At 41.2% G+C, this 144179-nt stretch overlaps 1 protein-coding gene and 1 long non-coding RNA gene across 2 annotated transcripts; both read left to right on the top strand.

Annotated features, from left to right (window-relative positions):
* The first annotated feature begins 72624 nt into the window (after positions 1 to 72624).
* LOC112546461 (uncharacterized) lies at positions 72625 to 133298 on the top strand. The gene is made up of 5 exons (XR_012905455.1): positions 72625 to 72746; positions 117325 to 117395; positions 125458 to 125536; positions 127396 to 127471; positions 132997 to 133298. It is a non-coding gene; the product is annotated as an uncharacterized LOC112546461 (long non-coding RNA).
* Positions 128730 to 132923, top strand: LOC142830263 (uncharacterized). Its single transcript, XM_075934392.1, has 3 exons — positions 128730 to 129563; positions 129759 to 131236; positions 132918 to 132923. Exons 1-3 carry the CDS (start codon positions 129014 to 129016, stop codon positions 132921 to 132923), a joined length of 2034 nt encoding a protein of 677 aa, XP_075790507.1. The 5' UTR covers positions 128730 to 129013.
* Positions 133299 to 144179: the final 10881 nt, after the last annotated feature.

Here is a 144179-nt window from a genome sequence, read left to right as displayed (position 1 = left end):
CACCCTGCGGAGCAGCAAGTCCAGAAAGTGCACCAGAAGGTGCAGGGCGAGCTCTGGCTCCATGTTGCCACCTGCGGCGGCGTCCCCAAAGGGAAGCACCGACACAGATGGGCACAGAGACCAACGCTTTGCTGTCCCTCGGCGAGGTTGGCAAGCAAGCAGGAAAAGCTGAGAACCGGCTGTCCAGGGGGGGGGAGGGTCCCTTTAAGCACGAGCCTCAGATAGCCTCAGACAGCAGCCACACAAAGCAACTACTGACCTGATGTCCTGCCAGAACCGGTTTCAGCCGCCCTTAAATGCCCCCCTGCGTCCAATCAGTGTGGACGTGCTAGTTCGAATTAGCAAAACGCTAATTCGAACTAGTTTTTAGTTCTAGATGCGTTAGTTCGAATTAGCTTAGTTCGAATTAGCGCTGTAGTGTAGATGTACCCATACTGAATACCATAGTGAGAGGCTATTCAATTACTTAGAGAGACAACAAAAATAACAAAAGGAAATGTTTACATTTACACAGTGCATAATTATCCCGTGGCACTAATTGATACATGAGATTACTGAAGCCAAGAAATTAGAATGATTCAAAAGAGTTGAGAAATGTATATTAGATAGTTTTTAAAAATGCGAAGGGATATAAATCCTTGTGATTGAGAGCATAAACCAATTTCTAACTTATCACGGTTAGGAAGAAACTTTCCCATGGGAAGGTTATTCCATAAATGCTTACTACAAGGTTTCTGGCATCTTCCTCTGAAATCCATCTGGTACAGGCCACTGTGAGAAATAGAATATTTGTGTAGATGGACCACTGTTCTGATCCAGTATGTCAACTCCTATGTTGAATCAATGATCTAGAGATGAAAGGTTCAATATCACATTATCAGTCCCCTGAACCATCCTAGTCCCCCAGTTATCCCCATTCTGCTATTGATTACATTAAATACACTAAGGCAAATGGGGACAGGGAAGAAATCCCTTATCTTAACACAGCTTTTTGTGCTTTAACCTGCATTAAACGAAAAGAGTAACAACTACCCAAAACCACTATACAAGCTGGAAACTAGATGTGTTCACAACAGCTCCATTATAAAAAGAGATCTTTATTTTGCTATTATTTTAGCATCATTTAACTTTTTATTATTTTTAGACATATGAGTATGCATTTGCTGCTCATTACATGTTACAGTTCTGGGGCTAAGCTAGGTACAAAGAGACTGTGAAGGACAAACCCCTGCCATTCATCTGTACACATGTACCATGCTGACTGCTGTATGTTGAAGAGAGATTCTCTATAGATTCACCAATCTGAAGAAATAATGAGCTTAAAGCAGTGGAACCTCTGAAAACAGTTGGCAGTTAGATAATGATGGATATGCTACAAAATCCAGAGATCTTGGTGGTGGAGGATGAATGATGCATATAATGAAAAGAAGGCTAAAGCCGATCACCTTCCCTGTTAGTATAAACATGTAAAATGCAATTCAGTGTGATGATGGTGGTGGTACATTGCATAATAAATTATGTGTCTGGATCATAAAGGCAATTTTTATGATAGAAAAGTTTAATAGAAAATGTATGTAAATGGACATAATGTGCAGATGAATGCTTTTTTGACTAGAATGTTAGAGCAGGAAATAATTCCTCCTATAGCACATTTGCAAGAAGAATTGGAGGATGTGGTGAATGCTACATTCTGATTGCACCTACCCCACCCATTTGTAGTCTGAAGGGTAAGGTCAGTTAAGCACATTGCGGAATTTTGTTTCAAAACTGAACATCATTGACCAGCGAAATTGGAAGTGTGTTGTGAAATTCAGAGGTGACAAACTTCAGTGTAAGTTACACATTAGTATGTTGACAAACAGGGGTTTAACGTTGGTCTAAAATTCCCTCTGACTTCAAGGGGACCAAGATTTGCATGAATGTTCAGTATTGCAGTTTGGTATAACCACCTAATCACATCAGAGGGTCATAAAACTGCACATCCTCTTATGTGATCTACTCCATCAAGAGCCAACAATTTTCCTCTGCCTGTATATTGGCCAAACTAGACAGTCCCTATGGCAAATCAGTTATTAGAAATGGTTATACACAGAAACTTGTATGGGAACATTTTAACCTGTCTGGGCAGTCGTTAATGGATTTAAAAGTAGCCATTCTTCTACAAAGGAATTTGACAAGCCAAGTACAGAGAAGGCATGTCTACACTATAGAAAAGATCGACCCTCCTGTGATTGATCTTCTGGCGTTTAATTTAGCGGGTCTAGTGTAGACCCACAACATGCTGTATTTCTCATTCTGCGAGGAGTAAGGGAAGCTAATCCCGTTGGCCTTCCACAGTGTAGATGCTGCGGTGGCTTAGCTTAATGTAAGCTGAATCCAGCTATGCATTTTGTGTATCTGGATGGAATGCCTTAAGCCAATCTGTCTGGTCTAATTTAGACCAGGCCAGAGAGAATGCGGAATTGACCTTCATATGCAAATTTGACATTGTTTTCTGGGTCTTGAACAAAGATTTTAACTGAGTAGGCCATTATAAAATCTGCTTTCCTTATATTCAACAACCATTTTATATCTAAAGCTAAGTATGGGACACTTGCAGCCCACCCATTTAGCCTCATTAGCACTGGCACTACAATTGACAGGTACTTTTTTCCCCTCCCTTTTTCTGTTATAAATTGTGAGGGTCTCCCCCCTTTTTTTCTCCATTCAAGGTCATCTGAAGAAGTGGGTTTTGCTCACGGAAACTCATGATATTATTTATATATTTTTGCTAGTCTCTAAGGTGCCATAGAACTACTCATTGTTTTTAAGTTACAGACTAACACGGCTATGCCTCTTAGACTTTTAAACAACTGCGGATGTTCCTGTTCCCGGTGCTATAACTAGGTATTTTTGTGCCTGGGGCAAAATATTATTTATGCGCCCCCCCCCCTCCTCCTTAGGTTAGCATCCGTTGCACTTTTTACTTTTGTAGCTTATTATGTTTACTTACTGCATCTTTGTGCCCCAATTGATGATGCGCTCGACGCAAGTGCCTCGCTTGCCCCATCCTTATTACTGCCCTGCCTGTTCCTGTTCCATGGAGTTTCTATATCTGACCAGAGTCGGGATTCTCCTTTGGCAGAGTTCCACTGATTAATCAGTCATTCCTTCCAGTCTTCTCACTCTAGAGTTTTAATTTTAGCAGAGCCACCTGTGATCCCCTTCTTAGGCCTTCCCACAACTATGTCTGAGGAGAGACATTTACTCCTTCCACGTATGTTACTGTATATAAGCTTTTCAATGGTACCTATCAGAGTGCCTCATAAACTTTAATGGATGTGCTACATTTGGCCCCTGAGGGATAGGTTGGAATAATACCTAGTTTTACAGAGTATTTAACTGAGGCACAAGCAGATTCAAGTGATTGTCCCTGGTGGGTCGCTGCTGCTATATTTACCTGCACCTCCACATGTACGGGCAGTCATAGCTCCCATTGCCCAGAAATGATGATCCACGGCCAACGGGAGCTGTGTTTCCCCGTACCTGCAGAGGCACAGGTAAATATGGTGGTGTGGGGGTCTGCAGGCCGGTATTTGCCCTCCCCTGGCCTAAGGCCACAGTTTTGATCATAAAATTATTCTTCCTTCTGTTGTCACACAACCTTCAAGGGAAAATGATTTCTAGAGCTCACTTGACACAGCTAGCTCAACTGGAAAATGTCTAGGCTATATTCAGCCAATCTACAAAGGGGAGGTAGACCCATGGCAGCAGGCTGGTGGTAACGAAGGGGGTTATCCTATTGTGATGGCATTGCTCCATACTACGGGAGTTTTGGCTGCATAATTTAGATCTAACATGATGTTTAGTACAAGAATTCTTGGTGACAAGATAAAAACTGAGCGCAACATTTTGGATTAGGGGAGAGTTCAACCTTAATGTATACAGGGGTCACTATAGCAGCTCACGAATATACAGATGGAAAAAATGGTCAGAAAATATGGTTTAATTGAAACTGCACATTTCCATGGAAAGTAGAAATTTTAGAGATTTTTTTCCAATGTGGTATTTTAGGGTTGAATTAAGTTGACATATCAGTCTGAAAAATACCAGCTTTTTGTTTCATGACATTTTTCAATAGTTTGACAAATATCAAAAATATTGGAATACTCTTGGAACAAAATTTCATTTTCTAAACAACTCTAGTATTCCTACCCTAAAAAGAATAACTGAAAAGATCAGAATTATTCCAACATTTTGTTAGAAAATAGCCCATGACTGTATATAATATTTTGCCATTTAGAAGTCATCTGAGGAAACAACAAAATATGTGTATCTGATCAAAAGAAGTTTTAATGTATGAGGGGAATACGGTATGTTATTTCATTACATTTTCATTTGAGAAACTAGTGGCAGATCCTCAGGTTGGGTATGAGGAGTACTGCCTCACCCAAATAAATGTGAAAATAAAATTGAAGTAAAACAATTTTACCTTCATTTCAGTTCAATGCACCATTCACAGCTGCTAACAGAACAGCTCTTCCAGATGTGGGATTCATGTTGGGTAACTGCTCTTTTGACCTAAACCATGCACTCTGCAGTGTGATCACCAAAGCAAGACCACCAGGACTTCATGAATGGCATATGCACTATGTTACTAGCCTAGGAGCATAGCAGAGAGCATCATAAGAACTTGATGGTAAGTTATATTGTCCCAGCTAAAAATGTAAAGTGTAGTTCTCACTGGGGAGATATGGGTTATTAGACAACTTAATTATCTAGTCAAGTGAATAGAGATGGATACAAGGCACCAAGTTAGCAGCTGAATGGCCTCAAATACTGAGGGTGTTCAGGTTTGGAATTTTAGTTCAGACCATTGTAGGTTAACTTAGAAAATTTAGGCATGGATCCCAAATCCCCCAAACATAGATCCAGGGTTTCAATTCAGGCTCATCTCTAGAAGGGAGTTTGATGGTCTCAGCTGAACTGTTTTGGCCTTCACAGGTTTCAGCTTTTTTGATCCATGTTCTTATGTACAGCAATTTGTAATTTGCATATGTGAAAGCAAAATAATAATACAAAATAATAACCATGTTATTTTGTCAGAACATCAGAGAGAGTTAGAGACCGATGTTCCTTTGACAAACAGACTCAGAATACCCTCTTATTGTTTTCCCTAAAATAGGCCTCTTTCTTTGTCAGTTTGTTTATTGTATTTTCATTAGGAGCACAAATTCTTATTTATGTAGGAGTTACAGATCCACAGCACACTTACAGCAAAAGAAAAAGAGCTGCACGATAGAATTCTAGAGACACAAAAAATGTACTAATAACAGGATTACAGTTCTACATGTTCACTGCTGAAATGGTTAATAAAAAAGGAAAAAAGAAAATTAGACCCTTTATTCTAGAGAGCATACATTTATGCGAAGAGGGTGTTTAGCTAGGGGTGAAGAGACAAGGACTTGGCTAGCTTTAAACTTGCAGAATAATCATGGTGAAAATGATGAAGGGTTCATAGCAGTGTAGTAATGACAGGAGAAAACAAATGTATTGTTATGATTAGATCAAATTACAAAGAGAAATCAGTAAATGTTGACAACGGTGCTGTACACTATGTGTAGTACACAAGAAATCTCTCTCTTTAGCTGTGGTTGTTACACGCAAGCAAGAGTTAAAAATACAAGAGCAATTTTTAGAGACACCTCATGACTAGCAATCAGTGCTAATAAGATTCTTTTCCTCTTGCAAGATTCACAGAAAGCCCTCAATCCATGCCGAGCACATTCAAAGGCAAGGGACTAAGCGCTCCCCTTACAGGTTCATTATCATTCGCAGGTTATCCCAAGCCAAGTGAATCAGGAAAGCAAATGAATTAGTGAGAATTAAGGAGCCTCTGTGGTCTGAACCCTCTCCAAATCTCAGCTAAGATGAAAGTAGATGCTGATGTCTCATGTCCCAGCGTTCTCAGAATTGGAGCCCCAGTGCCTAGCCGCTTCCTCCAGAGCCTTGCAGAAATGTACAGGCAGTTAATGTTGCCTAACGTCTCCTGACCGTGGGTTCAGCCATGTGGGAAAAGTTTTACGAGGCTGCAAAAACCAAACCCCCTTTCCCTCACAATTAATTACAGGAGAGTTGCTATAGCACCTCACTGTCAATGAGTCCAGTATAAGCACACTTTCTTCTCATTTCAGTCAGTACTAATCAAAGATACTGGTGTAATGACTTAGTACATAATGATATCAGATGGGATAGTTAACGGACAGATCTAAAACACATCGAACCACTAACTGTTTGGAAGAAATATCTTAAACAATAGCATCATTTGTACAAGAGGTTCATATAGATTCATGATCTATAGGGTTCTTCTTACTTTTTTAAAATGATACAATGCAGATAGAATTCATTTTTAAAACTATATTCACTTTTATTTGTTGTGATACCGTGATCTTCCTGGAGCAGCTATTGGACTTAAAATAAAGCATTTTGGAAAGGTTTCAGAGAAGCAGTTTGCTTTAATTAAATACTTGTTACTCCTAATTATATTTGTTCACTATAAAGAATATAATTTAATTAAAAAAAACACTGGTTAGAAAAAATATTTGATTTTTCCAAAGGATAACAATTTATCTTTGTATTGTAAGCAGGGAAAAATTAAATATAATTGTATGGCTTATTGTTCAGTTACACTACAGTCTTGGTTTCAAGAGAAAGAGAAGATTTGAGAGAAAAATATTTATTCCACTCCAAAGAATTTTTGCAATTGTGATAATAGAATTATAATAAATTATTAATTTTTATAATGTCATATGCCACTTATATGTGTTTCAAATTATTTAACCTAAATAATTATATGTATGATAATACAGCATTTGGCAAATGATATTAAACAACATTCTCACATCTTCAGTCTGTATCACTATTTTAAGCTCGTATATTTCTCTGAGATAATTGTTAATGTCAATTATTTCAGTGAATATGAAAAGTTCACCATGAAATTACATGTTTTCATAATAAACATATGGCTTTATTTATTTATTTATTTATTACAAACTGATATTATTTCAGTATTAGTCAAAGACATGAATAGAAATTGAAGTCAGATGAGTCTATATATAGCTAAAGCCTTGCAATAACATACTGCTATCCATAATTGTTCCTTTAAACAATCAGGTTGGAAAATTTACGCGTTTTTATTTATCTTCTCCATATAATTCCTGACATATGACCTGCAATTTACCAACAGGCTTGCTATGCATGACCATATTTCATATGTAACCAACATGATTTTTATAAATCGATTATAATGTTTTGTTTCTTTTAAAATATGAATAGATGTCCAAAGATACCACATGTATAAAAAAGATTTTAAAAGCTCAACCTTTTTCAGATTTGACTCATTCTGATTTTGACTGAGTAATATCTCTTACCATTCAAAGACAATAAATCGCTAAAGAGACAAGTATGTTAATAAGATTGCATCACAATTAAAATTATGGTGAAAGGTTCTGTGGACTATATCATGCAGCACATATAATTTAAAAAGGACAAGCAAATGGGAAAAAGGTTCTGAAATGTGTACTATTTTAAAAAACATCCTTCTTGTAAATTAGTTTTATTTTAAATGTATTTTCATTTACAGTGCTTTCTTCCTTAGTCATATGCACTAAAGTTCATATATTGTTTAAAAAATGATAGAATACTTTAACCCTTTCTCTCCTTCTGAATAAAAAGCTGGACATAAAAATATAAATTAAGCTAGGGCAAAAATAATGATATAAGCTACCAACTGTACAGTCCCTCTTTCTTGTACTTATTATTGAAAATATTAATTTTCTTCAATTTAGAATCCTAAACACAAACTTCTCCAACCCCTCCCAAACACACTCTCAGTGTTAAAAGAAAGAAAAACGTGAAAGAAAACATGTAAGAATTCAGCAAATCTCAGTCTTAATTCTTTAAAATTACAATATTTGTTCCAAACTCTTCTGTTATTTAGACATAAACAATGCACATTCTGCATGGAAAACATTCTTCTAGATTTATATATTCATGAAAGAAATACTTTTGTTGATGCAATATTTCCCCCATCCTCTCATATTAATACAGTACCTATAAATTACATTTTTATATGCCTGTCATATTTTTTGATTAATTTTATTAATGATATATAAAGAATTGCACAGACTGCAAAATATATAGGTAATTTTCCTTTGAAATCAGATTTTGGCATATAGCACAGAAAAAAAGCAATTATAATAGTTTTCAAGACAATATCAACCTAGGAAAAAAGCAAACCACATACTACCATAAAGGTGGTGAGGGAATAAAGGCTCATAATACAAATATTATTTAAAATGGTGTGATTCTGCAGCAGCCTGCAGCAGTAGCAACAACAGTGAGCTCTGCATTAGCAAAGCAGCGTGCCCTGCCCTTGCGCTGGCCACAAATGACCAGTGAAATCCCAGGGGCACTCTTGAATTTCTGCATTCTCATTTCATCAGCTGCAAAATATCTGTCACTCACGTCGCACGCTAGGCAAAGTGACACCTGCCAGTCTCAAGAACAAGGACAAATTAATGTTCCTCCACCAACAGTATCTCAGAAATGAGTGGCGAGCAATGGTGTGAACAATCACCAGCTCCAGTCCGTTGTTAAAGTTTGCAATATATTTCTGTGGTTTCCTTTGAGCTGGGCTAATTTGCAGCAGCTGTTGTCATTTTATGGTGTTACTGACCATGTGCTTTAGCAATTTACTTCTTAATGACTCCTTTTAAAATATTTGCAAAAATATGTTTCTGAGGGTTCATGAAACTGCAAATCGATGCAGCTTTATTTAAAACGCTGGCCGGAAGAGGCTGCTTTGTGATTGCTGTAGTAAAGTATAATCTACTTCTCTTAGCTTCCCAAATGTCTTAGAAATCATACCAAAACATTTCAGATAGCCCCTATAATATCTCAACCAAAAAGTATTTCTGATGTCTGTCATCATGTCACATCGTGTTATGCAATATTGTATCTGTTTCTGATGAAACACAACATGACAGGCTGTAATGCAATGTAACGTATCAAAAAATGTAAATAATACACTTTTGGGGATTAGATATCTGCTGTCAATTCCTATCGCAAGACTATGAACTGAATTTATTGAGGCGGATGGAAGCTCAGTGAACGCCAAACTGTTCATGGTGTTTGCGAACCAGCGCATATCACAGTTCACTAACTTGCCCAATTACTTTTGGGTAGTTTGGCACATATGTAAATGCATTACAATGTTAAACAAAAGTTTTCATGAGGTATACTAGTGAGAGTAAATTATATTGTTAATTATAAATGCTTAAAGGAACAATGAAAACTGCTGAAAAGCAGCTTACATATTTTTTAAAACATCTCTCTTAAAAATAGAAACAATAAGAATATGTTCTCTGTGTGTGTGTGAGACACATGAGAACTGAAAAAAATGTGCTTAGGGCCAAATCCTGGTCAATCTGAAATTAATGCACAGCTCCTTCTTTCTTTAGTGAAACTAAGATTTACCCTTGGGAGCCTAAATCCCTTCAGTTTACATTTCTAAAGAGTAGCAATTGGAACAGGTGGTATTATACACCTGTTTAATTTAATCAGGATTCAAATTAAACATGCATTTTAAAAAATAATACCGATTTATACATATCGTCTTGGAATGAAAGTTCTCAACCTCTTTCTCATGTCTGGAAGAATATAAGTCACACTCATGAATAAAATGCAAGCCAACATATTCACCGCTAATTAACATTTAATGAATGAGCTCTTTAAAAAACAAAAAGCAAAAAGTCCCTCTCTCCTACTTTCTGTTTACACTACAGGCATTTAGCAAACAATTTCTCATCATTGCTAACACTGATTCATCTCCCCTGCTGCTAGGAATGGTAGCATAGACAAATGCACTGCATTTTAAATACTGAACCTGCTCTCAGCAGGGTTAGATAATATAGTGTGCTTGAAAAGCCCAGCAGCCTATCCAGTCTAGGGTTCTTCACATTGCTAACAACAGTGGTGCAGCTGAACTGGTGTTAGCTATGGTGAAACGTGTCTGTCAGTGAGTTCTCCCTAGTGTAGACATGGCTAAAAGGTAAACTTCATTCCTACGAATGGAACCTTTGATTTGCTGTCATAGTGATGACTTTTAATTGTTCCAACAAACAAGCTTTTAAAAAGCTTCTAAAATGTTCTCTAATAACACACTTTGGTCTTTAGCCATAGAAATGCAGAAATAATTAGAAGTGCCATTGTGTACAGTGCCTTCTGGACTGGGCTGAAGGTGAAGGAGAAAGTATCATGCTATCCTTGTCAGCTGCAAGGGTAATTACTGCTGGCTGAAATTACTCAACATTTGTTTATAAGCTCCCCAGAGCATGCTGTAAATAGATTGTCTGTTATAGTCCAATCACATTAAAACGCTGCTCCTTGCAAACTGCTACCTCCTGTTTTCTGTAAGCTAGACAGAGAAAGCCTGCTGCTCACTTATTGAGCACTGAACACTGAAGAGCTATGTTTAATGTGATTGTTTTCATTAGCTCTTCTCTGTCCGATATCGCATTTACTGTTTGCAGGCTTGAAAACTGGCATGCTGCATCACTTTCATTTTCCGTAGTGAGAATGAATATCTTTATTACTCGAGGGCATGTGCAACAATTGGATGGGATTTGTGGAACTGCAAAAACATCAGAATCCCATATCAATTTCTGCTTTCCTCTTGGATGGTGTATTTTTGTCTTAGATTTTAAAATGTCTCTAATGTTTCCAAAAGCAGCCATTCTACCTAAATCCTTCTTTAAGGCCGCATGAGTTGTATTTCCATAAAAGGTTAGAAATATTTTATTTTGCTTAACGCTGAATTTCACAATAAACCATAGTCCTGTCCATTGTAACTTGTGTTGTATAATAGTGATGCAGCCATAGCTTATCTGCTTGATTTACTCTGAACTTGATTTACCACAGCATGTCACAATAGCTGAGTACTGTATTTGCGATAAACCTGGGGCCAAATTAACCAGTGATATAGGCAGATATCGTATTCCAGTCAACATCTACTTACACTAAGTTGAATTTTGACTGTGAACTGAGTATTCAGGGGTAGAACCATCCTTTGAGATGTTTGGAGATGTGATCTCTTTTTGGGGGAAGAAAGAGTCTTCTAAACATTGCCAATTATCAGGGCTAGCAGTTTGCTACTGCATTTTATGAGTAATTACTGATCACCGTTTTTATGCTTTTCTTACCCTTGAAACACATAAAGGATATTTCAGCAAGGCTCGTTTCTGTTTATTACTGATTATTCCCCCTCCCAATTAGTGCTGATTGTACATATATTTATAGGCGTGTTCCCCATAAAATCAAATATATCTAAAAGGGTTGGGAGAGGGAGTTACCTTTTATACCCACAAAGGTATAAACTCATTTGAGGAAAGGGATAGGAATTAAAAACAATGCATTGAAGTTGATGCAGGTATAACAATTTATAACAGCCAAGGATCTGCCCTAGAGTACTTACACCCCACAAAATGCACAGTAGCTCATAAGACAAGCTTTTATTTTGTATAGTGAGTTCTAAAACACACTAATGTGTTGTGAATTGTTGGACTACATCTAAGTGCACTGGGCAAGGTTTATTGTACACTAGTAGGATCTACACAGACCAATTAAAGCACAAGTGAATATTTAGTGCACTCCAGCAGGGAGTACACAGACAAATTAATGCACAATATGTTAAGGCACTTTAGAAATCACACTGCCGTAGGGTGCAATACCCCCATTGTGTAGACAGCCCCAAGAAAACAAGGCAGCAACACAAGTAACCAGTAGAAACAAAATAACTAATTGGACAAAGATAAATCATGTGGGTAGAACAGTTAGTCCAAAGAAAAGGCAGGTAAAATGTATTCAGCTGACACCTTTCAGCCTAACATGTCCTATATTCCCCTCTTCCTAATTTTAAAATCTCCACAAAGCTTAAGTTCTCCACAAGTCATTGAGAAAGGGCCAGTAATCAGTTTTGTGCACCCACATTTTCTCTTAACTAGAATCATTGTCTGTGGAAAATATATTTCTGGGAAAGACTCTGGAGTGCTAAAAATGATGATTAAAATGCATATAAAGATAATTCCTGGAAGTACTATTTTCTTGAGGCTGTCCTTCCAGGAATGGCAATAACAGCATCACTCTTCTGTCAGTATTGTAGGTGCATCCACAAGTGGATACAGGAGATAGGCATTTTAGTATTGCTTATTTCCAGTTACTTCTTGTGGTTCATTGGTGCCTAGATTCACTGCTATTGTTATTTAAAAAAGCTAGCTCATATAACATAAAACCTCCCTTTAATGCCAAATAAAACATATTGTTTTGCAATTAACACAGGGAACATTTTTATGCACAGGCAAAATTTCTATGCGTTTCCATTACTGTTTCTGTGCCATTAGAGAAGCAGTGAATCTTTAAAGAGAAACTTCCTACAGCTAAAAAAGACATTAAGGGGGGGAAAAAAGCTGGGAGCCATAGTGACAGGTACAACTAAGGCTGTATCCTTCGGTTCCCTGGAAACCGGTCAAACACTATCTCATCTTGCAATGGTAGTGTCTGATCCTCTGCTTCAGACATCCTCCTAATAATGGCAACTACAGAGGTGACTCTCTGCAAATAAGGGCTTGCAGCAACTGGACATCCATCATATATCTCCAGAGCAACATTAGACCACCCTAATGGGTACTCCCGTCTTCATTATGATATTAATTCTCTAAATTTCCGAAGTGATTTCATTTGTAAAATGACAAAGGCTGGCTGCTCTGGAGACAAACTGTTTTCATCCCCCTCCTGCATGCTTACAAAAGCTCACTCTCTTTAGTCTTTGGGGGAAAAGAAATTTGATAGCATCAGATCTCTTGTGATACACAAGGCTGCCTAACAGCTACACCACCTGCCAGCACTGCATGCCTGACCATCCAGCCTGAAGATTTCTAAAGCAATGGTTGATGAGTGGAACATAGATGTTTGTCCGGAGGAAAAAAAAACCTATGCAGAGAGAAAACAGAGGCTGTATAAAATTCTCAGCATGGAAGTAAGGCAGGATTGAGGGTAAGGGTGAGGTCAGAGCCAAGGCTGGAAACTGAATCAATCTGAACAAGGATGGTTTGGTTGGACTAGGTAAAAGCATGATTTTTTTCTCCCTAGTGTATAAAAACCTTTGTTATGGCTACAAATTCAGTGACAGTCAACCATGCAAACCTTCAACAAGGAGGCAATTCTTTTCACACCTTCTTATATCTTAACCCTGTGAGATTTTTTTTAAAAATCAGTAAAGTCTATGACATCGTCAGTGCTTGCCCCAGATAGTAACTAAAATGTCTATCTGACAATGGTGAGGTGTTAACAGGTGCCTCTAAGACAGTAGTAATCACAAACTCACCAATGCCTATATTTGGGAGCAATAAAAGCCAAGCAACAGCTAATGCATCTGAACAAGTCACCACCATTACTGGGCACCTTCCTGTCTTAGACAACCATCTCAAAGACATCCCAAAACATAATGGATATGATTTTTCTTTTGAAATAGACTAGTTTAAATCTATTGCCTTCCCTGGAGTTCTGGTTCACCTGGGGTATATGAGAGGAAATCCAGGCCCATTAGTACAATTCCCCTGCACATAGAAGATCAACTTCATCAAGCAACCAATTTTAAGTGATTCCTTGGTATCTTACAGTCACTCCATTAACTAATTTGTTTAGATTCCAACAATGCCTTTCTTTGGTACCACCTATTACACATTGTCTGTTTTAGTTAACAGTCCTTCCTGTATTCAGTACTTGCACATCTCCCAGAGTCAGGTTTTAATAAATAAGGGCCTGTTCCTGTAAAATAATCCACACACACAGGCCATACATCCTTCAGTGGGTGTCTAGATGGGTGAATTGTTCAAGAGGACTCGGGCCTAAAATTGCATATATGTACCTCCTTTGCATCCCCACTACTTGAAATGCACATACAAATCTCTGAAATGTATATGGTTAGACAGCTGACTATTTAGCCACATGGAAATACACATCCGATAGGCAGGCTGCACACAAATTTTTGCCTATAATCTTGGGCCTGAGCCAAAATTCTTGAAAGCTAACAGGAGTCTTTTCATTGACTTCAAGGATTTGAATCCTTACTCATACTCAGGCCCTTCATTTTTAAATAAGAAAGAAATAATCACAGAGTAGTTTAAATACCATAACTGTGGACAACTATCATAAAAGCCTATTTAATATGCTAATTAAGTTACAGAGTTTTAATAAACACATCACTTGCACGGTCTAGTGGTTGGAGTAGTTTCATGTTCCCAGTTTCAGGTTCTTCCCAGTGCCTCCATTTATTCATTGTGTCTTCTTGGAAACATCATTTAGTACCAGATTTTACAAGGTATTTAGGTGCTTAAAGATTCAGCTAGGCTCCCAGTAAGATTTTTCAAAAGCTCCCAGGTAACTAAGTCTTATTGAAATCAATGGGAATTAGGGACTTAAGGGGTTTTTGAAAGTCCCAATAAGAGCCGATCTAGTGTTCAGGCAACTAAAGACTTTAAAAATCATCCCAAAGGCCTCAGACTATAGTTTTCTTAACTGATACTTTCTGGATAAGAATGCTTACCTGTTTTGCAGAGGTGTGATGAGATTTAATACAGTTTTTAGATTCTCTGATGCAGAGCATTGCAGTGCACTGTATTACTACTGTTTTGGCATATCTGAGGCAAAAAGGTTAACTGGCTAAAGATCCACTTTGAAGCACATTTTTGTTATAATAAATAGTTCATTTTCCTATATATGTTTAGCATAATTAAATTCAGGGAGCATCCTCCAAGGAATGATGTTAATTTGTTTAATGCTTTTAGAGCCCAATATATCCAGTGCCATATCACTATACAAATATTTACTAGACACCTACCTATTCATTAGATGAAGAGCCAAGAAGCGTGTAAGCCACTAGGTTTGCTACCAAGGCTTTGTTCTGAACTCCATTTTTTTTTAAATAAAGATTTTGATCCCTCAGATGGAAGGCATGGGGGTGGGGAGGGAAAGGTGAGGGGCACACAGTGACTTGACAGAGTACCCTTTGGCAGCACAACCAGAGGCAGCCAGGGAGCTCTGGCCTTGGGGAGCTCCAGGCAGGCCGGTGGCAGGGGGTTGGTGCTGGAGCCTAGTGACAGCAGGACCAGGACAGAGCCTGAGCCTGGTGACAATGGGACCAGGCATGGGCCAGAAGCAGCTGGCAGCAGGAGGAGCAGTGGGCTGGGAGGTCAATGGCGGAGGACCTTCCCTGGCTTGACAATTCCCTTCATTTGGGACTGGTCAGGTCCTGATGGTGCCAGACCAGCGAGGTCCAAATTGTAATAGTTATTCCTAAATAAAGCCATGTGTACACAGGCCCTAACTGAAATGAGAATCTGGGTACAAGAAGATAGATGGAAACCTGCATTTCCAAGATGGCAACAAATGCCTTCCATCTGAGGGATCAGAGTCTTTATCTTAAAAAATGTCTTAGGGTACGTCTAGACTACAGGGTTTTGTCGACAGAAGTTTTGTCAACAGATACTGTCAACAAAGCTTCTGTCGACAAAGAGCGTCTAGACTACATTCAGTTCTGTCGACAAAGCAAGCTGCTTTGTCGACAAAACCCTGTAGTCTAGACACAACCCTACATGCAATAATACCTTCTGTCGACAGAACTCTGTCGACAGAAGGCGTTATGCCTTGTAAAGTGAGGTTTACCAGCGTCGACAAAACTGCTGAGTTCTGTTGACGTTATGTCGACAGAACTCAGCGGTAGTGTAGACACAGGTATAGTTTTGTCGACAAAAGTCCACTTTTGTCGACAAAACTCTGTAGTCTAGACACACCTTTATGTTCACAAGCAGCCAAAATTTATCACTACGATTGTGGGATTTCCCATTCAGATTGTAGGGAATGCAGAAAACACAGAGTTACTAGTATTGAATGTTGGTTTTGCAAGGGCTCAGTCCTGCCAGGTACTGTGAACTCATGTGAAGTGCCAAGGTTCTACAACCCCTGCTCACGTAAATGGGAGTTGAAGTTGTTCAAAACCTCAAAAGAGGGCTTCACATCTTCAGTTCAAGCCCTAAATGTCAATTTTTAATGGCCTTCACTTTAAAATAACATATGCATTTTGCACATGGATTAATGAATGGGTTTACAGCTAATTCCTATTAATTCTAAACACTTTTGTGATTTTGAATACTATGGACCAACTTCAGCTTTGGCATAAGCAACTTCATCAATGAGTGCATTTTCTCAGGTCTGAATTTGGCCCTATATTTTAGGCTTAAAATACTGTTAACACCAATCCTAACCCCAAAAATAAACTGATAGCAGTTAAAGCATTAGTTGTGTGTGTGTCTGCCATATAAATGTAAAAGTGTTTTCTTGGTGTAAATTAATGGGAAGATACTTTTTATTTCCATATACATTTACATTTTATGATACAGTGTTCTACTCCACTCTATTAAAGAGTGTAATAGAACTGCAGTTTTCTGTTTTAAATTAATCCATCAATGAACACTCTGTTTACTATAAATCCCACAGCTTTCTTTCAGTGTAGAAACTGCAGATCCTGGCTCAGGCTTTCACAGCGAGCTGGATGAGCCAGTACAAATTCAGCCTTCCAGTGGAAGCTTTATTTTCTCACTTCCATGGCTGCCTTCTGCAGAGAGCCAAAAAAGATGTTGAGACTTCACCCTCATTAATCTCTTTCCCGCGGACATCAGGCTGCCTGATTCATTAGGACCAGAAACTTGCCCTTTCTTAAGCACTTTGAATGTTTCAAATTAATCTAGTTCAGAACTGGAGTAACTGGTGCTTTCTGCAGAGAACGCCTGCCTTCTTAATGTTGGAGGAAATTAGCCTTTGGGGTATGATTTTAGGACCTGTAGTAATTTTTTTACATTCCTGCACTTAGGGGACTGGTTAAGATCTTCAGTCCCACTCTAGATTAAGCCGTCAGCTGGAGATTCCTCTTGTGAAAGGAAATCCTGATAAACTTTAAGCCAGTCATGACAACCTGTGGCCTACTGGGGCTTCACCTGTGGCCTGTGCACCCCCGTTTTGCTCCCTTCCCCCTCAAGCCTCTCAAGCAGTAGGACACATTTCTACTCCCCCCTCCCTCCCAGCACTTTCAGAGTATCACAAATCACACTCCCTCCCTGCTCCTTCCCCACCCTCCCAGAACTGGAATGCTGTGAATCAGATGTTCAGGCTCTGAAACGGAGGAGGAGGAGCAAGGACAGAGCATGAATCAGGTGACTCTGGAAGTGTTGTGAGGAAGGAGAAGTAGGAAGTGTGGGACTCCAGTACCCCAGTGCCTGAGAGGCATGTAGAGGAGGGTGGCACACATGAGTGTCTGTGGGCTGCAGTTGGAACCCCACTGGGCTGCAGGCTGCTGCTGGCCACTTATGTGGTCCTCTGACTATTTGTGGTTGCCATCACTGCTTTAGCTGTAATTGCTAGCTGTAAACCAGCCACTTCTGCCCTTCTCCAGCAGGAATGATGAAGTTGGAGCATACTGTGGGCCAGTGAAGTGGTCCCTAGATGGGCCATTACAACCTGTGCAAGATTAGCCTGAGACTGATCTACCTCCAACTGGGCCCTGTCTGCTCCCAGAGTCCAAGCGGGAGAGAGGGGGGAAGGTGTTCAAGCAGTAGGCATAATCGAGGAAGCTGCCATCATTTAAAGCAGTTCCATAGGATGTGTCAAAAACACCTGGGGCCATTTCAGCCCTGGAGCAGCTCAAAATCATTAGGACACAAATGTGGCTCAAAGTCAGCTACTGCCCTCTCCGCCCCCAACCATGTTTCTTGAAGGCACAGCACAAAATCTGACCCAAGGTCTGCTCACAAATATTCCACAAGCAGAAAACAAGTTGTTTGCTGTTTTCATTCCTTGTCTGAGCAAACCAGTACATATATACCAATACACCTATCTTGAAGAGTTATTCTTCACTGAGCACTCCTTCCCTCCCTGCAAACAATGTAATATTTTCTACAGTTACTACCAATGTTCCTTCTAATTTTTTCCATCCATGTGCAGAATAAATTTTATGTTCACTGTGGCATGTGTGAATGCACACCACCAATAGAAACAAAAAACCTAGCTGTGGGCACTTTGCTAATCAACTGGGTGGCATTTGAATCTCTCCTGAGTGGCTTCATGAGTGCACACCTTAAAGGGACCACTGGCTACTACCCAGGTTAAAAAAGTTATCTTTGAGGAAATAGAAGCAGCAGTACCAGATGGGAAAGTATACAAATGAACTGACCTGAACCAAAGTTTTGAAAACATTCTAAATTATTTCCAAACCTTGACAAATGGTCACATTGGCTAGGAATGTCTTCATTGTTCTGACTTGGCTTCTAATTATCTTACAGTTCCCCAGAGGTATGTTTGTGTGTTAAATTATGATACCGGATGTCTAGTTTACTCATTGACCTTCACTTTGTTGCTGTAGAAGATTCCCAAAGAACCCACTGGAGCTCTGTGAATTGTTTCAAAGTTTGTTCACATACACTTTATTTGTAATTTGACATAACAGCGACCACACTAGAAAGAAGTCATGACATCAGTGGATCTGGCTGTGTGTCTAAGTTTGCATAGTTTGATAAATAAAACTATTTGGGGACCTCTTGTTGCACTGAGTCACCTCTTGTTGCACTGAGTCAGCTTGAGTATTACAGACAGCTGATACTTATCTAATTAATGAAAGTGTCACTAACTTTACTCAGATATTACATTTTTTTTAAAATTAGGCACCCAAATGATAATATGCTGCAGTATACTATACAAACTCACCCTTTTTTCTCTTGAACACAGAAAAGTTGCTAAGTTGACTTTTTTCCTGCTCGTCTAATGGCTATACAAAATGTATATTAGGCATTTGTCACATGGTATATATAAGTAGGTGTTCCCAGTAATAGCAAATTTGTGAAAATATAGCTTTTATATCTCACTGAAATGCTGTATCTTTACCTCAGCAGTTTTCACAGATTTCCAGAGAACCTTGGCTGTGGACCTCGTGCTTGTTAACAGAATCTTCAGCAGAAATGGGAAAAAAGCGATGTCAATGCATGCAGTGGACTGGATAGCTCTGGGCTGCCATTGAATGATGGATGGTCTTGCAGCATCTGGGGGAAAATAGCTTAAGAGAGAGAAATATTAGTGTTGCGATGCATATTCTTGCGCAATACAGGCATTGAATCTCAAATACCCTACAACTTGCATGTGTTTCAGCACAACAGTCCTCGGAGTGCATTACATAAATCTGAATTCCAGGCAGAACTATGCAGACTTGCAAACCCTCCCTCTCTGAACTCTATTATTTATAAGATTAAAACCCCAGAGCTTTAAAATGGCAGGTTTATTGTCAAGTACAATGTACGTTTCATTCTGAATGGACAAAAGCCTTTGAGCTTACCTGAGTCTGTATGGAAACCTTCCTGCTTGCCCTCTGTGCTGGCATATGTACAAGTGGAGGCCACCATTTCCTCCAGGGTGTGAGACAAGTGTCCTGTAGGGAGCTCCACTTGTACCACTAATAAGACCCTATTGGAGAACAGTTCTTTTCTTACATAGAGTAGGTATATGACCTTCCTCCAGAACTGAGTCAGCAGCAGAGCGACTCATAGGAAATACTATCGATAGCTATTATTTTATCTATTCAGCATAGCCCTTGTATTTCCATGCAAAATATTCACCGGTAGATATTGAATCTTACAAATATGCTCTGCATTCAAAACTGTTCATAAACTAGTTGCTCTCACTATATAGTCAACTGTTTTCTATTCACAGAGTATCATTCATTCCTTAGGTTATATCATTGGTTTTGCTCCCAGATTGATTTTCTTCCTCTTGTTTATACAAATTTTAGTTCACACATCCAAAGAGATTTCAGAATGGCCATGCAAATAGTTCTGTTGCATATCTTTGCTGAAACATGTTCACATAAGTATTTATGAGACTTTCTATACATATTCTTGCAAAAAACATACTGCCATATTTGTTCAGATGTACAGTATTCAGAAGCTAGGATTTCATGACATAAGATCTTTTAATTTATAAACTTATAAAAACACAAATATATCTTCCTATTATATATTCCAGATCAATCTAAAACTCTTTATTAAAAGTTTTTCTCTTTTTACCAAATGATCTCAGGAGCCAGTTATTTCAGAAACCATAGAAAAAGTCAGGTTATAGTCCTAAATTTCTAGATGTTCAAAAGCACTTGATTTTCTGTGTTTAGTTGTTAAGGCTATAAGATCTGAGCTAGAAGAAAAAAGTAATAGAAGTTAGAGTATCAGAGGAATTTCGGGCAAAGCATTTTAAAGATTCAGAGTTGGTCTTCCGAAGTGTCAAATGTCTTTCAGATGTGTTAATGTTAGTGAAACATATACTCATCAGCCTTTAAGAAAGGAAGGTTTGTACAGCTGCTTACCATTGCTACATATACACATAAAATTTTCTTCCCCTGTTCTCAAATCGCAGATGAGGGAAGAAAACAGAATACTTCACTGGGAGAAGAGTTATGTTAGCCTCATTGACTTATACTGCAGCAAGAAACTTAGACAAGTTGTTGACCACATGTGTTAATCACATCCTCTTGAAATCTGAGTGTTAACTCAGGCACTCTTTGCACAGGAAGAAACCGTGTTTGACAGAGATACACATGGGGGTGGAAGTGATGAAATAAAAACATTTTGTATGGGCCAATCCTTAGAAATTGTATAGTAGACAAGATAATGCTTGGACTAGTGTAAGCAACATAATTGCAAAGTGCAAAGGATGAGTGTTTGGTTGTGGTAAGGCAAAATCAAAAATTAAATTAAGCTCATAGCAGTATTTGTGCATAGTAATAGATATAAGTATTCCTAATTTCTCCAGCAAGTTCCCTTCCCTCCCAGATCATTAAAAGGAAACAAAGGGTCCCCACAAAAGTCCTAGGACTAAAAAAGATACGTGCATGGCTTCACTTTGTACTCACACAGTTTTTTGTGTATTCTTTTCCTCTCCTTCCCTGTTGTCTATCTCAATTGCAAACTGTTTGGGGCAAGGTATCTGTCCTACTACCTGACGGTAAACCTGACTTGTACATTGTTGATGACATATACATAACAAAGAATAAGAATATGATGGCCAAAACAAAGACGTCCTTAGACTTGCCTTAGAATTCTGTAAAAATTGTCTCCAATTATATTACCTTCAATTTGACACCCAGTTATTCTACAGTAGCCTGAAGCTATTTCATTTTATATCAGCCAGTTATATAATAATAATAACAATAATAATAATAATAATAATAATAATAATTAATAATTAATAATATAAATATAATATAACTTTTAAGGTGCCTATCGCCACAAGAGCATCACAAATGTTACATAGCTTAGAATAAGTGCAAATGCAAGTTCCAAATACTCTGTAGTACTGTTGTGATTAAGTGGGCCTACTAATTTTCCTGAATTGTGAGCTCAACTGTCGAAAGTACATAAATGTTCCTAAGATGTTACAATAACATATAATAACAAACGTTGAGGGGAAAATGTATGAAAGGAAGATAGAGTTACTAAATTAGTCAAAACAAAAAGGCTATGTTAATATGATTCAAGTACTGTGCAGAATATGTGCTGTTAAAAATAGATATGGAGATAGAAATTAATAAACCAAGATTGGTATGTCAGATATTAGGCTTAATAAATGGACAATTCATCACTTCCATTTGAGAATGATTTTGTGAAAGATGAAAGAACAAAAAGAGGAACAGATGGAAAGAACAGACAGCAGCTTCTTGAGTGAGTTTCACCATCATGGCTGCCACCCACTTCAGTTCTTGGGTCCCCAGGTTTTCAACATCCTGATTCTAAAATGTGCCCTGTTCAGAACAGGCCAGAAAAAGTGGGATGGAGACAATATCACCATCACCATTTCCATCTCCAGGTGAATCCTAAACATATCCTGAGATGACAAGTATTACCATCAATGAGTCAGTCAAACATGTTTTTGCCTTCTAAAACTCTCTCCAACCAAAGAAAAACGGAGCAAAAAATATTGTTACAATGAAAACTGTATTTAATACTTTGCTATTCAAATGTTTTAACTGTTTTCCCTTCTTTTCTTTATCTTCAATTAAAGGCTAAGAGGAAGTTTAATGATGAGATTGCAATGGTACTAAGGAGGCTGACGTCTCTTTATATCAAACCCTGGACCTTGTTTCACACTGTTTAATGCTGGACAGTGACTGGATTATGTTAACAACTTTGGTCCATTTATTCCATATAAATTAATACAAGAGCATCCTGGCCCAACATCCAGTAAAATTGTAAAGAACAAAGACAACCCAGCAGGCAGACTACATACTAGGTATTTCAGATCCTGTAATTAATAGAAAATAGGCAAATTATTATTTTATTTTATTTTATTTTATTTTATTTTATTTTATTATTTTATTTTATTTTATTTGTATTACAGTGGTACCTAGAGATCCCAACTAGGTCAGCATACCAAGACCCTGGTTGCTGTACATATATATAGAAAAAGAGAAGAAGTTACAGTCTCAAAGATAAGACATAACAGGTGGGTGAAATGGACTGAAGGGAAAGGGGTAACTGCAGTAGTGTAATAAGGGATATCTTTTACACCGACTAACTACATGTAACCCCTTTGCCTGGTTTCACAGGAGCAGGCAACACTCATGTGTGTGCCTGAGTGCCTGATGTTGTTGACAGTAAAGGAGATCCTGAAGATGTGGTAATGATGGATAAGTGGGAATCCTCCATTCACTCCTCTGCGGCAGAACTTTTACTTATAAAGGAAATTAATCTTGGTGGTTCCTGCACCTGGCTGTGCCCATTCCACACTACTGGCTTCTGCTGGGAGCCTCCAGAAACAAACATGAGCTAATCTATGAAATAGGTCTAACTTAGAAGTACTAATTATAAACAGTATACAACCAATATGCACTTATATTGGAGTTAACACTCCTTTGCTTATCAACTGAGAGAAACATGATCTAACAGACGGAGATCAATTACAATGTCACAATCACTTTAAATCAGCAGGAGGCTCTTCAATAAATCAATTAATAATCACTGATTATAGTCGTAAATTAAACTTAAGCACCAGCACCATTTACCCTTACTTCTAAGTGTTCATTCCTCTGAATTTCACAGTTCTAGCTCCTTGCTTGCATGGATACACCTAACGATTGGGACTCTTGGTCTGGTAAAGCAGTCCAGCTCAGGCAACAAGGGGCAAAGAAATTCTAACTTGTGGTCATTCCAAGCTATATACATTCTCTGCTCTGAAGATGGGAGTTATTAGCACCATAGGTCATTAACTCTGGATCCTGGTTAGACAGTAAGACCACTTTGGGTATGTCTACACTACCCCGCTAGTTCGAACTAGCGGGGGTAATGTAGTCATCCGCAGTTGCAAATGAAGCCCGGGATTTGAATTTCCCGGGCTTCATTTGCATGAAGCCGGCCGGCGCCATTTTTAAATGCCAGCTAGTTCGAACCCCGTGCCGCGCGGCTACACGCGGCACGGGGTTCGAACTAGCCGGCATTTAAAAATGGCGCCGGCCGGCTTCATGCAAATGAAGCCCGGGAAATTCAAATCCTGGGCTTCATTTGCAACTGCGGATGACTACATTACCCCCGCTAGTTCAAACTAGCGGGGTAGTGTAGACATACCTTAGTCTTTTTCACAATCTCAGGCTACATCTAGACTGCAGCGCTATTTTGGGATATCGGAGCATCTCAAAATAGCTATCCTGAGTCTTCACAGCAAGCCCTTATTTCGGGCTCGCTATTCCAACATCCCTGTAAACCTCATTCTACAAGGAGTAAGGGACATTCAGGAATAGAGCTTTATTTTGAAAGTTGGTTCTGTGTAGACAATGCCAAATAACAAAATAAGCTATTTAGAAATAGCATCAAAATAAGATATGCAGTTTGCATTGCGCTAATTGTGTATCTTATTTCGAGTTACGGTGCAGTGTAGATGCCCCCTCAGGGAATCACTGTAAATTCCCTTGCTATTCTTTTCCCCTGCAAACACTTTCTCAGACAACAAAGATGGTGGCTAATCATACTACAGGCCAGCCTCAGTCAATTCTGCATGCAACCACAATCTATACCCTCCCTCTGATTAAGCCCAGCAGTAGCCTCTGTGGCTCTCTTGTTTCTCAGCAGCAGCTACTGGCTTTCTGGAAGCAGCTTAGCAGCACCTTCTGGCTTGAACAGAGTTTCACAAAGCAATCTCAGCTCCTCAACAAGGATCTCAGCTCCCCTTCAAAAAAAATGGAGAAATTATTTGAAGTAAATAGGATGACATTCAATAAGGACAAATGCAAAATACTCAAGGAAGGAACAATCAGTTGCACACATACAAAATGGGAAATGACTGCTGAGGAAAAAGTATCACAGAAGGGATCTGGGGGGCCATCATGGATCACAAGCTAAATGTGAGTCAATGTTTCAAAAACCCCCAAACAAGCAACCATCATCCTGGGATGTATTAATAGGAGTGTTGTAAACGAGACACAAGAAGTAATTCGTTCAATCTACTCTGGGCTGATTAGGTCTCAACTAGAATATTGTGACCGGTTCTGATTGTCTCCCTTCAGGAAAGATGTAGACAAACAAGAAAACATTGCTGGGCATGCCACTTAAAAGATAGGGGGGAAACAGCAGGAATGAGTGCCATGCTGAAGGGATCTGCATTTGGATTACTGCTGTTAAACTTCTCAAAAATGTTCTTGAAAAAGGGGTCAACAAAGACTAATCCAAAGCGGACTGCAAAGAGTTCCAAAGGGATTTCACACAACTGGGTGATCAGGTAACATAAGGGCAGATGGGATTCTGCATTGATAAGTGCAAAGAAATGCACATAGAAAAATGTAATCCTAACTATAGATACAAAAATGTTGGGTGCTAAAATAGCTGTTACCACGAAAGAAAGTGATCTTAGAATCCTTGTGGATAGCTCCCTGAAAACATCTGTTCAATGTGCAGTAGCAGTCTAAAAACCTCAAAAGCTAACAGAATATTGGGAATCATTAGGAGATGAGGGGTTGCAACTACTTTGGAGGATAATTTGGACAAATTGGAGAAATGATCTGAGGTAAACAGGATGAAGTTTAATAAGGACAAATGTAAAGTACTCCACTTAGGAAGGAACAATCAGTTTCACACATACAGAATGGGAAACGACTATCTAGGAAGGAGTACTGCAGAAAGGGAACTAGGGGTTATAGTGGCCCACAAGTTAAATATGAGTCAACAGTGTGAAGCTGTTGCAAAAAGAGCAAACATGATTCTAGGATGCATTAACAGGTGTGTTGTGAACAAGACACAAGGGCTACATCTAGACTGGCATGATTTTCCGGAAATGCTTTTAACAGAAAAGTTTTTTGTTAAAAGCATTTTTGGAACAGAGCGTCTAGATTGGCACGGACGATTTTCTGCAAAAGCACTTTTTGTGGAAAAGCATCCGTGGCCAATTCGCCATTTTCGCGATCGGGGCTTTTTTGTGGAAAACAAATTTCAGCTGTCTACACTGGCCCTTTTGCACAAAAGTTTTGCACAAAAGGGACTTTTGCCCGAACGGGAGCAGCATAGTATTTCTGCAAAAAGCACTGATTTCTTACAGTAGAAAGTTAGTGCTTTTGCGGAAATTCAAGCAGCCAGTGTAGACAGCTGGCAAGTTTTTCCGGAAAAGCGGCTGATTTTCCGGAAAAACTGGCCAGTCTAGACACAGCCAAGAAGTCATTCTTCCACTCTACTCTGCTCTAATTAGGCCTCAATTGGAGTATTGTGTCCAGTTCTGAGCACCACATTTCAAGGAAGATTCAAGATGGAGAAATTGGAGAAGGTCCAGAGAAGAGCAACAAGAATGATTAAAGGTCTAGAGAACATGACCTATGAAGGAAGACTGAAAAAACTGGGCTTTTTTAGTTTGGAAAAGAGAAGATTGATAGCGTCTTTCAGGTATCTAAAAGGGTGTCACAAGGAGTATGGAGAAAAGTTGTTCTTCCTGGCCTGTGAAGATACAACAAGAAGCAATGGGCTTAAACTGCAGCAAGGGAGGTTTAGGTTGGACATTAGGAAAAAGTTCCTAACTGTCAGGGTGGTTAAACCTAGTCCGAACTACACGCGGCACGGAGTCCACACTAGCGGACATTTAAAAATGGCGGCGCCCGGCTTTATGCAAATGAAGCGTGGGAAATTCAAATCCCGGGCTTCATTTGCAACTCCGGTTGTCTACATTACCACCCTAGTTCGAACTAGGGTGGTAGTGTAGACATACCCTCTGTGTGTATCTGCGTGTCTCTGACTGAGAGGTCACTACCAGAGACTGCAGCATCTTATTCTCTTCTCTTTTTCACGCTCTTTTAGGGCAAAAGAGCTTGGGGTTCCCCTAGTAGTGGTTTCAAGTGTTCACCTCTTTTGTTTTTTCCTTCTGAAACACCTGGTATTGGCCACTGTTGAAAGACAGGATACATACCTAGAAGGACCACTGGTCTGACCCAGTATACCCATTCTGATGTTCTTCTAGGGTATGTCTACACTACCCCGCTAGTTCGAACTAGCGGGGTAATGTATGCATACCGCACTTGCTAATGAAGCCCGGGATTTGAATTTCCCGGGCTTCATTAGCATAAGCGGGGAGCCGCCATTTTTAAATCCCCGCTGCTTCGAACCCCGTGTAGCGCGGCTACACGGGGCTCGAACTAGGTAGTTCGGACTAGGGTCCTATTCCGAACTACCGTTACTCCTCGTGAAACGAGGTGTACCGGTAGTTCGGAATAGGCACCCTAGTCCGAACTACCTAGTTCGAGCCCCGTGTAGCCGCGCTACACGGGGTTCGAAGCAGCGGGGATTTAAAAATGGCGGCTCCCCGCTTATGCTAATGAAGCCCGGGAAATTCAAATCCCGGGCTTCATTAGCAAGTGCGGTATGCATACATTACCCTCCTAGTTCGAACTAGGAGGGTAGTGTAGACATACCCATATAGAGTTGAAATGTGTCACCCCATTCTGTAATCCACTAGACCCCACTCCACTTCCAGAGCTAAAATAGAGTCCAGGAGCAACCGAGGCAGATGCCCAGCGGTGAGGGAGATTTTTCCAAGGAGGGGGGCAGGGTGGCACTCCTCCATGGGTAGCTCTGCAACTTGCAGAGTAAGGGGGTGAGTTAACTTTCTTCACCTCCCTTCCTGTCCTCCCTGAGGGTATGTCTACACTACAAAGTTAATTCGAACTAACGGATGTTAGTTCGAATTAACTTTGATAGGCGCTACACTAGCGCTCCGCTAGTTCGAACTAGGTAAACTTCATTTTACGAGGACTAAGCCTAGTTCGAACTTACTAGTTCAAATTAAGGGGTGTGTATCCCTTTAATTCGAACTAGTGAGAGGCTAGCCCTCCCCAGCTTTCCCTGGTGGCCACTCTGGCCAACACCAGGGAAACTCTATTGCCCCCCTCCCAGCCCCGGACCCCTTAAAGGGGCACGGGCTGGCTACAGTGCCTGTGCCAGGTGCAAGCCTGCCAGCACCCAGCCAGCAGACCCTACACCTGGCACAGCTCGAGCAAGCCACCCGATGCCCCCCCAGCCCTCCCCCTCTTCCCGGGACCAGGCTGGCGGCTCCCGGGAGCTTGCCCAGGACCGCAAAAGGCGGGCACCCACCAGGTCCAGTGCAGACATCATGGACCTCGTCCACGACCTCCGCACTAGGCACAGGAAAGCGGCCGTCTAGGGCAGGAGAGCTGCCAGCCTGGCCACCCAGGAGCAGGTTTGCATGAAAATCAAGGGGGTCCACTGAGACCCCCCGACCCTGAGCCCTGAGCTTAGAATAGCCGTACTGGATCAGACCAAAGATCCATCTAGCCCCGTAGCCTGTCTGCCGACAGCGGCCAACCCTAGGGACCCTGGAGGGGATGGACCAAAGTCAGCAACCAAGCCATTTGTCTCATGCCATCCCTCTCCAGCCTTCCACAAACTTCGGGCAGGGACACCACTTCTACCCCCTGGCTAATACCACTCCATGGACCCAACCTCCATGACTTGATCTCACTTCTCTTTAAACTCTGTTCTAGTTCTATCCTTCACAGCCTCCTGCAGCAAGGAGTTCCACAGATTGACTATTTGCTTTGTGAAGAACAACTTTCTGTTACTAGTTTGAAGCCTGCTACCCATTCCTTTCATTTGTTGTCCTCTAGTCCTTCTATTATGGGAACTAATGAAGAACTTTTCTTGATGCACCCTCTCCACCCCACTCATGCTTTTATAGACCTCTATCATATCCCCCCTCCGTCTCCTCTTTTCTAAGCTGAAAAGTCCCAGTCTCTTTAGCCTCTCTTCATATGGGACCTGTTCCAAGCCCCTCATCATTGTAGTTGCCCTCCCCTCTCCCACCCTCTCTCTTCCCCTCTCCCACCTCCTTTTCCCAGTCTCCCCCAGTTTTGTTCAATAAAGAGAGATTCTATTTTTGAACACAATTGTCCTTTATTTTGTACATCAGGAAGTGGAAAGAGGTGAGGGAGGAATGGGGTACGAGCCCCCGATGGGAAGGACTGGGCTGGCTCTGTGGGCTTCTGGGGGTGGAAGCTCTCCTGCAGCCCCCTAATTGCCCCCTCTCCCCAGATGACAGCCTGCGGCAAGTGCAGCCGGTCTGATGGCCGAGTGCTGTGATGTGCCCAGTGTGGGTAGTCCGGGCACTCGAAGCCAGGACTGCTTTGCAAGCGGGGAACCCCTGAGAACTGTCTGTCCGGGGTGGGGGTCGGGTCCCTTTAAGCACAGCCCTCAACTAGCATGAGACAGCAGCTCCACGCTTTAAGTCCTCATCTGATGCCCAGCCGGCACTGCTTCTGGCCATCCTTATCCCCAGTTCAGGGTCCACTCTGTGTGGACATGCTAGTTCGAATTAGCAAAACGCTAATTCAAACTAGTTTTTTAGTCTGGATGCGTTAGTTCAAATTAGCTTAGTTCAAATTAACTAATTCGAACTAAGTTAGTTCGAATTAGCGCTGTAGTGTAGACATACCCTGAGCTAGTGTGGCAGTCTTGCGGCTGCACACCAACCACAAGGCTCCAGCACGGACTCCCTATATGCCACTCAAAATTATCTTGAGTGCCACGTACAGCACGTGTACCATATGTTGCTGACTGCTGGTATAAAAAAACTTAGTCCTGCACTGGGCTAGATGAATTCTCATGGTCCCTTCTAGTCCTACAATTTATGGCTTTCTTTAGTTTCATCCTTTGGTTTTCATCCCACTTTGATAAAGGGAGGGGGTAACCGATTAGTATTTAGCTTGTGCAAACAATGGTTGATGAAGCATGAGCATCTACCTTCTTTGGAGATAGCACTCTCAAAGACAGACATGATGGGTTCAAATACATCTAGCCTACTCTGACTCTAAACTGAAAGGGAAAAACACTTGTCTTCTGTGACAATCAAGCTGACCTCTTTTCATCTTTCATAGCATCCAGGAGGAGGAGCCAATTGTCACTTCCTCATGGGAAGTTCAAAAAACAATGATAGAGCTTGTTGCGATATATTTATTCACGTCCTGTGAACCACACCTGACAGATGCAAAGGAGTATGCTCCAGTAATATCCTTTGAGAACCATGTAACATGAAAAACATTTAGATCTAAGAAGGATTTCATCTTTGCAGTTTCCTATCTCAAATAGAAGCTCAGTATCCCTGACTCCTATGCTTCTTTACAGTGAAACATGCTGTTAAAGCCACAGTGGACACATCATCTTCCCCAAAGAAGGCTTTGAATGTTATTAGCATAAGCTAATGTCTTTGAGCTTCCAAATGCCTCTTGTTTAGAAGTCTTTCTGGCTTGTTATCATAACCTCTCTTTCTTTCCACAGATATTGTTAATCAGCCAGAAGATCAGAAATTTACTTTCATTACTATGTGCTTTATATTTTTAGCTGCAAACTAGCTTTTACATTTACTTTTACGTTTAAACATAACAATACTATATGGAATGGAATGCACTTGAGAAATAAAAGCAAACCAGATCAGGACCTTGTCTGCAAATCCAACCCAACACAATAGTGAAAAAGATTAGCTTTGAGAACAATATTAAATGCTGATTTTTGGCTAGTGCCAAGGAGCACACAGCTCGAGGGGGGTGCATGTGTGTCCCTGAGTCTGTGTATTTGTATACAGCATTATGGACAAAGGGGAAGTAAAGATTACTTTTGCACTCCTCCTTTCATGGAGCCACTATGTCCATGGCTAATCCTCCAGAGTAAATTAGAGGGCTGCTGTAATTTCTACCTGCAGCTAATGGCCCCAAATGGGAGCCAGGAAATGACTGTGCCCATAATATGACAGGCAAAGAAGGGTTTGGTGTAAGATCCATGCCACTACAGGATCTTCCCTGATCCAGCTACAGCAGTTTCACTGCCAGAAATCACTGTCTGTATTTGCATTTGAGAATGTAGCCCTAGGTGTCATTTAATGCAAGCCTCGTATTATCATTTCATTCTTACAGAAAATTTGGATGTTCGGAGATGAATTCAGAAATATTAAATAAAATTCAGGCTGTTAAATTGTATTACATTATATCATATCAAATTTCAATCAACGTTTACTGTATGACTGCATTGTAATAAAGATTTCAGAAAGGCAACAAAGCTTTAAACTTGCTGTAAACGAAGCACCTATGTTTATTACAATTCTGCAGGGCACTATTTCAACATAGATGATTGTCAGTCATACAGATGGCCCTATGTTAATTCTCTTTTCTAATTGGGAAAATGGAGGTGAGGTGGAATTTTTATTACGACTGCTTATGTGATTGACATATGTCTGTGCTGAAGAAGTGTTTAGAACATATTCTTATTGTAAATAGAAGAAAAACATCCGAAATAGTCTACTTACCCTGGAGTTTGCTTTTACATCTGAATGTTTACAGCAAAAATCATAAGACTTTGTGTTAGTAATTATTACTTTTCAGTTGGTCATCAAATACAACTAAGTCTGCCTTACTAAATACCAACATCACTATGATGTACTAGCAACTTATGATGTATTGAGAGGCACACAGAGGCAGTGTAAATGCATTGTTAAAATGAAATAATTTTTAAATTAAAAATAAAGCTGTTTCAATAATTTTCCAAATAATGGCTCCAGCTTCACCCACAGATCTGATGTTCTGATTGGAGTCTGTGTGTGGGTGTGGGAAAAAGTCCTGGTGTTCACCAAGAACTGACGAGAGCCCCTGCAAACTCATATAATTTAAAATTATAAACTGGACCTCTCAGAATAAAACAACATCTATCTAAGAAAAGCTTTTACAATATCCAATAAATGTCCCAATTTCAACTTGTTTTCATTATATCTTTCTCTGCTTTTTAAAATTAGGACACAAAATACATATATGCACATCTTTTACAAAGTAAATCAATGCTGTAGATTATACATTTTTAATGTAGTCAGCTCTTTAACTTCCAAGCTTTTTGCTCTGCAGAAACAGGCTGATAGCAAGAATAATGCGTAGGTTTCCACTGTGTACTAAGGATAAGAATGTCCACATCATTATACATTCTTTTCTATCCAGATATAGACCAGTTTTGAATTACTCATTTTTTTCACAGTGTGCTGTATATTTAAAAAAGTATAGAAAGGAAAACATGCTACCTTTTAAAGCAAGCTAGCAGTAAAAATGAAGTAGAAAAACATTCCATTTTTCCTTTCTGGTTTGCTACTAAGTACCAGTTTCTTGAAGTTTTACCCACCAGCAAAAATGATAAATATATTGAAAAAGAAGGAAGGAAAAAATGAAAGAGAAAGCTGGCTGTTAAAGGAGCTGATGTAAAGATGGAGAGACATAGCCATAGAAACTGGTCACATAAATAGTCATGAAATGAAAAGTTTCAGATTTGTATTGAAGTAAAAAAAAACTACTTAGAGAAAGGCCAACAGGCCAGACTAAATAATCCTCGACTTAACGTCCAATTCTGAATCACATATTAGCTGCAGAGATTTTAATGTAAATATGCCATTACACTGTCATTACAGTGATCAGGCTGCATGGCTCACAGGTCACATCTCAGCCACTGTTAATTTTGCAGGCAAAAGCTTTTTTTCTCTTGAAATGTTAATAACTTTCTATTAGTTAATGTAGCGTGACTAAAATTCAGATTAGATATAATTCATTTTAATATCTGTGACTGGCTATCCCGATCATTTAGCAATGGTTTCCAGCTGAATACAAGATGCTAAATTGGACTCATTTGCATAGCCCTGTTAAAGCAATGCCATTCTCTAAATGTAGGCATCTTCAAATTAATTTAAAAGATTTTTTTCTGGTTTTGCTACTAGGATAAAATCTTTTGCTAACAACTAATTGAAGTTACCATGAGCCTAACACATCTTTCCCCCCCTCCTCTTCACAAGAACAAATGACTAGTTAATATCATTAACCAGTGGGGGGAAAAATAGCTATAGTGCTTTTGAATGCTAAGATGGCCTAATTTAGTAGCTGCAGCTAGACCAACCAACACTATTTATAAGGTTTGCAATAAATATATATCCTTAGTCTTAAGTACATTTAGCTACATTGTTGGAGGTCAAAAGTTAACACTGAGCGTAACCTTGAAATGATCATTGAATCCACTGGGTTTATTTAAAGTTGTGATATAAAAGATGCTTTCATTTAAGATACAGCTCAGCTAAAATAGACAGTAGGAAAACTGGAAGGAGTTCAGTATGCAGGAGCTGTTATTAACCACCAATATAATATTCACATATAACACCCTTTAATGGTAATGGGAAATACACCAGCTCAATAAAGACAAAGTAACCCCTTAACATATCAGATCCACATTTCAATAAATAAATGGGTATGAAGATTTCCTTGCACAGCAACTTGCTTCAGTCTGAGAGGGGGAAAATTCCCGATGGGCAGAAAGCATTTTCTTTTAAGTTAAATGCAAACAAATATAGGTATGCTATTTACACTGTATCAGTTAGTATGAAACACATGTTTAGCATACAGCATTTATTCATACAGCCAATTGTAACAGTGCATTTTGAATACTAATTAGATACCAGGCACACACAAATGAAATAAATACTATGTGTTTGATTTTGAATACTCTCATAATTTAAACAAGTGAAATTGAGAAATGTTTAGAAAAAAAATGAGACTAGTGAATGCATCAAGGTCAGTGAGAGGATCAAATAAAGAGTTACTCAGTTCTGACACAGGATTTACAGGGAAGAATTTACCATTATTTTAATGACAATAAAGAGCAGTGAGAGGATACATCTACACAGCAGTGTTATTTTGGAATAACTTACATTATTCTGAAATAACATCGTCCATATCTACACACAAGCAGTTATTTAGAAATAGTGCCAAAATAATGTTGAGCTGGAGGACTTTTTACGCTAGCTCCTATAACCCTCATTTCACAAGGAGTAAGGGAACTCGAAGGAAGAGTGTTCTTCCTTCGACTTTCTGCAATGTAGACAGCCCCAAAAGCCAAATTAAGCAATTGATGTAGCTCAAGTTATGTAGCTTAATTCAAATTTTGCCCTGCTATGTAGACATGCACTGAGAGAAAAAGGACAAGATAAAAACATTGTTTTAATGTATCCCCTCTTTTTCTCAAGGATAAGTCTATAACAAGAAGCAAGGAACATTCTTTTTGTCCAGCAATACCAGCTGAAACCCAAAAAGATTACAAAGATTGATTATTACTGTAGACTAATCATCCACCAATATGCAGCAAAATAGCTCTAGCAAAGGAACAATTCAAAAGGAAAGCATGAGCGTTAGTGGGACACAAAGAAAAATACATACTAAGCCTACTAGACTATAAGCACAATGGTCCATGCTGAAGAAAAAAAGCCTGCTTTATATTTGTTTAGAAGAATAACGATTTAATTAGGAAAAGTGAATGTACATTAGGGTCAAATCTTGACAGCCAGAATGTCACTATAAGGGCTTTTGCAGCCAGTGCAACTTGCAGCAGTCATAAGGCTGCTCTAAATTGTTTTCAGGAACATTGTAGTACCCAGTTCACCTGAAAATGAGGGTACCCCAAAGAAGCTTTCCCCCCATTCTGAACTATGAGGTGTGCAGGGGAGCCAAACCTCAAAGTTTCATCTGTGATGTTTTCAATGAATGTTATGTTAAATTTGCATTCATGTTTATTTCTTCTAGAAATGTTTTTGCCTTCACTCAGTCAAAGAGGAAAAATACTGTGTAATCTATCTGACAAATCAGATAAACTAACCCAACCTATATGATCAAATGGTATCAAATTCTCTCAGAGAATTTTTAGTTCATACAGTTAAAAAACTACACTGAGTGATTCTGGATCACAAGTAAATGTGAGGAAATCATGATCTGCTTGTGGACATTCTGAAAGTTGAAAAAAGAAGCTAAATTAAGAGGATATGTTATGCATTACAAATTATTCCCTCAGGCTCCAATTTATAATGTTATTATGTTGTAAATTTCTCGACTATGTTTATGTCTCTTGGCCAATCACTTGATAAACAGCACAACAGCTTGCATATAAGCAGCATCTATTAGGGCTTTACTAGAGGAAGCAAGCAGTTTAGAGGCAGTTCTTCCATGCTGTGCTTTCTACCAACCTGTTACTATGCACTTTTCTCTGAGAAAGGCAGTTTCTTTCATAATGAATAAGGTATAAGGATGTTTGCATTTCACATCTGAACTTAAAAGAGATTATTTCACCTGCCCATATAAGTCCATGCTCGAGTGTCTAGGTCAAAAAATTCCCCAGACAGATGCTAATACAAATTTTTGTGCATGTTGAGATTTCTGGTTTAGGAATAGAGCTCCTTCAATGTGCCTCTCTCACCCCACAAGTAAATAAACCTGTATATGTCATTTGAAGATACAGGTCCTTAGTTTACACCTGCAATTGTAGCTAGTGTGGAATGAAATGTTCTCTACTTGTCCTTTCTCGAGATCTATATCCTTCTGTGGCACTGAACTGAAGTTACTGTGTCTCAGATCAAAGTCATTTCACTTAGAAACTCAAGTTGAGCTGGAAGTCACAGTCTCTTAAGTGAAGGTCAGTGGTTTATCTATTATAGCACCCAAGCCCAAATTATTTTTGCAATTAGTAATATTTATATCTGTTTTTATAGTGTAAAAGAATAAAGAAAGGACAGTCAGCATTTTCAAGAAATACAAGTTAAAGGTGTCCTATCATTTAAAATGATATATCAGGTTAGAAAGGAAACTTAAAAGCTGGCATATGCAATCTAAAATTAAATACAGATTTTGAATTTCAGGCTGTGAAGCTAAAAAGATCAAAGGAAACTCTTTACAGTTCTTTGGAATTTGGTATTATACTTCCCAGGAGGTCATTTACTCCCATAATTTAGTCTGACTTATTTTGGCTTCAGTTCCATTAAAAGTATGTAGCAAAGAGAGGGCCCCTCTTTACTTTAATTTTTAACTGCAACCTGTCAGTAAAAAAAAAAGAAAAGTGTCTGGAAGAGGATGATCTACAGAAGTACTAATAGCTTTCAAATCTTTTGACTTTTTGAGCTTGATATGGTGAGAAACTTATCTGGAATGATTGTATTTTAACCCTTTTGACTGTTCTTGGGCATAATGTGCACATTTATTGAAATGGAACTTACTCATTGCCCTTGAATATACTCTAGATGTTCTGCTGCTTCCACTAAAACGGATCCCTTGACTGCAATAATTTGCCTTAGTTAGGCATAATGATAGGGGAAGTCTGAGGTGAGTCATTTAAAGTAGCTATGGAGAAGCATCAAAAGTGAAAATTCAGGTTAGATAAGTATCCAGAAGTTCACATACTGATCTGTATAGTCTGACGCTGCCTGGTTTGCAAATCTCATGAGAACAGGCTATCTAATGAAACTAATAGAGAATACTTCCTATTGCTGGTTGGGCTGAACAGACCATGGATACAATCTTGTTTACTATATCTTGTGAAAGGGTGGATCAAAATGAAAAACAAAAACATGACATGAACTTTTTTAGCCTTCAAAAAAGAACCCAGAATGGGCTGGGTTCAAGGGATTAATTGTGAGGTTATTTTTTATTTGATCTGAACTTATTTGCACATATGTCAGAAAGGAAAGATGCAGGCGCTCCTTGTTCCACAAAGATATTAAAGATAGCTGCAGTAAATGACTGAAAGTAGCCCTATGTTGAAGGAGGATGCCAGTCCCCAAGGCCATCTCCCCACATTTCCATTTGCTCCAGAGTCAGCACCAACAAAACTACACAACAGCAATGAGAACCAGCCTCTCCCACCAACCATGACAACAGCAGCAGCTACATTCTGGAGCGTTCATGGGCAATATCCAGCCTCATGGCTTACACTGTATTCAAGACTGGAGTGAATTTAGCTGTGTGGTTACACTTTTAATTCCATCTACTGTTCTTTATGTCTGCAAGGACATTACTGTCTACAGAGACAGGCAGACATTTTGGATCCAATTCAGTGCAGTTTGTCAGCAGACAACACAGCATATACTCTCTCATTGAGACTCTGCTTTTGTTCTTTCTTATTGGTTTTAATTAACCCCCAAAGACAAAAAGCATTTGTTTTCTCTCTGTGCATGGGTAAATACAAAAGGAATGATATCAGAGGATCATACACTGCTCTCCTGTTGGAATATGATGTCACCTATACTGACCTTGTTTCTGTAACTTGAAAAAACTGCTCTGATCTGTATTGTGTCTCTCCCTGTCCCATTGGGGTGGACTAATAGTGTTCTAGTGTATACTAATAACTTCACAGCAGGATATCTTTTTTAAAATAGTGATCAACTTTTCCCTTATGATTAATGCTTCTGAAAACAGCTGTTTCCAACTGACAAAACTAAATGTACCGGTAATATCACAAATGCTTTTTGCAGTAAAAGGAATGGTAGCTGCAGAGAGGTTAATTCTTTTCTTTTTATGCAGGTATCTTCTTAGAAGGGAAGTGATTAAAGTAGGTTCTTTTTTGGCTTAAAAGTATTTCTCTAATCTTGTTGAAGTGGCTAAATTGTGTTTGAAGATACAGATAAAAGCCCATGCTTCTTATTTAATGAGGTATCAGGTGTATATTCACTGTTTATTTTGCTCTGCCAATGAAACATATTTTCTTGAAATAGCTTTCTATTTACTATAGTCAATAAGGAATAACTATGTGAGACATTCAGGATGCATTTTCAGCAACAGGATCAAGAAATAGATGTCCACACACATGTGCAAATATGTGTGACTATGCTGGCAGCAAATTTGTAGATAATAAAATAGGAACAGCATGGTCTGAGTCTCTCTTAATTTTGCATGGGCATTTGGGCCAACAGCAGCAATGTGTGTGCAAATGTACTCACCAGGCTACCTTGTAGACTGAATAAAAATGTCCATACTTGTTAGCTGACTACTGCTGGTGACAAAGAGTAGAAACAAGACTCAAAGAGCTAATTCTTTAGCTTGTGTTAATTGGGTAAAGATCTGACCCAGAGGGTCTGCCTATAGAGATATTTGTTCTCTGAACACTGGGCAAAATGACATTTAATAATATATTAGGCACCAATTTCTGACAGCACATTACAGGCATAGCACACAAAACATTGAGCAGTTCTTGTAACTGTGAGCAGTACTAATAGCCTCTCTGTGTTCTCCAGAAACCCACCAAATGTCAAAAAATCTCACTCAAGTCAAGTCAGACAAATGTGAGGCTGAAAAAATTAACTTTGTACCATGCCACAAAAGTTCCTGCTCCCATATGATCTTCTAATGGAAAGTAAGATAACAACTATAGTGACTAGGCTGCCAACTTCAAATGATGGTTTTCTGAGATAAGATCAGACATATGCTTATGGATACTCATAAATCCACCTTCCTTAAAAGAGGTGTGGACACAGTAAAAGACTCAGTACTTCTCCAATGCCCTTCACAAGACAGGAAGGACATGGGTACAAAGCACCGGTTATGAAGTGAAGGTCCATTGGAACATCCAGAGCTTCAGTGAGCAACACTGACCTAAACGCAAGCAAAGAACTATTTTCTATTTCACCGAGATCTTGTTCTGCCTCAATTGATGTGGATGGTTTGCATCAATGTGAATAACTGGAGACTGTCTACAGTAAGCATCCTAGAGGATCTAGGGTTAAATTAGCTTGTGGAAATCTCATAGGTTTTAAAAGTTTGATTCACTTTGGAAAGGAATCTGTAAGTTTTGAATTTTAGCAAAATTTCTAATCCCATCACCATCCTGAATTCTCCCATGATCAAACCAAATCTCTTCTTGTTGGTCTGCATGAACTCACCTTTTCCTTGAAATCCAGACTCACCACATAAAACCTCCCCTCTCTCCTTATTCAAGCCTGCTCATCCTTTCCTCCTCTCCACACACCCTTACAGTGAAGAATTGGAAGAAATAACAGTCCAGTCCGAGTATCCATTGAAATCAAATGTAGAGAGATGGATCCAGCTCTATTTATAATGAATTCCCTTTATTCAAGAGGTATAAAGGAGACAGAAGCTACAATTCTGAACACTGAAAAGAAAAGAATAAAAGGTGACTTTTCCCCCTAATGTATTCTACCCTCCCCTTGCTTTGCTTTTTGGCAACTTTCAGGACATTATTGTTTTTGTGCTGGATAATGGTTGTGAAACATGCACATACTTTTCAATACCTTGTTACTTTTAAGCAGAGGTCATGCTGAACTCCAGGGCTCTATGGACAACCTCCTAACCTAAAACTAATTCTTTCCAATAACAACGCATCACATCTCAAAGATACCCACCCAGGAGCCTACCCCTGCAATAAAATCCATTGCCAACTCTGTCATCTATACTAGTGATAACATCACAGGACCTAATCTTGTAAGCCACCACATCAGAGGCTCATACAACTGCACATCCACTAATGTGCTATATGCCATTAAGTGCCAGCAATGCCCCTCTGCCAAGTATATTGGCCAAACTAGACTGTCTCTACAACAAAGGATTAGTAGACACAAATCAGATATTTGAAATGGTAACATAGAGAAACCTGTTGGGGAGCATTTCAACTTGCCTGGACACTCATTAATGGATTTAAACATGGCTATCCTCTTTCAGAGTAATTTCAGGAACCAATTAGAGACAGAGACAGTGGAACTGGCCTCTATGTGCAAATATGACACATTTACCCAGGGACTTAACAAAGACATTTTCTAGATGGGCTATTATAATCAACATCCAAATGACATCAAAAGGTAAGTATTGGACACTTATAGCACACTCTTTTAGCCTTATTTAGCATGGACACTTTAACTGACAAGTTTTTTTCTCCTTCCTGTCACCCCTCTTTATCTGCTTTTTATTTGTCCCTCTGTGCCCCTTGCTCCATTCACCTGAAGTAGTGGGTTGTGCCCACGAAAGCTTATGACACTATCTATATTTTTGTTTGTCTATAAGGGTACGTCTATACTGCATGCTTATTTCAAAATAAGATATTCTGGAATAGGTATTATGAAATAGTTTATTTCAAAATAGCATGTCTATACTGCAGGGAAGCCTCAAAATTAGTCCGAGCCAGGCTTCCCTAATGTAGATGTGCTATCTCGATTTAGAGGCCCAGGAGGCACTGGGGAGGAATAATTTATAATGGCCCTGGTGAGCAGCTATTTTGAAATGGCAGCAGTAGAATGTCTACACATACCTTATTTCAAAATAGCTGTTTCAGAATAGGTTTTATTCTTCATAGAATGAGGTTTACAGATTTCATAATATATTTCATAAATTATTTTGAAATAACGGAATGGCTGTGTAGATGCTCTCATTGTTATTTCAAAATAATGCTAGTACAGTATAGATGAACCCTAAGATGATACGGGACCATTTGTTATTTTTTTAAATTTTTTAATTCATAGACTAACATGGCTACCCCTCTGAGACCCACAGGGGTATTGAGACAGATAAGACCTTGGGTTAAAACTTGCCATCTCAAAGACTACTTTTTTTTTTGTTTTTAAAAGCACTTAGTTCTGGTAATCAGGAACCAGAACTAGCCAAAAGTTTTTATAGTTTTGGCAACTTACAGTACTTCCTTAAATTTGTTAATGAAAATCAGTAAATCCAGAAGACATTGGTATTACTCTCCATTTAAATTGCTAAGTATGATTCCCCACCTGAGTATGGCATTTCAAGCTGGATGGGGCTGCTATTGATAACAAAGGATCAACGCGCATAGATAGATTTGCCAGGCCTGGCATATTTTAAGGGCTCTATTCCTCCTATTTCAGGATATTAATGTTATTATTTATTTAGATGTAAGCAGTGATCATACAATCCCTGCTCTGAACAAAAGATAAAGCACAATTAGAGCTATGCAAAGAATACTCATTCCTTTGCTGCAGCAGCGGATATAGGGCAGGGCGAGTGGGGCGGCTGCCCCGGGCCCCGGAGTTCCTGAGGCTCCGCGCATGCACCATGGCACATGCGCCGTGTCAAAGGAGGGGCCCCGCGAAATTTCGCCGCCTGGGGCCCCGCGGCACTGCCCTGGGCCCTGCAGCACTCTCATCCACCCCTACTTTGCTGTCCCATAGAAGATGTCAACATTTTTGAAATTTGTCTTGGCCCCAATCCAGGAGCGAACCAAACATTTCGATTTTTTTTTTAAAATAGGAAATCCTCAGGGCTTTCTACGATAGGCAGATGGCAGAGCCACTGACCCTAGAAGACCTGAGGTCCCTGACTCCTGCACATTCTGCCTGGTGTGTGGCTCTAGGCCATGGACCCTGTAAATCTGGATGAAGCATGCATGGCAGGCTGCTCTGAAGCCCCAGGCTTCCCACTGCTCAGGAGCCAGCCTAGGGAGGCAGCAGGAAACCAGGCTAATTTCTTTTGGAAACTTCTCTGGTGGGCAAGCAGGTTTTGAAATCTGCCTAACCCTTAGGGTTCCTATGGAATGTCACTGAAATAAAACCATCACCCCAGAACATTTGGGTTTCAATAAATTGACAAATTTTGATGAAACGCTGTTTTGTTGGAATGTTTCTGACTATGTCTAATAGCAATTTCTCCCCTAGTTTCTCCTTAGCACATTGGTCTTTCTGATTCTCTTTGACAGATGCTTCTTTCCCTCTCTTTCCTTCTTCAAAAGCCATTGCACTGCTAAAACTATATGGAAAACAATATAGTTAAAGAAGTATGACTCACTGGTACATTCTCAAATTATTTGATAGGAAGAGGAAGTTGTATTGATAAAAGCATCTTTATACTGGCATAACTGTGTCCACACTAAAGGGCTGTCCCGTTACATATAGGTTTTTCAATCATATAATAATAGAAACAAACCCTTAAACACCCACATTTATATTTGTGGATTGCTACCTTTTGTCAGTTTTTTCTATTTCTATTTAATTCCGTACATATGCAATTGTCTGATTTATATGTAGGATTGTGTCTCTGTTAATCTATTAACATTTTGTAATTTTGTTAAACCTGTTTGTTGTATTTTCATCTATTTAACCAAGTTTACTCTGCTTCTCTTTTTTTGCTTACATTTATCATTAAAGTTCTATGCTAAAGTGCTCTCTCCTCATCATAACCATTCACATTTCTCCAGGTATCTATGGCAGCTCTGCCAGAGCACGCGTCTACACAGCAACATTATTTTGGAATAACATCCATTATTCTGAAATAACAATGTGAGCATCTACACAGCAATTCCATTATTTCAAAACAAATTCAAAATAACAGACAACTTATTCCAACTTCTATAAACTTCATTCTATGAGGAATAACACGTCTTCTGAAATTGCTATTTTGAAATAGCAGTAGTATGGATGCTCTACTGTGGCTATTCCAAAATAGCTCCTCCCCAGGGCCATTCAAAGTAATTACTCCCTAGGGGTATGTCTACACTACCCCGCTAGTTCGAACTAGCGGGGTAATGTAGGCATACCGCACTTGCAAATGAAGCCCGGGATTTGAATTTCCCGGGCTTCATTTGCATAAGCGGGGAGCCGCCATTTTTAAAACCCCGCTGGTTCGAACCCCATGCAGCGCGGCTACACGGGGCTCGAACTAGGTAGTTCGGACTAGGATTCCTATTCCGAACTACTGGTACACCGGTGGAACGAGGTGTACCGGTAGTTCGGAATAGGAATCCTAGTCCGAACTACCTAGTTCATGCCCTGTGTAGCCGCGCTGCACGGGGTTCGAACCAGCGGGGCTTTAAAAATGGCGGCTTCCTGCTTATGCAAATGAAGCCCGGGAAATTCAAATCCTGGGCTTCATTTGCAAGTGCGGTATGCCTACATTACCCTCCTAGTTCGAACTAGGAGGGTAGTGTAGACATACCCTAGTGCTTCCTGGGGCTCTAAATCAAGATAGGATGTCCACATTAGGGGCACCTGCCTCAGACTAATTTTGAGGCTTCCCTGTAGTGTAGACATGCTATCTTGAAATAAGCTATTTCAGAGTATTCCTTGTGAAATTGCTTATTCTGAAATAAGTGTGCAGGGTAGATGTACCCACTGTGAGCAGTGGGGCATAGTTGAGTCATGACTCCTACAGTTTTGGTCTAGATCCAGATGTCTTTAAATACGTGGAGTATTTAAAAATCCAACTCAAAATAAGTAATGTGGACAGGTGAATGATTTGGCTAGTGATTTTAGACCTCCTTAATTGGCCACCTTCCAGACTGACAAGGAGACCACAGACTTGATATACACAGATGCTCTCGGCTACTGTAGAAGAGCTCTGCAGCTCAGTATGACCCAAGAGCAAAGAGTACAGTTTGGGTTCAGGATCAGTATTTTGTTACAAACACCTTGGCACAGATACAGGACTATGTAGCACTTTAAAGACTAACAAGATAGTTTATTAGATGATGAGCTTTCGTGGGCCAGACCTTTGTGGCACAGAACTTTGTCTCTGCTGCTGCTGAGACTCCAGTGGTTCAAACGGACTGGAAAAGAGCAGAGAAAGATTCCCCTAACATGGGGGGGAATATCTGGACTGCATAAAACCCTAGGTGCTAGAATTAGAGGTGCTACCATATCTCCTGGCTTGAAGTGGTTCCCATCATATACAGGGCATAGAGTGTGGTTCAATGGCTCTTAGAACTCCCACTATACAAATTATTCCAGTGCCCCTACATAGAATGAGTAGCTCTGCTCATTGATACCATCTCCCAGCTGTTCCACACCCCAGAACAGTGACAGGGTTCAGGGTTGGGAGAGGAATTGCCAGAGCTTACTATACTCTGTCATTATAATAACCCTAGAGGGCCATGCAAGCCAGCATAAATTGGAACAGCTTTGTATGATTCACCCTGGGACCAAGTTTTCCAGGTTGAACTGAAGTGTCATATACAGCCACCTTTGCCTATCCCTCTCAAATCCTCTGTCACACAAAGCTTGGCTGGACCCAAGGAGCAGGGCTCTTCAAGCAAACACACATTCTTGAGTCTTTCCCTGCTTTTTGGAAGACAGGTACAAATTTGTTGGTTTTTGTTATTTGTTTTTTAAAATCCTCATGCAACTAGCTTCCTAGGTCTGTTTGCACAATACAATTATGCATGCTGTAAGTGCCAAATGAAAACAAAAGGCATTTAACATTAATCATACCGGAAAGTCATCACATTGTGATCATACACAGCATCACTCTGGCTGCCCAGCTAGATTTTCCACTTTCATGCAAACAACAGTACTAAATTGAATTACATAAAAAGAAGCTACATACTGACTCCCAGCAGTATGTTTTGACAAAACACTTTGTCTCCTTAAATGATTTCAGATGCTGTAGTCAAAAGCCTTGACTGCAAATAATGGGTTCATAAAACCTATCTTTAAAATTTTACCTGACAGTAATGCTGTGCAAATATCTGCACTTCTAGTTCACCTTCTCCACTTGTTTACATCAGGATTTTAATAGAGTGGCTGTCACATAACAACAGCTAAAGGCCACTGTTTGATAAGTTGCTGTAAAAATAGACTGTTTAAAATGAGAATTTCCTTCTTAAATTCAGCCATCAGAAAGGTGGTGGTTAGGAATATATTGGAGAGAGACAATTTCTTGGAGGACTGCAATAAAAACCTTTAGAGTTCAGTGACATCCCAACTAAAAATGACTTTGTAAGAAACTACATTTCCCATATGTCTTCAGTTGCCATAATATAAACATATACGAGGCTTGGGCAGGACATACAATGTTAATATTTTTCTTGCTGAGTCTGTTTAAGGACTATAAGTGAGGTTACTTTGCAGTTATAAAATGAACTAAGTACAGCCCTTTAAGCCCTAGTGAATAGAGAAATTTATCAATGAAATTTACCTCTCTTGCAGAGGACAGGTCTAGGACATTCAAACCATACGTACCACACTGAGGCCATACAGCCATCCTATGGCTGAAGAGCTTTGCAATGTTCTCTCCTCTCACCCCCCGCATGCTGCAGAAGGAGGCCATGATTATCTCTTTTAGGCCAAAGTGAAGGGCAGCAGTGTGGCATGCAAGGAGGAAGGTGACAGCACTAAGGTCATGCACAGCAATGGCTCCAGAATACTATACACATGGCGCAGAGGGGCTGCAACCAGTATAGACTGGAGAACTGACTGGGGGAACTGCTTTGCTGCTCAAGAACGGGATCTAACTTCTTGGTGGAGCTCAGCTCTTAAGCTTTGTGAAATCTGTGTGATTTTATGGGAATGGTTTGGATTTCTGGATGTCGATGTGCTATAAAGTCTCCTAATGGGCATGAATATAGTATTAATAGGCAGCCTCCAGCCTTGAGAGACAAAAGTCTTTTCTTCTTCCCTAACAGACATAAATATAAGTTATACCAATTAAAAGCTAGGTCATGTCATGTGATGAGGGGGCACAGAGCCACTTCCCTACCTGCACAGCCAGTCTCTACAGGGACTGGGTGCACTCAGAGGGAAAGGGGAGGATGTAGAGCTGGGCAGGTGGGCAGTGGCATGTATGCTGCACCCTCAAAAGGCATGTATAGTAATGTTTGTGCTCTCCCTGAATTATGGAGAGGGTAGTAGGAATTGTGCTAGTCTACATTTGTACTGAGTTAGGGTGTACCATGCCATCCCCAATGCCTGGTTAAATGGCATGAATTAGTCCTACACGATGTCAGTCATAGCAAGATTTCTAAGGATCTAGTGATGTCTTATAGATCCAGTGTCAAAAGGCATGTGCAAAGGGCCATACTTGACCAAAGCTCTTGCCCAGAGAAAAGGGATACTTCTGATTTACATTGGTCTTAGAGAGCTCGGAACCAGACCATCTATGTGCTGCAGTGCTGTGCTTGGTGAATAAAGATGTAAATTATTCCCGAGCTCCATTGTGTAACGTTATTGCAAGTGTCCCTAATAAAAAGGCCAAGATAAAATTCTTGCTACAGAAGGTCACTTGTGATGTTCAATGGAGAATCTACACTTGGGGGAACATAGAGCCAAAAAGTGAGACATCAAAATCAGAGTCAAACAAATGTACTTTCCTTCTCATTTTATGGATCATTCACAGCCATTCATTTATCAGAACAGCTCTTCCAGAGGAGACATATGATCTATCCTAAATTTCATCGGATACACGTCCATGTTCCTGTAGGGCACTTCAAAACAGCTGTATTAACATCAGGAACAGTGGGACATCAATGAAGAGGTCTATAGGCGAAAATGGAGCACTATGGGATTTATTCAGAAATACCATTAATTAGGCCACTTAAGCACATGCTTAACTTTAAGCACTTGAAAAGTCCCACTGAAGTCAGTGAATGTGTACATACAGAGCTGGAGCAACATACAATATATCTCACCAACATTTTTGACTTAGAGGTCACACAGGTGGTTCCAGGAAAAAAAAAAACCTAAAACCCTGCTAAATCTTTTGGAAAAATAATAATTATTTTATAATAGCAAATTTTATAGCCCATTAGTAAGCTTCATCACAGAGAGGGGCTAAGAAGCCAGTTTAATAGGATTAATCTTAAAAACACTTATGCAATAATCCATTGCAGGCAGTTGTAGCACGTCAATGAGACACACGGCAAAGGTCTTACGTACATATTTACATGATAGACATAATATTGGCTTCATATTTTGATAATTCATTTACTGCTTGGAAACCTTGTTTCCTCTGAACTTGTCGTACACAGTATCAGCAAGGAACTCAGTCAGATCCATCCCTGGTGTTTTTGGCAATATGCCCTTACCGTATTAAATACAACAAGACCATTATCAGCATGGCCTTATGCTCTATGGGATCTGTGTAAATGCAATCCTTGACTCACCTTTTGCCATGCTCCTACTTCTTTCTTTTATGCTCTTCTATGTGATGGAGACATTCCTTTGACAATGGATGGGGGTTTGGAAACTTGCTAACAGAGCTCTCCTTTTCATCTTACCAGTATGTAATCTAGACCACAATATAAAATAGGACTTTTTATTTCCCTTTAGGCATTTTCTTGCATCATTTGTGAAGATGTGCATTTGATACCACATTTGGATTGTGCCATGAATCCTTGCACTTATGGACATTTAATAGAACAATAACAATAAATCGTTATGATTATTATTAAATAATTTCCACCTACAAAGTGACTTTCTCTCAAAATGTTTAAATGATTTATCAGCGCTTCAGTAACAAGTTAGGCCTCTCCCTGCGGTTACTGTGACAATATTTGATTTTGTCTCATGGAAAGTCGAATAGAAATTACTTCCATCCTTTCTTGTCTGGTGTCACACCCATCACACTTGCTTTAAATTTCAACACTTTATTTTCACCTTAAAACGCAAAGGGTCTGATTCTCATTTCTTCAGCAGCCACCTGACATCACTCTGCCGGTGTACACTAACAAAGTAGTATAAAGGGACTTCTGGCTAGGCCCCAACTCATTGCATGTTTGCGATGTGAAAGCAAACTTGGAAAATGTTTCACTTGGAAAATGGATCCCTCCTTATTCAGAAACATATCTGGTTTTGCTTTTTTTTTCCAATAAGAGAATGAGCCGATGTTTGTTTAAAAAAGAAAATCACATCAGCAGGTGGGGAAACTGAGGCACAGGCAGGTCACAACAGATGGCCATATATTGATCCAGGGGCAAAGCTGCTGGAATAAACCACAACAGTCTTGAATTCTAACCAGTAGTCATCACCACTACTCACCCCATGATTTGTTTTTTTGTTTTTTCCCTTAACCGAGAGTACTCTCTGGCTGCCAGAAGAAAAACCAGCAAATTTATACTAATGGAAAACATTGGAAAATACTGTGAAAGCTAGGAAGTAGGGTGATGGAAGCTGACCCTAGTCACTTGGTATTTTGTAATTCTAATTACTCTTCCTTTAATTTAAGCAGCTGACACACCTTTCCAAGGTTTTTAGAAAGTTAATAAGGCAGCTGAGTAAGGACTTCAGGGTCATATGCACACCCCTGTGTGCTTATTTTATTTATTAGCTGCTGCTTTAATATTATTGTAATCATATACATCATCATATATGAAGTTAATGCACATTAAAATATTACTGGACAAAGAGTATTACTATATATATGTTTTTAAAAACGTTTGCCAACTGTAGATTGTTTGGGGCTAAACATACAATAATACTTGTCATCTACACCAAGCTGCATATATTTGAACTCGACTTCTTAATTATGGTTCATAGGCATCAGTTTACTGACAACCATCTGCCTTGATGTCACTCTTTAATTCCATCTTCCCTAGATGAAATTAAAATATTGACTAACATAATTTTTTGCATGGGAAAGTGGAAAAGTTCAGAGGAGTGCTTAAACTAGATGGACTTTGACTATTATTCTCCCTGAGATCTCTGTCTAGCCATGCTGATGGACAACACCACCCATTTTCATGCATGAACATGGTAGTTTGCAGGAAAAGTAGGTGCAGTTGCATGTACACAAATACATGGAGGCTTTCCAACTGAAATTCAGTGTTTATAGTTAAATAGACTATCACTGTGCACAGACTTAAAAAAAACACCAAAGCTTCCAGACACTAGGTTAAAGTTGCTGTTATAAACTGGCTGAAGTCCAATGTCAATTTACATCAGAAGAGAATGTGGCCCCTTAAAATAATTAAGTCGTGTCACACACTTAACTGCCCTCTCTCCATTCTCATCACCCTGGCTATTTAAAATATAAGTGTTTGAGGGAGGGACTAGGCAGGGGCTGGATCCTTAGCTATGTGGACTCATGCTCCAGCTGGCAGAGAGAGGGGTGGTAAATGTGGCTCCACTTCCCTCTGATGCTGTGTCTGCTCTGGTAGCTGAACTGTTAGAATAAGTTAGAGCTGGCAAAAGACTCCTCTCAATTATGTCACCTGGTATGGTATCTATGGGTGTGTCTAGACTACATGCCTCCGTCAACGGAGGCATGTAGATTAGCCAGATCGGCAGAGGGAAATGAAGCCGCGATTAAAATAATCGCGGCTTCATTTAAATTTAAATGGCTGCCCTGCTCTGCCGATCAGCTGTTTGTCGGCAGATCGGGGCAGTCTGGACGCGCCGCGCCGACAAAGAAGCCTTTCTTGATCGGCACAGGTATGCCTCGTGAAACCAGGTTTACCTGTGCCGATCCTAGAAGCTATCTGCATGGAAGTGAAGAGCAAATGGCTTACCTCAGAGGAACCTTCAGCCACACTTTAAGGCCACTGGGCAAAGGAAACCTGATCTGAGGCAAGAGTCTAATTCCTGGTGCTCACCATTTATTTGAATGTAAAGAGAGATGTGCACAGATGATGCTGTAGTAATAACAATGAAAGTTCAAGTATTTTACATAATCCTTTTTGTGCTTTTCACACTGCCACTTGCCAAACTGCTGCGAGAGGGTCTCTATATTAGATCCCCTGTGTTTTAAGCCTCCAGAGTCTGAAAAACACAGGCACTGTCCTTATCTTTGGGCCCCTGGCACACTCATAGTGCAGCACTTTCATCTGCCCTTCCCCCCTCCAAGAGTTCAAACCATATAGTCCACTGTCCAGTGCTGGCCTCTCAGACTCCTTCTGTAGCTTATACACACCCTTTGAAAAAATTCAACCAGATCATGTGAGCCTGTCTTCAAGAAGTATGTGATAGGTGTAGCATAACACACACACTTTGCACATGATTCTAACACAGTGTCCCCTTTTTTATAGCTTTAAACATACACAGAACTATACAAAAAAAATCAGTCCTACATACATTTCCTTGACTCAGTTTCTTCACCATTCCAGAGCATTCTTTGGGCTGGGATCAGGGTAGTCTGGGGCTTTCTGTTGTAGTGCATGGCTTGGGTTTTGAAACATGCAACTTTCTCAGCCAGTTTGCCCATTGTGACTGTGGCCAGTTCATCTCTTTGTCCTCTCCTACCCAAATATCTTGGGTGGCCCTCCAAGTCATTTCACAGTTTGCTGCTTGAGAAATTTCCACTCTCCCAACCTCACCACCCTATTGAGGAAAGTTGGAGAGAACTGGTTTCCTTTAGGATGCAGTTTAGGTTCTGAGTGTTCTTAATGATCAGCTATTGTCTTCGGTCTGGGAGCTATATGCTTAAAAGTTTGTCACCAAGCAGAAGAGCATTCATGTTACAGCAATTTTAGCAACATTTTCATAATTTAATAATATCAACCAGAAGTTCTAAGTCGTACGTTGGTTCTCCAAATTATCACACATGCACATAACATTTTTTTAGGAATGTTTCATTGCTCTCTCATTTATAGGATACATTTTGCTGAACTCCAGTTATACCTTGAATGTATCACATGCCACAAAATGTGTGTGTGTGCATGCACATGCATAAGTGTGCTTCCATGCATATGTTAGCACTACGCTGTGAACATATTTTACATATGTTCTTGAAATGTTCAGTTCAGTTCTTGAAATGTTCAGTTAAGCAGCAGTGTGTAGGCACTGAGAGTAATGGAATCATGGACAGCATTAGGATCTCAAGTATTATGCAGATATCAGTGGGAGTGTGATTTCCTGCAGTCAGCAAATGTTAGAAATTGTAAATTAGAGACGATAGATATATCATCAAGAATGACAGAGCAATTTGGAAATGGCATAAAAATTTGAGAACAGGAAGGAAACAGGCTACTACGAAAATAAAACTCTTTAGTGCTTCATAGGGTGTGAATTTGTGGGGAAGATAAATATCATATACAATATGTCATCATTGCTCTATATTTTAGTTGCATGATCGCTAGAAAATTCAATCTTCAGTCCATCATACAAATAGATAAGCCTATGAAAAATTCAGTCATTTTGATCCCAGCATGCTAATGCCCCCTGTCTCAATTAAAGTAATTCACTGAAGAACAAGACTCACAAGCCCTAGTAATTCTTTTAGTAATAGGATCCTCAAGCTATTTATTGTTTAAGAAACATTTTTCTGTATTAAGCCCATTGTTGTAGGCAATAACTACTTACAGAGTCTATGCCTGGTACTCCCATTTATTTGAGAATTGGGGTCTTTCAATGGAAGAATAGTACAGCAATTGTCTCACCACGACACTGCAGCTGGGAGGTGTGATTCCCAGTGTGGGTAGGCAGACGTGAGCCATCTCAGTTCCAGCTAGCATGCTAAAAACAGCAGCATAGATGTTGAGGTGCTGGTGATCACTCAGGCTAACTGCCCAAGTTCAAGCTTGCCTGGTTCCCCTGGATCTGAGCTTGGATAACTCCCCACCAGTTATTTTTAGCATGCTAGATGGAGCTGAGCTACAACGCACAAGGTACCACTTCTCAGGTGCCAGATAGATGGACCCTAACTGTAGCTTGAGAGGCTGGGGGTTTTCAGGTAGAAAAAAATAGTTCTCTAATTTCATTGCACTGCGACCTCCTGCTGATAACAAAAATTACTACACGACCTCAGGCGAGGGACCAAAGTCAGAGCCCATCCAAGCCGTGCTGTGCAATGGGGGAGGAGACAAAGCCAAAGCCTAAGCCCTGCCACCCTCCGCTTGGGTCTGAAGCCAAAGCAAAAGCCCAAGGGCTTCAGTAGCTGCAGCCCCAGGCATCAGCTAGTCTAATATCAGCCCTGGCAACCCCATTCAAATGAAGTAATGACCCAGTTTGAGGTTCTGACTCATAGTTTGAGAACTGTTGGGGTAGAAGTACATACAGACTTGGATCACCCTGGCTCTGGGAAAATCCAAGGAAGGTTTGTGAATCAGGTCAAAGTCATTCACAAGTAGGACCATGTCTCTGCACTGATTCTAAGTCCGAGAGGCTACGTCCAGGTTGCATCCTTCTGTCGACACAGAGATGTAGATTAGGCACATTGGATTGTCAATGAAGCAGCAATTTAAATATCCCGCACTTCATTAGCATAAACATGGTTGCCACTTTTTTTTTAAACGGAGTTTTTTCAAAAAAACGGCAGTCTAGACACAGATCTGTTGAAATAAACCCTTTTTCAACAGATCCTGTAAACCTCATTTTTTGAGGAATACAGGGTTTATTTTCGACAGATCCGTGTCTAGACTGCTGTTTTTTTTTAAAAACTCAGTTTCGAAAAAAGCGACGGCCATGTTTATGCTAATAAAGTGTGGGATATTTAAATCCCTACTTCTAGTATTCACTCTGGAAGGAGGCATAGAGCTGGACTTGCTTGGAGACTGCTATCTTCCCATTCATATTGCTGAGCCTTTCAAATTTAGGCCTGGCTTGGCATCATGGGAGAGTCCATAAATTCTGATGCACTTGTAGCACTGTTCTGTGAATAAGGTTATGTCTAGACTACATGGCTCCATTGATGGAGCCGTGTAAATTAGTTTACCTGACATAGTCAATGAAGCAGGGATTTAAATAATCCCCACTTCGTTAAAATAAAAATGGCCGCTGCGCTGTGCTGACAATCAGTTGATCCGGCACAGTGCGACAGTCTAGACGCGGATCAGTTGACAAGGGAAGCCTTTGTTGACTGCTCCTGTAAACCTCGTTTCATGAGGCATAAGGGAGCGGTCGACAAAGGCTTCCCTTGTTCACCGATCTGCGTCTAGACTGCCGTATTGTGCCGGATCAGCTGATTGTTGGCACAGCATGGTGACCATTTTTATTTTATGAAGTGGGAATTATTTAAATCCCTGCTTCACTGACTACGTCAGGTAAACTAGTTTACATGGCTCCATCGATGGAGCCATGTAGTCTAGACCCTAAAAGACCTCAGTCTGCAGGGCTGCCAGGCCAACATCTTCTACTAGACCTAAATAGTCTTTCCTAAGAAGTCTGGCAATATTATTTTCTAAATAGCACACTGCATTTCCTCTCTGTCTGGTGATGGCCCTAAATCTGGTTCCATTCATGGGCATGTCTGCATAAGCATATATTTTGCTAACAGGCACCTTCATGAATGAAAATTCCAATATGTTGTGGATTTTAGTGTAATTTAATTTCTCTGAATTGTCTAACATTACTTTTCTTGTTTTTTTAGTTTGCTCATTTTTGGGGCATAAATATTATTAACCTACAGAGATTTGTTTCTGCTTTCTTTAGTTAATTAAAGACACTGTAGGATTTATCTTATGCTACCACCAGGAGGGCACAACAAGCAAAATATTACAGTACTATATGGTTCATTCATTAGCATAAAATAATCAGTGCTTTCAAATACTGGAGTTTCAAATGTATCTGGTTTGATTTTTAGCATTTCCATCTAGGAAGCAGCAGCAGAAGGCTAAAGAAGGGGAGGAGGAAGGGAGAGAGGCTGCTATTACAATGAGCAAAGTTTTTCTTCAGAAAAGACACAGGAAATTTGAGAAAAAGGAGAATGAGTAAGGTAAGCTTGCTTGCAGGAATAGCTAACTGGCACCTAGAACATCACAAGGGCTACAGTAATTCTTACTCGGCTACAAACAGAGATTACAATAATTACCAAAGCATTCATTACTCCATTGGGAACAAAGACAAAATACGAAAAAAGTACCATATGATAATGAGCAATATTTCTACTAATTTCACATCACATTTTTCATTCTAAATTAACATTCTTTTTTCAAACAAGAATGAAGGGCTGTGGTAACACACATTTATTACTCACTTATGGTCTGTTTTACCAAAATGAACAGGATTGAGCAGCTGTATCATGAGTATATTTCCAGATGTTACTCATCCTGTCTTTCTTTTCTCATCCAGACCACCATTTTTCAACTAAAAATCCAGGGAAGGGATCTAGTGAAGGAAATCTGTTTCCAAAATCCCCTTGTGGTGATCTCATGCATTGACCTATCTCCCCAAGTCCCTTCAAAAAGCCCTCGGGCTGCTTTAAACTTAGTGGATCCCCAAGAATCTGTTGCTGGTGGGCCCAAGCCATCTGTGCAGAAGTCCTGTGTCCTGGAAACAACTCAGGCCTCCATTAAAGATCTTTTCCCAAGCCATGCCACTCTCCATGTACCCTTGATGCCTATAAAGAAATACAGCTTTGGGCTGTATTATCTTTTTTGACTAATGCCAGCAGGGTTTGGTAAATTGGAAAATGATATTATGGAGGAGGCTGAGGTCCCAGGTAGAAAGTGGAGAGACCCTTGGACACCACATGCATGGATTTAGGTCACACGATCTATTTCTGAGTGATTTTCTTCCTTTTGGGAAAGACACCAATATTTCATTCTTCCTCTCTAAGGAATAAAATAAGAACCTAGACACATTGATTATTAATCACTCATTTGGGGTTCCCCTTCTTTCTTTCCCAATGATATAATCTCCAGTGACCAATATGTATACTGTAATTGACATCTGCACCAAAAAAATCAGGTTATAGTGTATGTATCTGCACTAATAAAAATAGCCATCTTTCAAATCTTCCTTCTCAAAGTCTCATTGAAAAGACTAAAAGCTTTGTGAGATAAATCCAGTAACAGAGATGTATGTAAAAGTCTCCCAGGGACCATCCTTTACTTAAAACTTAAGGAGATTCTAGGCTTAACTAAACAATAATATTGATTAATAAATAATGAGAATAATGAGCCAAATCTGGAAGTTCTTACTCAGTGAAAACATTCACTGAAGACGAAAGGATTTTTGCTGGAAAAATGGCCAAGCAAAAACTGAAAAAGGACTAGAGGATTTGGATAACAATATATACAAATGTTTATATATCGGATTTTTTTGACCCAGAATCTTCCTGACACCAAAAAATTTGGGGCACTGTACAGTAATACAATGTAATATAAGCATGATGAAATACCATCCTCTGCAAATCCCAGCCTAAAAATGCACCTCAGAAAGAAGCATAGGGAGTTAGACACACAACTGCCAATAACAGACAATGCAAATTGGCTACCTAACTCCCCTAGGCTTGACTGAAAATGCTAGTCATAAGTGCTACTTTGAAAATAGTTTACATTACTGGCTTGTGGATACTGACATTGATGAATTGTATGGTTATATTAAACCAAGAGATGCCCACTTCAGTCCTCTTTATAATCCTGATGTGATAGACCATTTAACGAGGTCTCTTCTCATGACCAAGAATTCTAGACTAAGATCACCATGCTTTCTATTGTTACTTTTAGAAAAGGCAACGTTGACATATGCGTATTGGTCATTTTTAGCATTTTAACAGTCAGGCTACGTCTACATTCTCATCCCTTTCTGGAAAAGGGATGCTACTGAGACGAGTCGGAATTGCAAATCCACGGGGGATTTAAATATCCCCCGCGGCATTTGCATTTACATGGCTACCGCTTTTTTCCGGCTTGGGGATAAGCTGGAGAAAAGCGCCAGTCTAGACGCGACTCTCTGGAAAATAAGCCCTTTTCCAGAGGATTTCTTATTCCTACTTGAAAGAATAAGAAATCCTCCGGAAAAGGGCTTATTTTCCGGAGAATCGCGTCTAGACTGGCGCTTTTCTCCGGCTTATCCCCAAGCTGGAAAAAAGCGGCAGCCATGTAAATGGAAATGCCGTGGGGGATATTTAAATCCCCCGCGGATTTGCAATTCCGACTTGTCTCAGTAGCATCCCTTTTCCGGAACGGGATGCCAATGTAGACGTAGCCTCAATGTCTCTATTGATGCTATTTGTATATGTTTTGTCTTATGTGTTATAAGTGAATGGTAACAAATATATACAAGTTTAATAATATTATTTGTTACAGCACCTGCATAACATTTATTAGTGTTGACAAAACCCATGCAGATATATTGGGCATTTGAATAGGCAGCTACAAATACATGCTAGTTATTTTTAGGAGTTTTTTTTATATTGAGATTCTGAGCTTATATTGTAGTCTAGCAAGTCTGCTGAATGTGATCCAGACCCAATCACTGACAGCTAACCCTGTACTCAAAATATGTGGGTCAGTAGGTATTCATCACTGGTGAGGATACAGATTAGGGCTGTGTCTACACTGGGCCACTTACTCCGGAAAATCAGCCGCTTTTCCGGAATAAGCTGCGAGCTGTCTACACTGGCCCTTGAATGTCCAGAAAAGCAACGACGCTCTACTGTACAAAATCAGCCGCTATTCCGGAAAAACTATTCTGCTCCCGCTCAGGCATAAGTCCTTATTCCGGAACACTGTTCTGGAAAAGGGCCAGTGTAGACAGCCCAGTAGTCTTTTCCGGAAAAAAGCCCCAATCGCGGAAATGACGATCGGGGCTCTTTTCCGGAAAAGCACGTCTACATTGGCCGCAGACGCTTTTCCGGAAAAAGGGCTTTTCCGGAAAAGCAGCCTGCCAATGTAGATGCTCTTTTTCCGGAAAAACTGAAAACGGAATAGTATTCCGTTTTAAGCAGTTCCGGAAATTCATGCCAGTGTAGACACAGCCTATAAGAATAACAGGTGATCTGCACATTTGCCTTTAACTACTCTGATAACTGCTACCTTCGAATGAAACGGGCTGATCTTATAAGGTGAGAACATGGTCCAGTAAGGGAAGAACAGGCCAATGATCTTTAATATCAGTGAGAGCTCTGCATATGAAATGAACACTGGATCAGACATTGAGTGCATGTTTTCCTACTTGTGCTGAACACTGGCATCACAATATAAAGTGATGCACTTTATTTTAAAATAAAACTATGGCAAATAATTCTTTCCTATTTTGATATGGCATAAGCCCATGACTGGCCCCAATAGGGTTAAAACCCAGCCTGGAGAGCTGCAAGGAAACAGCCAATTAGGTGGCAGCTGAACCAGCCAATCAAGGCCCAGATGGCCCATATAAAAGGAAGCTATGTCTATGCTGGGAAGGTTAGGCAACAAAAGAGTTGCAGACTTTGCCAAAGTCACCTAAAGTGAAAACTGGTCAAACCAGTTTTTCTGCCCGTCATGATCATGAGGGTTAGCCAGCAGCCTGGGAACTAAGGGGCTAACCTTACCTAACTCAGGTAGAGATGGCCTATAGGAATGTAGGTAGGAATTTCAAACTTGGACAAAGGAATTTTTGAGTTTTTCCCTCCTTTGTTTTGGGTAGTTCTTTCCAACTATTGAAGGGGACAGGATGTCTCCCTCTAAGAAAATATTCTTCCCAGTCTGTAAGTAGGATAAAGTTTAGATAAATCCATTAGATTTTATTTTTTTATGGTTTGGGAAATGGGATCTCATGTCTGTGCATTTAAAAAGTGTTTTGTGATCTCTGCTGCCCTGCACACATGTGCCCCTCTCCTTTCAAAGCCCTGGGAAATATCTGGCAGCTGAGTGAGCTGCACCATTTGGGGAACAAAGAACAAATCATTGGAATGCTTCTGTTCTGCCTTGTAGTAGAAACATGGCAACAGGCAGACTGCTGCTGCAGGGGGAGTTGGAGACTTCTGCTGCTTTGACATTTCTTAATATGGATTGTTCAAATTGCTATTAGGGAATCCCAAGAAGCACAGGGATCAGCTCTGCCTTCCCACAACATTGTACCATGGGATGCTTATCCACATTGCTTTGCTCTTAATCTGTGGACAGGGTGCTAGCAATGTGGCCATGAAACAACGGGAGGCAGTGTCATGGCTCCTTCCCCACTCTGGCACAATAAATGCAGAAGTGGGGGCCAGCAAAAGTACCCCAAAGCCTTATCTAACAGGCTTTGGTATAAAACTTCCCTCCAAAATCTTAACCTAAATTTTGGGGGTAAAATCTCTGCTGCCACCACCCAAATATTAATAAAGCCACCAGGAAGAGACTCCTTGGGAAATCTCACCCCTAAAGTACAAATCAGGACACAAAAATTAACCAATACCAAGTTAATAAAAAGAAAAGAGAAAGAACTTTTATTATCACCACAATATCCCTGTTTCAAGCATAATGACTGGATGGAACAGTAACAAAATAATATACTCATGGAGGAGAAATTTACCATCGTCCAGGAACTTAGTTACAAAGGAGAGCACAACCCATTTTTAAATGCACAGACACTAGATCCCATTTCCCAAACCATAAAACAATAAAACCTAATGGATTTATCTGAACTTTATCCTACTTACAGACTAAGAAGAGTATTTTTTTAGAGGGAAACATCCTGTCCCCTTCAATAGCTGGAGAGAAAAAACCCAGGACAAACGAGGGAAACCCAAAAATTCCTTTGTCCCAGTTTGAAATTCCTACCTGCATTCCTATTGGCTGAATCTACCTGGTTAAGTAAGGAACATAGTTAACCCCTTACTCCCTAGTGTGCTGGCTAATCCTCATGATCATGACAGCATCCCTGGCTGGAGGACTCCGCCACAAAGAAGAGAAAGGACGACTGGAGGAACTACAGTGAGTCTATTGGCAGCGATGAGGATAGGAGAGTCACCACCTACTGGAGGGCACACCTGCTGACAAGAGCTAATTCCCAAAATGGCCAGCAAGAGGCGCCAGTATGGTGAGAGACAAATTAACAGGTTTTGCTAATATTTCCATGGAAGATATTATGCATGGTATTAGATGCCATTTCTTACACAGCAGTGCTATTTTGGAATAGCGTTCATTATCCTGATATAGCATTTGGTGCATTTTAACAGTATGCCTGTTATTTTGAAATACATTCAAAATAATGGGCTTTTATTCTGGCTTCCTGTAAACCTCATTGCAAGAGGATTAAGGAAGATGCTGGAATAGCAATTTATTTCAAAATGAGCGCTGTGTAGATAGTGCCAAATTTCAAAATAGGCTCTTTCGAAATAAACTACACAATTTGCATGGTTCAAATTGTGTAGCTTATTTTGAGCTACACGCTGCTGTTTAAACATACCCCAACTATCTAACAGAAAAACAATGCTGAAAGTTAAGAGAAAATATATTGGTGCTAATGAGTTTCCTTTGGAAAAATATTATTAGTATGGTAGTTTTTAATGAAAGAAGAATTAAGCAATTTTGTATTTGTATTACCAATGTTAAGTCTTTTGTTATCACTCCTACACCTCTGTTAATAATGTTAGCCATGGTTTGAAAAGAGGAATATCTAGTTATCAATGAATAATTCAAATTCCATAACTGTCAGACCTCATTATTTTAAATAAGGCCTGGTAGTTCCAGTTGTAACTTGCTAATTGCATCGTTTAAACATACAGTGTTAGAATATTTCACATAATTCACAATTTTAAAAACTTTTAATAAATTCAAAACTATTATAGTACAATTTGCTTTAAATCAAGCTGGGAGAACAAAGAGACATTCCAATTGTTATCTGAGCTCTCAAATTCTGAAAAAAGTGAAGTAAAATTGGGCACCCAATAGCTAATAGGAAACCCTGACATTAAATGGAAATGATCTCAAATATTTTTACTAGAAAAAGTTGGAAAAATTAAAAAACATCTGAAGCTAATGAGAGAAAAACTAATCTGACACCTGACAAAAATTTATCACCAGATATTTAAGATTAGCACAGAAAATGTTTCTTTCTACGTCAGTTCCTTTTTTGACAGTAATTCATAATTGTCATGGTATAAAGAGACCTATTAAAATGGTTGACATGACTCTTTTTAAAACACATAATTAAAAACTTTTTAATTACATAGCTCAGATCTGTATAAAGAACTCTTATGGCTATTTGTATGGCCCTCGACATCATGGTGCCTGAGACCATCACAACATGCCCATGAGGAAGGGAAGTATTGTCCCCTGTAGATTAAAGGACTTGCCCAAGGTTCCACACAGCTTTGGGGTTACAAGTGTTTGACTCTTATTAATGGACATATCAATCCAATGCTTGCATGAAAAGCCAGAAAGGCAATGGCACACGCACTGTTCTACTATACAGGTTATGAGTGATAGGCAACTTAGTGTGTGTGTGGGGGGGAAGAGGGATGTCCTCCAAATCTCCTGTGTGATGCAGAACTGTGCTTTGTGTGGCTACACAAGGGCAGGGTGCGGATATGACCAATGGATCCAGGACTTCATACATGCACAGACCAAAATCCCCACATAGAAGAAGGCAAGGTCTGTGAATGGTTGGAAGCTGCATTAGCAGCTACAGTGTGATTCTGCTACTGCTGAATTGATGAGTGTGTGAATTCTGTCCCCTTCCCAACAAATTATTCAGAGAAGCCCACTGCATAAACAGTTTACTCAGGGTCAGGATATGGTGGCTCATGTTCTTCCTGTGACACAGTACGTGAGGGCCATATTAGGTATAGTGGGACTGGGTCTTGTAAAAACACAAATTACACATCCCATGGAATCCTTCTGGAGTTTTGTTTCCTTTTTTTAAAAAAGTTGAAAAACTTAGCTTTCTTGTTGAAGCTAGAATGCTTCAATTTCAGCCCACACATCCATTAGGAGAATAATTACAGATGTGGAAATTCCATAGTGAAGGTTCAGTTCTGCTCTGCTACGCAGCAGGCATGCATTGCGGGTGTCTCGTAAAGTCCACCTCTGCACTTGGTGTTGTGCTGTTGATCATTTGAAGGGATGCACAGCTAGCATTTGAGAATCTGCTTGTATGAGAGCAGAATGCAACATGCTATATTCATTATGTTCCCAGTTTTTGTGCCTGCTAAAAAAGAGTAAAGGGACATACCTCGCAATAACTAGTCCCATTAGTGCTAGACAGAATCCAATAGAATGTAATATTCCCACATTTCTCATCCATAAAAGCCTGGATAGCTATGGACTCTGTCTGGAAGACTTAACTATTCAAAAAGCAGAAATGAAAATGGCTCTTTAGCAGTAAGTTGGGTTTTTAACCTGAAAAGCTGGCATAATGCATAGGAAGAGGCACAGGGATGCACACTACCCTTTATTATCATGAGTTCTCAGGAGCATTAAACTCCCTAGGTGGGATTTTCAAAAGCACCTACATAACATAGCAGAGTCAATAGAATCTGTGCTCCTAGATAACTTAGGAGATGTGATTTTCCAAAGTGTCTATCTGTGGCCATGTAGCATGATGCTGTACAGTAGTTATTGGGGCTGAAGTAATTCTTTTACACCAAGTGGGAGGTATGCATATGTTTTTATAATTTAGGAAAGGCTGATACCATGAATACCTTGATATTTTCCACCAAGTATTTTTGTATCACTTAAAAAAAATAGCTAATTATAATGTAGCAATAGTTAGGACAGTAGTTTAGCTTCTGGCCTTAAACTATTTGAGAGAGTCCATTCAGGGAAGACTCTAAAAGATAGTTTCTCTTTATATACAAAGCTATTGTAAATATGCAACATGACCTATGTGGGAAGATTGAAAGAACTGGGTTTGTTTAGTTTAGAAACGAGAAAACTGAGAGGGGACTTAACAGTTTTCAAGTGCCTAAAAGGTTGTGAAAGGAGGAGTGAGAAAAAATATTTTCCTTAACCTCTGATGATAGGACAAGAAGCAGTGGATTTAATAAGCAGCAAGGGAGATTTAGGATGGACATTAGGAAAAAACTTACCAACTGTCAGGGTGGTTAAACACTGGAATAAATTGCCTAGGGAGGTTGTGGCATCTCCTTCGCTGGAGTTTTTAAAAGTAGGTTGGACAAACATCAGCCAGAGATAATCTAGATCCTGCCCTAAGTGTAGGGGATTGGATTTGATGACCTCTCGTGGTCTCTTCCAATCCCATGATTCTATTTAAATCTCTCAATGGTTTATCATTGCAATAAACCAATGATATTTAATAATAATGAGATTGATATTGGGCTATATATTTTCAAAGGGTATGTCTATACTAGCTCATTAATTTGAGCTAGGTAAGCAAATCAGGCAACCGGAGTTAATTATCCCAGGCTTTATTTGCATGTTCCCGTCCGGCCGCCATTTTAAAATCCCCCTTAGTTCGAACGAACTACACGCGACAGTTTAAAATTAATCCGAACTAAGTCCTTAGTTCGGATTAACTGTTACACCTCATTCCATGAAGAGCGGGTAGATCTGGGTCTGTCCCTGGTTGGGAGCTGCCCCCTGTGGCTCTGGCATATGCCTGCTGCAGCTCTTTGATTTTCATCCGAACGTGCTCCTGGGTTCGGATGTGGCCTTTGGTGGCCAGGCTGGCAGCCATCCAGCTGTAGACGGCTGCATTCCTCCATCTAGTGCGGAGATCACGGACATTTGGCCAAGTCTAGACAGGCCAAATGTTGGAAGAACTTCTTCCTACAGAAGAATTGGGGGGGGAAAAAAGCAGCAGTGTAAGTGTTGGGGATAGTAAGTGATGGAGAAGAGGTGAACAGAGAGGGTGGGGCTTCAAGGAAGGGGCGGGGCTTCAAAGAAGGGCGGGGCAGTAGATCTTGGCTTGTTCTGTCATTTAAAAAGTAAACTTGGGTGTAAAAAGTTTGGAGACCACTGCTTTAAGCACAAGCCTCATAGAGCCTCAGGCAGCAGCCACACAAGGTAACTCCTGACCTGATGCCCTGCTGGAACCAGTTCTGATTTGATGCAGTATCCCGTCAGTGTGCATGTGCTATTTCGAAATAGCAAATGCTATTTCAAAATGCATTTTGTGTATAGATGTGTTATTTCGAAATAAAATATTTCGAAATAACTATTTCAAAATTAGATATTTTGAAATAACGCTGTAGTGTACACATACCCTTAGATACTACCTCTCTGTATATTTCCCATCACGAATGTATCGTGCATTGAGGGCTCTTTGGCAATCAGGCCCCACAGCAATATATATTTCTTATGTAAGGCTGTCAAGTTATTAATCGTGATTAATCGCACAATTAATCACATGCGCCTCCCCCTTTGAAATGCCACTGTGGCTTTTCAATGGGGCAACACTGTATGGAGCCCAGGATCAGCTGGAGTCCTCAGCTGACCCCAGACTCCATGCAGCAGTGCCCCTTGGAATCACCACAGTGGCATTTCCAAGGGACAGTGCATTGGGAGTCTGGGATCAGCTGGGGACTCCAGCTGATCACCGGCTCTGCTATTGCAAAGCCCCTTTGAGGTGCTGGAGGGACACTTCTAAGGGGCTTTACAACTGAATATGCGCTGCCCCTTTAAAGCACCAAAATGGCACTTCAAAGGATCAGTGCAAGCGGAGCCAGGGATCAACTGAAGTACCCAGCTGATCTCCGGCTCCTCTTGTGCTGTCCCTTTGAAGCATCAGAGTGGCATTTCAAAGGGGCAGCACAGCATTAACGCCTGCAATTCATGTGTTAAAAAATTAATGCATTAGCCCTGTCCTGCATTAATCACGGGCGTTAACACAGGTCAATTGACAGCCCTACTCTTAAAGTTTTCTCCTAATTATGAATCTTGTATTCCTTTTGACTGGTAATTCCCTGGTTCTGATTTTCTTTAAGAAAGTATATTAGATGAATTCCACATAGAGGGGAGGGAAGAGGAAAGCAGTATTGTAGGAGAGAACACAGGGTATTGTTTCCTATTTGGGGAAATAGAGTCAATACTGGGAGCTGCAGGACTTTTCAGCAGAAATGATTTTCATCTGTTTTATGTGGTAAGCATTGGTATTGACATTATACAGTTTATGAAATACACAGGTACATAGTAATAATATGCAATAATATCAGCAACACTGAGTCTTCAAACCAAACAATGATTAGGTCTAACAGTACTGAATTAAACTGTAATTTTATAAAAGTTAAAGTTCTAGAACTATAGGCCAATTTAGATATGAAGCTATTAAAAACACAATTAACTTTTTTTGGTGATAGGTTTCCCTTTAAAGCTTCTGGAACAATACAGTGTGACCCAATAATATTAATAAGACAAGGAGCATTTCCTAAGATGAAAATATTTTCTCTCCTTGTTGGGGAATGTCTGGAGACTTTTCTAATGGAAGACTTTACTGTCTGTAAGCAATGTGTCAGCTTATCTGTCTGAGCAAAGTTTTCATTTTTAAATATTATGCTCTGGAAAAGCACCAGCTAGGATCCTGGATGTCTTATGTCTGTGGCCCAGAGATACCACAAGAAAGTGATGACTTACACGTGTCTATCCTGAAACTACCCAACGTTGATTTTACCTTTGTCATAAGACAGGTGTCAGTAAGGAAGTTGGCTATCATGTACAGGAGCACAAGAGATATGTTTCAGAAGTGAAAGTATTCAACTTCAGCAGCTTGTGTATAGACTGCGTTATTAAAGTCAGTGATTTCAATTACAGAAAAGTCATCTTTTCTTTCCTCAGCTGTACACTTCCAGTTCTAAATACATGCTAATCTATAACACAGAGTAAGTGGCAGATTCAGACTTAATATTTGTAGTATTCCTCTTGCATATATTCAAAAGTGCCCTCCCAAATCTATCTCTTCAAAAAGCAAATCTCAATAATGAATCTTCCTCTAAAATCAGGTGCTCTAGGTTTATGCCAAAAGGCATTGGTTAGAATGCATTATTCTCTCCAACTCTTAGCATCCATTGCAGCTTTTTAGAGAAACAGGCAAAGTAAAAGACGTTTGGATTGTTTTACTAGCTTTCAGCAGCTGCCTAATGTGAAACACTCACTATATTTTCCACAGCTTTTAAAAAGACAGATAAATATAATGTCATTGACTCCTGGGAAAATGCAAAGCAAAGAACTTTAATAACCAGAGAGGGGAGATTTGAAATTACCACCTAGAAACAAGTTTCAAAATACACAGTCCACCCAAGTGCCACCTGATAACCAAAACAGTCTAAGTCAACGTTTTAGTACTTGGTGAAAACACTAAAATGACTACTTGTGTTCACATCAGGATTTGTGTCATCACGTCTTATATCTATTATCCTAGCAAGAAAGAGACAACTTTAAGAATCAGCAGGAAAACTCATTACTAAAGAAGGGTAGATTTTTTTTAAGGTCTTCTATGAAACTTAGATTTCTCACTTTCTAGCATTCCCCCTCTCAACCTCAATTTCATCACATAACCTCTTCACATGACATAACATTGTGTTCTGCAAAAAGATCAGCACTTACACCTGTAACAAGGCTGCTGGTGGGAGAGGCTTGTGTCTCCTGTTTTTTTCATGACTGAGATGGAAATTATTCCAGATCCAGATCCAGCTGCAGTTCCTGTGCTTCAGTGAGCCCTGGGATTGCTCCATCCAAGCCTCCTCAAAGTGTATGAACAGCAGGTAGAGCTATGGCCCCATCTTCAGTACACAATGATGTGAAGATCTATTCAGGGATATTGAAGATAGAGGTTTCACCATCCAAAGGAATTTACAATCTCTCCAAAGAGGGGTGACAAAATACCACAATTGGGCATCTGGTATTTAGCGTCCCTGCTTACCAATAATCAAATATGTCTAAGAGTAAAGGAAATTACAATTGACTTTTTTCATAGATAATTAAAGAGGGCACTTCTCAGTTGAGGATAAAATACTTAGTTATAGTTAATGCATCTGACTGTGTTTTCTGTAACATCCCTTTATGTGATAGGAGCAGGCAGATCATATGTGAATGTTTTTATATTAATATTTTAAAAACTGAAACACTCAACAACAGCTGAATTAAGAACAATTATTCTATCAATTACAAAACCATCAGGAGCACTGTAGTTGAATTTTGAGTATGTCACGATGAGCATAGATAAAGCACAAAACTTTTTGGCACAACTGGTCTCATTTGACTTTTTTGGTCTTGATCCATTAAATCCTCTGATTTTATAAAACATTCATCATTGAAATTGTCTTAGGCAGCAAAATATACTACACTTTCTTATGGGATCTATTTTTTACCCTAATTGTGTCCTTAAGAAAGGGCTCTGATCAGTGCATATAGTCTGTTAACTCATAAATAATACAGGTGCTACTTTTATCGGCCTTAGTCCTTGTAGGAACAGTGGGATTGTCACTATTTTATTACTTACATTTGCACCTTTTGATGTTCTTTGAAAACAACACTGTTTCAGGAGATGTTCCTGTCAAGGAAGCTGGGGAGAAGGTGGATGGTATGATGAGTGGCTTCCAACACTTTGTTTATGTCTCCATGGGGTGGATGTATTTGTTAACCCTGCTCTCACAAAATGGATCAGTCAATGCTGCCAACAGAAATATTTTCAAATATTTCAAGTGAGCGCTGCTGCAAAGCTAGAGTAGATTTTCTGCCAGTAAAACTGAAATAGCATTCCTTTGATTTCAGATACCAGATAAATGGTGGTACAAGAATCTGATTCCATTATGGATACTTATTTCCAAAGTATCCTGTTCAAATGGTGGGGGAATATTAACAAAACTACTAGTATGACTCTAATAGCTATCGGACAGAGTATCAACAAAAAGTATGTTGCTTTTTTGTTGCTGTCACGTGAAAGAAAATAGACTTCCATGGACATAAAAATCCTCTACCTGAACAGGTGTTTTGGCAAGCTGTATATTCCTGTGCATACTATAGTTGAGGACTTTTCTGGCCTTACAGAATAATGGATACCAGTCCTATAGAATCCCTTCATTATGATGTAGAAATGTCATCAGTAAACTTTATGTTGTGTACAAAACATGGCACATGTGCATAGCTTTCATCCCCTAGCCTGATACCATTTCCTGGCCGCAAGGTCAGAGGCTTGGAGGTTGTGGACATTAGCCAGCTGCACAGTGGTGTAACTACTCCTGTACATGACCTGTACATGGATCAAACAAGCTTTAGAACAAATATTTACTAGACATCATAGGTTTTCCTGGCAGATTTAGTTCAGAGAAGCTGGACCACGTAGACTGGAAACTTGGCAGATTTCTCTAATAACTATTTCAGAATACACTTGGCAAAAACAGAAAATAATTCAAAATAATTTATTAGAGGAATTTAGCCTCTTTTTCTACTTGTCAAATATCTATGAGCAGATCATGGTTTTGTTTAATTCATTCATTATTCTAATTTACTCTCCATGTTTTAAAATTAATTTTTCTTTTAATACCAGAAATATTTTGCTGCAAGCATTCTGTACTGGATATTCAAAAGTCAAATTGATGGTTACTTGGGTATAGCCACATAAGTCAAATGGAATTTTTTCTTAATTCTCTTATTGAGTTACAGCAGCTGCTATAAACAGGAAATGTGCATTAAAAAAAATAATGAGGCTTTGGTATTTTTAGGGAAATGAAGCCGTTTAGGAAAAAGCACAGATCGGGAAGATTAAGGAATTTTAGAAATATTAGGTCGTTAAACAAGAACTGGTATTGTTTTAATGTCAGATAAAAAGGGGGGATTTTTTTGATAGTAGTAGGGATACTTCTTTCATATTCACAACAAGTACTAACCCTGCATTATTTTTCCGGGGTCAGCCAGTTAAGGGCAAAGGCATACCCTTTCTCCTCCCATGGAGGCAGTGACAGAATTTCATGGGAGTGGCTATGGCCACGTAAAGTTTCTCTTTTATGAGTTTTCCATTTTTCATTCTGCTTGACATTTCTGAGGCTGAGCCGTATTATAGATGAGTAGTTCATAGCAGTAGGCAGCAGAGATGAGATTTTAGTGCGATATGATACACAGTCACAGCAAAAAAGAAAATGTGTGAAAAAATTGCAATGCCATAGTCATGTTGATTGCTTGGTTGTAATGGACAGGTAGTTTGTTGCATAATGATTAAAGATTGGCCATCTGGCATGAATAAAGTAAGAGCTGGTTCTATCCTTCATTCAAACCAAACTTTGCCTGCAAAATATGCATCCCAGTTATGCCAAACAATGTCAGTAATTTTGTGAAATAATTCATTCTTATATAATTCCCAGCCCATCACTGAGATCAAGGAGTTCAAAGAAATTCTGAGAAAGATCTTCATAGCAAAATCAACTCAGCTCTCCAAACCTGCTTCAACACATTCTTAATTGTGAAGCCTTAAACTAAAGTATAAAAACAGTGGTAAAGAATAATACTTGTGGGTGCAGAGGATATAGTTTGCATACCACTTTGCCTGCAGTGGCAATTGTGCTGGAGAAGGCTTTGGCCTTCAGGAAATGGGAAACAGCAGAATTGTTGCCCTCCTCTGTTGGAACTCATACTGAGTATCTTTACATCTTCAGGCCATGACTACATGGTAGCTGTGCTGCTAGAAGGGGCTCCCTAGAGGAGGTGAGGAATCCATGCATAACAGTGATTCAGGACACCTACTGATGTGCCTTGTCCTTTCTGCACCAGCCACATTCATCTCGTGACTTTACAGGCCATTACAAGCCTCTCCACTTATAGTGAGGACAGGTTGCCGTTATTTCATGCCGTTAGATCATCGCAGCATCTCCCTCATAGGAAGGGTTTTGTTGCTCAGAGCCCATAGCCCAAGTTCTGCATACTTGCAGAATCAGAAAGTAGGGGTACATCTAGACTGTCAGCAATGCTATTTTGGGATACCAGAAGTATCCTGAAATAGCAACACCCCCTCTTTAAATGCACCAGCTATTTAAAGCCTGCTATTCTGGCATCTCTGTAACATTAAGGGATTTGTCAGAATAGTGCCTTATTTTGAAATTTGGCACTGTCTACGCAGCACCAAATTTCAAAATAAGCTCTTTCAACCTAGACTCGGAATAAGCTATACAATTTGTGCTATGCAAACTGCGGAGCTTATTCCGACAGAATGGTGCTGTCTAGATATACCCTAAGATGGGAAAATAAAACAACAAACATTTCTTCTCTATTTATGTTACATATTTACATTGTGTTAAGTAGTAGATGTGACTTTGCTTCCTATTAAACTTGTCCTGTATTATTAACATTATACATTATTATTATTTGTTTCTGTTACAGCTATAACATGGCATGCTAAAAATGGTGGAGTTTCTGTTGCACAGTGCTTACCCTCTAAAAATTCAATTGTCATGCAAGGACTTAACTTGTGAACTCTACTTAAAAGTTTATCAGGTACCTTGGTGTCATGTTTGTGATTTGCTATTGAAATGAATTCCATATTCAATGTGACTACTAGGTCTGAGCCATACTTTCAAGCAACATAAAGGATTTTTCCCCTTGCCGTCTTTATTTTGCATTAACAATATGCCACTACTCACTTCTTAGCTGTCAGTATCACTTATAACATAGTGAAATGGAAACTAATTCAGTGCTGAATATGGTTTGATATTACAGCTCTACAGAGGCTCTATGATAATGACTTACATACAGACCATAACTTTTTATTCAGAGGACTTCTATTCTTAGTGCTTTGTAGTGTTGTTGTAACTGTGTTGGTCCCAGGATACTAGAGAGACAAGGTGAATAAGGTAATATTTTTTATTGGACGAACTTCAGTTGGGAGAAGAGACAAGCTTTACAGAAACTTATTTAAGTCTTTACAGACTTGATAAACTTTATAGGATCATTGCCCCTATAAACTCAGCCATCAGCAGTACACAGCAATGTCACACAAGATGTTAGGATACACAATGAAAATAACTTCTCCCACTGAAGAGAAGGGACAATGTTTTTTTTGGTTGGAAGAATACTATTAGCCAAGTTAGAATTTGCCCTCGAGAATAGGGTTCACATCCTGCCTCTTACAAAAACTGCAGTTTTAGGGATCAGAAGTGGTCAAGGCCTCAGTGTGACATCTCAGAGTGAAGGGCAAGTATCTTATTGCTATGGGTCAGATAACTGTCCTATTCAGTAAACAGTACCTATTTGTTAAAACTGATACCCTGACACTGAATCTCATTCGAACCCAAGCTTTTCTCCCTTAGTTGCCCCTGTCTTTCCAAATTTCTGCACCTAGTTTAATCCTGCTTGGTTCCTCTGCTACATTCAACAGCAATTTGAATGGATGCTTTTTCCCCCCTGCTTTTTCTGTCCCCCTGTTAGCTTTTCTTCTTTGGTGTTGAGATGTTCCCCATACTAATTTGAATTTATAATCCTGATTGTAGTGCAAGAATGTCCTTAAGCACATCATATTTTTCTTCTTTTTCAATGTTTAGCTGTGCAGTTAGCATTAGGGATTGTTCACCTATTGGTACATTCTTGTGGCTGCAAAGACTTGATTGTCCAGAAATGCAGTGTTGGGACAAACTTGATACATTCATTTAATCATATTGCTAGCTGTTTATGAATTAAAACTCACATAGTTAATTGAATTGTAAGAGGAGGAAAAGGATTGTTGTCACTTTGATTGCTACATGATGAAATGGTGAATGGCACCTCTCCATTGAAAGTATCAAAGAGGATGGGATGTACAACGGGGTTTTCTTCCTCAGGTCTTGTCTTCACTTCTGGGAACATTGGCATGCTTGAGGTTGATCATCCAAATCCTAAGGGAGCCCCCATTGACCCTGGATCTTTTCACAGTCATGAGAAGTAAAGGAAGTAAACAGGAGAGTTTCTCTCATTGATCTCCTGCTGTGGGGCCATTCTAGAAAATCAGTACAAGTTACGTCGACTGCAGCTACTCAATTCATGTAGATGAAGTCGCGAATCTTTAATCAATTTTTTCTCCCGATGTACTCCTGGCCTTACAGTACCTTGCTTATTTTACAAGTTTGTTGGCCTTCTGAAGTCTTCATGAGATGAATGGATGAAAAACAACTAAGCTGCCTTTCCGCATCAAGACAGTATCATTAAAAAGGATGGAAACTGGGCCATTTAGTAAAGGGACCTAACTAGATTGCATTTTTTTTCTATTCTGAGTGTGTGGGTGTATGTGTTGTGTGTGGTTGGCTAGCTGGAGTTCCTTGCTCACTTCTCACTCAGAGAAGTGAAGGATCTAGGATTGTGTGTTATTCCTACATTCAATTTCTGCTAGGAAAGCAGAGGTATCTACCGACACCTCAAAAACCTTCTTCTTCCTTTTATTCAATTGCAACCTGATCTTTCACTTGTTAAATTCAATGGAAAGACATCTCTGGGCTTCAGTAGGCTTTAAATTAGGCCCTTGTATCAGAAGAGAGAGGCTCTACCAGCTGGCCAGAGGAATGCCATCTTCTCTTCCCATTTTGGCCAAGGGACGGAATGCCAGGAGGACACTCGAGAGGATTTTTTTCTCCCTTTCCTCCTCACTCGGCCTTTGGATCAGAGAAATCTGTTGGGTTGCTAGGGCTCCTCTTCTTCCCGTCAGCAGCTGAAATGAGAGATGGATGGCCAAATGCTGAATTTTGGCTAAAAACATTGGACAGGTTCTACAAATTAAATATTAGAGATGCTCATTGAAAATGCCTTATCTAAAAAGATTACATCTTTCTTAGCCCAGTGTCTCCTGGTATAGTGGTTCAGTGCTGGCTGAGGTACATCACACACTAGTGAAATCAATGGGAATCTTTCCAGTGTGGTCAATGGGGTCTGGATTAGGTCTTGATGGATAAACACCACCACTGCCATTTCTTGCAGTACCTTAGATTTTCTGATAGAGATGCAGCCGTGTTAGTCTGGGGTAGCTGAAACAAAAGACAGAACTATGTAGCACTTTAAAGACTAACAAGATGGTTTATTAGGTGATGAGCTTTCGTGGATCTGGCCCATGAAAGCTCATCACCTAATAAACCATCTTGTTAGTCTTTAAAGGATTTTCTGTGAGACTTTCAGAATCAAGCGCTGACAAAGATGAAGCTGCGTCATTCATTGAATTTGTTGTGGTCACCATCTACGGTGGCTTGGCTCTACTAAATTCTACTAACCCAAGACAACATATTTGTGAATCCCAGAGAAGAACATAGACAAAAAGTTATAATGCATCAATGTTACAGACTCAAATTTAGTGTTTATTAATGGTATCATATTATATCATCTGTGTGATCTCATTTTGTGCTATGAGACAAAGAAGCTGGGATAAAAAAATCCCAGAACCTTCCTCCTTTGCAACTAGTAACTTGAAAAGTCTAGTTAATAGTTTATCCCCATTATTTTTCATTTATGTGGGTCTGTACTTCTAGAATTGCTGAAATGCTCGAAGAAAAATGTCATCTTGAGGGATTTCTGGTCCATTTTAGCAGATTAAGGTGGTTTGAAAATCTTTGTATAATGATTTGAAGCTTTTGTGGTCTATCCTTTACAACTTCCAATGGACCAATGACATACAAAAGCTGACCAATGAACTCTTCATTTTTTTATTATGGATTTTTGACCTTATAGTTTGTGCTGATTGGTCTTTGACATGGGACAACTCTGAACGGAAAAACAGCAACCAGTGTGTGGGTATATACTGCTTTTATTCTTTGCTGAGTTTTAAAAATACATGGCTTTGATGTTAGCTCACTTTGTGAAACATTTGTCAAATATAGTAGCTGCTGATCAGCCAGCTAGAATTTTCAACAAAATATTGTTTTTTTTTCTTTATATGGGGGTTGCAATATTACTACTTGGTCATTAATTCAACAAACACAAAACACGTAGGAGGGGTTTTCAGAGGTATAAGAGAAGGAGAACTTTTAGGAGTTTGATAATATATTATTTATCCTAATGACATATGCAGGTGATGTGCAAATAATAAAAAATAGTACCCAACCTCTCACTGTACAGAATTTGCTTAATACTTTTTGTTAAACAGAGGAAGGAAAGAATGTTTAACTTATCCCTGTGTTTTAGAGAGGATGTATATGTGTATGAATACATTACTAACTATTATATAATTATCTTTATTACCTTTTTTCTCCCTTGTTTCACAATAGGATAAATATAGTAGTATGCATAAGTCTCTGTATATAGTGTATATATAATTATATAAATGTGTTTGTATGCACCCAAAGTACTATACTGTATCCTACTTGTGAAGACAAGAAAAGTGAGGGAGATTTTGATAAATAACCAGTATGTGTCACTTTTTTGTATGAGGAATGATATAGGGGGAAAAAGCCCTACAGCTATAACTTCCATTTATCTACTACAGAGAGAGAGAGAGAAAAAGAGAGAATAAAGGAAAAATAAACATGCCTATAATTTTTCAGCATCTAGCATCTTTTCTTTCTAAAAAAGTAGTCTGTATATTTCTTATTTACCAAAATGATTTCTGACACTGATTGAACAATCCACAATACTTCAATTTTTTTTATAGTTTACATTCTTCTGGAAAAATTGAATCCTTTTTGTATCTAACATCAGGCTGACGAGTAAAATGTGTTCCTTGATTTTTTTTTCAAAGTTATTTGGCCTGATGTTTAATTTCATCTTTGTTTTCCTGTACTTACATGCCTTATGATCACCTTGGAGAGAAAATTCTGCCTATATCATAACATGCATTTTTGTTATTGATAATATACACAATTTTCTGTATTCACCAAAACTGGTTTTTACTTTTACAACATTCTTTCCCTGCTTTATACAGCTTCCTCTTCATCACATTCCTACACGCTAATATTTCTTGTCTTTCTCTCAGACTAGCATGAAATTCAAGTCTGAGCTTGGAGCCTGCTTTCTATGCCCTTTAGAATGTTAAAAAGATTGGACAAAGAAGTGAAGATTTTTCATCTTGGTCTCATTTTTACATCCTGATATACTACTGAGAATTAGTCTTATAATACAGTATGTATATGATATGATTGCTGCTTATGAGATAATTAATCAAGTATCTGAGTAAAATAGCAATTAGAATAATTAATTATTTGTGTGCGTGCCATACTCAATGTAAATATGTTCATTTCATATTTGCCATTATGATTGGTTAAATCTTTAATTTTGAAACAAAACATAGTAACAAATGTAGCGGTTTGGGATCAGTAGTGAGATGGAAATACATCCAGATTTTTTATTCAGATCCGGTTTTGATTGCAAGCTCATTTCTGACATTTCCAGAAAATAAGAATTCTCTTTCCACAAGGGAAAGGTTTCAACATTTGTTTTTCATTGTGCATCAGAACAAAAGTTGAACCTTCTGAGATTTTTTTCACAGAATCAGGGAATTGGGAGTCCCAGATTCAAGTCCTTGCTCTGAATCAGGCAAAGACTCACTAAGCAGAAGGCCTTAACCATTAGTATATTAGCTATTTTAGGGCATCTCTTGCATAAATTTTATCCTGGATCTGAGGAACTTTTCTGTGATTTTTCCCGGAATCAACATTCTCTGATTAAAAGTGTTGTCAAAAAAATCCTGACCAGTGACCTCTTTGAATAAGTTTAGTGGCTTTGTGATAGAAATGTAGCTGTGTTAGTCTGGGGTAGCTGAAGCAAAATGCAGAACAATGTAGCACTTTAAAGACTAACAAGATGGTTTATTAGATGATGAGCTTTCGTGGGCCAGACCCACTTCCTCAGATCAAATAGTGGAAGAAAATAGTCACAACCATATATACCAAAGGATACAATTAAAAAAAATGAACACATATGAAAAGGACAAATCACATTTCAGAACAGGAGGAGGATGCAGGGGGAGGAGAAGGAAGGAAGGTAAGTGTCTGTGAATTGATGATATTAGAGGTGGGGAGAGTGGGATGTTTGTGAGTTAATGGTATTAGAGGTGATAATTGGGGAAGCTATCTTGGTAATGGGTAAGATAGTTTGAGTGTTTGTTCATTCCTTGTTGGAGAGTGTCGAATTTAAACATGAATGACAGTTCAGAGGATTCCCTTTCAAGTGCAGATGTAAAAGGTCTTTGTAGCAGAATACAGGTGGTTAAGTCATTGAGAGTGTGTCCTTTCTGGTTAAAATGGCAAGAAACTGTTTTTTCTTTGTGATCTTGTCTGATATCTGTTTTGTGGGCATTAATCCTTTGGCGAAGTGTCTGAGATGTTTGTCCAATGTACATAGCAGACGGACACTTTCGGCACATGATAGCATAGATTATATTTCTGGATGCGCAGGAATATGTGTTCTTGATCTTATAACTCACTTGGTTAGGTCCAATAATGGTATCAGCAGAATGAATATGTGGACAAAGCTGGCAACGGGGTTTGTTGCAAGGGAAGGAACCAGGGTTGGTATTAGTGTGGTATGTCCTGTGGTTGTTGGTAAGAATCATCTTGAGGTTAGGTGGTTGTCTATAGGAGACTATGGGTCTGTCTCCCAGAGCCTCTTGGAGTATGGTATCCTGTTCCAGTATAGGCTGTAGTTTATTGATAATGTGTTGGACAGGTTTAAGTTGGGGGTTGTAGGTGATGACAAGTGGTGTTATATTGTTGGTTTTCTTGGGTCTGTCTTGAAGTAGATGGTTTCTAGGTATTCGTCTGGCTCTTTCAATTTGCTTTTTTATTTCTCTGGGTGGGTAGTTGAGGTTTATAAATGCTTGGTAGAGATCCTGAAGCTTCTGGTCTCTGTCAGTGGGATTAGAGCAGATGCGGTTGTATCGAAGGGCTTGGCTATAGACGATGGATCATGTGGTGTGTTCTGGATGGGAGCTGGAAGCATGTAGGTAACTGTATGAGTCAGTGGGTTTTCTGTAGAGAGTGGTGTCTAATTTTCCATTGTTGATTTGTACTGTGGTGTCCAGGAAGTGGATCTCTCGTGTAGAATGGTCCAGGCTGAGGTTGATGGTGGGGTGTAGGTTGTTGAAATCTCTGTGGAATATCTCCAGTGTTTCTTGGCCATGTGTCCAGATCATAAAGATGTCATCGATGTGGCTTTAATCCAGTTCCTTCTGAATGCTCTAAAAACCACCTTTGTAATCAGCAAGTGTCTGCAAAGAGTCCAAAAGATGAACAGTCATGGGAATTAATGACCCCCTAAATACTTAATTAGCTTACGAAAAATCAAATAAATATGCAAATCTACACCAAATCATGGTACTTTATTGATACCTAATGAGTCTGCTGTGAAAAGTGAAATTAACAAGCATAGCTGGGATTGGTCCTGCCTTGGGCAGAGGGCTGGACTTGATGTCTCTTCCAGCCCTAGGATTCTATGAATCTACAAGTATCACTTTTCATAACAGCAGGCCTACTAATGGGGGCTGAGGCGTGGAGGGGCAAAGAGGGCAACTGCCACAGGGACCAGAGTTCCTACGGGGCCTGAAAGCTCCTGGCTGCCACTGCTACTATGGCAGCAGTGGCAGCCAGAGCCGCGGGCCCTTCAAATTACTACCAGGGTGATACGCAATGTGCTCAGGGTAGCACTGAGGGCTGCCAGGAGGAAGTGTGGCACTTAGGTCTGCCTAACTCCAGCCCTGCCCCTTTCCTCCGAAGCCCCACTCCTTCTGGGAGAACTGAGCTGGCACCCCCCCACACCTTGCCCAGTGTGGCTGTTGTTTCTGCTGTACAGCAGACTTATTCATCCCTGTCAAGCCTGAGGACAAATTAAGTCCTGGATGCGGGATCAAGGGAGACTGTGAGACTGTGAGTAAAACAGGCACTATAGGTATACAGCCTCATCTTTGGATTTGGGTTGTATTTGGGTCCCTGATTTTGAGTACCACCTCCAGGTGGTGTTTGGTGTCAGGAATTAGTCCCTTTACACAGAAGAATCAGTCCTTTTTTCCCCACTGGGCATGTGTTTACACTAGGAAATTATTTCTTAATTAAATTCAAAATAATAACTCCTGAAACAACTATTTTGAGATAAGCTTACTCCCCAAGAAAAGCAGGAGTACAGATTCCAAAGCAACCAGCCCATTATTTCGCAATAACAGGCTTGGTAGTGTGGACGCTATGCTTATTATTTCAAAATAATTCCCTAGTGTAGGCCAGGGCTCTGAGAACAAAGTCTGTGGCCTCCTTCCTCACTCAGTACACAGATGCAGAGGCCCAGGACTATCTGGCCTGAGGTGATTTCTGTAGAGGAATGTGCTAACTACCATCCACTTAGGATGGAGTGGTTCATTACCTCACCAAAATCATTCTGGCTATGTCCGGGTCTTTGGTCAGGATATGGAAATGTATTCACTTGCTTACATGGGTATATCATGTGCGCAGCAGCTCTGCACCTAATAAATTATGCCAGTCAGAAAGACCCTTAGGCAGTCAGGAAACCTTTGCTGACATATGCTGCATCTTTTAAAAGAATTGCACTTCAACAAACAACAAGGCATTTTTCAAGGTCTCATTACCGACATGTTCAGTTAAACAGAACTTGTAAGATTCTGGGTAATAGCACAGGAGAAATCAGCTATTTAATGTCAGAGTCTTTGGGAGTATTTAGCATGTCTGTGATATACCTCCCTGCCATCATCACTGCTGATAATGCAACACCAGCATTTGTTTTTAAGAAGTTGCTTTTGATAGTAATAGTAATTCAAAATAACCTTACTATTGGATGCCTGAATTGTGTCATTCCTGGAACTACCTCAAAAAAGGCTTGGTTATTATGGGTAAAATTCATCTCTGTCCAGGGAAGGCCTATCTACCACTTTAGTCGCCCCTAAAATATGGCTTAAGGGAATATAAGTGGTTCATAGGACATGTGATGGTCCCAGGAGTGAATCTCACTCTATACAAACAAATGATCTCAAAACAGCTTCTAAGGTAATGCAAGGCTTTCTTGAGTAACACAGTTATTGATCACTGGATAGAATTACCCAGTATTTCACCTTTAATGCAATACTAGATTTATGAGATTAATAACCAATAATTACAGAACAATTCACTATAATTTAAACATGGGACTTTCAACCTATGGACTGTATTATATGTGTCTGAAGGGCATTGACTCTTTCATATTCCAGTCACGAGGAAGAGTGCCTACTGGAAGAGAGCATAGTGGGGAGCAAAGAGTTTTACAGAATCCCCATGGTCAGATATATTTCAAAAGAGGACATATGAGATCTCTACCAATAGCCAATAGATCATTGTGATCATTGCAAAATGTGTGTATGGGTAATATTTAAGAAGTCATGTAGCTATCCTGAACATTCTGTTCTTTAGGTCTTGGAATTAAGGCAGGCCACCAAGAGGTGACTTACCTTGGGCTATGTCTAGACTACAATAGACTCATAGGCTGTGTCTAGACTGGCAAGTTTTTCCGCAAAAGCAACTGCTTTTGCGGAAAAACTTGCCAGCTGTCTACACTGGCCGCATGAATTTCCGCAAGAACACTGACGATCTCATGTAAGAAATCAGTGCTTCTTGTGGTAATACTATGCTGCTCCCATTCAGGCAAAAGTCCTTTTGCGCAAAGCTTTTGCACAAAGCTTTTGTGCAAAAGGGCCAGTGTAGACAGCTCAGATTTGTTTTGCGCAAAAAAGCCCCAATCACGAAAATGGCGATCGGGGCTTTTTTGCGGAAAAGCGCATCTAGATTGGCACGGACGCTTTTCCACAAAAAGTGCTTTTACGGAAAAGCATCCATGCCAATCTAGATGCTCTTTTCTGCAAATGCTTTTAATGGAAAACTTTTCTGTTAAAAGCATTTGCGGAAAATCATGCCAGTCTAGACGTAGCCATAGACTTTAAGGTCAGAAGGGACCATTATGATCATCTAGTCTGACCCCCTGCACAGTGCAGGCCACAGAATCTTACCCACCCCCTCCTAGAATAATCCTCTCACCTATATCTCAGATATTGAAGCTTTCAAATAGTTTGAAGACCCCAAAATGCAGAGAATCCTCCAGCTGTGATCTGTCCCACATGCTACAGAGGAAGTTGAAGGTTTTACTAGAAAAAGGTTCGCAAATTGAGCTCTGCAGTTTATGTACTTTTTCCTGATAGTTTTGTCAGAAAAGGCTTTTCTGAAATTTGGCCCATCTACGGTGGGCCAAATTTCAGAAAAACTTCCTCTTTTGGAAGAGCCCTTCTTCCTCACGGAATGAGGAAGACAGGGTTTCTAAAAGAGTGCATTTGCTCTTACACACACACAAAGAAAGGTAGAAGAGCAGATGCATCCCTGGATGAGGCAGAGTTTTACCGGGATTCTTCTGGTATCCTGTGAAAGCCTCGTAGTCTAGACGTAGCCAAGGACATGTTCCTTCCAGGAAAGAAGTAACGGATGCTTGCCTCTTGGTCTGGGTATATGTGTAGTGTACATTATATATCTCAAAATAGATGCCAGTTTTCCTCCTGAAATACAAGCCAGTTGTAAGATTACAAAATCTCCAAGTGAGAAAATCTACTTGAAATAAAACAAAACAAAATAGCAGGGTGTTGCCCTTTCACAGAATTGTTAGGAATATCCTAAGGTGCAAGAAAACACATAGTAGCCTTCACCAAAGAGGCAAGCTATTAATTCCCACATTGGACCTTCCTGTTGTTGCACCCTTGGGACCAGACCAGTCCCAAATGAGGAAATGTGCCAGACCAGGGGAGATCTAGGCTGCCAGACACCAGTCCAGAGCACACTTCCACTGGTGGGATCCCAGTGCCACTGGCTCTCTGGTCAGAGAATGACCGTGGATGTTGCCAGATCAGAGAGTTCCAATTTTGGCAAGTTCAACATGTCTTTATCTTATGAAGGGAGGATCGTAACTGTAAACAACTGTAACATGCTACATGGATTGTGGGGAGCAAATTCTACAAGACTTCAGAGTATCTTGTCAATAAGTCTAGGTTCTAGAAAGTATGCTATGATTTTATTTTACATGTAGCCTTTCAGTTCAAATATATCTGCTTCCTAGTACTTGAATCTTTATTCTTTGTTAAATAAACTTGTATTTGCTTTCACTCTGTCTAAGTGCTGTGAGTTGACTGGTGTGAGGTGGAAATGGAAAGCTAATGCACACTATTTCTTTGGAAGCTGTGAATTGTGTGAACACTGTGCATGTCCCATGGAACAGGAGATGGACATTCCAGAAGAGTCTTGGATGGCTTGAATGTGCCTATTGCTAGTCTGTAGCTGAGAGGAGAGTGCTTGCTTTGCCTATGGCCAGTGGGTTTGAGGAACTGAAGGGCCCAGACAAGGCTTCTTCATGCTAAGGGCAGGTGGTAACAAAGTGCCTTGCACCTGCACTACATCTGAGGCATGTCACAAGTGCACAAGCTATACACTAACTCCTGTATTGCCATGTGTAGAATGGGATCTCAAAAACATATTGATATGTGAAACTTTTTGTTTATAAAGTAGTGTTTTCTCTTTATAACAGTCTTTCACAGTTCCCTACTAAAGAGCCTCTTCTGATAGAATACATCAGTGTTTCTTAAACTTTTTAAGACCAAGGAACAGCAAACAGTATTTTTTTTAATGAGGAACACCACAGATTTTTTTGTTGAGCAAAAAAAGATACAAAAAAAAAAAGAAAGAAAAAGGGCGGGGGGTGGGGGAGAGTAATTGAGAAAAAAAGGCACCTGTCTCTTTAAGGATGGCCATTTTGAACTCTCTTGTTCTCCGCGGCACACCAGTGTTCCCTAGAACACAGTTTAAGAAACACTGGAATACACTAACACTGTCTTACTCTCATTCTCTTTCATTATTCAGTGTCCTTTGTAGAACACATAGGATAACAATACACTGTCCCCTTCTTAAAGGAAGAACTATGGAGAGAAACAATATAAGGCCTCATTAGTAAATAAAAGTGTAGAGACAATTCCGCCACTCCATTCTTTGTGATGCCAATGAGTGAAATGTTTTGTGTGACTGATTTCAGGACAGACTGCAGTGGCTGCTAGCTGTTCCATGTATTAACACTGTTTACTTACTTTGCATACTTTAAAAATTCTTAGTCCTGCTTTTCAAATGCACTTAAATAGAAACTACAATTTTTCATTAGCTGCTTTGTAGGAGATGTACGACCACAGAGATTTTTGGATTTCAGAGAAATATTTGTTCCCCACCAGAATACAGCAATCAAAAATAAATAAGACAGTTTCCTCTTCAAGGCAGAGGCATTTTGTACTTAATTTCATGTAACATCTCATTTGATTTTGTGTCATTTTATTCCTGGTGACTCTGTTCCAAAATAAGAAACATCACCATATTGGAAGAAAGTCAAACTAGAGATTATATTAGGCTCAGGCAAATGGTATTCACCTTTTATAGCCCCTATGTTTTATAATGAAGATACCTCATTGAAACAATGATGCATACTTCAACAGTTCCCTGGAGAGCAGTGAATCCTGTTTGGAGAGATTCATGAATATGTGCATTAGCACAATCCAACTGGAACTTGCCCTTAAAAACGAACCACAAGAGAAGCTGATCAGTTTCTGCTTATGTATATAATCAGAAGGTTATCATATTATCTCTCTCTCCACAGGGAAAAGCAGATGCATATTCTACACCACTTTAAGAAGAGAAATGACCACCCCCCCCGCGTCCCCAACAACCAGCTTTTCTCTGCCCACACACACTCTTCCAATAATGTTCTTTGTATGAGATATGCAGAAATACCGTTTAGAAAAGGAAAGAAGGAATACACAATCTGTTTCTTTAAATGAAGATTTGTTTTAAGAATGAGTAGTCATAGCCTAAACCTTTTAAAATTTACATCTACATAAATTTAGTCAAAGCCATTAATAAACCTGAAGTAAGTTCAGAGACTGCTATAGATGGCAAAGAGATGAGACAACCATTTCACAGAGGCAAGGTTTGCAAAGATATACGTGAAACTCTGTGTCGTGAAGATGAATGAGAGACACGTGAGTAGTTCTTGAAGCAGTAGTTTATTTAAAGTACAAAGAATTCAGTGAAAAATACTTCTGGCCAGCAGTTGGTGCCCAGATTTCAAGAAAAATGGCAGACCACCACTAAGCTAGTGACAGTGATAAAGAATATCCACACAGATTTGCAGATTTATCTTTAGGTTTGTAGCAACCTCAGCAGTATGAAAACCCCAATACCATTATAATACTATTTTGCTACTTCGAAAACAAATTTGAAAAAATTCTAATATCTTGAGACTATGATGGTGCATATTATTAAATCATCATTACACATACTTTATCAACAATACAAAATATCAGTTAAAACAATCATTCTAATCTATGCTAGTAAAGATTTAAGTAGTCAAACAAAGGGGAAAAGAAAAAATATTGTAAATCATCCCAAATGTAAAATGTGGTTTTGCTGTATTATTGTCTATTTGAAATCTTCTGAGCCCATAAAACACTTATATTAGTGGTTTATAGTGTACAATTCAAATAGAAAGATCTGATTAAAAATAAGTCTACAATTTTATTACAACAAGAAAAAACTTGATGACATTGATAGGCATGTTTAATTTAAGCTGTCAGATTGTCATTACAAGGACATCTATGTTAATGAATTTGGAGAAACTGTTACAAGGAACTACTTCTGATCATCAAAAGCAAAGATGGTTGTTGTTTAATTTTTTTTATAAAATACATATCATGAGTCCAGCCTTGTCTCTTGCAGTCCAAAGATCCTGAATTCAAAACTTTTTTGGATGTCTAAACTCTTCTTGTGTTGAAGCAAAATCTCTCAAGCTGTATGTACTAATTTTTATGGCTTGTTTTTAAGGCAGGTGGAGAGTGTATAGCAATCTCTAAACAAAATATATAAACAGGACATAATAATGCCCTTTAAAGAGGATATAATTTCATAAATGTGCAGTAGACTTATCCTGACTTTGCACCACATGCTAAACTAGCATGCCTGGCAGATTAACACTAAACTCAACTTCTACTTCGTGAGTATTATTTTTTCCTTAGAAAGTGTGTGTGTGTGTGTGCACCCGTGCATGTGTGAGTGTGTGTGTGAGAAAAATACCGTGCTTGCCCAGTTCAGGCAGTTGAAACACTCAGCAATATTTATATTTTTTCTACAGTTAATAATGGGTTTTCTCTATAACAAAGAAGAAAAAAATTCATAGGACATAGGGAGAAAGGCAAACAGGTTTGTTTTTCTTGTTTTGCTCTGGTGTGTCCCAGCTAGCTATATAACACAGCAGTTATCACCACATGTCATCAAATAACCAGCATAAGCAAACATGCTGTCCCTCAGCAATGACCCCACATTAAAAAATCTAAATACTGATAGGGGACATTACTACCATTCCACACCCCCCCCTCCCCCACCCAAGCCCTAGGACATGGACATAAACAATATTTAATACAGGAGAAATATTTTAGCACACTGAACATCTTGCTGCCGCCAGACATTTTGGCTGCATCTAGCTCTGAACAAAAATACTCACGTAGGACATTGATACCAGAGAATTTTGTCTCTTTTTTTGCTGGCATTGTGCAGAGGCACCAGAAAACAGTATTTTTTTAAAACACTGAAATTTGGTGAGATTTTGGTCTTGTACCAAAAAGAAAAAAAAGAACTTTTCACTTTTTACCTATGTAACTGCTTTTTGTTTTACAAAAATAAAGCTTGTTCATCAAAGAAGGGGGGGGTGAAGGTGGAATGGAAGGTCAAAGGGTAAATTCCAATTGCTGAGACATGTTTTTATGAGTTGAATCTTAACCATGTGATAAGCAGCTTTCTGACTCTGACGGGAAGGGGGTTTGAAAGCATCAGAGGAAGTCTTTGAGAAGCACTGTACAAATTTAACTGTCGGTTTATGAAAATTACTCTCTTACTTGACTTTTATTTTTTGTTCAAAGGCTTGACTGGAAATTTTCACACCTAAAACGCTGCATCGGGCTTGGTAAACGGAGGGGAAATTAAGCTATTAATTTGTTGTATGAGTGATAAGTTCCTTTTCCCCAACAAATTTGTATTTGATGTAAAAAAGAAACAAACAGAAGAAAGTGTTTAAAAAGATGTTGCTAAAATTGTGCTAGAAGCAATGGACACAGAACATATCAGATACAATAGCAGAATGGGCAGGGAAGGACATGTAGCATAAAAGCACGTGCAACACCAGCCATAGCAGAAGCTGCACCTTTCTACTTCTCCTCCCACTAATAAAAACCAGAATAGGCAGCAACCAATCCTTCAGACTTCTTGACAGATTCTTCTCATTCCAGTAAGTCAGCACTCCCAGCATTAGCTGATGAGCTGCCTCTCTTTTCTATTAGTTTGTGACATAAATGGCTGTACAACAAGGAATACACAGATCACCCAGGTCAAAGATATTGATAACTTCTGTTTTTGGTAGATGGTACAAAAGGTAGCTTTAATGTGGCTGGTTCAGTGAGGGTTTCTGTGCGAACTGCCATGACAGAGGTATTGTTGGTATTACAGGCAAAGGATACCAGAACTGAATGGTGAATGCCAATGGGCATAGTCAATAGGTATCTATGATACTTACCCAGGAATTGGAAAGACAAGAAGAATTAATGAAATTCAATGAGGTTAGCTGCATGATGATGACCATTATGGTCTTATTGAACCAATTTTCTGCTGATTTAAACTGGCATAGCTCAGTTGAAATTAATAGAGCTGTACCAATTTATGCCAGCAGAAAATTGGCATTTTTTTTCATGTGAGTACTGCAATCAGATCAAGTGGCGAACATTAGCCATGCTAATTTATTTTTCTTGGATAATTTAAGAAAATCCAGTTTTTTGTGAACATACTTAAGTTAATTGAAATTTTGAAGACAGTTATATCCCATCCAGAATTTTAAGGGAAATGTTTTGATAAACAGTTTATCAGTTCTTCAGCTGATGTAAATCAGTGTACCTCCATTGACATAATCAGAACAACATGAACTTATACCAGGTGATGATCTGATTCAATATCCCAAAATAGCTAATTTGTGGTGAAGATTTGTGCCCTTGTGTATTTCTTTTACAGAAGCTATTTTTACTGTGTTGGGGGGAGGAGGCGAGGAGCGGTATTTAAGCAAATTCATGTAATAAAAAACTAATGAATGATAGAAAAGGGAAAAAAAGAAGAAAAACCTGGCCTTGTTATTTTATGATTTGATCCTGAAATTCCTTACCCATGTGACTACAGCCATTGACCACTAAGGACAATTGATGTGAATGAAGTTTTTGGAGGATCATTGCTGAAGATTACAGGGTTTTGTGAAGTACATTTTACCAGCAAAATACTTCAATCAGAAAAATCCAAATATGTCACCCGGCTACAAACAGGGATGATCTGAGATACATTTCTCTATTCCCGTAAATCCCAATCCTCTGCATGATTCAGATCCCACTATTTACTTTTGCAGGACATGAGAGTATTCAGCATCTTCCACAGTCAGTCCTTTTATGAGGACTGATCCCCAGCATGGGTGTGTGTCACTTCTACTCAGGATCAGAATTGGGTGTTAGGCATATTTTAATGGTAACAGAAAACAGATGGTATTATGGTCTTCTTTATTACTGAATTTACCTGTTTGCGATCAGTTCATTTAACTTCTGTATCATTAGAAAAAAAACTAAAAAGAAATTTTATAAATTTGGATGATCTTCCAAGAAAAAATTGGTTTCCTTTATTCACAGTGTCATACTAACAACAATAGATTATTGCTTTGCTGATATTGCATTTGACAAAACAAAGAAACTCTAAGTAGACCATATAAAAGATATTGTCTTTGCAACAAAGAAAGCGTCAAGATGAGCTTCTCCCCTTTTAAATTGATATACTAAAATTCTATATATTTTTAAATTCTTATAATTCAAAACAGAGCAAAATTTGACAGTATTACAATTTCCACATAACTAAACCAAAGCTTTCTGAGAGAAGTTTCAGAAGAATTTTTTAATGGTTTGTCTATATTATAAGTGCCCTCTACTGCCAAAAAGCTATATTACATAGAAGAAAACCAAGAGCTACCAAACAGAAATCTGCCCAGAGACTGAAAGGAAGGGCAAGGAAGAATATGATACTTATTGGTTAAAGGGCAAGGTAGTTTGGATTCAAATGTTCCACCAGGAAAAAGTTTATCTTATCAATCCTGAAAGCGTTTTCCATCCTTCCTGTTTTTTAGTTTGAAATTGAGCTAGTTTCTCTACCATCTACCTACTTCTCTCTTTCTAGGTTATATGACCCCCATAACCATATGTATACCATATAAGTTAAAAGATGGCAATGGTTTCCTGTCATAATGTAACGTACAGAGTCAAACTGTGGCCCAGACTAATGTAGATATGCAATAAAGTAAGAGCTCTTAATCTCTTTGCATGTCCATATTAGCATACCCTCCATCTCCTTTAGAGAATGGCTTCTAAGCCATTCTCTCTACTTCCCTCCACTCAGTGGCCTATACAGCTGAGAGGGGTATGTGGCCGTGGGAAAGATAGGGAGAAGTTCTTTGAAATGGGTGAAGAGACACAGCAATGTTCTTCCCCCAGAGGTGCTGGGGAGGGAATCTAGAAGAATTTCTGAGTCAGAATTTCTAGCCTTCAATGAGTTGATGCACATTGTTTTTATTTATATACTTTCCCCTGAATTGTACGGGGGATGGGTTTCATTCTTAACTGTCCTCTGTTGTACAGCAAAGACAAAAGAGCAGTTTACTAGCACCTACATTTTTATTTGTAATATCGGCCAAGTCAGATATAAAATCATTACTCAGGAATATCTACATTCAGGAATTTGGTTATGAAAACTTCAGAAAAAATGAGGAAATGTTTGTTTTGCAAACAATTTACATTTTTAGATAAAACTTTCATAAACATATAATTTAAAACTATATATGCATAGTGTATGATACATTGGAATAGAGATGACATGTCCATTGTGTGCATAGATTATATATATATATATACATTTGTACAGCTGCATATTGCATGTAAATTTTGTGGCTGTGTGATATTACTGTAGTAAGCCACAATGAACAACAAGGACAAACGAGTCACAAGAAGTGAACTATCCATGTCCATTTTGTAGTCTTTTACCTTATTAATCATCAAGTAGGATATTAATATTACAATATTTTCAAGCTCTTGCCATATGAGTTTTTAATATTCGTATATTTGTTATGTTTCAAGAAAATCAGAATACTGGTAAAAGTGGAAAATGCTGCCACTTTTTTTGTTTTACTTCCACTCTTTGCAGTCAATTTCTGTGGCTCTGTGTTGGTTACCTAGGAGACCACTGCAGAATGGAATGGGATTGGCTCTGCTGTCAGAGTGATTGTTAGAGTTGTCAGGAGTTTTGTGTGGTTGATGTTTATAAGGGCTTGAGTGAGTGTGTGTGTGTGTGTGTGTGTGTGTGTAAATGCTTGATAAATTGATTTTTTAATTGCAATATGAAAAAAACTACATTGATCATAGAATGATATCAGATAAATCAGAAAAAGTAAGACCTGTTATGACCTCTTCTGTAGGATTGTTTCTATTATGCTATAGTCTAGAATGCTTTGTCCAGTCTGGTTTAAATGACTCGAACAATAGGGCTACTATCACTGTCCTGGAGAAAGGTTCTGAAATTGGTTTTCCTTGGGAAAAGGTAGATTGAAAGATGTTACATGTGAAATTGTACTTTTAGTGTCTTAGGAAATTACATAATTTCTTTTAAACTAACAGTGAAGATATTCTTTTAAAAAAGGAATAACTATGTAGGTTTGTTAGCCTGCATAATTAACCCTTAGACTTGTGAGCTAAGATTTTTAATAAGCAATTCATGTTGAAATTATAGTACAAATTTATATTGTACCAACAAGTATAAAACTACTCATGCAACAAATCTGTATGTATGTGTATGTATTTACACTCAGTTGTTAAACATAATAGTAATATAAAGTTTATTTTAATTATTTTGCAATATACGTGCAGATTTTAATATGTGTCAGAGATACTGGACTGACAGGTCTATAAAATCAGATCCTCTGTTAAGCTACAAAAAACTTCATAGACTCAGATACTGAGGAGAAAAGAGACCATTGTGATTATCTAGTCTCACCTTCTGTATAACACAAACCACAGAACTTCCCTGAAATAATACCTGGAGCAGATCTTCCAAATTTAAAACAAGCAAAAGGAAGTTTTTCTTCACTCAGCACACAGTCAGCCTGTGGAACTCCTTGCCAGAGGATGCAGTAAAGGCCAGAACTTTAACAGGATTCAAAAAGAACTAGACTCATGGAGGTTAGGTCCATCAATGGTTATTAGCCAGGTTGGATAGGAATGTTACCCCTAGCCTCTGTTTCTCTGGAAGTGAGGTATAGAGAAGGGATCACGTGAGAATCATCTGTTGTGATTCCTCCCTGTGGAGCATCTGGTATTGGCCACTGTCAGCAGACAGGATACTGAGCTAGATGGACCTTTGGTCTGACCCAGTATGGCCATTCTTATGTTCTTAAATAAAACACATAATCTTGATTTGTCAGTGATGGAGAATCCATCAAGACCCCTGGTAAATTGTTCTGATGATCAATTTTCCTCACTATTAAAAAGTTTATGCCTCATTTCCAATTTGAATATGTGCTGCAACTTCCAGACATTAGATTAAGGAACCCATTATTAAATATTTGTTTTTCATCTAGGTACTGATATACTTCGATCCAGTAATCCCTAAAACTTCTCTTTGTTAAGTTAAATAGAAAAGTCAATCACTATATGGCAGGTTTTCTAACATGTTAATCATTTTTGTAACTCTTCTCTGAACCCTTTCAAATTTTTCAACATCCCTCTTGAATTGTGGACATTAGAACTGAATACATGATAAGAGCAGCAGTCACACCATTACCACTATCAGAGGTAAAATACTTAAGATTCCCTTGTTAATACATCAAAGAAATCACTTTTGCCCTTCTGGCTACAGTTTCAGACTTGGAGTGCATATTCAGATAATTATCCAGCACGATCCCCAACAATCTATCCAAAGAAGCAGTGATTCTGAAAAAGTGTCCTATCCTGCAAGTATGGCCTACTTTTTTGTTCCTAGATTCATACATTTACATTAAATCATATTATATAAACTTCATCAGTTATTACTTTAAATTTTCTTCTGGGTCATTGACAAAAATGTTAAATAGCAAAGGGCCAAGAACAGACCCTACAGAACCCCACTACAGAAACACCTGCTCAATGATAATTCCCCATTTACAATTATATCAGTTAGCCAGTTTTTAATCCATTTATTGTGTGCCATGTTAATTATCATGCCAGTTTTTTTAATCAAAATGGCATGCAATGCCAAGTCAAATACTATACAGACACCTATTACCTAAGCACTATTCCCTTTATCAACCAAACTATCAATCGCTTCAAAAACACAGCTAGTTAGCTTGAATTGACAGGATCTATTTTTCATAAACCAGTGTTGACTGCCATTAATTATATTACCCTCCTTTAATTCTTTATTAATTGAGTCCTGAATTAGCCACTTCATTATTTTGTCTGGGATCAATGTCAGACTGACAGGCCTATAATTACCAGCTTACCCCCCTTGTTCTTTGTAAATTCTGGCACACCGTTACCTTTCTTCTAGTCTTCTGGAGTTCCTCAGAATTAACACTCTTGGGTTCCAGTTATCTAGACCTGCTGATTTACAGCATAGTAGTGGCCTGTAGGCTTTTGCACAAAAAAAATCAGTTCTGCTCGGGAGGGACAACTCTTTGGAGTGAGCAGAGGTTAGAATTCAAATCTCCATATTCACTGGCTCCTTAGTCTGTCTGACGGGACTGCTAACAAGGATGCATGTGTTCCTAACTCTAGTGGTGCATTTTGTTCTGGGCAAACTTGATTACAGTATAGAAATGTCTTCACACTGAGAAAATACCAGGCACTACAGGACTTTTATTCAAGCTGAGAAAAGGAATAAGAAGAGCCAGTGCCCAGAATAGAAAACAGATACATTCAAATTACAAATTAGGGTCCATTTTCTTTTTTAACTGTGATGGTGATTAAGCGAAGTTAGTTTCTTCATCTCTTGATGTTTTCAAATTAAAACTGGATGCCTCTCTAGAGGATATACTTTAGTCAAACATGAGTTATTGGGCTTACTATAGGTATAACTGGATGGAATTTAGTGGCCTGTAATGTACAGGAGGTCAGACTAGGTGATCTAATGGTCTGTTCTGGCATTAAACTCTGTGAATCTATCAATTTCATACAGTAAGCAAAGATCCATCGGAGAAAAATTTTGGCCTCTACTAGTCTTTCAGGTTTGAACAAATGATTAGAAAGGAGAAGTAGCATCAACATGTACAGTAGGAAAAGTTAGTCTTTCAAAATAATTCATTATTATTATTAAGATTAAAGTACAAGTTGTATCTCCCTTAACCTGGACTCTCTAGTTCGGCAACATCCATGGTCCAGCATGACCATAGATGTTCCTAGACCCACAGAGCCCTGGCATAAGGAGGTCAGGCCGCAGTGCAGGAGCAGCAAGGAGATGCAGAGACTCAGCTAGGAGCCAGAGTGCAGGACCTAGAGGGGCGGGTGGTACAGCAGGGAATTCGGGAGGGGGTTGGAAGCAGCAGTGGGGAACGTTGGCTCCTGTCCTGTGGAGCTCAGGATGGCAGTGGCAGCCATGGAGCTCTGTCCCTGTCTGTGGCTCTCTGGCCCCAGCAGCAGCCAGGACTTTACGGGCCATATTGGGAGGGACCTGCTCTGGTCCGGCAAATCCCCTCATTCGGTACTAGTCAGGTCCCGAGGGAGCCAGAAAAGGGAGGTCCAACCTATAGCTCCTATGGGAGCCTGTAGATCCTATGGTCTTAACTAAGGTACAGGGCCCCATTTTGCTAAGTGTTATTCATGCAGACAGTCCCTGCTTTAGGGAGTTCAAAGTCCAGGTTTATAAAAAGATACAGCAGATGGAAGCAGCAACTAAGAATGCTGATAATTAAACTATACACATATACAACTTATGGAATCATAAAGTAAGTCATATACATTACAGTGATATGCATTACTTTAAGTTGTATTACAGTACATAAATATTGTATATGTACAAAGTTGTCAGCTAGAAGGAAAATAAAAAAGGCCATAGACTGATTTGCTTAGTACAAAGTTGCACAAATAAACACAAAGAAATCATTAATATTGTGCAGGGCTGGCCTTACCATGAGGCGAACTGAGGCGGCTGCCTCAGGTGCCGGGCTGTGTGTGGGGGGGAGGGGAAGGAGGGTGCCCAGAGTGTAGAAAATTGTGTCTGCTGCTGCTGCATATGTATTCTCTCTGCTCCAGATGCACAGAGATGGTGGAGTGCTGTGCTGGAAGAAGGAGGGCACAAGAGACATAACAGGCAGGCAGGCAGGCAGGCAGGAGAAAAGGTGAGAGGGAATAAGGAGCTGCAGGGAGAGAGAAGAGTAAGAGCCTCTTATGTACCTCTCTAGCACCCCCAGGAACCTGGACTGATTAACACCAGCTTCTCAGGGAACTTCCTGTTTCCTGCTGTTTTCCTGAACCCACTTGAGGAGAACAGGCAGTCAACTGAAGTAGTAGGAGCCAGTTAGGCCCTAAAGATGCTGATATCTTCCCTCATTCAGGCCCTACTACCAGCCTGCTTATTTCTCCCCTTCAACTGAGTGTTGAGAGCCACTACAGCTGGCACAGAACAGCAGTCATGAGTGAAAGAAGAAAACTCCCTTCTGGGGCAGCATTCAGAAAAAGAAAGCAAACAAAGGAAGTTTTTCTATCTAAGCAGGAAGGAGCTCTCCTGAGATACATAGACACAAGTGTTCATGGTGAGCCTTCTGGCCTCAGTGAGGATGTGAGTGGTGAGGAGATGCCTGAACTTCCAGTTAGTCAGAGTGCAGGTGACCTGGCAGCTACTGCAGCATACATATCTCCATCTCAAATGGATGTACCCATGCACATTCCTGAAGAAAAGTGTAGATCAGAGAAGAGTGTCATGGAGGTGCAAGAAACAGCTGCCACTGGGTTCAGTTCCTTAAGTCTAGATGATCCAGGACTGTGGACCCACTTGAGCAGTAGCCCGAGGGACTTCCTTGTACTGCATGGGCCACAGCAAGTGAAAAACTTCATGTTCCCCAAAGACAATGAAAATAGAAGTTTCCATCCAACACATTATTGGAAATCCCCAATGGTGACAAAGTGGAGAGGCCATGGCTTATGTACTCAAAAACCCAGAATACTGCATACTGTTCTTATTGCAAATTCTTCCAGTCTAATGTTCCAGCCACATTGGGTTCTATAGGAAAAAGGACTGGAAAAATCTGGCTCAAAATCCGGCATGCCATGAGAAGGCAGCAAATCACCAGAGAGCATTCCATAGGTGGAAAGAGCTTGAGATGAGACTAAGGTTGAAGGCCACCATAGATGATCAGCATCAAAAGAAGATTACATCAGAGTCTCTCTACTGGCAAAATGTTCTGAAAAGGCTCATTGTTGTGAGAATGCTTGCAACCCAAAACCTAGCACTGTATGGCACTTCAAATCAGATGTATGTGCCAAACAATGGAAACTTCCTTAAAACTGTGGAGCTAATGGCTGAGTTTGATGCTGTACTCCAGGAGCATCTAAGAAGAGTTAGCACCCAAGAAATGTACACACACCACTACCTTGGAAAAACAATTCAAAATGAGATCATACAGTTACTGGCAACAAAAGTCAAACAGAAGATTGTGGCAGATCTGAAGTCAGCAAGGGTATGTCTACACTACGAAATTAATTCGAACTAACAGCTGTTAGTTCGAATTAACTTTAATAGGTGCTACACATGCAAACCGCTAGTTCGAACTTAATTCGAACTAGCGGAGCACTTAATTCCAACTAGGTAAACCTCATTCTACTAGGACTAACACCTAGTTTGAATTAAGTAGTTCGAATTAAGGGCTGTGTAGCCTCTAAATTCGAACTAGTGGGATGCTAGCCCTTCCCAGCTTGCTCTGGTGGCCACTCTGGGCACAACCAGGGAAACTCTTTTGCTCCCCACCCAGCCCCGGAGCCCTTAAAAGGGCACGGTCTGGCTACGGTGCACGTGCCAGGTGCAAGCCTGCCAGAACCCAGCCAGCAGACCCTGCACCTGGCACAGCACAAGCCAGCCACCCACTGCCACCCAACCCTCCGCCTCTTCCCAGGACCAGGCTGGTGGCTCCAAGGAGCCTGCCCAGGGCTGCTAGAGGCGGGCGCCCACCTGGTCTAGTGCGGAGATCTTGGACCTCATCCAGGATTGGGGGAAGGCCTTCAACGTCCACAACCTCCACACTAGGAACAGGAAAGTGGCTGTCTATGGCAGGATAGCTGCCCATCCTGGCCACCAAAGGCCACATGCGAACCCAGGAGCAGGTTTGCATGAAAATCAAGGTGGTCCAGTGAGACCCCCGACCCTGAGCTTAGAACATAAGAACATAAGAATGGCCGTACTAGGTCAGACCAAAGGTCCTTTAGGCCAGTAACCTGTCTGCTGACAGCGGCCAACACTAGGTGCCCAGGAGGGAATGGACCGAAGACAATGACCAAGCCATTTGTCTCGTGCCATCCACCTCCAGCCTTCCACAAACAGAGGCCAGGGACACCATTCCTACCCCGTGGCTAATACCACTCCATGGAACCAACCTCCATGACTTTATCTAACTTCTCTTTAAACTGTGTTATAGTTCTAGCCTTCACAGCCTCCTGTGGCAAGGAGTTCCACAGGTTGACTATTTGCTTTGTGAAGAAGAACTTTCTTTTATTAGTTTGAAGCCTGCTACCCATTAATTTCATTTGGTGTCCTCTAGTCCTTCTATTATGGGAACTAATGAAGAACTTTTCTTTATGCACCCTCTCCATACCACTCATGATTTAAAATACCTCTATCATATCCCCCTTCAGTCTCCTCTTTTCTAAGCTGAAAAGTCCCAGTCTCTTTAGCCTCTCTTCATATGGGACCTGTTCCAAACCCCTGATCATTTTAGTTGCCCTTTTCAGAACCCTTTCCAAGGCCAAAATATCTTTTCTGAGGTGAGGATATCACATATGTACACAATATTGAAGATATGGCTTACCATAGTTTGCTACTTCCCCTCCTCCTTCTTCCCCTGGCTTCCCCCTTCCATCTCCCTCCTCCCAGGTTTCCCCCTCCCCTTTCCCAGCCTCTCTCTTCCCCTCTCACACCTCCTTTTCCAGGCTCCCCTGAGGTTAATTCCCCCCCCCCCCAGTTTTGTTAAATAAAGATACTTTCTATTTTTGAAAACACGTGTCCTTTATTTTTTACCTCAGGAAGGGGGGCTAGGGAGGGGTACGTGGAAGGAGATGAGGGAGGAATGGGGTATGAGCCCCCGATGGGGAGGACTGGGGTGGCTCCACGGACTCCTCGGGGTGGAAGCTCTCCTGCAGCCCCCCGATTGACTCCCCTGGATGGCAGCCTGCGGCATGTGCAGCCGGTCTGATGGCTGAGTGCTGTGATGTGCCGAGTGTGGGCACTCAGGGCACTCCAAGTCAGGACTGCTTTGCAAGCGGGGAACCCCTGAGAACTGTCTGTCCGGGGTGGGGGTCGAGTCCCTTTAAGCACAGCCCTCGGCTAGCCTGAGACAGCAGCTCCACGCTCTAAGTCCTAACCTGATGCCCTGCTGGCACTGCTTCCAGCCAGCCTTAGCTTCGGTTCAGGGTCCACTCAATGTGGACATGCTAGTTCGAATTAGCAAAACGCTAATTCGAACTAGTTTTTAGGTCTAGATGCACTAGTTCGAATTAGCTTAGTTCGAATTAACTAATTTGAATTAAGTTAGTTCGAATTAGTGCTGTAGTGTAGACATACCCCAAGATATTACTCTGTTATTCTGGACTACACACCTGTCATCTGCCATACAGAACAAATTACTTTAATGGTGCGTTTTGTAACAACAGAACCTAGTGAAAATGTCCCTGCAATGGTGACTGTCAGAGAGATTTTCTAGAATTTATTGACATTGATGATACTACAGGAGCTGATATGACAAATGTGCTTCTTAAAAAGTTGGAAGATACGGGAATTGCGATAGCTGACATGAGAGGTCAGGATTACAATAATGGAGCCAACATGAGAGGAAAGAACAGAGGAGTGTAAACACGGATCTGATAGTTAAACCCTCGAGCTTTTTTTGTCCCATGCAGTTCTCATTCATGGAACGTGGTGGTCAGTGATGCACCATCCGTTTCTAGTGAAGCTGCTGAATTTTTAAATCTAATTCAAAGCATCTATGTATTTTTCTCTGCGTCAACTCATCGATGGCAAATTTTGAAGCAACATCTGGGAACATCCTCTCTGACACTGAAACCACTGAGTGCCACATGATGGGAAAATCGAGTGGAGGCAATAAAGCCTATCAAAAACTAAATTGGGAAGATAGATGATGCCATAGTTGCCATTATGGAGGACAATGATATGAAAGGAACTGTTCGTGGGAGAACAGTGGCAGAGGGAAATGGAATCACCAGAAACATGCATAACTTCACATTTCTGTGTGGCTCAGGGTATGTCTACACTACCCCGCTAGTTCAAACTAGCGGGGTAATGTATGCATACCGCACTTGCTAATGAAGCCCGGGATTTGAATTTCCCGGGCTTCATTAGCATAAGTGGGGAGCCGCCATTTTTAAATCCCCGCTGCTTCGAACCCCGTGCAGCGCGGCTACACGGGGCTCGAACTAGGTAGTTCAGACTAGGTTCCTATTCCGAACTACCGTTGCTCCTCGTGAAACAAGGTGTACCGGTAGTTCGGAATAGGCACCCTAGTCCGAACTACCTAGTTCGAGCCCCGTGTAGCCGCGCTGCACGGGGTTCGAAGTAGCGGGGATTTAAAAATGGCGGCTCCCCGCTTATGCTAATGAAGCCCGGGAAATTCAAATCCCGGGCTTCATTAGCAAGTACGGTATGCATACATTACCCTCCTAGTTCGAACTAGGAGAGTAGTGTAGACATACCCTCAGTGTTGTGGCATGACATACTATTTGAAATAAAATGTTGTAAGCAAGAGACTCCAAGGTGATGACCTTGATATATCTGGAGCAATAGAACAACTGGACAAAGCAAAGTCATACCTACAGTCTTACCGGTCAGATGAGATATTTCAAAACATTCTGAAGAGTGCACAGAAGTTGGCAGAGAAACTTGAAACTGAAGCTATTTTCCCACCCATTCAAGAGTACAAGAGTCACCGAAGAAGAAGACATTTTAATTATGAGGCACAGGATAATCCTATAAGAGACCCCAAACAACAGTTCAAAGTTGAATTCTTTAACCAGGTGCTAGATTGTGCAATACAGTCAGTTGAAGAACGTTTCATGCAGCTCAAGGAACACAGCAGTATATTTGGGTATGTCTACACTGCAAAGTTAATTTGAAATAACAGCCATTATTTTGAATTAACTTTAATAGCATCTATACATGCAAACCACTATTTCAAAATTAATTTGAAATAGTGTAGCACTTAATTCAAATTTGGTAAACCTCATTCTACGAGAAGTAACACCAAATTCGAAATAGCTATTTCAAATTAAGTGCTGTGTAGACACTTAATTTGAAATAGGGGTCTCCAGCCCTTCCCAGGAAGCCCTGGTGGCCACTCTGGGGCTCCCCTCTCCCCAACTTACTCCCCTCTCCCCAGCCCCAACCAAGAACACTCCTCTCCCTCCACCCTTCCCCCCTCACCGGAGCCCGTAAAGGGGTTGACTCTGGCCACAGTTCCTTTGCCAGATCCAAGCCTGCCAGCCCAGAGATAGCAGTCACTGCCACTGACCCAGTGACCCCAAAACATGAGCCAGCAAGCCACTGGAAGCCAGCCCTCCACCGCTCTCCAGAAGCAGTCTGCCCACTCCCAGGAGCCTGAAAGGGGCCTGAGAAGGTGAGCGCCTTCCTGGTCCAGGGTGGAGACCATGGACCTTATTCAGATTTGGGGGGGATACCCCCAACATCCATGATCTCTGCACTAGACAGAGGAACGCAGCCATGTATGGCAGGATAGATGCCAGCCTGGCCACCAAAGGGCACATGCAAACCCAGGAGCAGGTTAGCATGAAAGTCAAGTTGGTCCAGCAAGACCCCCAACGCTGTGCCTTGAGCTTCCCCTCCCCCTTCTTCCCCTTGCTTCTCCCTTCCAGCTCTCTCCTCCCAAGTTCCCCCTCCCCTCTTCCACCCTCTCTTTTCACCTCTCCCACGTCCTTTTCCCAGTCTCCCCAGAGGTTCACCCCTCCCCCCCAGTTTTGTTCAATAAACTCAGTTTATATTTTTGAACATACGTGTCTTTTCTTTGACATCAGGAAGGGGGGCTATGGAGGGGTAAGTGGAAGGATGTGAGGGTATGACTACACTACAGCGCTAATTCGAACTAACTTAGTTCGAATTAGTTAATTCAAACTAAGCTAATTCGAACTAACGCATCCAGACTAAAAAGCTAGTTTGAATTAGCATTTTGCTAATTCGAACTAGCATGTCCACACAGAGTGGACCCTGAACCGGGGTTAAGGATGGCCGGAAGCAGTGCCGGCAGGGCATCAGATGAGGACTTAGAGCATGGAGATGCTGTCTCAGGCTAGCCGAGGGCTGTGCTTAAAGGGTCCCGACCCCCACCCCGGACAGACAGTTCTCAGGGGTGCCCTGCTTACAAAGCAGTCCTGGCTTGGATTGCCCGGAGTACCCACACTGGGCACATCATAACACTCGGCCATCAGACCGGCTGCACTTGCCGCAGGCTGCCATCCTGGGAGAGGGGGCAATCGAGGGGCTGCAGGAGAGCTTCCACCCCCAGAAGCCCACAGAGCCACCCCAGTCCTCCCCCTCGGGAGTTCGTACCCCGTTCCTCCCTCACCTCCTTCCACTTACCCCTCCCTAGCCCCCTTTCCTGATGTACAAAATAAAGGACAATTGTATTCAAAAATAGAATCTCTCTTTATTGAACAAAACTGGGGGAGACTGGGAAAAGGAGGTGGGAGGGGGAAGAGAGAGGGTGGGAGAGGGGAGGGCAAATACAATGATGAGGGGTTTGGAACAGGTCCCATATGAAGAGAGGCTAAAGAGACTGGGACTTTTCATCTTAGAAAAGAGGAGATGGAGGGAGGATATGATAGAGGTCTATAAAAGCACGAGTGGGGTGGAGAGGGTGCATACAGAAAAGTTCTTCATTAGTTCCCATAGTAGAAGGACTAGAGGACACCAAAGGAAAGGAATGGGTAGCAGGCTTCAAACTAGTAACAGAAAGTTGTTCTTCACAAAGCAAAGAGTCAACCTGTGGAACTCCTTGCTGCAGGAGGCTATGAAGGCTAGAACTAGAACAGAGTTTAAAGAGAAGTGAGATAAAGTGATGGAGGTTGGGTCGATGGAGTGGTATTAGCCAGGGGGTAGGAATGGTGTCCCTGCCCAAAGTTTGTGGAAGGCTGGAGAGGGATGGCACGAGACTAATGGCTTGGTCACTGTCTTCGGTCCATCCCTTCCAGGATCCCTAGGGTTGGCCGCTGTTGGCAGACAGGCTACTGGGCTAGATGGACCTTTGGTCTGACCCAGTACGGCCATTGTAAGCTCAGGGCTCAGGGTCGGGGGTCTCAGTGGACCCCCTTGATTTTCATACACACCTGCTCCTGGGTGGCCAGGATGGCAGCTCTCCTGCCCTAGACGGCCACTTTCCTGTGCCTAGTGCGGAGGTCGGGGATGAGGTCCACGATGTCCGCACTAGACCAGGTGGGTGCCCGCCTCTTGCGGTCCCAGACAAGCTTCCGGGAGCTGCCAGCCTGGTCCCGGGAAGAGGGGGAGGGCTGGGGGGCATCGGGTGGCTGGCTCGAGCCGTGCCAGGTGCAGGGTCTGCTGGCTGGGTGCTGGCAGGCTTGCACCTGGCACGGGCACCGTAGCCAGCCCGTGCCCCTTTAAGGGGTCCGGGGCCGGAAGGGGGGCATACGAGTTTCCCTGGTGTTGCCCAGAGTGGCCACCAGGGAAAGCTGGGAAGGGCTAGCCTCCCACTAGTTCGAATTAAGGGGCTACACACCCCTTAATTTGAACTAGTAAGTTCGAACTAGGCTTAGTCCTCGTAGAATGAGGTTTACCTAGTTCGAACTAAGCGCTCCGCTAGTTCGAATTAAGTTTGAACTAGCGGAGCGCTTGTGTAGTGCCTATCAAAGTTAATTCGAACTAACGGCCGTTAGTTCGAATTAACTTTGTAGTGTAGACATACCCTCAGGGAGAAATGGGGCATGAACCCCCGGTGGGGAGGATCGGGGTGGCTCCTAGGGCTTCTCAGGGTGGACGCTCTCCCTCAGGGCCTCCTGGATCTTGACAGACTCCCGATGGACCCCCCCAGATGGCAGCCTGCAGAAAGTGCAGCCAGGATGATGGCAACAACCCACGAGATGCACCGGTGTGCCCAGGGGCAGCTCTGGCTCCATGTGGCCGAGTGCTGTGGTGTCCCAAGTGCGGTCACTCAGGGTACTCCAAGACAGGACTGCTTTGCTGTCCCCCAACAAGATAGACAAGCAAGCGGGGAACCCTGAGAACTATCTGTCCAGGGTGGGGGTAAGGTCCCTTTAAGCATGGAGCTTAGTTAGCCTAAGGCAGCAGCCCCACACACTAAGTCTTATCCTGATGCCCTGCTGGCACTGGTTCCGGCCAGCCTTAACTTCGGTTCAGGGTCCACTCTGTGTAGACATGCTATTTCAAAATAGCAAAACACTATTTCGAAATAGTTTTTGTGTATAGATGTGTTATTTCGAATTAGCTTTATTGAAATTAACTATTTCAAATTAAGTTAATTCAAAATAGCACTGTAGTGTAGACATACCCTTTGGGATGTTGTATGATATTCCAAAACTCCTCACTATACCTGAAAAAGACTTACACCAGTAAGGCAGAGCAATAAAGACAGTGTTGGCACATGATGACATGTGCGATATTGATGTGAGTGATTTAGGTGATGAACTGAAAGCCCTTTCAAGGTACATTTCAGCAGGATCAACTCCAAAGGCTGTTCTGGAATATATGTGCACAAATAAGATGACCACCCTCTTTCTAAATGCTTTTGTTGCTCTGTGCATACTTCTAACACTTTCTGTAACCATTGCTAGTGGAGAACACACCTTCTTCAATCTGAAGTTAATAAAAACACATCTACACTCCACAATGACACAGGAGAGGCTAGTCGACCTTGCAACTATCTCAATAGAGCATGAGCTGGCCCAGACTGTAGACCTTCAGGAAGCAGTTCAAATCTTTGTAACCAAGAAGGCACAGAAAGCACCATTTTGATTATTCAAACAGATAAAAATGTCAGTGTTTATTATGCAGATAAGAAAAGTTACATTGGCTGTTCAGGAAAGTTAAGTGTTACTTAATGTAAGAACATAAGAATGGCCATATTGGGTCAGACCAAAGGTCATTCTAGCCCAGTAGCCTGTCTACCAACAGTGGCCAGCACCAGGAGCTTGCCCTGGACCGCAAGAGGCGGGCACCTTCCTGGGCTAGTGCGGACATCGTGGACCTCGTCCACGATCTCCGCACTAGGCACTGGAAAGTGGCCGTCTAGGGCAGGAGAGCTGCCAGCCTGGCCACCCAGGAGCAGGTGTGCATGAAAATCAAGGGGGTCCACTGAGACCCCCGACCCTGAGCCCTGAGCTTACAATGGCCGTCCTGGGTCAGACCAAAGGTCCATCTAGCCCAGTAGCCTGTCTGCCGACAGCGGCCAACCCTAGGTACCGTGGAGGGGATGGACAGAAGACAGTGACCAAGCCATTTGTCTTGTGCCATCCCTCTCCAGCCTTCCACAAACTTTGGGCAGGGACACCACTCCTACCCCCTGGCTAAGACTACTCCATGGACCCAACCTCCATGACTTGATCTCACTTCCCTTTAAACTCTGTTCTAGTTGTAGCCTTCACAGCCTCCTGCAGCAAGGAGTTCCACAGATTAACTATTTGCTTTGTGAAGAAGAACAACTTTTTCTTACTAGTTTGAAGCCTGCTACCCATTCCTTTCCTTTGGTGTCCTCTAGTCCTTCTTTATGGGAACTCATGAAGAACTTTTCTGAATGCACCCTCTCCACCCAACCCCTGCTTTTAGAGACCTCTATCCTGTCCCCGCTCCAGCTCCTCTTTTCTAAGCTGAACAGTCCCAGTCTCTGTAGCCTCTCTTCATCTGGGCCCTGTTCCCAACCCCTGATCATGTTAGTTTCCCTCCCCTCTCCCAGCCTTTCTCTTCCCCTCTCCCACCTCCTTTTCCCAGTCTCCCCCAGTTTTGTTCAATAAAGACAGAGTCAATGTTGGAAGAAACATTATCTTTATTTTGTACATCAATAAGAAGGGGGGCTAGGGAAAGGTAAGTGGAAGGAGGTGAGGGAGGAATGGGGTACGAGCCCCTGATGGGGAGGACTGGGCTGGCTCTGCAGGCTTCTGGGGGTGGAAGCTCTCCTGCAGCCCCCCGATTACCCTCTCTCCCCAGATGGCAGCCTGCGGCAAGTGCAGCCGGGCTGATGGCCGAGTGGTGTGATGTGCCCAGTGTGGGTAGTCCGGCCACTCCAAGCCAGGACTGCTTTGCAAGCGGGGCACCCCTTAGAACTGTCTGTCCGGGGTGGGGGTCGGGACCCTTTAAGCGCAGCCCTCGGCTAGCCTGAGACAGCATCTCCACGCTCTAAGTCCTCCTCTGATGCCCTCCCGGCACTGCTTCCGGCCATCCTTAAGCCCTGTTCAGGGTCCACTCAATGTGGACATGCTAGTTCGAATTAGCAAAACGCTAATTCGAACTAGTTTTTAGTTCTAGACGCGTTAGTTCGAATTCGCTTAGTTCGAATTAACTAATTCGAACTAAGTTAGTTCGAATTAGCGCTGTAGTGTAGACGTACCCTAATAGATTAGTAAGACATGATTTCCCTTTACAGAAACCATGTTGACTTTTGTCCAACAAATTATGTTCTTCTATATTCCTGGCAATTTTATTTTATTAAAATTTTTTAACAAGGCATTTAAAGTTGTGAGTTCTCCTTTATTGGGGTATGTAGCAGAGCAGTACCACGAGAGGAATAAAACAGGAAGAATGCAGAATTGAGACCTTTCAAAGTTTTGGCCCAAGCGAGGGGGTATGGGGGCATCATTTGAGCTCCCCGCCTCAGGTGCCAAAATGTTGTGGACCGGCCTTGATACTGCACCTGGTTTTCAAATTAATGCTCTTGACCTCACCAGCAATCAGTTAAAAACATCCCATTCTGAGTGATGGGTACCAAATATCACCAAAATACCACCATAGAATCAAAACTCTACTTCTTCTGTACAAGTTTATCAGTCATCATTTCTCATTCCTTGTAATAAAGAAGCTGAAGAGAAGGCTTCTAAAGTGAAAATGAATAGAAGACACATAGCAAGCCATATCTCTTTTACTGGCTCACATCCAAGAACTAGTAGTAGTTCTAGTTCCTAGTAGTTCCTTGTTTATCACTTGTCAATATCTATGGTATCTTGAAGTTCATATGACTGCCCTACATGGAAGATAGTATGCCATACAATCCACGGAGCAAAAATCCTATCTGAATCAAGCTGTGATGCTCCCAATGAACCACCCCTTAAAACTCTATCAATAAAGAATGAAAGAGTAAGATAATGAATGCCACCAACATGGGTTTATGGAAAATAGATCCTATCTGCAAGGCTCGGAAGATTCATCCACAGCACCACCTCATGGCTCTGCTCATGACTAAAGAACTGGGAGCCCTAAAGTCTGGTTCTGCACTGGAGGTACCACCCATAGAAACTTGACTAGAGCAATTGCAGCTCCCTAATTCAGTGTTTCTCAAAGTGGTCCGCAAAACCACTTTTGAGAAACCTGCTAACTGGCTGCTCTGGTGTGTTTACTTACTGGTTCCGTGGCCATGGAGCTGGTAAGTAAACACAAAAGAGTGTCCAGCTAGCAGGTATCTCAAAGACCTTTTACAGACCACTTGGAGAAACACTGCCCTAATTGGACTGGGTGTACTATTTAGGCCAGAAAAAGACATAGAAAGTTGTTCATGAAACTGCTATTTTGGATCCACCTTCTCACCTGAATCCAAGTTTCTCGTTCCTATTTCCCTGCCTTTCTCCTGGTTTCTCCTTTCCTTACCTGCTCTTCGTTCTTGCCTTCCTGCCTTGTACCTGACCTCTGCCCTAGTCCCTGACTCTGTCTCTGTCTCTTGGCTTGATGCCTAACTCCAGCTCCTTCTCTGGCCTCCGAGTTTGGCTGGGCAAGCCGCAGTTGTGACACTGTCAAGCTAGCTTGCTACAAGTTTAAATGAAAAAGGTGATATTGTAATTTACTTAGACTTCTATCGGGAATTTGATATCATTCTGGATGGCTTCTTGATTAAGAAACTAAAATGATATACAATTAAAATGGTTCACATTAAATTCATTAAAAACTGTCTAACAGGAAGGGTATGTCTACACTAGAAAGTTAGTTCGAACTAACGGACGTTAGTTCGAACTAACTTTCCTATGCGCTACACTAGCGCTCCGCTAGTTCGAATTTGAATCGAACTAGCGGAGCGCTTAGTTCGAACTAGGTAAACCTCATTTTACGAGGACTAACGCCTAGTTCGAACTAGCTAGTTCGAACTAAGGGCTGTGTAGCCCTTTAGTTCGAACTAGTGGGAGGCTAGCCCTCCCCAGGTTTCCCTGGTGGCCACTCTGGCCAACACCAGGGAAACTCTATGCCCCCCTCCCGGCCCCGGACCCCTTAAAGGGGCACGGGCTGGCTACGGTGCCCGTGCCAGGTGCAAGCCTGCCAGCACCCAGCTAGCAGACCCTGCACCTGGCACGGCACAGAGCCACCCACCCGATGCCCCCCAGCCCACCCCCTCTTGCCGGGACCAGGCTGGCGGCTCCCGGGAGCTTGCCCTGGACCGCAAGAGGCGGGCACCTTCCTGGGCTAGTGCGGACATCGTGGACCTTGTCCACGATCTCCGCACTAGGCACAGGAAAGTGGCCGTCTAGGGCAGGAGAGCTGCCAGCCTGGCCACCCAGGACCAGGTGTGCATGAAAATCAAGGGGGTCCACTGAGACCCCCGACACTGAGCCCTGAGCTTACAATGGCCGTCCTGGGTCAGACCAAAGGTCCATCTAGCCCAGTAGCCTGTCTGCCCACAGCGGCCAACCCTAGGGACCCTGGAGGGGATGGACCGAAGACAATGACCAAGCCATTTGTCTCGTGCCATCCCTCTCCAGCCTTCCACAAACTTTGGGCAGGGACACCACTCCTACCCTCTGGCTAATAGGACTCCATGGACCCAACCTCCATGACTTGATCTCACTTCCCTTTAAACTCTGTTCTAGTTGTAGCCTTCACAGCCTCCTGCAGCAAGGAGTTCCACAGGTTAACTATTTGCTTTGTCAAGAACAACTTTCTCTTACTAGTTTCAAGCCTGCTACCCATTCCTTTCCTTTGGTGTCCTCTAGTCCTTCTTTATGGGATCTCAGGAAGAACTTTTCTGAATGCACCCTCTCCACCCAACCCCTGCTTTTACAGACTTCTATCCTGTCCCCCCTCCGTCTCCTCTTTTCTAAGCTGAACAGTCCCAGTCTCTGTAGCCTCTCTTCATCTGGGACCTGTTCCCAACCCCTGATCATGTTAGTTGCCCTCCCCTCTCCCAGCCTTTCTCTTCCCCTCTCCCACCTCCTTTTCCCAGTCTCCCCCAGTTTTTTTCAATAAAGACAGAGTCAATGTTGGAAGAAACGTTATCTTTATTTTGTACATCAAGAAGAAGGGGGGCTAGGGAAGGGCAAGTGGAAGGAGGTGAGGGAGGAATGGGGTACGAGCCCCCGATGGGGAGGACTGGGCTGGCTCTGCGGGCTTCTGGGGGTGGAAGCTCTCCTGCAGCCCCCCAATTACTCCCTCTCCCCAGATGGCAGCCTGCGGCAAGTGCAGCCGGTCTGATGGCCGAGTGGTGTGATGTGCCCAGTGTGGGCACTCAGGGCACTCCAAGCCAGAACTTCTTTGCAAGCGGGGCACCCCTTAGAACTGTGTGTCCGGGGTGGGGGTCGGGACCCTTTAAGCGCAGCCCTCGGCTAGCCTGAGACAGTATCTCCATGCTCTAAGTCCTCCTTTTATGCCCTGCCGGCACTGCTTCCGGCCATCCTTAAGCCCTGTTCAGAGTCCACTCAATGTGGACTTACTAGTTCGAACTAGCAAAACGCTAATTCGAACTAGTTTTTAGTTCTAGATGCGTTAGTTCGAACTAGCTTAGTTCGAATTAACTAATTCGAACTAAGTTAGTTCGAACTAGCGCTGTAGTGTAGGCGTACCCGAAGATATCAAACTATAGCTGTAAATGGAGAATTGTCTTTGAGTTAGTCTGTTTCTAGTGGGGTCCCACAGGGATTTGTCCTTGGCCTTACAATATTAAATATTTTTATCAGTGACCTGAAAGAAATCATAAAATCATCTCTGATCAAGACTGCAGAGGACACAAAGATTGGGGTAATGGTAAATAATGAAGAGGTCAGATCCCTGGGCCACTGAAACAGAGCAATATGGATGGCTCAGTAAACTAGGAACAATTAAACAATATACATTTCACTATAAACAAATTTACATTCTACATCTTAAGAACAGGGATGATCTAGGCAGTGTTTGGTTCTGCCACGAGAGCAGGGGATTGGACTTGATGACCCCTCGAGTTTCCTTCCAGTTCTAGGATTCTATTATTCTACCTAGGAACAAAGATTCTATACAGGCCATCAGGGCCAGCTCTACTGAGCGCGGGGCCCAATTACGGGGGCGGGGCCACATACACGGATGGCGCATGTGTCGCTTCCCTGGGCACAGGGCCCCCTCAGGCGTGGGGCTCCACGCTGGGGAATCAGTGGAATCGGCCTAAGGCCAGCCCTGCAGGAGAAGTAGAACAAAAATTGGGATTCATGGTGGATAACAGTGTTGTCTTCAAGTCGTCATTGTCAAGTCCAAGTCGAGTCTCGAGTCCCTAAAGTCACTTTTGAGACATGTCCCAAATCTAGACTCAAGTCTTAATTTTAAAAATGTCAAGTCACTTTTGTACAAGCCATCAATTTCGGCATTTTCGGACAATTTTTTCACCAAGTCGATTTAACAAAATTAGCAAGTTTCGAGATGAGTCTTAAGTCACAAACAATGAACCCGAGTCAAGTCTCAAGTCAAGTCACCTAGGCGACTTAAGTCGGACTTGAGTTCAAGTCGTGGGACTCGAGTCAACAACTCCGGTGGATAATTGGGCAAATATGAATTCACAATGAGATGCTGTGGGAAAAAGGGTTAATATGATCTTTAAGTATATAAATATAGGAACAAACAGAAGTTGTATTACCTCTGTATTTGGTACTGATGTGCCCACTATTGGAATACTGTGTTCAGTGGTGGTAATAATTCAAAAAGGATTTTGAAAAATGAAAGCATTTAGAAAATAAGAATGATAAAAAGACTGGAAAAAATGCTTTACAAGGGCTCAACGAGATCAATTAATTTGGGTTATTAACGAGAAAGTTAAGGGCAATTTGATCACAGTTTGTATTTGCCTATCTGGGGAACAGAAATTTGGTAATAAAGGGCTCTTTGATCTAATAGAAAAAGGTATAAGAAGATCCAAATGCTAGAAGTTTAAGCTAGACATATTCAGACTAGAAATAAGGTGCAATTTTTTTTAATTGTGTGTAATTAATCATTGGAACAATTTGCCAGGGTTGTAGAGATTCTCCAATCCTGGAAATTTTAAATAAATATTGGATGTTTCTTTCTAATAGCTATGTTCCAGTTTGACCACAGCTATAAGACCAGAAGTAGAAGAGTTCAATTTCATAAACAAAGGAAGGGATTCTTCTCCCCACTTCTGCCCCCATGTCATACTGGCAGTACACAAGGGCTTGAACAGTCCTGCAGCACCCCATCCCTAGGGAGTTTCTCTGGCACGTGTACAATTCCCATTGACCCCGACAGAGCATGGATTTCAACCCATTATATTCCATGGCACTGGTGTCAAAATACCAAACTTGTCATCCCTTCGGTGTCCTCCTGCAACAGTGATCCCACTGTTCTCCTGAAAAAGCCCCTTTCCTCCTGCATTTAATAAACAAGCGGGCAGAGAATTTAATGTAAACAGGGTTATTTGTCTCTGGTGACAGCAATATGAAATGAAATCACCAGAAGGGAGAAGAATCAGGAACTTATACCAGTAGTCACTAGACCTATGCTCATGCCTGAAAACTGAAGAGAGGTGCAAACGTTTCAGAACAACATAATCAGAATTTTTACCAACACCGCTGAATTTACTGATTGGCTGAGACATTGTTTAAATAAGCATCACTATTTCTCTTCAAAAGACTGCCTCCCTATTACATCTGTAATGGTTCTTCCTCCCACATGACCAAATCAAAATAATAGTTCTTGAAATGTCATATTTTTACGATGCTCTTCCATCTCACACAATTCTGCTAATCCATTTTATGCCTGTAATTCTAGACCAAATTCTTTGTCTCCTGACATGTCAATAAACAACTATAGGTTAGTATTTGAAATAGACTGCAGCTGTCATATATAATGCCACTTTCAGAAAGACCACACAAAGGGAAAGCATCTAGCTTCACAGCTTCTCTAAAAAAAGACTCTTTTTAATTCTTGCCTTAGAGGTTGATAGACAATCCTCCATGTAGACCAATCTTGTGGAGTTATTTTCTGGAAGAAGCTCACATAACCATAACCTATCTGCCACTGGTTATATCAGCACTAAAATGTACAATGGAACTTTTGGAGTGTTTCTTTTGTAAAACCCACACCATATTTTATCACTCTCTGCAGTTATTTTCAATTTGGCCATCTATTAGAATTTGCTATGATTTTTTGCATAGTGATCAGAACCTTCTCTAAAGTTTGAGAGCAGCTCTGTGCATAAATCTTTACAAGGTTTAGAGCATTGCTAGGCTAAACATTACCCCATTTTGTTGTGGGAATTCGTAGCTGGTATGATCAGGTGAGGCTTTTTGAGCCAACAGGCATGGCTTAACCAGGTTGGTGTTTTCAGTGATGGATTCTTCATTTCATGTCCTCTCTTGGGGTATGTCTACACTACAAAGTTAATTCGAACTAACAGACGTTAGTTCGAATTAACTTTGATAGGCGCTACACAGGCAAACCGCTAGTTCGAACTTAATTCGAACTAGCGGAGCGCTTAGTTCAAACTAGGTAAACCTCATTCTACGAGGACTAACACCTACTTCAAATTAAGTAGTTCGAATTAAGGGCTGTGTAGCCCCTTAATTCGAACTAGTGGGAGGCTAGCCCTCCCCAGCTTTCCCTGGTGGCTACTCTGGGCACCACCAGGGAAACTCTTCTGCCCCCCTCCCGGCCCTGGAGACCTTAATGGGGCACGGTCTGGCTACGGTGCATGTGCCAGGTGCAAGCCTGCCAGCACCCAGCTAGCAGACTCTGCACCTGGCACGGGATGAACCAGCCACCCGCTGCCACCCAGCCCTCTGCCTCTTCCCAGGACCAAGCTGGCGGCTCCCAGGCGCCTGCCCGGGGTTGCAAGAGGTGGACGCCCGCCTGGTCTAGTGCGGACATCGTAGACCTCATCCACGACGTCCGCACTAGGCACAGGAAAGTGCCCGTCTAGGGCAGGATAGCTGCCAGCCTGGCCACCCAGGAGCAGGTTTGCAAGAAAATCAGGGTGGTCCAGTGAGACCCCCAACCCTGAGCCCTGAGCTTAGAACATAAGAACATAAGAATGGCCGTACTGGTTCAAACCAAAGGTCCATCTAGCCCAGTAGCCTGTCTGCCGACAGTGGCCAACACTAGGTACCCTAGAGGGGATGGACCGAAGACAATGACCAAGCCATTTGTCTCGTGCCATCCATCTCCAGCCTTCCACAAACAGAGGCCAGGGACACCATTTCTACCCCATGGCTAATAGCATTCCATGGACCCAACCTCCATGACTTTATCTAACTTCTCTTTAAATTCTGTTCTAGTTCTAGCCTTCACATCCTCCTGCAGCAAGGAGTTCCACAGGTTGACTATTTGCTTTGTGAAGAACAACTTTCTGTTATTAGTTTGAAGCCTGCTACCCATTCATTTCATTTGGTGTCTTCTAGTCCTTCTATTATGGGAACTAATGAAGAACTTTTCTGTATGCACCCTCTCCACACCATGCATGCTTTTATAGACCTCTATAATATCCCCCCTCAGTCTCCTCTTTTCTAAGCTGAAAAGTCCCAGTCTCTTTAGCCTCTCTTCATATGGAACCTGTTCCAAACCCCTGATCATTTCAATTGCCCTCCCCTCTCCCACCTTCTCTCTTCCCCCTCTCACCTCCTTTTCCCAGTCTCCCCGAGTTTTGTTCAATACAGAGAGTTTCTATTTTTGAACACACGTGTCCTTTATTTTGTACATCAGGAAGGGGAGCTAGGGAGGGGTAAGTGGAAGCAGGTGAGGAAGGAATGGGGAGGACTGGGGTGGCTCTGCGGGCTCCTCGGGGTGGAAGCTCTCCTGCAGCCCCCCGATTAATCCCCCTCCCCCTGGATGGCAGCCTGCGGCAAGTGCAGCCAGGCTGATGTCCGAGTGCTGTGATGTGCCCAGTGTGGGCACCCAGGGCACTCCAAGCCAGGACTGCTTTGCAAGCGGGAAACCCCTGAGAACTGTCTGTCTGGGGTGGGGGTCGGGTCCCTTTAAGCACTGCCCTCTCCTAGCCTGAGATAGCAGCTCCACGCTCTAAGACCTAATCTGATGTCCTGCCGGCACTGCTTCCGGCCATCCTTAACCTCGGTTCAGGGCCCACTCAATGTGGACATGCAAGTTCGAATTAGCAAAACGCTAATTCGAACTTATTTTTAGTTCTAGTTGCACTAGTTCGAATTAACTTAGTTCGAATTAACTTAGTTCAAATTAACTAATTCGAATTAAGTTAATTCGAATTAGTGCTGTAGTGTAGACATACCCTTGGTGTGTAAGAACCTAAATGAACTATCGCATGTTGTTGCAAAGCTTCCCCAGCTTTTGTTGTGGATGTGGTTGTTAAATACAGGGCCACTGATGGGGTGGGGGAATTGAAAGGGAGAAGTCACCCCAGAGCCTAGAAATTTAAAAGGGTGTGGAGCTCCCATCCACCACTGCAATGGCAGCAACTGGAGTCCTGGGACCTTTAACGCCCGCCCCTCCCCCCCAGAGCCCTGCATTGCATGCTCTGGAAGCTATTTAGGGGCTGGCTGAGGGAAGCTAGCCCCAGACTCACCTCCTACTACCTGAGGCCCTGCCCCTTTGGGGGTGGGGCATGGAGCCAGGCTCCCTACATTTAATATATATAATTAAATAAAATATTGCTAATCATCTTAATGTGTATATATTATATAATGATGTCATATTTTTGTACTTCTTTTCTAGAGCTCATATACAGTATGATAAAACACTGAAGAAATGCTTTTACATAACTCTTCTTATTAAACTATTTTTGTACCATTTTCTGTGCTCACTAGAATAAAGTAAGTGCTCTTCAGAGTTCTCTCAACAAGTAAACTCTGATTCCTAATGCCACTGACTTCTTTTAGCCTGCCCACCCACACTGGCCTTTATTAAACTGCCATTAACTGTTCTTACAGACAATGGATCTATTATATGAGACAGGAAGACCACTCATCATATGCTAAAATGATAACTGTCTGTACAGCATCCTCTGCGGTAACTAAATGAATGCCAGCCCTTTCTTAGTCGTTAAGTGTTTCTTAGTCGTTAAGTTAATTTCTGTTATTTTTAAAAACTGTACCTTAGGCATCCAGGTAATTGTTTGAAAAGTGACATTATTTCTACCTACAGCTTTATCCCCTCTTTCTAATCCCAAACTGGCAACCACAATTAACTGCTAGAGAAGAAGAGGTAACTAATATACTACACAGGATCATCTAGCCTTCATGTATCTGTTTACACCTGAAAATGTATATAGCAATGGAGAAAGAAAGGGAGCAGATCTACAACTTTGTGCCATAGGCAAATGTGAATCTTCCTGTAGCCTCCACACTTCTCATTTATTTATTTATTTATTTATTTATTTAGCTGTCAAAAGTGTAAATAATCAAATAAAAAAGATATTTCCTGCTATGGAGTTTACCAGCTATTTCAAGGTGCAATTTCATTAGTGGAAGTAAACAGAGTGTCCAAAGATCATCCAGGAATTATTATTTCCCACCAGATATCATGTCTGGTTTTGGAAGACCTTCCATTGGATGCTGCTAGATGGACATGATAGGAAGAGATGACTTGGAATGTAGATACTGAAACCGGCAATGCTGGAATTTGGTTTGTCATCAGATGCCCAGCTCTGCAAGCCTTAAGATGACCACCTGTCACCCCAAACCAAACTGCCAGCCATCTGCTGAATGTATCAAAGGCCTCACATGAGAAGCATGTCAGCTGACAAATGGCATCATTTCCTTTAGAGAAACACCACTTGGCAACTCACTGTGCTGTTCACAAACACTGAGTTAGACAGAATTCTGAGTGATATTAGGAGCAGCACTGCTACTGGCTATGACAACATATCATCAGAGGCTGGCACAGTTCTTTATGTGAGTGGTCAGTGAAGAACAACCTCCAAAAACATAGCAAATGTCAAAAGTCATTGCTCTCCTGAAACCAGAGAAAACATCCATGACGTTGAGAGCTATCGGCCAATATCTCTGTTGTCTGTGCCATTCAAGGCACTGGTTCATCTCATTCTTCAGCATAGCTACCAAAAGTGTAATCAATAGTAAGTGTGAGAAAGCAGAGAGATAAGAGTGTCTGTGATCAAATGATAACATTAATTAAAAATGTGTTCAGAAAAATCTGAAGATGGAAGCTGTATTTCTGTATCCAACAGCAGCATATAATGTGATCTGGCATATAGGGCTCTTAGTTAAATTGTCAAGAGCACTCCCAGAGTGGGTAGTCAATATCATTGACCTCCTCTGCAATAGATATTTTCAAATGCACCTGGGAGACAGGGTTAGTATATGGAAAAGACAAACCATCCATTCACCCCAAGGCTTTGTGTTGACACCAATGCTTTTCAAGCTATACACAAATGACCTTACACTTACTCAGTCCCAAAAGTTCACATATGCCTATAATATTTGATTAGGTGTCTAAAGCACAGTCATTCACAGAACCCAAAGATCACCCAAAGACTGACTTGCTTTAATATGGATGAATAGTGTAGTCAGTGGTATTTACAACTAAGTGTAACCAAGGCAGTTTTGAACATGTTTCATCTTTTAATGCCAGAGGAACAAAAGAACTTATCACCTTTCTCAGTGGACTCTGCCTGAAACATGAATTCCATCTGATCTATTTTAGAGTACGGTAATCCTAGATAGATCTCTCTTTGTTACTCTGCCTTCCTTGGCTTCATTAGTAGCATGGCACTGCAGTTAACCATGAGCATCTGAACTGGGACATTTCAACTCTCACTAATACTATGGATCCCTCTGTTAGGCAAGATCACTATTCCACACATTTGTTGTAAGTATGCTATCACCAGAATGGTTGAAAAGATTAAACTCAAGTCTATCACTACACACAGACCTCTTCAACCACCCTGTAGCACACTTGTCACTGAGAACACATTGGGGGCCTGTTTGCCTTCCCTAGATTTCTCTGAAATGTTGATGTGGTTTGAAGAATGATCTGTAGTCAACATCAGAAATCAGGCTCTTATACCTCACCCAACCATGTGTGTACCCGGTTTTGGTTTACCATGCTACTCATGGGTCCTTCTGAACTGATTTGGAACAGTCTAGGGCAAAGTGCTGCCAGAATTCATGCCTGGGGACAATGAGGCTCCTTTATGGGGCAATGGCCAAAGACTAATGTAACACATCACTGATCACTGCCCTCTGACCAGATTTGATGGTCTTCTGAGGGTTCTGCACTTCACCGATGAGGCTGCCACAAATTGGCTTCATATCTGATAAGAAGAATGGTTCAATTAAATAATAGAAAATGAATTATTTTGTTTGCTCAATTCTTGTAAGCAACAGGGAAGAAGTGAGTCTCATATCAAGGTCTGAATGAAAAGCAACCAGTGGATTGGTGGACCCATGTTAGGAGGGCATTTGATTCATGAAAGAATGGCACAGAAAGAGAGATGGAATAAGCAGGGGGAGATACTGTTGAATAAGGTTGACATCAATGGCTGAACATAGGGGATGGAGTGAGGCAATGAGAACTCAGGATAAGAGCCTCACCCCTGCTCTGTTACACTAAGGCTGTGTCTACACTGGGCCACTTATTCCGGAAAATCAGCCGCTTTTCTGGAATAAGCTGCGAGCTGTCTACACTGGCCCTTGAATTTCCGGAAAAGCAAAGACGCTCTACTGTACAAAATCAGCCGCTATTCCGGAAAAACTATTCTGCTCCCGCTCAGACATAAGTCCTTATTCCGGAACACTGTTCCGGAAAAGGGCCAGTGTAGACAGCCCAGTAGTCTTTTCCGGAAAAAAGCCCCGATCGCGAAAATGGCGATCGGGGCTCTTTTCCGGAAAAGCGTGTCTACATTGGCCACAGATGCTTTTCCGGAAAAAGGGCTTTTCCGGAAAAGCAGCCTGCCAATGTAGACGCTCCTTTTCCGGAAAAACTGAAAACGGAATAGTATTCTGTTTTAAGCATTTCCGGAAATTAATGCCAGTGTAGACACAGCCTAAGTGAAAGGAACAGAGTGTATGTTAAAGTTCCATATTCATCCAGAGAAGACTCCCTTGGAGTAGGAATTACAGAACCCTCTCACAGGTGCAGATTTTCAGGGGCAGGTCTGGAATAGCCTTAGCATGTATCCTGTGCAGAGTCAGGATATGCTATAGACTAGATAGGCTTGCAGGGATATTGAATCACACATCTGGGGCCCACTCTAGTCCTTGGGCAGCCCAGGATCAGGAGGGTTCACCAAGATTACAAAAAGCCAGAGGATCACAGAATTTTTAACTTCCCCCTTTGTGGTATGGTCTAGCGGTGCATCTACACTGAAGAGCTTAACTCGAAATAAGATATGCAAATTGAGCTATGTCAATTGTGTAGCTTATTTCGAAATAGCCTATTTTAAAATTGGGAGCGTCTACACAGCACTTATTTTGAAATAGAGCACTTCTCCTCTGACTTCCTTTACTCCTCATACAATGAGGGTTACAGGAGTCGGTGTAAGAAGTCTTCCAGCTTGACAGTATTTTGACATTATGTCAAAATAACTGCCTGCTGTGTAGACGCAGACTAAGTTACTTTGAAATACTGTAGCTGTGTAGACGTACTCTAAAAAGCAAAAAACAAACAAAAACAACCCCCCCAACCAAAACCAAAACTCCTGTTCTATATAAATGATTACCTATATGATGTCTGATGCTTTTCTTTTCTTCCTTTTCCCCACATGGACTGTAATATCTGAGCATATAACACGGTAAATTAAGGAAAGCCTAGCAGTCTCAATTCAGACTTTCTTAGGATTTTTGGACTCAGTTATATCCTCTGGTACCTACTCCAGTGGGAATTAGACTCATGTAATTGAATGCAGACTTTCACCCTTATGATTTCAGTACGACCAACAACATAAATTTGTGTGTATTTAATTAGTGTTGTTAGGTTTTCAAACTGGAGTGTTCTATTTTCTTGCTAGGAATGAGCATTATAAGAAGGTGTAACAATTATTATATATTTTGTTCCATTTTTGGGATGATTGGGAAGGATCCAAAGGTACCGAAATTGGGAGGAGGGAATAAAATAACCTATATTTTTCTGCCAGAAAAGTCTTAGAAATCATATTTAATAGCAACACTAGGTTTCTAAATTAATTGGTGAGAAAGCTGCTGTGCTCCATTACTACAAAGTTTTACTGGAACAGCAAGATTTCCCGGATTTAGTGGGAGTAGGAACAGGCCCCATTGCTTCGCTATGTAATAAATTTGTTAGCAGTTTCACACAGTTAGCAGTGAATTCTGGCCAGCTCATTTTGTAATTGTTTACCTGCCTGTAAATTTTCCTTTTAAAAAAAGCCAGTCATTTTTGGTTTAATGTAAGGCAAAATGCATATTGTAATATATCATAAGAAAATATCACTTTAAACCACTGTTAAAAGAAAATTACTTATTCAAGTTACCTGATTCTGTAGTAGTCAAAGTACAGAACCTTCATTAGTTTCTGAAAACAATGATTTGCCAATGGTTTATCCATACTTAGGGACAGATTATTCTTAGGTCAATGCACCAGGGATTGGTCTTGATGGGATTGGGATTGGGATTGGGGGTGTGGCTGCACCTCTGTTCTCCCTGCACCTGGAAATGACTGGAGTACTTTACTAGGCAGAAAGGCATGCTCCACATTTTTAAAAAAGGTATAGCTAATGTCTATTTTAGAGAGGCTACTTAATGTACCTTCAGAGGCATCTGGCCTGATTTTAACTTCAGTTACACTATCATAAATCAGAAATGGGACAACTGAAGTCAATGGTGTAAAGTGTAAATGAAGTCAGAATCAGACTTTTACTTCCTTGGGCATAATGCTTCCAGACATTTCTGAGTGTGGTTCACATCCTGCTCTCCCTACTCTCATGTCATGGCTCTGTACTGAATCAGCAGAACCCCACAATACTTGTGAATGCCCAAGAGGATAGCATTTTCTCTGAGGGTCCAGTAGGGCTGGCCTTACCATGAGGCGAGCTGAGCTGGCTGCCTCAGGTGCCAGACTATGAGGGAAGGAGGGGGCACTAGGACCTAGAGTGTAGAAAATTGTGTCTGCTGCTGGTGCATATGTATTCTCTCTGCTCTAGATGCACAGAGATGGTGGCGTGCAGTGCTGGAGGAAGGAGGGCACAAGAGACATAACAGGCAGGCAGGAGAAAAAGTGGCATGGGGGCGTCATTTGAGCTCCCCGCCTCAGGTGCCAAAATGTTGTGTGCTGGCCCTGGAGTCCAGATTAGGTGTTGAGAACCTTTTCTGTAACAAATACTGTACAGTATTGTATTAAAGAATCTTATATTTCCCTATATATTTAATGTATATGTAAGCGTATATATCCACATAGCTATTTAATATAGATATTAGACATCAGATAGATAAATACCCCTATAATTGTGGAAAGCACATAGTGTGATGTAGATCATTTACTAAATCAGATTAAAGGTGCTATTACTCATGGCAATGTAATACTATCTGTAATTTCTGTGTTAAACTTGACATTATAAATCCTTTAATCTGAGTATTTAAAAGCTGTTCTATGGCCCATTTTTCAAACAGCATTCCCGCTAACACATTTACTGCTAATGAACCACTAACATGTTCTCTCTTTCTTAGATAAACGCTGTTGACCAACATTATTATTTGCTCCTCACATAATTATTTTTTTGGCTTTTTAATTTAATTGCTTCAATAAAAAATACACCAATAATGCATTTTTAATTACACTTCCCAGGTGACCTATGTAAAAAGAGGTTTTATAATGAAGCCACAGTAATTAGCCTGTTGCAGTCCAGTTTGGGGCTATTGTCTAGTTGTCCTTTCCGTGGTTCGCCTTAGCATGACTAGAATTCTAAAAGCCTAATGTATTATCTCCCATAACACTTAGGAAGGTATTAAAAATGTGTGCAATACTGGCAGAAGCAGGCTTTCTAATTATTGTCAACTATTTCCACTGTGACGTGGTGGATTCCCTTGAGAACTGAAACAACAGCCCACTCCAGGATTTGTAATAGGCCCTAGAGCCTAAGTAGTTGTAGACAGAGCTGTTTCCCTCAGGATAGATAATTGGTTTACATAGCAGCTCTACAGCTGAACTAAATCCATTTTTTTTACTGTTGTGATTTCCCTGTTTAATATATATAAATTATTTGGGGATATTAAATATGATGCGACTCAGTGTTTTATAGCAGAATAATTTGCACGTTCTTCTTTACTTGGAATGATAATAACGATTATTACCCAACATTTTCATGCATAAAACGATAAAATATTATTAAGGCCAAATTCAGTGGTCCTTAATCAAGCAAAACTTTTATTGAAGTCATTGGGAGTTTTGCTCAATTAAATGCTGCAAAATTTAGCCCTTAGTGTGCTAAAAAGCACATCCGTGGTTATGATAGATATTGTATGTAATGTTATCTTCTGTCATATTATTCAATAAGAGCATACTCAGTTTAGGTTTTTTGCAGGTGTAACCAAAACTTCTTTGTAGGATGCTTATCTTTTATTTTAAATACATTTTTAATGAAGACATTTCTGGAACCATTTTGTTGGAAGGTCACAGTTAAAAACAGTAGCATTCAAATCATATAATTGCTGTCAATGTTAATAACACCATGTTGCCAACAAAACAGGCCAATTTTAAGTTAATAAAAATATTTCTATCCCTAATGCATCAATGTAAAGGTGAATTTTACATACTGCTTATAAGTACAGAAACAAAATGTACACACAATATTCTATAGGCATGTGCCAAAGCACTGCAGTAATTTTGTAATTATTTCTGATGTTCTGGACCAATAACTTAGAAGACTTTGGTAATTTATTTAATAAGAGGAAACTCTGAAAGAGCCTATCAACATTATTTTTATTACCTGTTTTTCAAGTAGCATAGAAGGAGCCAATCCTGCAAGGTGCCAAGAGCCAGCGGAAATGATGATACCTAACTCACTGGGGGTATATCTACAGTAGCTTGTTAGTTCGAGATAGGTAGGCAAGTGAGGGCAACTGGAGTTGCAAATGAAGCCCGGGATTTAAATATCCCGGGCTTCATTTGCATGTTCCCAGGCGCCGCCATTTTAACTCCCCCTTAGTCCGAACTCCGTGCCCGCGGCTACACGTGGCACGGAGTAGGTAGTTCGAATTAGAGATCCTAATTCGAACTACCATTACTCCTCATTCCATGAAGAGTTCCACAAGGAGTAACGGTAGTTCGAATTAGGATATCTAATTCGAACTACCTACTCAGTGCCGCGTGTAGCCGTGGGCACGGAGTTCAGACTAAGGGAGAGTTAAAAATGGCGGCGCCCGGGAACATTCAAATGAAGCCCGGGATATTTAAATCCTGGGCTTCATCTGAAACTCCGGTTTCCCTCATTTGCCTACCTAGCTCAAACTTATGAGCTAGTGTAGACATACTCAGGATGTTTACTCTATGTTTGCTGTTTAAATAGGATGCTCAAATGCATGGTGCAACTGAATATTTCATGTGTCTCTTACCCTTAAATTCAGCCACAGATAGAGTTAGAGATAGCTGAGATAACGAGTCTGATCCTGTATTTTCTATTCAAACACTGACTTCATTGGGCTCCACGAGAAGTGCAGGATTGGGCTTAAAATCTGCTATCTGATAAATACAATAGCTATAAGTCTTCCCTTTTATCTGTTCAGCGCGGCTGAAAAATCATTTATTCATGTTATACCTTTGGGAAACAATATTTACTAGAATGCTGCCTCAGTGAATCATTATGTCCAGTGCTAAAATATCATTTCAGGATACTCTGTGCCCCTGAGATGACAATGTGCTGAAAAAGAAGCAGTGGAGAAATATTTAACTGTAGAGGACAAAGTATAAAGTTTATGCTGATATCCTCAAGATTGTAAATTTTCACAGAAGTACTAACTTGCATTTCTCCTTGTAACTAGGTGTGGATTAAAATCTGTCCACAGTTGAAGCTATGGAACTCTGAAGTTGACTTCAATGGGTTTTCACAAGTGTAAGTCAGAACAGGATTGTGTCCAGCTGAGAGAAGTACTGAAATCTTGCATCTCTGATTGATTACTATTTCTATAATATTCACAAGGGCACCACTAACACTCCTTAAGGCTCCCATTTAAAACAGTACTTAAGCACTTTCTTAAGACCATCACTATTCAGAAAAGCGGTTCCATGCATACTTAACATTAAGTACATGCTTACATCAAACTGAAGTGAATGGGACTTAAACTCCTGAAGTGTTTTGTGGATGCAGGGAATTGTGAATTTAGTATTCCATAGCACCTGAAATAAAATCAATGCATTGTAATAGAGAATTCAAGAGCAATTTTTTTCTAGTAGCTTAGTAGTTTCTGTGATTCATTCCATGTAGAATGTTTGTTAACAATAGACACACTATTTTGAAGGTGTTAACAGTAGAATAAATGAAGCAGATACGTTTCGTGCTAACACATGAAGTTGGAGATGTTATAGCTGTGGTAAAAGTAAGTATCTAAGATGAACAGAAAAGATGAGAAAAAATCAGTCATGTGGGTTGTCAAATATAACCTTTTGGCATTCTAATAAACTGTTGCTTAGATAGAAATATCAAGCTATTACTAATGGCTATTAATGTGTACATGCTTCATGTAATTTTATAGTATCTTATTTTAATATCTATAATTTTAATGAATTGCAATTTAGGAAAGAAACAATTTTCATTTACTTTATATAACATAATTATGGACCAAATTAACCCCACACTAGTCTTAATTACATTTAGTTTCATTTGGCTGCTCAAGCAATTAACATGCCACTGTATTTTGGTAGTAAAAACCAAGTTGTTATGGTCTTTCTTCAAAAAACATGTACTTGTTCATCTCAAGTGTAGCTACTGTATAAAATTGTCCTTTGAATTTTGTTTTGTTTTGTTTGTTTACTGTACATTCAGTGTGTTGCAGCACAGGAATGTAAGTATAATGAGGCCCTTCTGCACCTGGGGTCCTGTTACTCTGTGCTGCTTAATAATTTTCCCTCCATCCTTTATCTGCTGCACTCAGAATGTTCCCATGTATTTCTCTTTTAATTGGGAACTAATTTTAGTTCTGCCATTAGTAATGTTAAAGAAAAACCCAAACAAACTTGTATTTCCCCAAGCCTCTGAACTGTCACTCAAAATTTTTTAGAAGAAAATACATACTGAGGCCTGGAAAAAATATTTTCGCTATATTGGCTAAGGAGCAACTAAAGAATACTTTTAAAAGCAAAGACAACCCCCTCCTGTCCTCCTCACCCCTCCAAAAAAACCTAAAACATTCAGCCACATACTGAAGTACTGAACTCAAGGTTTACTCTACAAGAGTTTTGACTGCATAAGGACTTAGAGAAAACAGAGTAAGGACTTTAGAGTTTGGCCTATTAAAATTTAGTACTTTCTATCAGTTCATCTAAGGTTTTCAACTAATTGAGAGAGAAAATGGCCTTTTGCAACAAACCTAATTACAGTAACACAGGGTTATATAAGCGCAATTCATAGCCTAGGCATATTTTCAAAGAAATAAGAGATATTGTGTTGTCCATTAAGAAGGGCTTGGGGAATAATACTGTAAGAATGACCATGTTTTATATCATTTCAATTTAAAAAAAATATGAAAAACAACTTTTTTAAAAAGACAATCTTTCTAAATGCGCACCAAAAGACTGTATTTTTAAAAGGTTTTTTTTTTAACTTTTTGTCTTTTTGGTCTTAAATCTAGTGTGTTTCAACTAATAAAAACTTGGAGGTTCATTTTGATATGCTATGTATTTTGAGCTAGACTGTTTTACAAAATTTTTTTTGCACTAGGTGTTTACATTTTTAATTAAAACCAGTTGTTGTATTCAAGGATAAAGTAATTGTGGTGATCAATCAATTGTTTTGTTGAATAGAAGGAGGAAGGCTTCGAAGACACTGTAATTCTTCTAAAGCATCTCTATGACAAACATTTTCACCCATGAATATTTTTGGATCAATTTCTTGGATCTCTGTGCCTTCCAAAGAATGGACTCGACTGAGTGCAACAAATGGTTGGGCTGGTGCAAACTATTGAGAGCCAAGTGTAGGGGATCTCCTCGCATCCGAAGGGGTCCTCCCTTTTTTGTAGCCCTCTCCGCAATGGGAAGGGCCCCTCTCCTTTGGGGTACTCACAGTACCTATTTTCTCTGCTGTATATTTCCCCCTCCCCTCATGTATAACTGCGCCTGAAGAAGGGGCCTTTTGCCTCTCAGGAGGGGGACCCGGGCCCACCCTCTCCACCAGGTCCCGGCCCGGAGCCCTGGGGAGGGATTACAATGCTCTCCTCTCTATATTGGTTGATGGGGTGACCACCCATACACGTCAACCTGTGGGCAATGAAGCCCTGCTCCGAGCTACTTCCTACCCCGCTGACGTTTTTTCTTACTCCCATCATACGTCCTCGGCCCGTCCATCCCACTCCCCTGCAAGTTCCCCTGATCCTGGCTCAGGCTTGCGGTCCTGTGGTAGTCATGGGTCTTGGTCCACTGGGGTGCCTTCCCAGCTGCTGGCTCCGGAGCTCCGTCAGTCCGGTTCTTCTCCTGAGCGCTCGCAGTCGGCTTCCCTGTGCTCTTGGGAGCCGCCACCGCTGAGACTCACCTCTCCCGTTCTGGCATGAGGGCTGCCAGTTTTAAAGCTGGCGCACCACTGACATGGCCACTGAGCGCTCCGTGCTGCCTAACTCCTTCCCCTTCCACCATTCCTCCGCTAGTGGGGTTCCTGGGAAACCTGGGATGCCCACGCCTGCACCCTCCTCCTGCCCTGGTCCTTGCCAGCTTCCTGCCGGTGCATGGGGCGACATTCCCCAGTGACCCAGGATGCCACCACTTGCATATTCCTGCCAGCCCGGTTCCCCCTGGCTGTCCGCTGGAGTGCGGGGCTTGCCTGCCCTATCGCCCGCCTGCACCTGTGCATCCCGGCTGGTGCAGTTCTCCCTGGCTGTCCCCCGGAGTGCGGGGCTCGCCTGCCCCGTCTCCCGTGCAACCCAGGGTGCGTGCGCCTGCACGTCCTGGCCGACACAGCTCTCCCCAGCTGTCCACTGTAGTGCAGGGCTCACCTGCTCCATCACACCAAGGTTCACAACTGCTCTGTCCACCGTGGTCCCTTGTAGTTTGTGGATGGTAACTGCATAAGCATGGATGATTGGAAGCATTTACCGCTCTACCAAGCTGTATCCAAAATTCACTTGAAATTGACATGTGATTGGCTTGATGATGTGCTTGGCAACATCGCCTTCAATTTGAATTTCAACTTTAGGGATATTAGTTTCATGAATTTGGTAGCGGCAGAAGTAGGGCCATAGAATTATAGAACACTAGAACTGGAAGGAACCTTGATTGATCATCGAGTCCAGTCCCCTGCCCTCATGGCAGGACCCAGTACTGTCTAGATGAGCCCTGATAGATGTCTATCTAACTTGTTCTTAAATATCACCATATTATATTGGTGATGATATCAATTTTGCCGTTGCCCAAGCACACACACAGGCAGAGACTTGGCGTTGATTTAACATTGCCATACATATTTTAAACAACTTTTGAGAAACAATCTTTGCTTTTCTCCTTTCTGATTTGAGCAATAGGGTCTCTGAAGCTTCTTTCAAGACTTATAGGTTCACATTTAGCAATGTACTTGGCGATATAAGAGGCAATTGGAATAGCATCTACACACGGTTGAATGTCTATGTCCACACCCCTGTGGCTTAAGATCGAACCTTCTTGAAGCCTCTGGAACCCATCCCAGTCAAATCAAACTTTCTAGAATCCCTTCCAACCCTTGCAATACAAATACAATGCACACCCATATGTTTATATATGTATATACATGTGTGTGTGAAAGTTGAAAATTCCATGACAGACAGACAGACAAGAATGATGGCCGTTTATTAGAAAGATTATCTAATAATAAAATGTGACCTTAATTTGAATACAATCTAACTATGTTTTTTCACAATTAAAAATTATGATTATGCCATAAGACCTTCACACTTTTCAGTGGAGAATAACAATGTATTTATTTTAACAATATGTTACATTGTTTTAGTAGAGTGGCTCTTTAGGAATTACTACATTGGATTCATGAGCCCTTGCTCTAAAACAGGGATGAGCAATAATTTTTATAAGTATTTGGTAAGTGGTCAAGGGCCACACTCTTCCATGATATTAATGGAGGAGGTATGGGATCTGAAACAGAGGTTAGGTGCAGAAGGAAGCTTAGGATGCAGGAGAGAGTATGGGACTGGGTATGGAGTTGGGGGAAAGAAGGCGGTTGTGATGTGGGGTGCAGCAAGGGGGTGCAGGATCTGGGAGGGAGTATGAGAGCAGGAGAGGATTCTGACCTGAAGGAGTGCAGGAGGGAGTGCAGGGTCTGGGTGGGGGTTGTGACTTGGTACAGGAGTACCAGGATTTAGGAGGGAGTGCCAGGATTTAGGTTGTGAACAGAGACAGGGAATTGGGGTGCAGGATCTGGGAGGAGGTATGGGTGCAGAGGGTTTATGTTACATGGGGTAGGGATGGACAGAATGTTGGGAGGAGGTGGGGCTGGAGGTACAGAGGCAGGCTCTACTCAGGAAACATTTACCTGGACTGAACCTGGCCAGCAGCCAAGTAGGTCCCTCAGTCAGACTTCCTGCCTTTAGCGCAGACTACAGGGGCCATGTGCTTCTCTGAACACTAGGAGCCCCAGGGGAAGGGGTACTTCATGTGCTGCATGTCCTGCAAACAGGCAGCTCCCATTGGCCAAAAACCAGCTGTGAGATTGTACTGAAGGCAGGGGCAGTGCTCAAAACCTCTTTTCCCTCAGGCTCACAGCGCTCACAAAGATACATGACCCCCTCAGACAGCTGCTCTGAGTGGAGTGAGAGGGCAGGGCAGGCAGGGAGCCTGCCATGGGCCATATTTTGCCTGCTCTGATCTAGACTCTAGTCCTTCAACCACACTCTAGTAGATTTTCCATCTCTCAATATTCAACTCTATTTAGGAGGTTTTTTGTTTTTTAAAGTATCCTTAACTGCAATATTGAGAAAGCACTTTTCCCCAGGCAATACTGGCAATACTGAGGGCTAAATGCTTCTGCTTTACAAGAACAGTCACACTGATGTATTTGGCATTACTTGCATAAACAAGTGAGCAAGATTTGGTCTTTCATTCTGCAACTAGACATAGTGAGGTCCATCAATGATGTTTAATTACATCATGACAAAAAGCCATGAGAAAATTTCCCACTTTTCATAAAAAGGAAAATAGTAGGTATTTTCTGTTCTATGTAATCTCTGTAATTCCTCTATTTTTCAGATGTAAAGGTTTTTTATGAATGAAGATAAGAAGATTCTGGAAGTGTCTAAAGCCTTGGGTACATTGGGAATTTGACCTTATTCAATCTTTGGTGTAGCTCTACTACACCATCTATTGGACAGGCAAAGCATTTATAGCCACAATCTGACCTGATGCGGAGGAGCACATCTCAGCCTATAAAAGCGTATACTGTCCATGCTAAGAGTTTTAACATGAGATCATCCACCAATGGCTTGAATGCCCAGCATATCCAAAGCTTAGAAAACAATTGATATATTAAATTACATATTGCTGTCAGCTACATGAAAAAACCGTACATACTGTATATCAGTTGAAACAGCATAGTACTTTTTTAAAATAATGAGCCAAATCCTTCTTCCTGTACTCACATTGAATAGTAACTTTCTTTCGAAGGAATTACATGGAAATGTCTAGCCCTACAGCAATAACTTGAACAGATGGGGTAAAATGCTGATCTATTGAAATCTATCACCACCCTGCATCTTAAGCTGGGAGAAGGTTGTTTGCTTGACTGACCAGCAGAAGAGAGTGATTTTTGATGGCTGGGGTGGAAGGAGGAAAAGGAGATGCAGAACTTCTGGAAAGGAGTTACTAGCTATATCTGCAGTTGGCATTACACAAGCCACCTGCTGAGGACATGGGGGTCGGGAAGGAATTTTCCCCTTTTCTCCATATTGGCCTAGGTGCAGGTGGGGATTGGGGGTTCACCTTCCTCACAGCAGGTTTGGGTGGTCCCTGTTTGTGCAGAACATGGAAGTGGTAGGCCATATGTCACAACTCATTATTTAAGCGTATAGTGCATGTTCAGAGCAGGTACCCCACAAAAGAAGGCATATAGTAACAGATAAATAGCTTGGGGAAAGGACTTAACGGAGAGGTGCTTGGTAATTGAGTGAGCTGAGGGTAGCTGGGGACTCCTATGATTGGTATCACATGTCCTGGCAATGGAGTTGCTGGAGGGATCTGAATGGAAAGATGAGGGAGTTGAAACCATTCTCATATCCTGTGTGGTCCTAGCAGTGGATTGGCTGGAGGATCCTGGGTGGAAAAAGGTTGGGGGAATTAGTAAGGGCACTGTTCACCCTTCCTCCCTACCCCCATCTCTGATTACTTATAGGAGAAAACAAGGGAGGGTTACCTGCACTGTACCCACTCCAAATCGTCAGCTGACTGGAAGGTAGCTGTTTGGTGCTGGAAGCTTCCACAGGGCTATTGCCACATGCTTCTCAACTGTCAGAGCTGATCTCATTCTGGTATTGCTGCATTTCAGGGTAGGGGAAAACCATTCGCAAACTTCTATGAAAGTGGCCTTACACATGAAAGTTTTGCAGCCACTACTGATCACCCCATTGCTGTATAACTATGTCCCACCAGTCTGTGCTTGCCTCCTGGCAACAAAACTAACCAGCATTCCACCATGTCAAGAGGATCAAATGCTGCCAGCATCTGCCAATTGCTCATCTCAAGAGCTTCACACAGGTGTCTGTTCATGGCCTTCTCAGATGCTTCCTCATTCCACCAGGCCCTGGATAGGCTCTGGACATACTGCAGCATAATGTGTGAGACGTTTGCTAAGATTGCCATAGTACTTTGCTGCTGAACAGGGTCCAGGATAACCCTGCTATAGTGTCTGTACAGATAACCAAGGAAAGTATGTCCCGAAAAGATTGTTTGCCATTGCTTTCAAGCGGGAAGTGGAAATAGGAAATTAGTGCATTATAGAATAATGACAACATGTATCTAGAACCACCCCCTGCATGTCGCAATGGGCACTGAGAGAATAATCAGAATGCAAAGGGGTGGCAGGACTGTGGGATAGCTACCCACAGTGCATCACTGTCAAAGTCGACAATACCCCCCTTACTGTGGACACACTACACTGAACTCTTGCACACAATGGAGACATTCACTTCCAACTTTACAAAATCAAGTGTTAAAATATCTATCTTAATAAATTTGACCTTATCTAATACAGTAGATAGGTCCTTAAGTAGGGCCAGGATTTCATTCCTGCCTGAAGATTCATGTAACAGCATAAAAGCACAAAATGGCTGCTGAAAATGAAGCTAATTATTGATTATTATCTTCCACAAATTCTGTCTCAATCTTTCTAGGCAAAAAAGCATTACAATATCTATTTGCTCTTCTTTGTAAGGGAATTTACACCGTGAACCACAAATTCACTTTGAAATCAAAGATTTGAGTTTCACATCCAGTAGAATTCATGCTACTTCCAACTATTATGTGTGTGGCAAGAAAAAATTGTGATAACTCCCAGTAGTGGTAGCATTCCTCCATATTTCTAATGCAAAAAAAGGTACTACAACCTCACATCACTCTAATTCAAAATGTGGTGCTTCATAGAATGTTTATGTACACTTGCTCTCCATTAACATTTTGAGTTCATTTACTGTGGCTTTATTCTCAGGCTGCATCTAGACTGGCATGATTTTGCGCAAATACTTTTAACGGAAAAGTTTTTCCGTTAAAAGTATTTGCGCAAGAGAGCGTCTATACTGGCATGTTCCTTTGCGCAAAAGATTTGCTTTTGAGCAAAAGCATCCGTGCCAGTGTAGACGCTCTCTTGAGCAAGAAAGCTCCGATGGCCATTTTAGCCATTGGGCTTTCTTGCGCAAGAAATTAACGTTGCTGTCTACAAAGGACAGGGCACATTGGGAGGAGGACTGCTTTTCAATGATGTTTTCTATGTTCTGCAGTTTCCAAGTGCTTTTGTCTTCAGCGTGATTTTTGGAAATACCATGAAAGTGTTACAACAAAGGAGCCTCCTGCGTTAAGGTGAAGTTGTCCCAAAAGTATCTGAAAATTTATCAAAAAGTCCTGTTGTACCTTTCTACTGTCCTGTTGTACCTGTTTTGCTCAAGCCCTTAAAGAGTACCATTTTGTCCCATACCTTTATCAGAAGATTTACTCTATTAAACACCCCATTTTTGTTCCTTTAAAGAGTGTACAGTAATAACTTGGGACATGTTTCACACCGTTGTGAAAAAAGATGAAGAGTCCTGTTGCATCTTAAAGACTAACAGGTTTATTAGGACATAAGCTTTTGTGGGTAAAACCCACTTCATCTGATGAATTGCAGTGGAAATTACAGAGTTAGGGGTATATATATAAGTAAAAAAGGAAGTTATTTATAAAGTGTAGGACCAGTGTTAATGTGGCCAATTAAATCAGAGTGGATGGGTCTAACTCCCTGCAACAAATCCCATTGCCAACTCTGTCTACATATCTATATGAGCGACACCATCACAGGACCTAACCACATAAGCCATACCACTCGGGGCTCATCCACCTGCACATCTACTAATATGATATATCCCACCAAATGCCAGCAATGCCCCTCTGCCATTATTGGCCAAACTGGACAGTCTCTGCTCCAAAGGATAAATGGACACAAAACAGACATTAAGAAAGGTAACACACGTAAACCTGTAGGAGAACATTTTAACCTCCCTGGACATTCAGTAATGGATTTAAAAGCAGCCATTGTTCAAAATCTTCCAAACCAGATTACAAAGAGAAAAAGCAAAACTACAGTTCATTTGCAAATTCAATAAATCAAATTAGGATTGAATAAGAATTGACTGTTTATCTCACTACAAAGGCAATTTCCCCTTTCTTGGTATTCACTCCTCCTCATCTGCTGCTATGATTGAGTTACATCCATGTCTCTAAAGTGCCACAGGACCTCTTGTCATTTTTGCAGATACAGTCTAACACGACTACCCCTCTGAGACTTCACTCCATTGTATTATTTAAACTGCAGTTTCCTACAACCATGGATCTCCCGTGGATGCTAAGTTCTCTTGCATTCTCTGTGCCCTGCCCCTAGAAATTCCCCCCTCCTTCCTGTTAGTAAGCTTAACTTATCCACATGTGAATTTATCTTCAGGAATGTGGGATATTTATTTATTTCAGGGTAACATACCCATAGGACTAAATTTAGGCTTGCCCGGGTAAAAACATACTACATCAACTACTTAGTTGATTTAAAATATTGCAATTTTGCTTAAATTGTAAAGCTGGAAAACGTAGTACAAATACGACATCCATCTTATCATTCAACAAGGGACATTCATGCTATAAAATGGTGTTGTAATAAGTAAATAGCTGGTTTTCTGAAGCACTACTCAGTGGTCTAGCCCATTTTGTTTCAAATCACATCTTGCACATTTAATGCTGCTGTACTCTTTTATTAAATTGGAAAAATATATTGTTTATAAAGGCTATTCTTGACAAATAGAAACCAAAGCAAGGTGTAAAAATCTATTGTTCCCATAACTGGAGATACACTGTGAAATAGAATAAAGTGATAAATATGTAGTATAATTGTTTGTTGTTGCCATCTATCTGTGACTAGTGGCAAGGAAGTCTAAATGAAGTACAAAGAAATTTTTAATAAAAGAACAAAAAATAATGGGTTCTATAACCTGTGAGAACTTTGGATAAAAAAAAATCCCCTGAAACTGAAATTCTCTTTAAAATCGTTTCAGTTTTTCTCTCTTCTTTTCTTTTGTAGCTCTTACTTAAAAGCCTCTGGGTGATTTGTCCTATTCCCTGCCCAATAACAGCCAAATCATTGTTTTAGGGGAGATGTTTTTTAATGTTGTATATTTTATTTTATGTTTTTTCCCTAGGACATCACATCCATACATTGCAGAAAATGTGAACATAAGCAGCTGCAATATGAGATGAACTTTGAACACCAAATAGGTAGGCCCTAGAGGGGAGGAACTGAAATATGAGCTGCTTACTCTTGAAGCCCTTTAAACCCTCCAATCTGTTTTAAATTATTTTGGTGCCTCTATTTAAAGGTTAAATTTTTGTTGTTGTTGTGAGCCATAGTTTAGTAATACAAAACCTGGGCAATATCAGCATACCGTCAATTCACAGATTATACACCCAGGGTCTTTTCTGATCCTGCCTAAAGTGAACCAGCATGTTTATACTTAGCAACACATTTTGACATGAATGAACTTTTCACATCTCCTCTCATAAAATAAACACATGAATTCAGCAGGAAAAAAATTAACTAGCTCAACCATCATCTTTACATATGTTATTCGTAGACCATATATCTAAACTTGAATATAGTTGCAGATATACACAAAAACATGTGTTTTATATATATAGATAGATAAATAAAACAGACACTGTAACACTGCATATTATACATCAAACCTTTTCCACCAAATTCTTTCTTTATGTTTCATTTTTAACATTTTATTTAAAATGAAACATTTTTTTCCAGTCTTTTCATGCAAAATCTTGGCACCCAAAGCACTTTTAATGTTTGCTTTTCTTTCTACAGCATTTTGTTTCAGGGCACTCATAATTTGAGCACTAGGGCTTAGATGTCAGCATGAATGCAGTTTCGATGGCTGCTTTTTGCCATTGCCACTTTGAGTTCAGCTCTAGTAAGTGCCAATGGGAAATTCCTAAAGGCCAAGCCATTTTCAATGAATTAGCATCAAGACACTGAGTCTTTGTATAGCATTTAGGTGTAACTTGATTCAAAATGCATATTTGGGGATTTCTGACAATGCTGTCTTTTGTTTTTTATGCAAATAGAAAAAGCCTTGGAATCTCTTAAATTTGTATGATCAAAGATGACCACCTATTAAAATAGACACATTTTTGTATTATGCCTTCTAAAAAATACTGCTTTCTGACAACTCATTCATTTTATGTATTTTTAATCAAATTCATTCTGAGACACTGTATTTGACATGATACTCATCAAATGTTACAGTCGGCTAGAGACACAGACATCTAAAATATAACAGTTAAAGAGTTTATTCTACTCTCAGAGTGCAAGTTATACTCTGATAGAATTAATAAGCAAATTAGATACATAAACACTAGGGGTATGTCTACACTAGAAAGTTAGTTCGAACTAACGGACGTTAGTTCGAACTAACTTTCCTATGCGCTACACTAGCGCTCCGTTAGTTCGAACTTAATTCGAACTAACGGAGCGCTTAGTTCGAACTAGGTAAACCTCATTTTACGAGGACTAACGCCTAGTTCGAACTAGCTAGTTCGAACTAAGGGCTGTGTAGCCCTTTAGTTCGAACTAGTGGGAGGCTAAGGCTTCCCAGGTTTCCCTGGTGGCCACTCTGGCCAACACCAGGGAAACTCTATTGCCCCCCTCCCGGCCCCGGAGCCCTTAAAGGGCCACGGGCTGGCTACTCACTTTGTGCCAGTTGCAAGGCTGCAAGCACCCGTGCCTGCACAGCCTGCACCTGCCACACTATGAGCCAGCCATCCGAGGGCTCCCAGCCCTCCACTGCTCCCCACGACCAGCCTGGCGGCTCCCAGGAGCCTGCCCGGGGGCGCAAAAGGCGGGCGCCCGCCTGGTCAAGTGCGGAGATCGTGGACCTCATCGAGGTTTGGGGGGAAGCCTCAAATGTCCACGATCTCCGCACTAGCCACCGGAACGCGGCCGTCTATGGACGCATGGCTGCCAGCCTGGCCGCCAGGGGCCACCAGCGCAGCCGGGAGCAGGTGCGCTGCAAGATTAAAGACTTGCGGCAGTCCTACTCCCGGGCCTGCCTGCCAGGGGCTGACCCGGAGGCCTGCCCCCACTTCCATGCCCTGGACCGCATCCTGGGGCCTCATGCCGTCCCTGCCCCCCGGGACGTGATTGACCCCGGGGCAGAGGGACCGCTCCTGGACACCGAGGAGGAGGAAGAGGGCTCTGAGAGCCAGGAGCCTGCCGCCAGCCTTCCCAGGACCCGGGACCCCCGAGGCACCCCACAGAGCCGCTCGCCTGCATCATCAGAGGCCGGGGAGGCGTCCACCTGTGAGTACCCTCGTGTTCCCCTTATGTGTACGGGGGGCTGGGGCGAGAGGGAGCCCCGGGACCGTGCGCCTGGGCCTTGCCCACTACGGAGCAGCAGCTGGGGATCCTGCAGGGGCCCTGGCCTTGCAGAGGGGAGCTGGGTTTCACACACCTGGGCCCCTGGGGTAATTGACCGCTGGTCTTCTTGCACCACAGCTGCAGCACCGGGGACTGCAGGGCGCACCACCCCGCCTGCAGCAGCCGCCCGCGCCCGGGCAAGCAGGACAGCCAGGAACCAGGAGGACTACCAGAGGCGGCATCTCCGGTTCCTGGACCGACAGCTCCGTCTCCAGGACCACTGGGTCCAGGAGGACCTCAGGCTGCGCCAGAGGAGTCTGGAGGCCCTGGAGGAGCAGGGCCGTGCCCTGCGAGGCCACCTCCAGAGCCTGCTAGACCGCTTCCCATTTCCTCCTCCCCCTGCTCCCCCTCTTGCTCCCCCTCTTGCTCCCCCTGCTCCCCCTCTTGCTCCCCCTCTTGCTCCCCCTGCTCCCCCTCTTGCTCCCCCTCTTGCTCCCCCTCTTGCTCCCCCTCTTGCTCCCCCTGCTCCTCCTGCTCCTCCTGCTTCCGCTCCTGCTTCCTCCACACCCCCTGTCCTCTCTGCCCCCCCCCTCCACAACCATTCCCCACCGACGCCCCCGGACCCGCAGTGTGGCGAGACGGGAGAGGCACCCAGACTCCCACCCCTGAGCTTTCCTTTCCCTTCCTCCCTTCCCTCCCCTCCCCTTCCAGCTCCCTCGTCCCAGGTTTCCCCCTCCCTTCTCCCACCTTCATTCCTCCCTCCCCCACCCCAGTTCTGTGAAATAAACAGACGTTTTTGTTGGAAAAACAGGTGTCTTTATTTGACAGTAGGTAGGGAGGGGAAAGGGGAAGGGGGGGGTAGGGTGGAAGAAGGCCCCGGTGGGGCATGCAGGGAGAGGTCAGTCCTCCTCCTCCTCCACCTGGAAGCTCTCCCGCAGGGCTTCCCGGATCCGGATGGCCCCCCGCTGGGCTTCCCGGACGGCGGCGGTGCGGGGCTGACCGTAGTGTCCAGCCATGCGGTCAGCCTCAGCCATCCAGGCTGGCAAGAAAGCCTCCCCCTTCCGCTCACACAAATTGTGGAGCACACAACATGCCGCCACCACGGGAGGGATGTTGTGCTCGGCCAGGTCCAGACGGGTGAGGAGGCATCGAAAGCGGGCTTTCAGTCGCCCGAAGGCCCCCTCCACCACGATGCGGGCCCTGCTCAGCCTGTTATTGAAGGCCTGGCGGGAGGGATTGAGGTGTCCCGTGTAGGGCTTCATGAGCCAGGGCTGCAGTGGGTAGGCGGCATCCCCCACCAGGCAGACGGGCATGTCCACGTCCCCGACCCTGATGTGGCGGTCGGGGAAGAAGGTCCCGTCCTGCAGCCGCTGGCACACGGAGGAGTTCCGGTACACCCGGGCGTCGTGTGCTTTGCCGGACCAGCCCACATTTATGTCCGTCAACTGTCCCCGGTGGTCACATACGGCCTGCAGGATGACGGAGAAGTACCCCTTGCGGTTCACGTACCGGGACGCCTGGTGTTCCGGGGCACGGATGGGGATGTGCGTCCCGTCGATGGCCCCCCCGCAGTTGGGGAAGCCGAGGGCGCCGAATCCCCGGATGACGGCATCCGGGTTGGCGAGGCGGACCACCCTGCGGAGCAGCACCCGGTTGATGGCCTTGACCACCTGCGGAGAGAGACACAGCAAAGCGTCAATCAGTGGGGCGCCCGGGTGGCTGGGAGCGTGCGTGCCCTGGCAGTGCCCCGCGCCCCACTCCCGGAAGCAACCCCCCTGGCGGCGTGTAGTACGGCCGGGACAGCCCGACCCCTCCGGTGCGGGGCGCTTTCGCCTCCTCCCGCCCCCCCCTTTGTCCCTGGGGCGGCCCATCCCCTCCTCGCAGCCCCCCTCCCCCCCGGCTCGGTGGCCGACGAGCGCCGTACCTGCATGAGCACTGCTCCGACAGTGGATCTCCCCACGCCGAACTGGTTCCCGACGGATCGGTAGCTGTCCAGCGTGGAGAGCTTCCAGAGGGCGATGGCCACCCGCTTCTGGAGGGGGATGGCGGGCCTCATGCGAGTGTCCCTTCTTTGCAGGGCAGGGGCGAGCCACTCGCAGAGCTCCAGGAAGGTGTCCCTCCTCATCCTAAAGTTCTGGGTCCACTGTCGGTCGTCCCAGTGCTCCAGGACGATGCGGTCCCACCAGTCGCTGCTGGTGTCCAGACGCCAGATGCGGCGGGGCACGCCGGTGCCGGGGCGCCGCCGCGGCTCCTCCACGGCCCCCAGGGCGGCCAGGCGGAGAGGCAGGGGGCTGACGTTCCCCAGGTGGTGCCAGGCAGCCTCGAGCCATTGCTGGCAGGCTTGCAGCAGCAAGTCCAGAACGTGCACCAGAAGGTGCAGGGCGAGCCGTGGCTCCATGTTGCCACCTGCGGCGGCCCCCCCGAAGGGAAGCACCGACACAGACGGGCACAGAGACCGACGCTTTGCTGTCCCTCGGCGAGGTTGGCAAGCAAGCAGGAAAAGCTGAGAACCGGCTGTCCAGGGGGGGTCCCTTTAAGCACGAGCCTCAGATAGCCTCAGACAGCAGCCACACAAAGCAACTGCTGACCTGATGCCCTGCCAGAACCGGTTTCAGCTGCCCTTAAATGCCCCCCTGCGTCCAATCAGTGTGGACGCGCTAGTTCGAACTAGCAAAACGCTAGTTCGAACTAGTTTTTAGTTCTAGATGCGCTAGTTCGAACTAGCTTAGTTCGAATTAACTAATTCGAACTAAGTTAGTTCGAACTAGCGCTGTAGTGTAGACGTACCCTAAGAGATTAATATTATTTTAGTACTGTAAGAAAGAAGCATGGCATCTTTTTCTTTCACTGCTTGAATTATAACCTGGAGTTTAAACAAATCCTTTGATTCAAATCATGATAGCCATCACTTGCATGCTGTTGTTCTGTGCTGCTTCCTCCAAGTAATGGCAAGTCACTCTGTGAAGACAAAGCTTCCCCAAATAGCCATCATTGCTGTAGATGAAGTTCAACTCTGTATGAAAGTCCAAATACTGAGCCCAGAGCCCATTTCAAGAACTACTCTGGGCATTCCAGTAGTATGTGAAGACATATTTATAGCAAAACAGATGAGTTATATTCATATAAAATGATAATGTAATATAGGCTTTTTTTAGTTATGGTTCCCCAATTGAGGAAAATAAACCAGACTATATGTTTATGCTCCAAAGCAATTTGATTTTTATAGCATTTTCAGATTTTTTTAAGGATTTTCTTTTGTGTTATATTTAACATTTTTGTCAGATTCTTGTCACATAGGTTTAAGCTTTGACTCTCAATATTTCCTCATCTCCTCTTAATGCTCATATAACTCCTGATTCCTCCTTGGTTTCAATAGATTTTGGATCAGGCCCATGAAGAATATAGTCCATTATAACGACAAGCGGAATGATGATAATGCTGTGGAATCACCCTTGGAGAGCATTAAAGAAAAAATTACGTTTTGCATCCCACATTTTTCATCATTTCTTCCTAAAATAAAATTCTGATCTTACACCAGTGTTGCTTTGGTGTTATTCCATTGACATCAATAGAGTCACTCCTGATGCATCTGAGACCAGAAAATCCAGCCCACTGTTTGTTTGTTTTTTTAAAATAAAGAACAAGTAAAATTAAAAAGAGAAAAAAAAGGTAAGACTTTGTGACACACACTATGACAGTTACATTGCTGGCCTCAGAAGGTAAAAACTACAATAAATTTGATGTCATCTGCATGTTAATTACAAAAAATAACCAAAAACCAAAAACAACCCCTCCACTTCCTCCCCACCCTGTTTCTAGTTTGCTTAGGGCCTATTTTGGCCCTTGGAATTTAATGAAATGGAATTATAGCAATGAAAACAAGGATAGTGCTAATAGATTAATTATTTTTATTGACTCAATTCTCTCTCCATTTTAAATTCAGCATAGGAAATTTCTGAAACTTGCCCAAAAGCTGTGAGTTTTGATAGAGATGTTATCCACCAGGCACAGTCTATTACAATTTTCTTACTCCAGAAAAGCCTTTCAGAAGCATGGGTTTTTTGGTGTTATTTTTAAAATGAAATTCTTGTTGCCTAATTAAGTTTGAGCTCTATTTATTTACTATGAAAAGATTAAGGTCTCTTAATAATAGGACTTGTTAAACTGGGAAACTCTAGAGGTTCAAAAGAAGGCTTTGGCAGGTATTTAATTTCAGCATGTTTATTCATCATGCATTTGATTTAAAGCCCATTGACTTCAACAGGGTTTGGAACAAGCTCAATATCTTTAAGAACTGGAGGATTTTTTCCTTAATTTCTGTTTAGCAACGTAACAGCCTCTTCTGATTATTTTTTTTATCGCTTACTATAATTATATATTTTAAAAAATATTCCTATTGAAACCATTGCATGGTTGTCATGGAATTGTTGGTAATCTGTGATTACATTATGTTATCTTTTGCCAGGACACTTGTAAATGAGGCATTATCCTCTGAGATTTTCTTGGCTGAAAATGTGAGTAATTAAAAATGTAAACAAATATTATCCATTGCATATGCCACAATAATAAATACTTCGGGATAATACAAGTTAATGACTCTTTAGGGATCTAGCTTAATTCTGCTACAGCATTTTCGTAGGTGTACAAACAAACAGTTAAGCATTTCATATTTTAAGCATGCATATTGTATTTACACAGTAAATAGTTCTCATTTCCAAAAAACCCAGCATTAGTGTAAGAGCAACAACAGCAGTAGCATAAATGTTGCGCTAGGACAAACAAGGAGGGAAAATTGTAAGGTGTCCAAGCCTAGAAGGCTTCAGTGCTTAGTACTTTATCTTAATTCTTTGTACAAAGCCTGAGTAAATGAGCATAGGGCAGGAGATCCCTGCAAATGTGAAGAAAAGGGAATACTCTCTTTTTCACCTGTGGAGTCCTAGCTTAGCTATTCTGCATCCTATGAGAGCACTGCAGACAGCATAGCAGTAGACATAGCCCCACTCCACTGTTCATCTTCTTTGTAAAGATACCAGCACAAACTTTTTAGCAATGCAAACGATAGTCCTGTGGCACCTTAGAGACTAACAAAAAAATATATGTAGTATCATGAGCTTTCATGGGCAAAGCTCAGAAGCGAGTTTTGCCCACAAAAGCTCGAAAGCTCATGATACTTACTACATATATATTTTTGTTAGTCTTTAAGGTGCCACAGGACTACTTGTTGCTTTTAGAGTTAGACTAATACGACCATCCCGCCGAGACTCTTTGTAATACAGACCGCGTAATAAGAAATTGTGGTTCTGGTGCTTTCAGGATCTCCCAGAGATATGGGTTTGGAGGAGAGGCTAGGGTTTGGTTTCTGGGCAGCTGGTATATTTTCATAGAGGGTGACTAGGGTGTGAATTCAGGATATTTTTTTCTACCTTTTCCTTTTAAATTTTACTTCTGAAAAACTAAATCAAAGCCCAGTATACCGGAGAAAGGTATGATCTTCTCCTTTAACACAGTCCCTAAATCCTGTTGAAATGTAATGATATTTTGTGTCAAATTTTTAACTCCCTTGAAAAAGAAACCTACCTATGAACCCTAGGGTTCTAATCCTCATTCTGCCTCTGACTTCTTCTTTCACCTTGACACAATTATTTTAAAACTCTCCTATTTTCCCCTTCCATAGACCTGGAATCACAGAACTCACTTCCTTCCCACTTCATGCTTCTTTTAAGATTCTTTTTGCCCACTCTTGACTTTATACTTATTTTCATGCCACCCCATATGCTTAGATTAGCCTATCAATTAATGTTTGCTAAACTACCTCCCAAAATTAGTATTAAAAACTCCCAAAGGCAGTTCAGTTATAATGTCCACTAAAAGGTCAGTGATCCTAGGACCTGTGTAAGGCCATTATGAGGAGTCATTAGCATGCCACTTGTTTAAAGCTTGCATGAAGCTGCAGTTTTATTACTAGTAAGTCATAGCAGCTGGTTAACTCCAGTCAGAATATGGACCCCCCTTTCTCTTTTGAGCAGAAGGAACTCTGTAGCCATCCAAGTATAGGGAGAAAGCTTAGACTAAAGATTTACGTTTGGTTGTTCAAAAGATGGATTTTATGTAAAGCCAACACACAAGGGAGTGGTAAGTTTGCATGAGCTAGTGTTTGCAAGTGTTCTGTTCAGAGTGTGATGGGAATTTCACCTATATATTTTAACTAATGATGGATTTCACCTTATTGAAAAAATAAGGATCTTAGCCTAAAAATTACAAAGATTTTCTACATTATTTTCATAAATTCTTATCTGAATTGCTTGGCACACTAAGTAGATGTATTTTTTTCAGAAGTTTATCATTACTGATTTGTACTATCTACTTTCCTTGATAAGCTGTTTTGTCTTATCTGTAGGAACTTATCACTTTGTGCGTGCAGCATGTAAGATGTATGCTGTCTGTAGTGGTTCACAAAAAATACTATCTTGGCAAGACAGGGCTTTCAAATGCTTAGAGTTGAGATTTCTCTCCTAGTTTTATGCTTGCTTGCTTACTAAGAGTCTTATTCTCAATTATTCAAAGACCCCTTTACAAACTAACAAAGTAAGTTAAAGGAGACCATTACTAGGTGATTATGAGAATCAGACAGTCAGTATTTTGCACAACAGAAATATGTACAAAGATTCCAAAGCTTGGAACAGTGGAAAAATAAAGCAGAATGACTTCACTATTTTATATTTTCATTTACCAATAACATATGTTTTAAAATAACAATTAGATGCACAACTCAGTTTAGTAAAAGTCTACTCTATATGCTGCGCAGTATGGTGAATGAAATTCCAGAAGATAGTTAATGTGCACAGTGATTTCAAGTCAGTTGGTATTGTGCGTTTTCTGGCTCATTTGTTTTGATTAATTATTTCAGCGGGGAGAGGAAAAACTTAAACTCAAATCAGGGAAACAAATAATTATTTTAAAAATTCTCCACCGGAAAAGCAGCTTTTTATTATACCTGTTTCTTTAAGAAGCACATAACCTACAGACTGCCGTTATCTGTTCTTCCTTTAGCTCATTCACTTACACTTTGTGAGGAAGATTTATCATAGTTATTAGATCAATGTAAAAATACCTGACAGGCCTGTAACACTATTTTCTTTTTTGCTTATAGTAGCTTCTTAGCAAAAAGGACAATGAATGAAATGACTAACTTCAATCTGGAACTGTTGGGTTGCTTATGGAATGTTTTATCCTCTATATCCCTATATTTTCCCCATACTTCTGTCTCTTACCAACAACTCCACTGCAGATTCCCCAGGGCTACTTTCAGTATTTGACCTCACGTCAATCATAACTTTTCCTCTTAGCCTCCAATGCTTTTGTTTTTTCCTTTTCCATTCTCTTCTGTGAATGATACTGCTACGCAGGAGCAACTGAAGTGGAAGAGGTAGTAGTAGGAAACAACAAAGGAGGTAATGTGTGTTATATATACACATTATGCATAGCAGTTGAAATTGCATATTTTTTTAAGTTGGCTTTGGATGAATTACACCACCTGCTAAGCAAGTGGGAATGGAACCCTGAGTGGTGATTTCAGTTATAAATACTGTTTGGTGGGTTTACCTTTTCTATTCTGTGTGACATGTTTTTTTCCAGAGTAGTAGCCTATGGCATTTGGCTGGGAAGATGAGACTTCAGTGAGATTTAGATCACAGTGACAAATTAAAAATACAAGACTGTCTTGTGATCTAGTTGAAATGAAATATTTCTAGCCCAGATAATGCAACACAACATGGTAATAAGCCCAGCACAATTTTCATGCGTCAGCAACATAACTGAGTTTGGTACCCTTAATATCCCATTTTTGTATTATATTCTTTCTAAGGTGAGGTGAAGGATATGGACACAAATATTTCCAAGGAATATAGCATGATATTTGATATCAGAAAGAAAGACAGAAATTTTTTCTAACACGTTAGTGACTGATGTAAACTGAACCCAAAGAGCAATTATATGCTAGGAAAAGCATACAAAGGACAACTTCTTTACAATGGAAGTCAGCATGGTCACCTACTCAATGCTCTTTTTTTTCATTTTAATTTGCTCTTGTGTCAACGCCCCCCCAGTCTGACTTAAAACTCATAAAAGGAAGGTGTTTTCCTGGTTTTCAAATGCCCTGGTCTACTGTTGTGTTCCTATTAGCAAAATAAGGGAGTCATATTTTTTCTGTTATGGACATCTCAAATTTGTTGAAGTTTCTGTACCATATTTCAGAGAGATCTCAGAGAAGTCCTGTTGTGTTCCCAGTAGGTCTCCAGTGTCTATTCCTACAAATGTTGTGTGCACAGATTCATCATTAGGGGTATGTCTACACAGCACCATTACTTCGGAATAACTGATGTTATTTTGAAATAACAAAATGCACATCTAAATACAAGCAGTTATTTTGACATAATGTCAAACTAACGTCTAGCTAGAGGACTTCTTATTCCGACTCCTGTAACCCTCATTTTATGAGGATTAAGGGAAGCTGGAGGAAGAGTGTTCCATTTCAAAATAAGTGCTCTGTAGACGTGCCCAAATTCAAAATAAACTATTTCGACTTAAGCTACGCAAACAGGGTAGCTCAAGTTGCATAGCTTATTTCGAGTCAGTCCTGCTGTGTAGACATACCCTAGTATCAACAAATGGGTATTTACTTGTACAAATTCAGCAAAGGCTTCAGTTTGAAAAAAGAGTGATATTTTGCATGTACACATCTGTCCCAGAACAGAATTAAGCCACAGAAGTAAAGATTGAAACAATGTAATGCCAGAAATTTTTGTGCTTCTATTTAATGTTGTTGAAATTCAAGTCTAGTTGAATCAGACTTGATCCAGTCTCACTCATTCAGATTTTGTAATGTGACTTTTAGATTGACTAAAATATATAAAATTTTAGAAAGTTTCTGATTTGTCATGGGATTTTTGTGAAGCAAAAATCAGAAGTTTTTTGTGGAGGTATACCTGGAAAAATTGAAACAGATTATTTTGAATGCTTTTCACTGAGGAAAAGATTTGATTGTGGTAGTGGATGGCGCAGAGACTAGCTGGATATAATAAAAATCACATTATGGGCAAAACTGGCAAGTAAAAGAATAAAGATAAAATTTCAGAGGTTTTGAAATCACTGAAATGTGTCCCAAATGAATGTACAAGTAATGTTCAATCTAATAATCTATGTAAGGATAATTAAGTAAAATAATACTTAATAAAAATAATTCTCTTCCTCTCTCCCTAAGTGACATCTCATTTACTTTCTACTACATTACAATTCTTCAGTGTTTTGTAGGAGATATCACTACTGAAAATTCAAGTGCCTAAATATTCTTCATTCTCTCTTATTCTAAGAACTCCCACTGCTTCAAATGTACAAAGACACACATTTTTAATGAACCAAATGGACTGGTGTTTGTAAGTGAGATAAGGTGTTGAGAATGGGTAATAGAAAGTCCCTGCTGAGTAAATGTAAAACACCCACCTTATGAAATGTGAAAATAACAGGGTCTCAGAGATAAATGACAGACAAAATAATCCTGCCACTTGTGGTTTGTATTCAGTACCTAAGTGTTTGTTCTGAGGTTACACATTTTAAAATCATAATCTTTTTTAGTAAAGTAGTTACAATATTTCATATGGAGCAGCAATTATAATAACAGATGGTATACATTTACCAGGTCTTAGTGCAAAAGAGTATATGGATTATGCAATTAAAAACAGTATCAACTGTATGTGCACAAGGGGACTGAACACAGGTTGCACAAGCAAATTTAATCATATCATTTCCTAACTTGAGTGTTTGACTATGCAAACTTACTCTTCTTAATATTTTTTGTATGAAATTGCCTAGGTTTCTGTGTGTATTTTTAAGAAGCAAACTGAACCCCCTTCCAAATTTTTATCACACAATATCATATTGACTCCCATGTGTCGTCAGCAGGGCTGGAACAATTAGATCTTTGGCACAGACCTCTGCTGTTTGAGGTAATGGAGTTACTAATGATATGATGTCCTCTTCTATGCAGATCAGCATTAGAGGAGGATGAGAATCACACTTTGCCAGTCGGTTCACAAAAATTTGCTGACTGCAGAAGGATGAGGAGGCTTATGAACCTTCTGTATTTTAGTGGGCCCACTTACACACACAGGGTATGTCTACACTACCCCGCTAGTTCGAACTAGCGGGGTAATGTAGGCATACCGCACTTGCAAATGAAGCCCGGGATTTGAATTTCCCGGGCTTCATTTGCATAAGCGGGGAGCGCCATTTTTAAAACCCCGCTGGTTCGAACCCCGTGCAGCGCGGCTACACGGGGCACGAACTAGGTAGTTTGAACTAGGCTTCCTAGTTCGAACTACCGCTACTCCTCATTTCACGAGGAGTAACGGTAGTTCGAACTAGGAAGCCTAGTTCGAACTACCTAGTTCGTGCCCCGTGTAGCAGCGCTGCACGGGGTTCAAACCAGAGGGGTTTTAAAAATGGCGGCTCCCCGCTTATGCAAATGAAGCCCGGGAAATTCAAATCCCGGGCTTCATTTGCAAGTGCGGTATGCCTATATTACCCTCCTAGTTCGAACTAGGAGGGTAGTGTAGACATACACACACACACACACACACACACACGTCCCACTTCATCCCTGTCGACTCCTCCTGACACCTTGGCCTACTTCTATTTTAATATGTACAGTCCTTGTCATCCTTCTTTAGGCTCCTTGTCTCCTTACTCAGCCAGTCCCAATTCTCTGCTTCTGATTCCCTGTTTGATCTCTGTCTCTGCAGTTATCACCTCCCTCGCTGGCTCTTTGATTTAGTCTCCTCCCTAGGGTTCTCATCCAGTTTCAGTCTCCCCACCAGGTGCTTGTCCCCGTCTGACTCCTTGCCCTTGTCTCTATGCCCAGCTAGTTCCAATTCCTTCTCCACATTCCATTTGCTTGTCATGTATTTCCCTTTCCCCCTCACTGGTTCTAGTCAGAGATTCCCCTTCTATCTCAGTTTTCTCCGCAGCCAATACTTCCGAGTCATACCTCCCCCATTCACACTTCTGTCACTGAGTCGGTCTCCTTGCCAAACCAGTTTGAGACTCCTCTCTTCCTTTTGCTCTATGTCCCAGCCTCCCTAGACCTCAGCTAACCAGTCTCCTCGTCCAGCCAGTCACGGTTGCTCTTCTCTGTTTATTAGTTTCATTATATAACTATTCTTTTCTCCACCAGCACCAGGCCAGCTTTTGTCCCCTCAGCATACAAATTAATGTCTTCTTCCTCCACCTTGGATGCTGGGGAGAGGAGGCCATCGGGCAGACAGAAGAGAGAAGCTTTTAGATCTAGTATCTGGCTCTGACCTGGTCACACTTGCACACACTAGTGGGACTAGGGATAGCTGCTAGTGAATCTGATACTGATGCCCAGAGGCAATGCTTGGGGCAGTATAGTCATGCTGGAGGAGCTGCCTGGGATGGCCTGCAAGTGGTGGCCAAGATGCTGCTGTGGTTATTAGTAGAGCCCTGCAGCTTGGTAGATATCCACACAGTGGATATAAATGTTGTATCCATGCTGGGTTCTAGGAACAATCTAGTCAGAAATAGGAGCTATGAGTGACATGCTTGGTGAAGACCATCTCTGAGATTTTTTTTGAAAAGTTTAAGCATCTGCTTTTTTTGTTTTTTAAAGGACAACAAAAGGCACATCACCATCACCAGGACCACTCCCTTCAAATTTCAAGTCCCTGCTTCAAACAATGGGAACATTCAAACGTAAGCAAGGTGCCCCAGAAGGTTTTACAATGGAAAAACATTTTCCCCTCCAGCCTTATTTTTGGAAACAGGGGAAACATTTTGGCTGACATTTTCCAAAAATAATGAGCCTGAGGCAGATGCTCAGCTTAGAAAGCTTCGGTGTAAACAGTTAAAATTTGACAAAGTTTTATAATCAACTGAAAACAGGTTATTATAGGGGGAAGAGTTGGACAACCTAAACTGTAGGTAGTTCTGCTTACCTTTACCCCCAAAAAATCATTGTTGTGACATCATTCTCTTTTGATAGTACAAAGGGCAAAAAAGATTAGGTTAAATTTGTCTCTCAGAGATGGTCCCCTCAAGTCATACCTTAACTTAATTAGAAGGATCAGTGTTCATGTACCCTGCTTAGGCCGGGGAAACTAGCGACTCAACCAGTGCCCTCAAATTTGGTGATGAATCCAGGTCACATGTCAACTGACGTACATTATGCATATGCTAAGAATACTGCCTGTCACTAGGATTTAGCCTAAATTAAAGGTATTTGAAAAGCCACATATCAATAAGAAGAATTACAGAAACAATGTCTTGCTTTACTGTATGTATCTCACAGTCTGATGCTCTACAAGCAGAGTGAGAAAAGATCAGAGAAATCACTATGGGCCCCTTTACTGTGAATACATTCCCCAAGCATTCCACCTTCGCGAGTGACAGCACTAATGTTGCACCTTATCACAACTGCCCCCTCCAAAATGTTGAGGAACAACCATTTCAATAGCTGAGGGCTTAATAAATTATAACCAAACGTGTACTGTGTTCAGAAGTGACATGGAAACCAGGCCAGGGCATGGACATCTGTATAATGTGTTCCCGATGCTCCACCTATCCAACCAGTCAAGGATGGAGCATGTTGTTCAAGAAGAATTGTTCAGATAATTTCTCCCCTGCTTTTATCAAGCCTGACTTCTTTGGCCCATTCTCTCTGATCGGTGCTGGCAGGATTGCTCATGTCTTAGAGATACAGCAGGCAAAAGACCTAGACCCCTTCTTCACACTGCTGTGACATGTTAAAGCAATATTTCCCTGTAACATTCAGTCACACTGGTGTATGCAAGCAAGATACTATCTCTACACTAGCTTCATATATGCTGGCATGAAAGGAAATATCAGAAGTATGCCAAGGGGAAATTAAAAACAGGACCCCACTATTAGGGTGCATCTACACTGCACCATTTTTTGAGATAACTAGCATTATTTAGAAATAATGTGAGCGTCTACACAGCCATTCCGTTATTTTGAAATAATTTCAAAATAACAGAAGGCTTATTCCAAAATCTGTAATCCTCATTCTATGAGGAATAATGCCAATTTCAAAATAAGGCATGTGTAGAAGCTCCACTTCTGCTATTTTGAAATAGAATGGCCCTAGTGAGGGGCTAAGTTATTCCTCCCCACTGTCTCGTGGGACTTTATATCGAGACAGAACGTCTACATAAGGGAAGCCTGCCTTGAATTAATTTTGAGCCTTCCCTTCAGTGTAGACATGCTATTCCAGAATAGCTTATTTTGAAATAAACGTGCAGTGTAGATATACCCTCAGATGCACCATGGATCTAAATACACTATAATTCTAGACATTGGGCTGCACTCGCAGCAATTTGAGAAGAGAACGTGTCAGAGGCTATTCTGGGGCCCTGCAACTTGATCCTGCGTGTGGATGAATAATTTCATCATCATGATCCCATCCAGTGTTACCCAAGTACAGACCAGTCAGTCTGGGTTTTTGAGTGAAGTAAACATCACCCCTTCGTGTAAAGCTCTTTGAGGAAAGGAATGTAATTTTCCATATATAAACTGCTGAAAAAATGTATAGCAACATATACATTTTTATAATAAAACAATAAAAGAAACAAACCACAATATAAGTCTGTTCAATACTGGCCAAAAGACAGCTCAATCTGATATAAATTGAATAAACAATTTCATATAATTCAATTAATTAGTGTGGTCTTAAGTGTGCAAGCAGCCTATTTTGTGAAATTATGAACAATAACTTGTTCCAGAACTGCTGTTATATAATTGCCTTAAGTCAGAGGATAAAAGAGAGAGAAAGCTGAAAATCCATTATGCTCATGTAACAGTCTTAGTAAAACTAATTAGCTGCTATCTAAATTTTCACACCTCTATTTCATGATCATCTTTGCTTCTCACAAAAGGGAAAAAAAGTAAACAAAAATAGTATTAGAAACATAAGGATGCTAGGCATGATACTGCTCCGGTTTTTCGGTGCCATCCAGAGGCACAAGATGTCCCTAAAGCTAGATAAATTGCTCCTACGGGTATGTCTCCGCTGGACTTAACCCATGACTGGCTGGCCTGCTCCAACTGACTCAGGCTTGCAGTGCTCAGGTTAACAGTTCCTTTAAATGAGTTGTAGATGTTCGAGCTTGGACTGGAGCCCAGGATCTGGGACCTTGCCAGGCGGGAGAATTCCAGAGCCCAGACTGCAGCCAGAGCCCCAACATCTATACTGCAATTACACAGTCCCTTAGTGTCAGCCCGACAAGCCCAAATAAGCTGACATGGGCTAGCTGCAGGTGTCTAATTGCAGTGTAGCCCTAACCTCTCTAATGGTTCTTCTCTATTTCAGTCATCTAGAATGGAGTAGTCTCCAGAGCCCTAGTGTCTTCCTCTGCGGGGCTGGGTCAGAGACTTTCTTTTCTGGCAATCCTATGGTCCCATCATTCCCATGATCTTTCCCAGCCCTGGTCTACACTAGGACTTTATTTTGAAATATCCTTCCCCTCCCAG

Source organism: Pelodiscus sinensis, chromosome 7, assembly GCF_049634645.1.
Source record: "Pelodiscus sinensis isolate JC-2024 chromosome 7, ASM4963464v1, whole genome shotgun sequence".
NCBI classification, from domain to species: Eukaryota; Metazoa; Chordata; order Testudines; family Trionychidae; genus Pelodiscus; species Pelodiscus sinensis.
Note: the sequence above shows the minus strand (reverse complement) of the source record. Positions and strands in the feature narration are given on the sequence as shown.

Excerpts from the sequence above, each read along its gene's own strand:
- LOC142830263 (XM_075934392.1), top strand. The coding sequence starts at position 129,014 with ATGAGCCAGCCATCCGAGGGCTCCCAGCCCTCCACTGCTCCCCACGAC. Across the intron at positions 129,564-129,758 it reads GGCCGGGGAGGCGTCCACCT|CTGCAGCACCGGGGACTGCA; the intron begins GTGAGTACCCTC and ends CTTGCACCACAG.